The sequence below is a fragment of the Antechinus flavipes genome, chromosome 1, assembly GCF_016432865.1.
Source record: "Antechinus flavipes isolate AdamAnt ecotype Samford, QLD, Australia chromosome 1, AdamAnt_v2, whole genome shotgun sequence".
NCBI classification, from domain to species: Eukaryota; Metazoa; Chordata; class Mammalia; order Dasyuromorphia; family Dasyuridae; genus Antechinus; species Antechinus flavipes.
This window is the reverse complement of record NC_067398.1, coordinates 495,910,606-496,054,784: the sequence shown is the minus strand read 5'-3', so window position 1 is coordinate 496,054,784 and position 144,179 is coordinate 495,910,606.

Here is a 144,179-nt window from a genome sequence, read left to right as displayed (position 1 = left end):
TTTTGATTCCAGAAAAATATCCAGTCACTCCCTCATTCTATTTGTCCAGCATAGATATCAGCTCCCTCATTTAAACTGTGTCAAAGAAAATAAATCATACTGGAAGGACACCAATGAGTACTCTTCACTTGAGATGGAAAATTTTAAGCAAAATCAGTGGGGCAATCTCAGCCTTAATCTGATCAGAGTTTAAATGTGTGTGTTCTGGAATGTGAGTTCCTTTCCTAGACTAACACATACATCCATGAACACCCAAATTGATCATCATGGCAATACAAAGGAAGACAATACAACTACTGTCTCCTATGCAATCATTCCATTGCCTTGTATAATATTTGATGGGGAATGCATTGGTTTCCCTTTCTATTAACTGGTTCCTGCAAATACTCTGGAAAAAGTTCTAGTGCTACATACAATCACTTAATTCAGTGTTTTATTAAATCTTAAACTCTGTAGGATCATCCTGGACAATCCCTGCAAGCTATGATTAGGGATGGCTACACTCTCCTCTAGATCCACATCCTGGATCACTATTACTTGATGTCTATATCTGATGTCATGCATATGATATCATGATATCATGCTTAAGCCTAAATATCAGTATTATATGTTTATGATTAAGCAGGAGTGAATATTTATGCCACTTTATACTTCCCAAGAGTGAAAAAATTATCTCCAATTATTAACCTTTTTTTGAAAAAATTGAACAGGTAGAAAAATTGTTATCTCAGTGAGCACATTTAACATATTTGCAAACCACCTCAGCCAGCACACATTTAATCTTTGTGAGAATCTGAGAGATATGGCATCCACCAACTGCTCAGACTTGGAAGGCAAATTTATTTGCAAAACATTATGTAGAAGGAAGATGGAAATCTTCCTTACAAAACAGTAGAAAGCAATTGAGAAGAAAATAAGTCAGTGAAGAGCTTGGCATGAGACTCAACAAAGATATATCATTCAGAAAGTATTCAAGTTCTTTGCCACTACAAAAAAGGGCTGCTACAAACATTTTTGCACATATGAGTCCTTTTCCCTCTTTTATGATCTTTTTGGGATGCAGACCCAGTAGAGGAACTGCTGGATCAAAGGGTATGCATAGTTTGATAGCACAGCTTCAAATTGATCTCCAGAATGGTTGGATCAGTTCACAACTCCACCAACAATGCATTAGTCAAACTAAAATATATTAAAGAAGGTAGAGCAACTATTGATTGTTACACTTAATTATCCACCTACAATTTTCATCAAGATGTTCAATGAACATAGAACAGGATATCATTGATGAAAATACAAGGAATGCTGCACAATTTTCAATAGCGGCCTTTGCCTTTAAGTTCACATCACTGACAGATATAGAAAATATGAGATTCTGATATATTTACTGTTTATTTCTTTTACAAAAACATATGATCCCATAATCTTATAAAAAGGATTTATTGATGTCTTTTGTTGTTTAAAATTCATTTCCCTATATATCTTTTCCTAACCTCTACCACTGAGTCCTCTCTTGTAACAAAGAAAAACAGTTACTCAAACTCAAAGTTAACTCTACTCAACTCAGTTACCTTATCTGACAGCATGAATAACATTTCTCAGTTAAAGTCCCTGAATTGCACACAGATGAAGGAAATGTATGACATCATATATTCTCTAGGGTGATGATAGGACCTTATAATTAATTTGAGTTTGTATCTTAATTGTGTCTCTATTTATATTATTGTAATTCTTATGTATATAATTCTCTTAGTTCTTTTTTATTTTCTCTGCCATCAGTTCATCCAAATCTTCCTGAGTTACTTGGGAGACTAGTATGTTTCTGAATTCATCATACTCATTATTTCTTGTTCTACAATAACATTCCATTAGGTTCATATATCACAAATTGTTAATCCACTCCCCAATTGATGGAGTAACTTATTTCCAGTTAGTAAGAGAAATTAGGATGTGTATCATCCTTACATTTTTGAAGTTGATGTCAGGGATAGTCTGGAGTCAGCTTGAGCTGCCTCCCAAAAGCCAACAGTTAAATTTTCAAAGCATTTGCACTAATAAATTGACTAGCACTTCAAATGATGGCTTTGTTTTGCCTTGAGTTTAAAAAGTGATCTAGAAAATATTAATAATATAAATTAAACTTAAAAGTGTATTGTATGTGTTTAACCTATATTGGATTGCTTGCTGTTTGGGGATGAGGGAGTGAAGGAGAAAAAGTTGGGATATAAGATTTTTCAGGGGTGAATGTTGATAACTATTTTTGTTGAGAACTATTTTTGTATGCATTTGGGAAAATAAAGTACTGTTGAAAAAAAGGAAAAAAGTATGTTGTGTGTACTTTTATTTTAGAGGAGGAATTCTGGTTGTTAAATATTTACTCAGTCTACCTTTGGTTGATGTCTTTCAGTAGCACTTTTCCTGCTGTTACTAACAGAGAGAAAATGTTGGTCTGGCTAAGCTTGTCCAGTATAAACTTTTTGTTTCTTTTCATAGTATTTTCTATTGAAATAGTTGAAATACTGTGTTTACTAAAACACTGTATTCATGTGACACACAGCAACATACTAGTAAATGTCAGTTAATTCAAGGTCAACAACATTTATTTAGTTACTTCTCCATTTTATTTATGTGCAAGCTGAAAATTTATCAATTTCATGTCTTGACTGACAGGTCTGGAGAATTAGAATGCTTGAAGGCACATGATCTATATAATGGATACATTAATGAAAAGGCATAATATTGAGCTGAGTATTATAGTGTGCTAAAAATAAAAAATTCATTTGTCAGCTACATAAATGTAGACTTGCAGTGAGTGAAATATTGAAACAATATGTTCAAGCCAGAACTTCACTTTCTCATTGGCAATTTAAGGGTAAACATTCCTGGGCTTTAATTCATTCTACATGTTATATTATTTGGGGGATTTTAGGAGATTTCCCATGACAGTTATTCTAGCTATGGATGGATGAGTGTTAAAGTTAGGAATTTAATTCTGTGTGCTGGTAAATAAAAACAATCTGAAATGGAAGAAATTGAATATAATATGTGCTACCGATAGAATGTATTTACCTGGCTGAGTAGGCAGGTTGTAAAAAGAAAGAAGAACCAGGAATGGAGGTGCTTGTTTTTAGTCTCTGCAGTGGGAGGGGATGAGACTGGTGAATTTCTTAAGCTTGTGAGCTCTGAGCTACAGCAGGCTGGACTGAGAGGGTTTTTGCACAAAGTTTTGCATGAATATAGTGAGTCCTGGGAGAAGGAGGGCCACCAAATTACCCAAGGAGGAGCCAATCAGATGAGCTTATAAATGAAGTATTATACTTCAGGAACCTTGATATACAGGGACCTTGAATAGCCCCTGAACTTCCAGGCTGAGTGAGAGACCCAGTCTTAAAAAAAAGAGAGAAAAAGAAAAAGACAGAAGGAGAGAGAGACAGAGACAGAGACAGAGACAGAGACAGACAGACAGAAAGAGGGACAGAGAGGGACAGAGACAGAGACAGAGACAGAGAGAGACAGACACAGAGATACACACACAGAAACAGAAACAGAGAAAGACAGGGATAGACACACAGAGAAAGAAAGGATAAAAGTCTGAAAAAATAACTGTCATTGAAGGATGAATCTGGAAAGTGACCATGTCACATTTGTCTTTTTATTGTTGTTGTTAATTATTAATAATAATCTGTTGTTTTGTTGGTATTGGGAATTCCCAGTGTATATGTTTTCTCCACTGATGGAGATTAGCAACTCATATTTTCAGAGACTTTTCTAGTGATACTTAAATATTAAATGATTTAATTATGGTCACAATACCTATATAAGGTATATATTGGACTTGAACCTAGATTTCCTTGACTCTAACACTAGCTCTCTATCAACTACAATATATTGTTTCCCTTTTATTATTATTATTTTTTTAAAATTAGGGTCGAGGAATAAGGCATGAAAAAGGAGAGAATGTCAGGAGGAGTTAATCATATACACCACTGTATTGCACTATCAACAATTATTGAGGATCTGTCCAACGAGTATCCGTTCATGTGGGTTATATTTATAGTTACTTTACCTTATTAGAAATAAAAAACTAATTTTGAATTTATAGACCCTATGAAACGGTTTCAGAGATCCCACGAATTCTTTGGACACATTGCTTTAGAACTCATTTCAAATGTTACTTGATTCCTAATTAATGATGAGCTTGAACTTTACATAGTACTTCACTGACACCTCCCTTGGATCTATCATGTATTGTTTTGCATTTTATGTATTTATATGTATGTTATACCCCTCTGATGGTTTGTAAGCTCCATGGGAACAGGAATCATGTTTGATCTGAGCTTTGTATATTCCCCAAACTCTAGTGTTGTACTTTGCACCCAGTAGGAATTTTAAAGGGAGAGGAGAGGGAGAATAAGCATTTGTTAATCACCTTCTATGTGCCAGGCATTGTGCTAAGTGTTTTACAGATATTATCTCTTTTGATACAATAATCCTGTGAAGTGGGTGCAGTTACTATCCCCATTTTAGAGATGAGAAAGTATGAAAAGTATGTATAGAATAATTTAATTATATCTATATATGTATATATAACACACATATAAATATACCTCTTTGTCCAATGGTAGCCATCTCTATGGTTGGAGAAAATAAAATTAAAAGGAGGAAAGAAATTCACATGATAACTTCATCATACATTTGAGAGGAATAGCAAGTTGTACAAACAGATTTGCAGTTTCATATGGAATCATCTTTTTTTTCATTATATTATGCTATGGAAATGCTTGTTTTATTGCATAAAATCTAAAAATAATTTTAAAAACTGAGGCAGATGGAGGTTAAGTGACTTGCCTCACTCACACAGTTTTTCCTAGATGCATCTGAGGCCATACCTGAACTGAATTCAGGTCTTCCTGACAGCAACGTTCTATCCACTGGGTATTTGCATTGACTGAGATCATTCATTTTTGCCTAAATTTTCTTATAATGAAGGCTTAGGAAAAAAAGTAAGAGTTTCCCAAGACAGAAAGGACTGATGACTAGTCATCTGCTCCATAACAACCATATTTTACAATATACAGATCATGCTACAGTTGTTAACACTGATGGTATGTGTGTTTTTTGTGTTTGGGTTTTTTTTCCTCCTAATAATCCAACAATAGTTTACATCTGTATGTTGGCCAGAAGCCACAGAGAAGAGCATCCAAACAAGATGGGGGAGGGGGAAAGGGGAGGTATGACTAGACTGGCAAGTCTCAAGGATGGGAAAGAAAACCCAGTAATCTCTTTCTGGGGATGAAAGAATGTAAAGTGTGCTGTGGGGGAAGGAGAAGAAAAGCATTCTTAAGTAAATAATCATGGGTACAAACGACTTCTTAGAAGTCAGTTAATTTCCAACAGTCTCAAATTTTGCTAGGGAATCTCTACCTTGAAGCTCACCGGAGAGGTCAGAGACCTTTGGAAGAAAGCAGTAAAAATAGAGAAAGCAGAATCAGACCAATAAGGAATGGGAAAAATGGGGAATGCATGTATGGCAAGAGAACCCTGGAGCCTGCTGGCCCCAAGAGCATGTAAAATATTGAACAATGTACAGATGATTTACCAGGACTGCTGTCAGGGTTCCCAGAATAGATCATTTCCATTTCTGGCACCAGTCAAAGGGATTTCAGGCTTTTCATTGTTAGAACTTAAAGGGTCTTACTAAATCAGGGTCCTTGTTTGGGCAGAGCTCTTGAACTTCAGTGCCGGAGACAGTCTGCTACAAGAAGCGGCAGAGCCCTTCCAGACGATCTGATTATACTTTTCTGCTGACCCTAATTTTAAGTGGAACTGAATCAGCCTCAGTTTGTCTGTATTGGTGTGGAATTAGCAAAAACTCAGAAGTATGTCGGTGTCTCCAACATGTCAATCAATGGGTCTAAAAGTTAAAATTAGACAACTTTTGGAAAATGGCTGCTCTTGTAGATGGTCTTCAACATCATTGAGATTTACCAATGGATAAAAGGCTTGAAGTTGAGCTGATATATCACATGATTAACTGAAGCATTTTGGGTTGATGGTTGTGTGTGTGTGTGTGTGAACTTAAAAGAGCACTAAGACTTTTAGAACATTATGTGTTTTCACATATGCATGTCTATACATATGTGTGTGTCTGTGTGTGTTATTTAGATAGGTGTGTATATATGTAGTGTTGATTAGTTATTTTCAATTGTGTCTGCCCCTTTGTGATCCCTTTTGGAGTTTTCTTGGCAAAGATACTGGAGTGCTTTCTAGCTCATTTTACAGATGAGGAAACTGAGGCAAACAGGGTTAAATGACTTGTTCAAGATCACAGAGCTGGAAAGAGTCTGAGGCTGTATTTGAACTCAGGTCCTCCTGATTCCAGACCCAGTACTCTGTCCACTAAGCTTCATCTAGTTGCTATATATAAAGATGTGTGTGTGTGTGTGTGTGTGTGTGTATGTACACATATATACATATATACATATATGTATATATAGTGTGTATATATGTATGTGTGTATATGTGTCCATATGAATATGTAAGTTTATATATGTATAAAATATACATATGTACACATATGTATCTACCCTTTGAATTATTGTCATATGTACAATTGAATAAAATTTTCTAAAGGATACTTCATGAAGTCTGAAATATTTTTTTGAATTGAGATATTAAATAGGATGGCTAGGTGGTTCAGCAGATAGAATACTGGCTCTGGAGCAAGGGGGAGGTGAGTTCAAATTTGGCTTCAGACATTTACCAGCTCTGTGATCCTAGGCAAATCACTTTAATCCTGACTGCCTCAAAATTAAAAAAAGGAAAATTTAGATGTTAAGGCATAGACTGCTGAAACAATTAAAAAAGAAGAACTTTTAGAAACTGCTAGTTTTTTTTTAATGAACAGAAGTAGTTTTACTATAAAAATTTAGCACTGAATAATGAAAAATGCTAAGAATATTAGTGCTGGTGATGTACACCATCAAAGGAGTCAAAAAGAAACAGCAGAAGTGACAGAAATAGAAAGAGAACAACAGGAAGACACATTAGCTTCCATTAGTTTTCCAGGCTTTTATTATATATCTCTACTTCATACATTTTTTGTTCTAGTCAGACTGGCTTTTGGATTGTTATTCCCACACACATTTTCTGACCTACCTCTATGTTTGGAGCTCCCTCCTTCCTCACCTCTGTCCTTTAGAATTTCTACTTCTCTTCAAGACACATCATATACTGTTTCTGACATATAGTATATATATATATTTTTTATTTTCTTTTATGTAGAACAATAATAATCCGTTATCTTCATATACCATAACTTATTCAGACATTCCTCAATTGATAGGCAGTTACTCATTTTCCAATTCTTTGCTTCCATAGAAAGAGCTGCTATAAACATTTTTGCACATGTGGGTCCTTTTCCCTTCTTTATGATTTCCTTGGGATATAGATCCAATAGTGGCACTACTAGGCCAAATGGCACACAGTAAGTATGTAATAAATATTTTCTCATTAATTTTTTGGTTGATTTCTCTTGTAGAATTCAAGCTCCTAGAAAACATTGTTTAATTTTTTTGCCATACTTAGGAAGCATTTATTAAACACTCATTCAATTGAATTGAATACTAAGTCTAATTGCAACCTTTATCAATTGGTCAGAGTACATTACAGATTTACTTCAAAAATTCAGGATACACTGGAAAGACTTGCATGAAATGATGCTGAGTGAAATGAGCAGAACCAGAAGAACATTGTATCAAGCTAACAGCAACATTGTGAAATGTTCAATTATGATAGACTTAGCTCTTCCCTACAATGCAGTGATGCAAGACAATTCCAATAGATTTGAAATGAAAAATGCCTTCTGTGTCCAGAGAAAGAACTATGGAGACTGGATGAAAATGCAAGCATACTATTTTTACTTTGGGTTTTTTTCCTTGTGATTTTTCCATTTTGTTTTGATTTTTTTTCACAATGTGACTAATATCGAAATCTATATAAAATTATTGTACATGTATAACCTATATTAGATTGCTTACTGTCTTGGGAGGGGAAGAGTTAAGGAAGGGAGAAAAAATTTGAAACTCAAAATCTCACAAAAAATGAATATTACTTGTAAATGGAAAAAAATACTGTTAAGTAAAAAAAAAAAAAAATGAAGGGCACATCTGCTAACCCCTGGTGGAAATCTTTCTCAAATATTCAGCATATCCCTGGGCCTATAACTGAAGTTTCCTGGTTTAGCAAGATGACAGTAAGGTTTCAGGGTAAAACTTTGATTGAAGTATTCCTTCCACCTTTTAGCCTTCTACCACCTAAATTGGGTTTCTTGTAAAACAGCAGGAAAGTTATAAATGATCCAATATTCAAGCCTATTATCTGGAAACAAAAATAGTATCATAGTACTCATAAACTCTAACTTTACCAAAACAATACAAATAAAATTCTGTGATTTATGCTAGACCCAAAGCTTCTGTTTGGTGAGAATAAGGGATTTGGGAATACTTACAATGTTGCAGGTATATGATGAAGAAAAATAAGATTGATAGGATATATTGATTGCATTTAATGAATAAGAAAATGAATAATAATAGGCAGTTATTTAGCACTTTATGGTTTATAATATGATTTACATATGTGATCTCCTTTGATCTTCACAACAACACTATGTAATAGATAAGAACCTGAGGCTCAGAGTAGAGATCACATAGTTAGCAAATGTTCAAGGCAAAATTTGAACTCACACCTTTTTGACTCCAAGTCCAACACTCAGTCCCTGGTGCTATCTACATGCATCAAGCAAGCATGCTATTTGAAGAATAGACTATTTTGGTTGCTTGGACATATGTATAGGAGTTGGGTCATTTTTCTTTCTTTCTTTCTTTTTTTTTTTTTTTTGCTCTTTCTAAAATAGGATTTTTGTATTAATAAGAGTTTCAGAATATTTGTAGTGATAAATAAAATATAGGTAAAGACCTCTCTCTATTCCTCTCGATAATGATATCATTGACTAGCTGAACTATACTGATCAGTATCAAACCAGTTGTCAGGGGCTTGATTTGGTTTTTAAACTCTACAGTCTAGCCCAATGCTGACTCAACTGGTCAGGAATAGGGTGAAGGAACATTGGTGGTGTGGGTACATGTCTTCTTCTTCTTGTTATAGATTTAACATAAGAAGCAGGTGCTGGGCAGGAGAATAAGATGCAAAGTTTGTGATGATGATCTCCAAATGCCAGTGAGATGAGAGGGGCTGCTAAATTCCCAGACTGTATTACTTTGTGAATAATTGGGTAATGGGAGAGAGGAAGGACTTTCTGTTGGGGCTTATGCATGCCTAAATGGGGCAATACCTACCCATTGTTCTATTCTAAAAATTTATCTAACAAAACTAAATAGATAGATGGATAGGTGGATAAATACATATTTGTAGCATACAAAAGTATTTTATAAATACTATATATGTTAGCTATGATTACCATGTATATGTGTATTTCACTGATGGCATAATTATGTTTAATTGTTAATTTATAAATTGATTTAGTGTTATATTTTAAATATTAATCTTAGACAAATATAAGAAATCGTTTTTTTTTGAAAAATGAAACTATTTCTACAAAAACTATGTCTAAGATCTTTTTTTCTTTTTAGTGGAGTCCTGTCATTTCCTTGGCATAGGGAACTCCAGTGAAGACGTTCCCTCTCCCCAAGCAGATCTGGAATTTTGGAGGTACTTTGGCAAAAGTCTCTAACACAGATGGTATGGGTCAGAATGGGACTAGAATGCATATTGTTCTGACACTGAAAGTGACCCTCTTTCTGCCACTTCACAAGATGTCCACAAGATGCCTGCTTTTTAGCTCTTTGATTCTAGAGTCCCTAGATCATTTATTTCTTTATTCAGTGAAACTCACTTTATTGGATGTTATTCTTGAAAGCAAAACTTCCTAAGAACTCAGGCTAAGAAGATAAATATACTTAGGGAGAAGCACTGAAGCAGCCTGAAGATCAACCAACATCAAACATAAGATAATTATGTCATTGGGTGAAGTGGTTTCCTCTTATACTAGTTAAACATTTCAAGGATCAGGGAATTTAGCATATACTGGTATTAATAGGCTTCTGCCAGATTAACTAGCAGATGGTTATCTCGACACTAAATGAACATAATGCACTTTGCTAATAAGCCTAATCTGTATAATAAAAAAATACTGCCATTCTTCCCCAGAGCTAAAAGGAGGTATCTTTAGTCATGATGTTGAACCATTCGAAGTTTTTTTTTTTTTTCCCTTAATATCTTTCCTTTGGCTTCTGCAGTCTCAGATGGTAGATATTTAATGGACAAAACTTTAAAATTCCGTTTCTTTACCAAGTGATTTCATTCTGAGTTTTTCTTTCCCAGGGGAAAAGCTGCTCTGAGAAATTTTGTCTAGAAAACCAAATGGATTCAGATGGAATTCTATTAATGCCTCTAGCTAAGCTAATATAAGGATGGAATTGTCCTCTCCCTCCCCCAGCTTTATCCCCATTAGAACCCAGACCTTTCTTAATATGCCGGGCTCTGACCTCATCTTAACTTTTTATTATTTGAGGTTGATCTGTGTGGTTTAAACTCAAAGAAATGTCAGGTGAATTCATAAAACTAGTATACAGTATTCCCAGCAAGGAAAGGAAGTGAGATTCTATAGCAAAAAATGTTTCTCCATGGCTCACTAACAAGAATAGTATTATACTATCATCATATAAAAAGATGGCAATCCTTCAATTCATCTCTGAGGAGGCAAAGGAAACCCCAAAGTTATAATTCATTTCCATAGAGAAGAGTCACCTTAACCTAGGGTCTGTGAACTTTTATTTTATGTTTTAATAATTATGTCTTAATATAATTTATTTCCTTTGTAATCCCATGTATTTTATTTTCTGCATTTCTCTTTTTGAGAAGAGATTCATTTTTGTTGTTGTTTAGTTGTTTACAATCTTTGGAACCCCATTTGGGATTTTCTAGGCAAAGATACTGGAGTGGTTGCCATTTTCTTCTTAAGCTCATTTAACAGATGGGGAAACCGAGGCAAACAGGATTAAGAGAGGGTCATGTAACTAGGAAGTGTCTCAGGTGAATATGAACTTAAGATGAATCTTTCTCAGGCCTGACACTTATCTACTGCACTGTCTAGTTATTCCTCTAAGACATCTATCTGTTAGCTTTGCAGAATAATCAAAGGCATCTAAAACACAAAAAAAGTTAACAATGCCTTAGAGAAAAAGTCAGATTGGAAGGTAACATAAGCTACTGAGGTATTCAAGGCTATTGGGCTCTCAATATTCTTCAGATTGAATGAGCCCTACTCCTCTTTTCCCTCTCCCCCCTCCCATAATTGTTCCACCATCTCTATAAAGCATCATGTGCGTCATCTTTGTCTCCAGGGGCTTTCCAACCTCCCCTTCCTCCTTTTCCTTCCCCTCACACTCTAAAATTTTGTTTTATATAATACTTCTAGGTGCATTGGACATCACAGTTTCTTAGGGTTTCCCTAAGAATGAATGAGGACTTCAATTCTTTTACCTCAGATTTAGGGAAAAGGTCCCTTGCTTACAAGGTTCCCCATTGTTAGAATGCTGCAGTTCCTTGTTCCAGGGCCTAGGGTCCCTAAAGTTTCCCTGTGCCTGAACTCTTTTCTCCAAAAGCCCTTTTTTAAAGTCTCCAAGGGCTCCTTTGCACACCCAAAGCATGTTCTATTTATATGTTTCTTTGTCCCAAACAAGACCTAGCCTCATTGTGTGGGAGCAACACCAGAAAAGAAAAACAAAATATATTCACAGAGAGCAAATGGATGTTGTGGGAGCTTACAGAAATTTACATACTTTGCAGATTCCATTTTTGATGATGTCAGAGTCAAAGAATATGCCTTTTAAAAAACATACACATTAAACACACACACAAGTAACTCAGCCTCCTCAGCTCTGTCCGTCGAGTAGACTGTCTTTAAAAAAAGAAATGTAAACAATCTCTGGACTGTACCCTTTCCCCTCTCTCCTGTCCCTCATCATCATCCCTCCCCCCAAATGCTACAAATTAGCCCTGGCTCCACTTGGCTGGCATTTGGGAAGAGAGGGGGCATTAATGGAACAGGGGTAGGGAGAAGGGAGTGAAAGGGGGTGGGGAATGTGATGTGGACAGTCTGGGGGATGCAGAGACTCTGGCTCCAGCATTTTATGGAGGTTGGTGAGAAAGGCCGACTGACACTTTACAGATTGGGTGTAAGGTACAAGAGATTTGGCATTTGGGCCTTAGGAATCAGGCTGCCCTTGCTCACCACCTCTTCCCACCCCTCCACCCCCATCCCTCCCCGTAAAAGCACAGGAGAAAAGGGTTAAATAAATGTTTGTGATATGATAAGGTGCTTGTTTATTCAAGGGATGACAGATTATTGGCTCCAAAGGCAGCAGTGAAAAATAGTACAAAGGAACTGGCTCTCCCTTCGAGGATGATGTGATTTCCTCCTAAGGGGTTGCTCTTTACTAGGAACAATGTGCTTTGGGAATTAGAAGGGATGATTTTCCTTAACACAGAGACTGACAACATCAAGACTGCTTGTTGGAGCCTGAGAAACCTTTCCAGGAGGAAGGGGGTTGGGATACTGTGAGGTGCTTAGCTCGGAGAAGCAATTTTCCCTCATGCCATTGGACTCCCAGGGGCCACTAGACTGACTTGCTTTGGGGAAAGATGATAGGTGGATGGGTCATAGAACATATGAAAAACTGAAGCTAATAAGGAGGTAGGGGATGGAAAAGGGATGGGGTATCTGTCTCCCAGAATGTAGGAGAGGGAAATTTGGCCTGGAGAACGGAGCTCTCCACTAGCAAACCTTACCTCTGAGTGACATCTACACATATTTTGTATAAATAGATTCACAATCTCCACTAGGGTTTCTATCTGCCTTAGTTGATATGTTCTATCCATTCCCTTCCCCAATTCCTTAATGAAGGAACAATAATAATAGCTTAAAGATTTGTTTGGGAAATTATATTTTACATACATTATATCATTTGAACATTACAACAATCATATGAGGAAAGTGTTATTATCCTTTCTTTACAAACAAGAAAACGGAGGCCCCCCAAATTTAAACAATTTCCCAAGGTCTCAAAGTTAAGAAATATCTGAAATATGATTTTAAATCCAAGTCCTAAGTTCAAATTCCAAGTTCAGTTATCTATCCACTTCACCATGTATAATGTAACTCTGTCTAACAGTGGCTTATCAATCCTGGAAACTGTCTAGAGGCCTAGTCTCATGGAAATGTTCCAAGCTAGCTCTGAGGTACAAGTTTGAATCTGTTACAAAACTAATTATCTCCTATTTATATGACAGAAACATGCCAATGCTAGTGTATTTTAAAGAAATAAAATGTTTTTTATACCACTTACATCTCCTTTATATCTTTTCTTTTACTCCTTCCTATAGAGTCAATTCTTTTTTCCCCTCAATAGTATTTTATTTTTCAAATACATATATAGTTTTCAACATTCATTTTATAGTCTTTCTGTTCCAATTTTTTTTCTTCCTCCTTCCTCTTATCTCTCTTCTCCTCTCTTCCCAAAATAGCAAGCAATCTGATAGAGATTATACATGCACAATGATTTTAAACATATTTGCATATTTGTCATGTTGTACAAGAAAAATCATAACAACAACAACAACAACAACAAAAACCACGAGAAAGAAAAAGCAAGAAATCAAAAAAGGCAAAAATACTATGCTTTGATTCACATTCAGTCTCCGTAGTTCTCTATCCCAAGTTTATTGGAATTTTCTTGGATCATTGCATTCTTGAAAAGAGCTAAATCTATCATGGTTAATCATCACAAAATCTTGCTGTTAGTGTGTACAATATTCTCCTGAGAGTTAATCCTTATAGGAAGAAGAAAAATTCAGCAAAAACAACCAAAATATAGAAAACTTCTGACATTACATGCAGTGTTTCATCAACTGAGTCCCCAAACTCAATGAAGAAGAAAGGAAAGGTTAATACCAATGTAGAACAAACTTTCTGATTCTTGAGATACTTCAATACTGGGATAGGTGGGGTAGGGGAGGAAGAGCAGGGATTCAGGGATGGATCATTACACCCAATGGCATTAGAGTTAATTCATACCATAGCTCCTGCCACAACTTTCATTTGCCACTCCTATCAGCAATGAAGAGGTTCCAAATGTCTAGTGTTTTCTGCAAAGAAAACTCCTCAACTGAAAGGAGAGCAAAAGCTTTTGGCCCTCCATAGCTAGATTATTCACATACTGTGTATGTACAAAGGGGATCGCAAAAGATGCTTGGAATAGTTTGAGTCTAAAAAGGACTTCATGCTAAATTCAAACATCCAGGGAGGAAAAAAAAAATGTGGTTTAATCCTCCTTTCTCTGGGATCCTGGGAACTGCTGTATGGGGTTTTTTTATGCTAGCCTGATTGCCATTTTAATTAATATTCTTAGCTGTAACACATGTTGGTGAGCACAATACTCTATCTGTAATGGCTAAGTTTTTGGCAGATGACATTGTTATCAGACATCATGAGTCAGGACTGGTTTGATTATTCACTATTAATAGAGTTCTATAAGTGTGCACAGCCACTTAGTTATGGTTAAGTACAATGAATTATAAGGTCCCTGCTGTAAAGATTTTACTTTCTGTTGTAGAAAAGAAATGGATGGAAATGATTTGCCACTTTCTTCTGGAAGTGACTCATTACACATTCCCCCCTTTCTACACTCAACCTGGTCTTCTTTTAAAATCAATATCTTTGCAGAAAATGTCCTCCATTCCTGGAATGTACCACCTTCTCACCACTTCTTAGAAGCCTTATTTTCTTGTATTCTTCTTTTCTAAGCCCCAACTCCAAGTGAAAATTATCTTGATCCCTGTCTTCCCTCAGCTTCTAGTACCTCCTCACTTCTACCTGCTCCTCATGCAATATTCTGTCTCTCATTTTCATGTCTCTGCACAGAATGTCTCCCATGTCTACATCCTTTCTCCTCATCTCTACCTCTTAAAATCTATTTACTTTTCCTTTCTATTTTCTTTAGAATTCAATTCAGGACCCATTTCTTATTCGGGGGTCTCCTGTAGGAGAAATTGTTTCATTATTTTCTTTGTCATTTCTGTGCCTAGTACAGTGCCTAATAGGTATTTAATAAACACTGGTTAATTGATTAGAGGTGAAGTCTTCAGTTATCTAAATATGTATTTTCAACTAGGAGATTTATTTACCATAAATGTTTAATCATAGACTCCTGTGATCCCATGTACTATAAACTACATACTACATATATCTCTATAAACATATATATGTATACGTGTATGCATATTTATATCTATATCCTCAGAGGGTAAAAGTCACTTTTAACATTAGCCTATATAAAATAAAATTATATAAACATAAGTAACTTTTGGATTTTTTATTCATTAAAACTATCATTTAGTAATCTAGATATCGAGATTTGGTTCTATTTTATGCAGTCAGTAATCATGTGTTTTGAATTCATATAAGAAGGGAATCAGAGTAGATCAATTGCTTCAGAAAGACTCAGGTTGCATGTACATCAAGAACTTTGGACCTTGGGGCAACTAGGAGGTATAATGGATAGAGCACCCAGCCCTGAAGTCAGGAGGACCCAAGTTCAAATCTGGCCTCAGATTTGACTTCCTAGTTGTGTGACCCTGGGCAAGTCACTTAACCCCAATTGCCTCAGCCAAAAAAAAAAAAAAAAAAAAAAAGAACTTTGGACCTTTGTGTGTGTGTGTGTGGTGTCATAACCACAAAGAGAGCAAAATAAGGTATTAGTGCCTTAATGGACCACACATGCACCAGACACTATGCTAAAGAGCTGGAGAGAAGAAGAAAGGCAAAAGACAATTTCTGCTCCAAAGAAGTTCACAGTCTTAGAGGAGTAAGATGCAGACAATTATGTACAAACAAAGCCTAGCCAGGAGAATTTGGAAATAATTAAGAGAAAAAAACTATTATTAAGGAGAATCAGAAAAGTTTTCCTTTCCCTTCCCTCCACTTAATAGTATTTTATTTTTCTAAGTGAATGTAAAGATAGTTTTCAACATTCCTTTTTGTAAGATTTTGAGTTCCAAAGTTTTCTCCCCCCTTCTCTTTCCTCATCTTCTCCCAAGATAGTAAGCAACCTGATATAGGTTATACATGCACAATCATGTAAAAATCATGTAAACAATACATGTAAATCATGTTTATTTATTAGTCATGTAATGAAAGAATCAGAACAGGGAAAAATCATGAGAAAGAAAAAACAAATTTAAAAGGAGTGAAAATAACATTCTTTGATCTACATTCAGACTCCATCGTTCTCTCTCTGAATATGGATGGCATTTTGCATCACAAATGTTTTGGAATTGTCTTGGATCACTATATTGCTGAGAAAAATTAAGTTTATCATAGCTGATCATCATATAATATTGCTGTAACTGTGGTTCTGCACATTTCACTCAATATTAGTTCATTTAAGTCTTTCTAGGTTTTTCTGAAATCTTCTTGCTGATCATTTCATATTGCACAATAATATTTCATTATATTCATATACCACAATTTGTTTAGCCACTCTCCGATTGATGGATATCCACACAATTTCCAACTCTTTGCTATTACAAAAAAGAATTGCAATAAATATTTTTGTACATGTAGGAATCAGGAATGTTTTCTCATAGAAGATAGGATTTTAGTAGGGACTTGATGGAAATCTGGCAAACCAATAGAAAGTGATGAGACTGGAGAATATTGCACATTTTCACAGCCAGTGAAAATACTTGAAGTCTGGCTATTGAGTATCCTGTTTGAGGAACAGCCAGGAGTTCAGTGCCACTAGATCACAGATTACAATGCAGGAGGTGGGAGTAAAATGTAAAAAAAAAAAAAAACTGGAAAGGTAGAAGGGAGTCAGATTGTAAAGTTCTTGAATGAGGACTTTATACTTGATCCAGGAGGTGATAGAGAGAACTGGAGTTTATTAAATGGGTACAGGGAGAGGGGGAGGTGGTGGTGTGTGTGACATAGACCTGTGCTTAAGGAAGATTACTTTGACAGCTGAGAGGAGAATAGATTGGAGTGGGAAGGGAGTGAAAGGACCAGCAGTCTATTACAAGAGTTCCAGGTGTAAAGTGACAAAGACTTGTATCAGTCTGGTGGCAGTGCCAAAAAAGAAGGGGGCACATGCAAGACATGTTATGAAATTTAAATGGACATAATTTGACCACAAATTAGATATGAAGAAGTAAGGAGTAGAGGATGACAGCCGGGTGATGATTCTGGGACATTAGGAGGATAGTGGGATCCTCGACATTAAAAGGGAAATTAGAAAGGAAGGGAGGATTTTGGGGGAGGAAAATCAATTCAACTTTGGTTAAGTTGTGTTTGAGATGTCTAGTAGATATTCAGTTTGGGATGTCCAATAAGCAGTTGTAAATGTGAGTCTGAGGTTGAGAGTAAGGTTAGAACTGCATAAGTAATTTTGAGAATTATCATCACAAAAATAATCATTGAATCTATGAGAGCTGAGGAGATCACTAAGTGAAATAGTGCAGAGGGAGAAGAGAAGGTGGTCCAGGAAAAAGTTGTGTGGGATGTTCACCTTTAGAGGGAATGACTCAGATAATAATGTAGCAAAGGAACAAATAGCTAGAAAAATCTGGAGAGCAGTGCCATGGAAACCTAAAGAAGAAAGGATATCAAGGAGAATGGCAGTGTCACAGGATGCAGAAAGACCAAGAAGAACATTGAAGATGAAGAAAAGATTATGAGATTGCATAATTAAGAGATCATTGGTAACTTTGGAGAGAGAAGTTTCTTTGAATGATGAGCCAGATTATAGGAAGTTAAGAAGAGAGTGAGAGGAAAGAAAGTGGATAATAGATAACATTATCAATGAGTTTAGTCACAAAAGGGAAGAAAAATATGAAGCAATAGAATAAAAGGTGAAAAAAAGAGAATTTTGGACATTAGAGAATAAGGGAATGTTTTTGTGAGATTTTCAAAATTAAAATACACTTGGTGGTCAGGTAAAATACAAGCTAGGGATTAGTGAGATTCCCAAAGGAGCAATTTCTCTGAAATACAACAGAAATTGTCTTTGGATATTTTTAGCTTTCTTTGGAGAGTTAGTAGTATGTGTTCTTAATAAAGTAATTTTTTTACAATCTCTACTATGTTTTGCAATGCTATCTAATTTAATTCTAACCAATCACATAAAAAGGAACAATATTTATTAAATTGCTATTATGTGCCAGACACTGCTAAGTTTTTTTTTACAAATATTATTTCATTTGCTCTTCATGAGAACCCAGTGAGATAAGTATTGTTATTATTCCAATTTTAGAGTCCAGAAAACTTAAGCAGAGGTTAAGTTTATTGCCCAGGGTCAGATACATAAAAATCAATAGCGTTTGTCTTTTTTTTTTCAATCTTCTAGCCAAATCTCTTCTTACTCGCCCCCCCCCCATAATGTATGTCCTATATCTGATTCTAAACAACAAGATAAGGCAACTACCTGATCACTTGTCTTATATGATTAATGATGACATCAACCAGAAATTTGAGAAATAGCTTTACTTCCTTTGCAAATACAGAAGATATATCCTTGCCTCAGAGAGGCGAGGCAGAGGAACCACTGGCACTATTTGGATTTTTCACCCTTCAAGTAAGATATACTGTAATCATACCCCTAATCCAGGGAGGAAGGATTTTTTTTTTTGCCAAGGGCCATTTGGATATTTATAACATCATTACAGCCATACAAAATTTCAACTTACAGAACTCAAGCCATGGGAAATCATTCTACCTAGCTTTCAGCTCATCATCAGGGCTGAATGTTTCCCACTCCTGCCCTAAGCCAATGCAAGTTCTCTAAAAACAGAAGAGTCAATAAAAAGACAGATATGATATATACACAATATGATACACACATACACAATATAGACTGGATTTATATATACATATATATATGCATGTATATTTATACACATATATGTATAAAAATGTATTTTTGTGTATATATCTGAGTCAAATATGAACTCATTCCAGTAAATCCGAGTCCTCATATTCCATGAATAAAATAATTGTGGTTCAAGTGATGTGCCCATTCATCCAATGCACAAAACCACGGAAACTGCCCCCTACCTCTATTACAGTTGGATTTCTACCCTGTCACTTACATTTGGATCACCTAGAACCATTCCTAGGAGAGTCTTTTACATAAAACATAGTGGGACCCTCCCTCCCATATTATTTCCCCTCACAGACTGTAAACTCTTTGAAAGCAAAGATATATAATAGAATACATTGCACTTGGAAAGACTCGGGCAATAATTGACTAACAAGAAATGAAAGGGAGTAGATGTTCTTTAATACACAGGGTGGTTGGGAAGGCAGAGAAGAAAACTAAAATAGAGAAATATAGGAAAAATTGGGACAAGATAAAAGGAAAAACTTAAGTGATTCTGAAGTGTATATAGGGTCATCATTGCTTTCTGTGGTAACTAGAAACACCTTAAAACCTCTCTTAAAGGAAGAATGAATCCCCAGCTACACACACACACACACACACACACACACACACACACACACACACACACATCTGGCAAATCAGAAGAAGACAGCGGAAGAGATGTTTGAAGGAATTTTTATAACTTTGTAAACAGTGAAAAGTTGAGCAAAGTAAGGGAGTAAGTGGTCTCTATAAATCAGTCCACTAACTACAATGGAACTGAATCTCATTAGCTTGTTTTCTGAATTTTGATACATACTTGTTTTCTATTTTTACCTATAAAAAACATAAATAAGGCGAGAACTGAGGAGAGATGATTCATCATGAAGACAAGAATTTGTGTCAGTGAATTACAGACCAGAATTTGGAACTCAGTATTGGGAGGAGGAAAGAACACAATGTTAAGAAAAAGAAAGGCTTCATCCATGGTGGAATGTGCAGCATTGCCAAGCAAGACAAGTTTATAACTTTACATCTTTTCTGCTTAGTGGTCAGGGACAGAAGCAGAAATGAAAGCCTCTTTCCACATGCAGTTAATATTTATAGCCTGCAGTTTCAGAATGGAATTTCTTCCTTGCACCAATTTGGTTTTATTACTGCCCATTTATAACAGCACATCCAAGAATGCTGATTAGGGCCAGGATGTCCCTTTGAGCACTAGGCTTTGACCCTTGGAAGAAAATGCAGGAAAACAAAACTACTGCTGAATGGTGAACTCGACTGAGGTAACAACAGGCAGAGGAAGAATATATGTAAGACAAGAGTGTATGGAAATACAAGGTCCACTGATGACTCATCCCTGTGGCCTACTGGGAGATGACCATAGTCAAAAGGCCATTTTGATGTAGAATAGCCAGAGATGAGGCAGTTGTTTTGTAGTCAAAGGCAGAAGCCAGGCGGTCAACAGGGCAGCCAAGGGTAAGTACTGCCACAATCCAGCCACAACCACCTGTAGCATATGGCTACCAGGGGACCTTTTTCAGCCATATCCCATTTAGATAGATAAAACCTCAGATACTGGATGAAATGAGGCAACAAAGGGCCAGCATTCTATTATTTCCTCTTGTCACTCAGCATGCTTTTCAACCATTTCTATTTGAGTTGTGGCCAGTTCAAGCACACTTCACGTTCAATAATGTGCATAAAGTTCTTTGTACATCTTGAATAGCACATAAATGCTAGTATTTGTATTAGTAATTGTGTTCGAAATGTATATGAAAATGGAAAAGTAAAAAGATATGATCACGCTTGGTCCTGCTGAGAGAAACTATGAATCTCAGGGAAGTAAAACCCAGTGGAAAATAACACAGCTAATATAAAGACTCATCTAACATCATACTGAGAAACTTTGGCAGAGTTGGGATTTCATCAGAGAGGGTACTCCCTCAACCAGTGTCAATCACAGCTCTTTTTTACTTTCTCCTGTATAATTTTTGTCCATGTTTTTCCATAAATCCTTCATAAAGGAATTTACTCCATGTGCTGGAAAATTTTTTCTAATTCTTCAAACATCCCAACAGCATGAGTGTATCACTCAATTTTCTCTCTCATCTTGTTACAATGCTTTGAGCAGCCCAGATCTTTTGTGATATGTTCTTAGATTCTTCAGCTCCCTAAAAACATCATGGATCTTTCCATTGCCCTTGTGAATGCACATGACTTTGCCTCCCCCAAAATGTAGTGTTTCATGACTTACTGCCATAATATACAAGGAAAAAACTGATAACAAAGTGATTGGACTTTATTAGAAGGGAGCAGTATGAGATCCATGGAAGCTCTGTGAAGTCCAGTCTTATCTCCTCCTTTTAATCATCTCTAATCCTGGCTTCTTGTCTACCTAGGGCATCTATTAGATTGTGTTTTTCTCTAGAGTGATAAGTGCTTTTTTTCTTTTCTTTTTTTTTTTTTTTGTATCTCCTGCATTTAGCACAGAACAAAGTGCATAGTAGCACTAGAACAATGTTTATTGGCTAACTATTGCACCAGTCCAAGATGTTTACATATACATACACACACACACACACACACACACACACACACACACAGAGTGATGCTGTATGTCCTTTGTTTTTGAAGAGGACAAATGATAACATGAGATAATGTCTTCATTTGGGCTGAATTATATTTAAGTGAGGCAGAGTTATGCCAAGTTATCAGTCTCATTGTCTCTTGACAACACAAAAGTCAAGATGATGGGTGATGGATACAGTGGATGTCTTTGGTGACTTCAGTATCTGCCAGGCTCTAATTACTCCACAGCACCTGCTTCAGCATCTTCATGGACACTGGAACAAATTGTTTTCTGCCCATTCCTCTGGGGAAGTTGTCATATGCTTGGGGCAGCCATACCCCTAATTCACTGGTAGATTTGAGGCCTGCCAGTTACCCTGGAGCTGCTCCTTTTTAACATTTTCAGGGTGAGTGTTTGCACATTAGCTACTGCTGCAAATTAAGGCTTGATCAAATTGTTTTATTTGTTGTCTAGACTTAAGAAAACTGTGGAAAAAATATTAATAATGCAGGTTAAACTTAAAAGTGTGTTCCAATATATTTTTTTCCTCCAGAGTCAGTTAAGCATTTACCAGCAAACTCCTGCATATGTATGACTATATAAAGTCTTTCTAAGGCCCTCTAGATCTTCTGTCAGAAAAATTAATCACTTCAGGAAATCTAGTGATGACCTTTGTAGGATTTAGTTAATCCAGTCTTTGGAAATAGAACTCCTGGCCTTCCTACCTCCATTAGAGGGTCATGAAGGAGAAAACTATCCAGAGAGTTTCAGATGGAAATGGCTTTATCTGCCTAGGTTGTGGGAGGTTGCTGAATCTCAAGATCAAATCATGTTCTTGGCAGAAAGAGCCTAAAATTTTTAGCACACCTCCTCATTAAATGTCCATCCATCAGGATTAAGTTTCACTTGTCAGAGGAGTTGCTTACCCAAAGGTACACACCTCCGAGTCTCCTTTGATATATTTAGTTACTAAGAGAAACTACTGACCATTGGTTTATTGTTGATTAGCTAGCCTAATAAATACATTGGTTATTAATAATCTGGAAATTCTGTCTCTTGAGATTTTTATTTGCCATATAAACCTGTAGTAGGTTGAGCACTACTATAAAATCTTTTGCCATGGCAGCTCATGAAGCAAAGAAAAGTAGAAAATAAGTTCCTACTACTACAACAATGTGCATGAAATCTAGAAAAAGGGACTAAGCTAGATTATTTATAAACATCAGATTAACTATTGTTACTCTTAATATGAATCTTTTGTGCAATGACCAATGAACTGATAGGCATCTGAAGAAATTTAACTATATAAATATTTATATTTTTATAATAACAATAGTAATACCTGACATTTATATACCACATTAAGGTTTACAAAGACTTTACGTGTAGGATCACATTTGATATAACATTCCAATGAGATAGATGTTATTATAATTATCCCCATTTTACAGATGAGGAATCTGTGACTGGGGGAAATTAAGTGACTTGTCTAACATTGCATAGCTAGTAAGTGTCTGAGGCAGAATTTAAATTCAGGTCTTCTTGTCTCAAAGTCTAATGCTCAAGTTGCAGCTAAATGGAAGGGTGCCTTTTAGGTCAGCGCTAAGAGATGTTTTATCATCTAACTAGAGGCAATACAGATGTAATTTCATTGGGTACCTTGTTATCTAACAATGGAGTGTTATAAGTTTAAGCACAAAGATAACCAGACTATAAATCAATCTAATCCCAGTTCTGGTATCAACTGCTCTAGAAGTTACCAGAAAATCCATTAAATTCTCTAGGCTTCAATTTTCTTCTCCATAAAATAAGAACTAGATGGCCTTTCTGAATTGGGCTGGATGACCCCTGAACTCTTAGATTTTGTGTGCGTGTTATATTCTAGACAACTGGAAGATAAAATATAAAACACTATACAAATGGATGTGAGCAGCTAGCTGGTGCCATAGTGAACAGTGTGCTAGACCTAAAGTCAGACTTGAGTCAAATCTGGCCTAAGACACATTTTACTTATGTGATTCTGAACAAGTCACTTAATCAAATGAGCTGAAGAAGGAAATTACAAATCACTCTGGTATCTTTGCCAAGCTCAAATGAAGTAACAAAGAGTCAATCACAATTTTAAAAAGAACTACTTTGAAGGATATTTATTTTCATGTATAAGTATTGAACTGTTCATTATAAAATCGACTTTACTTTATATCCCTTTTCTATGGCATAGGGTAGGAAGAGAGGTTGTAAGGAAAATAAAGGGACAAAGACAGAATAAGAATAAGATGATACATCATTTAATTTTCAGGTCTTTTCCGAATGTTGACAAAGACTGGCTTGTTTATGTGTACTTCATTTTCACACTGTTAATCTCCCCCATTCCCTCAAAGCTTACATATTCGTGATTTGAATGATTTTAAATATATCATGATAGTTTCTTTGCTAAACAAGTTCTATTGAAGAATATTTTTTGTAGAGTGAATAACGACTTCCTTTATTTGTTGAGAATACAGATTTTCATTTAACAAGTTTACTTAAAATGAGGTACACACATTTTTTTTTCCTGATTGAAGAAGCAACGCCAGATAATCTTGATGAGAGCCATGCTTTGGGAAGAGCTAGCCTGGCTTCCTAACGTCTCTAGGGAAAGAAGATGAAGATGAGGACCACACTTGTAATCCAGAATTGGACTTGGAATGGGCCTTTGGCCAAACTAGACCCAAAGTCTCATCCGAGAGAAAACATTGACCAAATCTGAAAACTGATTCAAAGCCAAATCATCTTGGATCCTTCAGCCCTCTCCTTCAGGACTGACGGCCAGACGAACTCAGCTTTTCTCTTGTTAGATGCTCACAGGACTCAAGGGAGGAAATGCTAAGAGGAAACTTTGAGCCAGACAGGGTACAAGGCACCAAAAAGGAAAAGAACAGTCATAGCTTCAGATGAACTCTCAGATAGGGTGGTGGGGAGGAAGGAGGGGAGGTTTGAGGAGATGGGACAAAAGGGTGTGGAAGTAGAAAAGACCAACCAAAGCGGGCCACACATGAAGACCCAAAATAAGAAGGAAAGGAGACCCTGGGGGAAGTTTAGGAAACAAAGCCAGGAGAGGAAGACAAGGGAAAACAGAATCCTTGAGAAAGAAAAAAGTGTCCTGAAGAAACTCCTAAAACAGAAGGAAAAGGGGGAAGGGGAAACTTTAAGACAAAACACAAGGTAGGGGGTTGAATACATGAATTTGAAAAAAAAACCCTAAGAACTGATCAAGATCTTAGCCAACTTCCCCAATTCAAGTATTCTAAATATAAGAAAATGTGTTTTGAATATTTCTTCAATCACCGAGTATAGATTTTCTTATGGAAGTTCTTTTAATCTCCCCAATCATTTTTCTAGATGCCCATTCACCTAGGTCACAGTGATTTGGCAAGGAGGTTCACTCTCACCTTAATAACATTTAAACAACAATATTGTGCTAAATTAAAAGGTTTTTCTATTTGTTTTATTGGAAAAGCAAAAGAATTGAGAAGTCTTGTTTTTGTCTTTGTATCTTTAGTGATTAGCATAATGGCTGATACAGATGTTTAATAAATGCTTGCTATTGGTTTATTTTGATATTAAGATTTGAACTCATAGACATTGAGTATCAAGTATCCAACTGACTGTAATATTAGTTATCTATAGTTCTAGGAGGATAGGAGAGAATCAACTACAATACTAAGAAAGATCCACACAAAACAGAAAAAAAAAAAAAAAACCAGCTGAGAGTTTCACTTTCCAATACAGCATGGGCTTATTTTCTATAAAAGGACTTGAAGTTTTATAGAATTCTAGGGTTTGGGGGTTTGAAGGGATCTTAGACACCTTCTGCCCAGGGTTGTTATAAAGATAGAATAATACCACATTTATCTTACCTTTTGCAAATTGTAAAGCATTCTATAAATGTTAGCTGTAGTATTATTATTATTATTGGAATTTCACTTGTAGGAAAGGAATTGAACTATGATTGTTACTTGAGGTATAATTTCATCGAAATATTTTTTGAGTTCAAATCCAACATTTTGCAACATAGAGATGGACTCTAAAGCTCTGCAGCCAGAATTACTGATAAAGGTTGTTTTTAGAGGTGTGCAATATATTAGGGACATGCCCTAGACTCTTAACTCTATTAGAATTTTACATATTTCTTTATGGTAGAAATCTACATCAGTGATGCAATTGTTTTCATGGAATCCAAGAATCATTACTTGGAGGGAATGCAACTCCTTTATGTCAGAAGAGAAAACCGGACCCCAGAGCAGTTAAAACTTGCCCAAAGTCATACAGAGGGTTAGTAATAGAATAAAAATCTAGAACTGTGGTCTCTTGATTCCCAGTGAAGTGTTTTGTTTAGCACTTTATTGAGTGAGAGAAATTTCACATGAGCTCCTTCTGAACTATATCTCTCTTTTATTCAGGAATGGAAACAAGTCTCTTAATAGGCCTGTTTCATAGCCTAGTTTAATTGAAAAGTCTTTTAGGAATTAGATGTAATTTCTTTCCAGTGGAGTAATCCACAGGAGCCAGAAGACTATATGGCTATAATTTCCTGTATCTCAGTATAGTTAACAGTTCTTATTGCTGGTTAACATTTAATAAGCTCCCACCATGTGCAGAATGCCATGTAGGGCAAAGAAAATACATTAACACCCATGTCGTTAGGGAGTTTGTGATAAAAGATAAAATGATGAAGTATACAAGGTCTAAAATGCTGAATAGCATGGCTTAGTGGGAAAAGCATGGAACTTAGAGTCACAGAACCTAGGTTTGAACCCTAAATTTATTTCTTGAACCCAAGTTCTTTTTAAATCTTTTTAAATCATTATTCTGTTATTCAGAATTTAGTTATATTTCATTTAATTTAATTTCATCTGCAAATTTTATAAGCATAGTGTCTATGTATTTATTTAAGATACTATTTAGTGGCTGCTGAATATCTAACCTGAGTGAAATAGGGATAAATAATAGCAACAAAAGAAAAAAGTTATGCCATTTTCATCTAGACCTATTGACTTGATGTTATTAAAATTCTCTTTCTATCTTCCTATTAATTTTAGATTTCAAATACCTATCCACTATTTTTGTTCTTTCCTTTTCAGTACAAAAACAGAAAGCAAAATAAAAAGCAAAATAAAACCATCCCACTCTGAATAATGGTCCTAATTTCTTTGATACTCCTCTTCAAAAAACAATAAAATAAAACAATTGAAAATACAAATACTGCACATTTTCTTCTCACTAGAATTGTTTTTCTTTATGTCTTCATAATCTGATTCTTGAAATATTCCTATTTCTCATGGAGTGATTCTTTTACAGAATTTTAGGCCCTTCCACATCTACATAATATTTTAAACTGTTCCTGAGTTTCTTTCTTTTTCCTTCTCAAAAATTCTAAGATGGTGTAGATACTTCCCCATAAGGTTCCCATGATTTCTACCCAAGTATTAGGGTATTAGATACCTAATTAGGTAATTAGATACCAAAGATGTCTCTTTGTTGAGAATCTTATACGAAATGGATTTCTATTCCTTTTGAAGGATGAGGTTATCATCATGTGAAGAAATCATTAGCTGTTCTATGTCCTTAGTTAATTTTCACTTTCAGCTCAAGAGAAAGAGAGAAATGAAGGAAGGAATGAAGAAAAAGAAGGAAGGAATGAAGGAAAGAAGGAAGGAAGGAAATTTCTTCCCCTACTGCATAATTCTTATTCTCATGTCCATCCTCCATCCTCCTTCAAAACTGACTCCTAGGAATACATTTTATTACTTATTGATACTAAGGTATCAATGATCGAAGATTTTCATGAAGATAAACTGAAAGGGGAAAGAACAATTGTTTTAAATTTTTGCCCTGTTTTAATGTATTGCCTGCACTTGATGCCTTAGTTTCTTTAGTGTGGCTTACCTTCTCAGTTTCACCTGTTTCAATAGAAAGTAAAGACCAAAAACATTCAATTCTAACTGTGGATTTCATGAATCAGTGAGTTAAGTTCAATGATGGGAATATTTGGGGGAGGGTGATGGATAGAAGGGTCTTGTTGATACCCTGAAATCAAATCAGTTAAGTGGTCACTTATGCCATCAACAGTATTTGGAAGGCTGACCTTGCATGTGACTAAGCAAAGTAAAATCTGGGTGGCTCAGCCATCATTAGTTTTCATCAAGAAAAGTGTCCAATTTGACACAAGGGCAACCCAGAGAGTTCTGGCAGCTGTGCAGGAGAGAGCAAATGCATTATGCAGATGCTAGAAGGACATTAGCACATGTGCTGTTTAGGCAGGGAGCTCTATTTTGGGTTGCTATGTCGGAAACACTGAGATCAGAGTGGCCAGTGAGAGGCTGAGGATCAAATGGTGAACTGAACGAACCAAGGAGTTGAGCCACACAGATAATGCATGAAACAGGGCAGGAACAATGGCCCTTTCCCCTTCCAGGTCATCTCCATGGGAAACCTTTCTTTGTTTGACAATGCTTTTGCTATTGTGAAAACAGTGACATGGTGGGGTAATCGTTAGGTGCTGGTGAAGAGCAGAATGGTTTTTATTTGTCATGTTCTCACAGTTTCCTTCATGCCTGGGAACATGCATTCTCCATGACAGGAGAGGAGAAAATGACTCTTCTCCCTTGTTTCTGGCATCCTTCACTCAGTCACGGTTTCTGCCCTGGCAAAGGGGAAACCCAGACCCTCCCAGATCTGTGTGCTGACCTGGCAAAGAGCAGAATTCCCCAAATTGTGCTATGCATCTAGGAGAAAAGACTGATGCTAAGAGTTTTCTCTCCCTCAAATTTAAATATGAAATGATGTATGTATCAAAAAATCCTTAGCTTGAGTGGCAGGTTATTTTTTCTTTCCCACCAAAGAACTCTTTTTATCTTAAGGGTATTCTACATCCCCATAGCTTTTGGACCACTGCTTGTGGGTTCCATCAAAATAGTATAAGCCCCTCAAAAATTAAATTTAAACAAAGCTATTGAACTATGGCTATATTTTTCTATCTATCTGTCTGTCTGTCTGTCTATCTATCTCTATATCTATGCCCCCAAACTATTACATGTCTAAATTGAAGCAGCTAAGTGATGCCTGAAGCCAGGAAGATCTGATTTCAAATATAGCAGTAGACTTTTACTAGCTGTACTAGCAAGTCATTTAATAAAGCAAAAAGTTTGCTTCAGTTTCCTCATTTATAAAATGGAAAGAATGATAGCTTCTACTTCCCAGGTTCTTTAGGATATCAAAGGAGATAATAATTGTAAAGCACTTCAGTATAGTTCCTAATACATGGCAAGGTACATATATATATATATATCTATATATGTATATATAATTTTACTATCATTATATTCCTTTGGAAAATTTTGACATAAAGTACCTGGTATTTATGACAGGATCTCTATACAGGCGTGGGGGAGGAGCTTGGATCATGTCCTAGGAAAGAATACAATATTCTATTTTAACAAAATTCACATTTGGAAAATGCTTCCTGAGGAATGTACATATTCCCCATATATGTGTCTTCTGAATAATAGGGACAGACAGGAATCAGTCTTTCCAAGTAAATATTGGCTGGCTGGGTTGGAGAATACATATACATAAGTTTTCTATTTCTCTAGTTCTGTCCTACTTTATACCTATCTCACAGGGGTGTTGAGAGAATCAAATGAGATAATATATATGAACATGCCTTGTAAAGCATGAGTTTAGTAATTTTTCAGTTTTGGCCAACTTTTTATGATCCCATTTGGAGTTTTCTTGGCAAAAATACTGGAGTGATTTGCCATTTCCTTCTCTACTTCATTTTACAAATGAGGAAACAAAGGAAGACAGGATTAAGTGACTGACCCAGAGTCACATGAGTTATTGAGTTTGTGAAGTCAGATTTGACTCAGGAAGATGAGTTTTCTTGACTTCAAGCTAGAAACTCAATCCACTGTGTCATTTAACTGTTCTTTAAGGTATAAAACACTATACAAATGTTTGTAGTATATGTGTGAGGCATGCATATATGTACATATCTATGTGTATACATACATATATATTCTTTTATATATATAAATTGCATATATTATAATTATTCATTTCTCTCTTTTCATTTGTCTTAGGTTTGGGACGTTCAAGAAATAGATACATAAACAGCTAGCAGGACATATTAAATTACATAAAAGCTATCTGAACTACTCATGCATAAAGGATACAAGAAAATATATATAATAATATATTGCTATCCAATGGATCTTTCTTACTGGCCAGGAGAAATGAAGCTACATGTGTAACTGCTCCCAGTCTAATCAGTAAATGGTCCAAAGATTTTAGGGACAGACTAACTTTACAAATTTGTCTATCTCAAATAGATCGAATAAGGCTAAACACAAGAATTGGTAGAATTCTTTTGGCTTCTGGGATTATTGTCACAGATATCAGGTAGTTGTTCCAGTCATTTGTATTTTCATGCCCCTTTTTTCTCAGTGAGAAAGGGTCTACTGTAATTCCTCTAGTGGATCATTCTAATAATATGATAGTAATTCCAAAGTACTGAAAAATCACTGATCACTATAATGAAAGGAAAAAAAAATTTCAAAGAGGTAGTGGTACAGTTTATAAAAACAGTTTAGAGACAGACACAATACAAGTTTTTAAAGAATTGAAAATGAAAATCACGTAGAAGGCAATGAAGGAACGGGTGTGGTGGGTGTGAGCAGGTTGCAACATACAGTCAATAAGAAATTTTAAAGAAGTGCTCAAGTAAAAGATGTCTTCTGAAAAATGTAAAGAACAGAATTTGACCTGGTCATGTGGCAAGAGTGAAGGATGATACATAATTAGCCAAAGTGCCCTCCCGTACCTTGCAATTCTAGGAGGAAAACTTCTAATGTTTTGGGCAGACTCATGTGGTATACTTATGGGAAGGCTCTGAACTAGATCCATCACTGGAGGAAACATCTAACTCATTGTGACCACAGATTCATTTGAGTAGTTGAGAACTACAGCTGACATATATAATAGGAATTATGTAGCCCCCAATGCTTTGGGACTCTGTGTTATATTTTGCCCTCACCCATAGTTATCCCTAAGGTATTCTTTTGGTTCTCTTATGTCTGCATCAGCTCAAATCCCTAACAGATGTGTTTCCCCTACTAATATATAATTAGTCAGTCAATACACATTTATTAAGTACCCACTACTTGTCAGGCACTGTTCTAAGCACTGAATCTAAGCAGCTCAGTTCAATTAAATTATTTAGTAGACAATTTTAGCACTTATAAAGGAATGTTTATTTCAAAGCTATAGTAAGAACAAATCTATCAAAATACTTCCCTTAAATGAGAAGTAGACTTCCACTAACTCACCAGTGGGTTTGAGCTGGTTACCTTCAACCTGGTTTAGCCTGTCTGCTGAGACAGTTACTGGTTATAGCTATTGCTTGAGTTAGCATTCCTTGGAATCACAGGTGAGAGTGGGTACCAGGTAGACCCCCAAAATGAATGAGCTTCCCTGAAAAGCTCAGCAGACCCTCATACCAGAGGTGATAGTCCTACTTGAACACTCCAAAATAATAAAGACAAGAATAATGGCTAATATGGATATAGCTCTAACTATGTGCCAGACACTGTATTAGGTATTTTGCAATTATTATCTCATTTGGGTCTCACAACGTGTAATATGAATGCTGTAAGTAGTTGTCTTTATTTTTCAGAGAAATTCAGTGACTTGTTCATGGGCTACTCTCTGTAGGCATCTGAAACAGAATTTTCATTTTTATGTTTACCTCCCAACTTGCACGAGATTGTTCTCAGAAATACACAGAATGGCTAGAAAGTTGACCCTTACTTCATCTGATCTTCATCCTCATCTTCCATGTTCAGGAAAAACCTTGAAGAACTTTCTTTGCATCATTGACTTGTACAATATATCTTGTAGCCCAAATATGCTTCTCCTTCCTTAAGAAATAGTCCCTTTTTAAAGTTATATGTTTTCCCCTTTGATCTGAAGAGGATGAATTCAAAATGTTCATGTGTCATTCAAATACAAATAAGATTGAGTTGATTCCCTATGATTGCAAATCATGGGCTTTTCCATGAATGTGTGCTTGAACATCTGTAGTATTGTAATGGATGCCCATCTTCTTTTCCATTCCCTCCTACAGTCTGCTTCTTCTGCTTATAGCTCTTTGGCTTTATGGCTTTATGGCAATAAAAACTCAGTCTTCAGAATGGTCTGACATTACTTGACAGAAGAGACCAGGTTAAGCCAAGGTAGAAGTTCTGTAGGCTCTTTTTTCCCCCTGAGGCAATAGGGGTTAAGTGAGTTGCCAAGGGTCACACAGCTAAGAAGTGTTAAGTATGTGAATTCAGATTTGAACTCAGGTCCTCCTGACTTGAGAGCTGGTGCTCTATTCACTGCAACACCTAGCTTCCCCCAACAGGTCGTCTTGTGTTCTGCTTGTTCTTGATTGACCATTTCTGATTCCAGGGACACAGTAATGACTTTTCTCAACTAATTTGTGCAATTTATTCCTCTAATTTCCTTGTCAAGCAGAAGGTGAATTGCTTACATTTTAGGGAACCAGAAAAGAGACAGTTATAGAGGCCTGAAGAAAGTAGAGGCTCAAGCAAGATATTTACAGTCTTGAATAAGTGTCCATTTAATTCTTCTGCAGAAAAATAAAAGATATACGCCTAGTCTGAATTTTCTCTATAAGAAAACAACGAATTCTTCAATCTGGCATATATTGTTGCTATTTAGTTGTTTTCAGTCATGTCTGCCTCTTTGTGACCCAATTTGGTTTTTTTGTTTTGTTTTTTGACAAAGATATAGACTGGTTTGCCATTCCTTTTCCAGCTTATTTTATAGATAAAGAAACAGAGATAAACAGTGTTAAGTGATTTGCCTAATATCATACAGCTAGTAAATATCTGAGGCCAGATTTGAACTCAGAAAGATGAGACTTCTGATCTAGGTCTGGCACTCAATCCTTGGTACCACCTAACTGCTCCGATCTGGTCTATGGGCTTGTAGCAAACTAACTTGTCCATCACTCTCTCATATTTCCCTCTTCTTCTTGGAGAAGAGTATGAGCTTGCTTACTCTATAAATTTCTCTCTTTGGAGCTCTATCTAAATCCACAGGGCCACAGAAAACTGAGTCCTTCTTACCCTCCCTCAACAGTTCGAAAAGGGTGTATAGTTTTTTTTTTTTCCTGTCAATTCAGTTCTTTGGGGAGAACATTCCTGAGATAAGCTGATTTCAGGATATTGGAACCTTTGAGGAGGAATATATTAAATTAAAAGGAAGCCATGTAACTAATGAATTACAGACCAATAGAAACTGTCAAAAAGAAGAAATCTCTAAACTCACCTACAATGAAGGGTAAAATATATGAATATTTCCCCAATATGTCAGATAAATAAATACACAAGTTTTTACACAAACTCAATTTCTCTTCCTCAACCTGAAAAAGAAGAAGAAAGATTGATTTTTTTTTTCTTCAAGAGAATTGCAGACATTTATGTGAAGTGCACTGGGGCTGTGTTTACATAACCCAGAATTTTCAGCTATCCAGTCTTGCTCACTGAACCACTCTGGCTCCAAAAAATCCCCTTCAGTCTCTTTCTCAGCTGCTCCTTCCCAGGCCAAATGTTACATGTCAAGAACACCAAAGGATGTGTCTGTCCTGAAGGCTTAATCAGCAAAAATTCACCAGAGACGTCTCTGCCTTCCGAGGATGATGTAAAGTTTTGGAACTTCACATTCCTACAGAACTGTGAGAGACATCACAATCCTAGATCTGAAAGGGACCTGAAGAGTTGTCTTGCATCTTTGGATAGGTGTGGGGCCTGGTTCCTTGGAATAAAAACTTCCAGTGTAGGAAAACTCCTTCTCTTAATAGAGATTACTACTTTCTTTACATTTTTTGATGGTAAGGAGTTGCCTAAGAGCACTGAGAAGTGAAATGATTTCTCAAAAATCACAGTAAGGTCCAGAGGGAGGAGTTAAGGTCAGGGCTTACCCCGGATTTTAAGGCCAGTTTTTCTCCACTTCAACAAAATGCTCAAATTTTCTACTGAGATGAAAATCTGTTTACTTGATAAGAAACTTCATAGAAACCAAGTCCATGGCCTCTCTTGGCTATGTAGTTCCAGACCTGAAAAAGCCCTGGCTGTGACACAATTTTATTTTTCTTAACAAAATCCCTTGTTATGGTGTCTACACACTTGTCCACTTTCTCCATTGTTCTCAGTAGAGTTGCAGAAAAGTTGGCTGTCACCAGTAAGACTTTGATTATATGTAGTTCAAACTTCTGGGAAGGAAGGAAAAAAGGAAGGAAGGAAGGAAGGAAGGAAGGAAGGGAGGGGAAAGGAAGAAGGGAAGGAAGAAGGAGGGAAAGGAAGAAAGGAAGAGGAAGAGAATAAGAGAAAAAAGAAGGAAGAAAAGAAGGAAAAAACAAAGAAAACAAGGAAGTAAAAAAGAAGGAAGGAAGATATGAAGTGAAAAAGGAAGGAAGGGAGGAAGGGAGACAGGGAAGAAGGAAAGGAGGAAAGAGAAGAGAGTGAGGGAAAAAGAGAACAAGGGGGAAAGGAAGGAAGGAAGAAATTGACTCAGAAAAGGAGAGAATAAGAGAAGAAAGAAGGAAGGGAAGAAGTAAGGAACGGCAGAACGGAAAGAGAATGAAAAAAAGATATGGAGTGAGGGAGAAGAGAATGAAGAAGGAAGGAAGGAACAAAGGAAAGGAGGAAAGGAAGATGGGAAAGAGGGAAGGAAAGAAAAAGGACTGGCCTAAATGTTTATTACAAGGTTCATTCACTCTGTTGGAAAAGCCCACAATTTCTCATTCCAATCCTATTCACTCCTATTTTACATACAATTCTGGCAAATGTAGTCTGTTAGTTTCCCAGCCAACCAAAGATTTACAGGAGGGGAAGCTGAAAGTATAGGATGACTGCTCAGGGTCCATGGAAGGATAATAACTATTAATTACAGAAGGCAGAACTTCTTGACTTAATTTTCTTTCATATTTTCCTGCCAAGAATGATCTCTGAACTGGAAAAGATAGAACAAAAATGACTAATAGGGAATTGATACTCCACATGAGTAGGGAGAAAGATAATGAGAGTACCTAGTTGCTACTGATTGGTTCAAGTCACTTGGCACAGATGAAAGACCTGCCATATCAGAGTTTTTTTTTGAAAGATCATGCATAGGAATGGAACTAACTACAGGAGAAGGCAAAGGTGTCTACATTATTCTCTCCCCACATATTCCAAAAAGGGAGAGAAGGGGAAAAAAAGAGTATGCAGACCACAGGTGAATTATCTCAACTACAATTCATGACAGAATTCCAAAGCCTTTTATTTAAGATGAGATTAGGTAATATCTAGAAAAGGTAGTGGAGATCACAAAGTGCCAATTTAACTTCATCAAGTGAAGGTGATACGAGACTAACTTTATTTCTTTTTTGACAAGGTGACTAGACTCACAGATCAGGGGAATGCTGCAGCTACAGCTTACCTACATTTTAAGAAAATACAACACAAAAATGTTTAATGGACAGGATGGAGAAATGTAGGCTCATTGATAATACAATTAAATGAATTTGGAACTGGCTAAATGGACTGAGCCCCAAAATAGTCATTAAGGTTTTATAATATCATCTTCAGGGAAGATCTCTAGCACAAAGCTCTGAGGATCTGTTCTTTGTTCTTGACCCTTGATTCTTTGAACATTTTTATCAATTGTTTTGGTAAAGGCATAAATGGAATGTTCTTAAAATTTATGGATAAATCAAAGCTGGGAGAGATGGCTAATACATTCAGTCACAGGGTCAACATAAAAAAAATCCTGAAAAGTTTAAAATATTGAATTGAAATTAATATGATGCAATTTGATAAGGAGAAATGTAAACTTGGGTTTAAAAATTAATTTCCCAAGGACAAGATGGGGGAAGTGTAGCTAGATTGCAGTTCATATAAAAAACGATATTTGAAGATTTTAAGAAACTACAAGCTCCAATTAAGTCACCAGATATGGTAGCCAAGAATGCTAATGTCATCTTTGGCTGCATTAAGAGAAGCATAGTTTTTATAATCAAGAAGGCAAAAGTGGACTCTAAACTACATTTTAGAAAGGATATTGATGAGCCAAGAGATCATTCTGAGGAGTCAGAAAAATGGTGTAAGGCTTGAAATTATGGTATATGAATATCAGTTAATAGAGACAGTAATGTTTCGCAGATAAAAGAGATGGATGTGATAGCTATCTTCAAAGATTGTCACATGGAAGAAGGAATGAACTAGCTCTCTCTAGTGTTCATCTACCATGCCCACTGTTAAACCTCCTACCTTGCAATCTTCTTTGGTTGCCATGAGGCCTTAAATGAGAATGGAAAACATTCTGCAAAATTTAAAATGCTATATAAATATGAACTGCTATTATTATTACTGAATAATTTTACTAATTGACCAATCAGCATCGGATGCAGCCTCTGAAGTTGTGATGTAGCAAAGTATGGATTGATTATCTGTGGCTTGTATAAATTTGGATCTATCAATTAACACCAATAAAAAACAGGTGCTCCATCAGCCAGCACCATACCATTCATGATGGTTACATCATGTTAGAACCACCAGTTAGAGCAAATGGAGAAGTTTTAAATCTGTGGATAAGTTTATTTACCCTGGCAATATACTTTCCAGGAATGTACTCATTGATAATGACATTCACACACACACACACACACACACACACACACACACACACAAAGCCAAAGCTAGTTCAGTCAGTGTTTGGGAGGCTCTGAAGAAAATGCGAAAAAGAAGAGATATTAGACTAACTACCAAACTAAAGGGCTATAGAACCCTTGTGCTGACCTCATGAAACTTGGATAGTATACCAATGTTATTCCAGGAACCTGAACCATTTCAATTTCAGTCATTTTAGGAAGATTCTGAAAGATCACCTGGAAGAGTATGATGTTAGTCATTGAGATCCTCTCTTGAACTAAACTGTCAAACATTCAAAATCTACTGCAGAAAGTGTAACTCTAATGGGCTGGTTGATGCCAGACATAAGTTTGCCTAAAACAGAGAACTTACATGAGGCAAGTGCTCACATGGTGGTCAGAAGAAGCAATACAAAGACATTTTCCAGGTCTCTCTAAAAAACTTTGGAATTGATTATGTGACATGGCAAACACTGGTAAAGAAAGCCCATGGTGTATCTTATTGAAGAAGGTCCTGTGCTCTATGAGCAAAGCAGAATTCAAGTAGCCCAAAAGAAACATGAGATGCACAAAGAGAATCAATCCCAAAAGTTCATATGGACTATTTGTGCCTGATCTGTGATAGAACATTCTGAGCTTATATTGAATGGCTGATCAGCCACAGTTGAACACATTGTAATTGTTTCTAACAAAATGATGTCACTTTGGTCCTCTTTGATAACAACAACCAACCAACCCACAATCATAGGATATCTAGGCAGACCACAGTCATTATAAAATATACTGACTTCTCCTGGGCTATGGATTACTGATTTCAAACTTCCTAATCTATAACTCAGTTTCTTCAATTCTAATAGTGGGATGAGATTGGCTATTACATTGTCTGCTTTTTTTAAGAATCATTAACTTTTCAGTTTCAATTGATCAAGGATGGACAGAAGCAGCTACACCCAAAGAAAGAAAACTGGGAAATGAATATAAACTACTTGCATTTTTGTTTTTCTTCCCAGGTTATTTATACCTTCTGAATCCAATTCTCCCTGTGCAACAAGAAAACTGTTCGGTTCTGCACACATATATTGTATCTAGGATATACTGTAACCTATTCAACATGTAAAGGACTGCTTGCCATCTGGGGGAGGGGGTGGAGGGAGGGAAGGGGAAAAATCGGAACAGAAGTGAATGCAAGGGATAATGCTGTAAAAAATTACCCTGGCATGGGTTCTATCAACAAAAAATTATTAAAAAAAAGAATCATTAACTTAAATATAATTATATCTTATTATTCACTTAAAATTTTTGATGATTTGATAGGGATTGGACTCAGCTTTACCTTTTTATTTTTTAATAAAGAAAGGACTAGAAATATAAATTAATAATGTAAAAAACGATTGCAGGAAATGTATTTAAACTAAATACAGTTTTTAAGTTCCTCACAAACACTTTATAAATACCCACAATTCTTATACAAACAATTGATATGATTTCTATAATTCACTATTATCTGCTCATTAAAGAAATTAATAAAGGATTTTAAAAGCAACACTTTGTCCAATTTGAATTATAACATACATTTGAAAAGGCAGCATAGTTTAGCAGCTGTGATAATGCACTTCGACTCAGAAGACCTAAATTCAAATCCCACCATTGACACATTAGCCATATGCAAGTCACTTTAACTCCTCAATACTATAGACACTTATCTATAATTCCATAAATGGGATGATATTTACATTGGTGGATCACACATCATTTTGGTTTATGTTTAAAAGGTCATAAAACTACTTTTTAATTCTATTTTTATGGCATAATAAACATTAATTTATAGATCCTTGAATAAGATCCAAAAGGTCAATCTTCCTTCTGACATCCTTGACAAGTGGCTATCTACTTCTATTTGATAACCTCCAATAATAAAGAGCTCATTATCTCCTGAGGCAGCCCATCCCATTGCTGAATAACTCAATAAATGAATAAATGAGGAAGGTTTTTTTTTTTCAATATTGAGGAGGAATCTGATTTTCTGCAGTAGTTCTCTATTGTTCCTTGTTCTTACCTCAAACAATGAATAAAAACATAGTCTTCATGACAGCTTCTGTCATGACTTGGAGAAAGATTTGATGTCCCCTTTGTTTTTTCATCCCAAGTTCATTTGACTGATCCTTATAAAATGTGATTTTGAATCCCTTTACCATCCTACATTCAGTTTGTCAATATACTTTCTAAAATATGATGCCCCAAACTGACCACAATGTCCAGTAGCTTTATTTGGCCATCAAGACATACTATTGACCCATATGTGCAGGATCTGTTTCTGCTAATGCTCCCAGATAATACAAATTTTTCTAACCATGCCTCCCCCATTCTCAACTTCTCTAGGGGATTTTTAAAATGTCATCTAGGACTCATTATTTCTTCTTTAATATTGTATTTATCCATTTAATTTTGACTTTCTTCTACCTGATTAATCTGAATAAGAAAAGAAAAAGAACGGCATATTTTAAAAGCGCCAAACTCAGAATGTTTAAATGCTGACTAATTTTGAAATTTTCAAAATGATTCTAAGACACACATGTATAACACATTACACCAAATAACAACTGGTATATTATATTTTATAATCTATCATATATATATATACATATATATATATATATATATACATATATACTTATATACACCTATACACACACACACACATTCCTTTGTGAAAGCTAATTGATGTTAATAGGTTAAATGGAAATGAAAGGTTAATCTTGCTAGTGATTAACAAATGGGTGGGACCCATTTCATCCAGGGCCATTTCCAGTCATCCTGCTCTATATATGACCACTGGGGAATATGAGGCAGGTAACCTTGCACAATCTCCCTTACTTAAATCGAAGTCCTTGTCTGTCATGGCATCATCTCTCTAGTGTCATGGTTTTTTTCAAGAACGAAGGACAAATAACAAGAAGGGGGAAAAAAGGGGGAGAGAAAGAGAAAGAGAAGGATAGAAGGGAAAGAGGGAGGAAGGGAGAGAGGGAAAAGGAAAGAGTGAGAAGGGGAGGAAGTGAGAGGGAGAAAGACAGAGACAGAAATAATGACAGAGAGACAGAGAGAAACACAACACACCTACAGACACACACACACACACACACACACACACACAAACAGAATGGATGTTGGTGCTTGCTCACTAATTGCTCGCTTTACAGAAATATCAAGTGTCATTACGGGGGACTTCTCTGGGCTTCCTATTCAATTTCAGGGTTAGTTTTCCTTTTCCCATGAGAAGCTTGACTTTTATTGGGAGTTGTTTCTCTTCGTGTTTCTTCTTTGAAGACCAATCCTCTTGTGATCAAAGATCCGCGGAACAATGATACAAGATAATTCTGATACTTCTCTGTCGAGTGGAAAATTTACTGTGTTTGAGAGCTAACATGAAATCCTGTCAGAACTAAATAAAGATTTTTGTCTCTTGACCCAGAACAGGCTTCATTGTACATGATCCTCTGGGAAGCTAGGCAGCCCAGTTAACCACTCTGAAAGAAGGTCTTGGGCAGATTGTAGAAATGTTTAAACTCCAGTCTCTTGGGTTTTAACTGAGCCTTTGAGGGCTGGTGCATGAGGGTCTTCATACCTACTTTGTGAAACCTGTTGATTTATTATATAGTCGGCACCACTGCAGATCTGTGAAGGGTCTATCAGCATCTCCATTAAACACACATGTTCAAGGATTCAGAAACTGTTTAATAACCATCTGTAACATATCTGTTTGCCCATTTCAGTTGGCAAGATCTAAGTGCGACAGAATGGAGGAATTTAAGTCTCTTTGCTTCCTTTTTTTTTCTTCCTCCTTGCCATTTTATTACTGTCTCTTTCTAGTCTCAAGCAGATCTCTTTGAAATTAGAAAATCTAAAGATGGATTTTCTCCTTGTATTTTCTAAGGTTTCATTCTTTACCTCTATTACTTTTCCTCTGTTTTTGTCCCCACTGAAAAACTCTGGAAAAGTCTTTTCTTGCCTAACACCTAACGTTATTGTAGCTTTTATGAAATGTTTTTGGGGACAAGATTGCTAATAGTGATTTGAATAAAATTGTGTTAGTTTAAAGTACAAGAACTCTGGAGGCAAATTGTGTTTGTTTTAAACTGGTTTGGAATATCTGATACTTTTACATAAGAACAAGAAGCTTTTCAGTTAACTGGAAAATAGTAGAAAGCAGCTTTGGTGGCAGGCAATGTTTTGAATAAATAAATATTGATTGAATGAGGTTATACTGCTTGGTATTAATGTTACTAATCTTCCTAATTTGGGAACTGATGACATTAGTGGTCATTATGTTAAACTCAAAAAGAATAACAGAGCTATTTTTAAAAAGCTCTTTGCAGAGACCATGAGGTGATATCAAATCTTTGCCCCACAAAAGGCCTTTTTATCTCTTCTGCATTGCCCACATGTACCAGGCACAGTAGTTGGCAGACATATTGATTTTATGCCAGATTTCACATGGACTCAGGTTTGCAAGGCTGATCATGCCCTCCCCCTTCTGTCTCTGGCAAGGCCCAGACACCAGATTGGAGTTGTCTCTGCCCTGGATGTCACCATCTCTGGTGTGGAGTCCAAAGTGGAAACGATTCCTCAATTACTGTTTACAGGAGCCTCACAGTATAACACCCTCAATGGGTCCAGATCTTACATTATCTACTCTTTGATCTAAAAAAGTGTTTGAGCTTTGTCAAAACACAGAGGGCCACTGGTGTGCTATTCAGGTGACTATAAAAAAGGCCTCAGGCTCATTAAGCTATTTAGCTCTTCATAAAAATAATCCAGTAGACAGTATTCATTTGATGGAATAAAATCATAAAATTCTATTATGATGAGAAATCAAAGTCTAAATGAGACACTTATCTTCTCTATTTTCCTTTTGTTTTCCACTTTTAAAATAAGCAGATGTCCAACTAAGAGGTTGGGTGCTTTCCAAGTCATACAGTAAAGGAGATTCTCCAGCTGCTCCCTCTCACAGATTCTCAATACTGAGAGGGCTTCAGGTTCACCAGCTATGGTCACAGGACCCTTACTGTCCAAATCTATATCACCTCCTGTCATTTTCCCCAGATGTTAAGGAGTCTGAGTTCTATTCTGAGATCTTCACTAATTAGCTATGTGACCACAAACAAAACTCTTATTGTGTTTTGACTATATTCCTTACTAAGTAAATCCAGGGGCTCCCTATTGTTATTGTATTTGCTTTTTGTTATTGAAGAAGACCAATGACATCATGGGATGATGCCTTGACTTAATCATGAATTGGATTTAAGTGAAGTAGAATTGCACAGTTACTCATAAGTCTCCCCATCTCTTCCAGAATCATCAAAAAAGACCACTGGCAAGTTAAAGTCAGGACAAACTGGTGATGCCCCAGAATGCAATATATGACCTTGGAGACTTTGTATCTAACCAAACTCTAAGACTTTGCTTCAATCACTTCTGTGGCCCTTGGAATAAATTGATCTCATCTGACCATTCTTTGGGAAAAAGTCTTCACATGTTTGGGATAGACATTCCGCTAACTCATCACTTTGAAGTCATCAGTTACCCTCAACCTGGTTTAGTTGTCTGATGAGATGGTTTTATCAGATTTCTTGGAACCATAGGTGAGAATTGGGTAACTGGTTGGACCCCAAGAGTGGATAAGCAGCCCTGAAAAGGCTCACCAAGCCCTCAAACCAGGTGTGATAGTCCTCTCTGAATACCCTCTATACCCCCAGAGACTCTCTACTTTCAGGATGAAAGAACAACTCTTCATACAAACTGTGTTACCATCAAGGTGGTTGTTTTAATGTTTCCTCATACATGAGGAAATATCTAAGTTGTTCCCTTATGTCTTGAATAGACATTTATTAAGATCCTCTAGTTTTCTTTAAGACTCATCTTTTACATGAAGATGAACTGATATCCTCAATGGCTAATGCTTACCCTCCAAATTACCTTGTATCTACTTTAAAGATATTGTATCTATTTGAATCTATTTCTATTTTAAATACATAGAAAGTATATTTAAATGTGTTATAGTTTAAATATATGTTATCTTCCCTAGCTAGATTATAAACTCATAGAAAGTGAGAACTGTTCTTTTATTGCATCCCACAAATATTTAGTAACATTTTGATTGATTGATTCAAGACTCACATTCAACACCTATAAAACAAGATGGCTGAATTAGATGACTCCACAATCTCTATCAGCTTCAACATCTTATGATTATTTCATTTTCTAATTTTTATAATGCTTTTTTCTAACTTTTTTTCCTAATAATTTTTGGCAAAATAGTGTCTGGATTCCTCTGGAAGGCATTTTAGGTAACTTCTGCATATATACAGGCAGGTTGTATATCTTATGGAAGTGGAGAAGGGGGAGGGAACAGGAAAGGTAGACTAGAGTTCAAGGTTAATTAAAACTCAAGCTATGATTTCCTGCTTATCCTGAAATGGGGATTTCCCAAGTTTCAGAGTTAGTCACAGTCTGACAATTTGTTACTCTCATCTGAGAAGTAACATAATTAACAATAGGTTCACACAGGGGACCTAAAAGGATCTATGTAGGTTTTGTTTTGTTTTGCTTTGTTATTGGTTTAATTTTATAAATGCCTCTTAAAACGACCTATTCAGTTCTTCCTTTAACTAAATTTGATTGAATATGGAAACAGCCTGTTATAATACAGATTTATAAATTATCCTAAACATTCCCTTGCCATTCTAAACAAAACAAAACAAACAAACAAACAAAAAAAACCAAAAGCCCAAATAATACTAATTACCATGCAATATTGAGGACATTAATGAAACTTTCTTGATGCTTACAATACTTTTACTTGAAACTATGAAAAGAGGCTGTTAATTACATGGTTTTCCCAAATCCAGAAAATATAGTGACTATCTACAGAATGTATTTTGACAACTTGAAGATGGTACACTTCTATTTCCCTTTATCAGTTGCTATGTTGAAGCATTCTTCCCTGCAAAGAATTACTCTTACTGCAAAACAGTAATTATAAATACAGGTAGTTGGGAAAAATTGAATTAGGAATAAAAGCGTAGGTTGACTCTGGAATTGAAAAATCAGGGTATGGATGTCATGCTTAGGGAAGGACCTGCTAATACTACTTCACTTTTCCTTTCACCTCTGGTGGACTACCATACCATTTTATCTCTCTTTCCTGTACCCATTTTCTCTTTATCCTGATAGAGCAGAGACTAATAGAGAACAGTGTGGTATAGGAAGGAAAGAAACAACATGTATTAAACAACTACTGTTAAATCACACACTGGAATAAACCCCGATTCCATCTCATTTAATCCTCACAACACTCTTGGGAGGTACATGCTATTATTATTATTACGATTTTACTGTTGAAAAGACAGAGGTTTAAGTGACTTGTCCAGGCTCAAATTAGGCTTCCCACCTTCCCTCTCCTTCCCTCCTTCCTTTTCTCTCTCTCTCTCTCTCTCTCTCTCTCTCTCTCTCTCTCTCTCTCTCTCTCTCTCTCTCTCTCTCTCTCTCTCTCTCTTCTCCTTCCTTCCTTCCTTCCCTCCTTTCTTTGCTTCCTTCCCTCCTTTCTTTGCTTCTTTCCTTCCTTCCTTCCTTCCTTCCTTCCTTCTTTCTTTCCTTCCTTCCTTCCTTCCTTCCTTCCCTCCTTGCTTTGCTTTCTTCACTCCTTTCTTTGCTTCTTTCCCTTTTCTTTCTTTCTTTCTTTCTTTCTTTTTTCTTTCTTTCTTTCTTTCTTTCTTTCTTTCTTTCCTTTCTTTCTTTCTTCCTTCCTTCCTCCTTCCTTTTCTCTCTCTCTCTCTCTCTCTCTGTCTCTCTCTTCCCCTTCCTTCCTTCCTTCCTTCCTTCCTTCCTTCCTTCCTTCCTTCCTTCCTTCCTTCCTTCCTTCCTTCCTTCCTTCCTTCTTTCTTTCTTTTTTCTTTCTTTCTTTCTTTCTTTCTTTCTTTCTTTCTTTCTTTCTTTCTTTCTTTCTTTCTTTCTTTCTTTCTTTCTTTCTTTCTTTCTTTCTTTCTTTCTTTCTTTCTTTCTTCTTTCTTTCCTCCCAATTTTTCATAGGAATTTGGGGAAATAGAGATTAACAATGATATCAAAAAGACAGTCATTGAAACATTTTAATGAAAAAAAAAAACGAATAGAAGAAAGCTCAGACAAGTAGGATAGCTTTGAAAGTAAAATGTGGGATTTATTATATTTATTTAAAGCAAGTATATGAAATATAAATACTTGGTTTTATGTAAAAATTCTTTGGTGTTGTGCTTTACACATGGGAATGCTTTTTTTTTTAGTGTGAAAATTCAGAATAAAAAAAATTATACCTTAGCTAGAAACATAATAATGGCCAATTTTCCGTGGTTAATTTGCTCTCCCCTTTTCTCTTCATTTGTCCTCTCCTTTCCCCCTTATTTGTCCAAGTCAGCAGACATATAAATACTCTTTTTTTTCCCTTCAAACTGAAAACCAAAATCAATGTGATTTTCTTCGATGCAGATCAAAGTCAAGCTAAGTAAGATGGGATAAGATTGAAGACACTGAACATAATGGGCAACTAGATAGCACAGTGGATAGGATACTGAACCTAAAATCAGAAAGATTTAAATCCAAATCCAGCTTGTGTGATCATGGGCAAGTCACTTTCAGTTTCTTCATCTGTAAAATGAGTTGAAGAAAGAAATGGCAAAGTATTCCAGTATCTCTGCCAAGAAAACCTCAAATGCAGACATGAAGAGTTGAAAATGACTGAAGAAGAACATAATGGAGAATCTCTGACAAATCACAGTACTGATAGAAAATAAAAATTAAACATTTTTTTTGTGTGTTTTAAGTCAGGACTTAACTTCTTTCACTTGCAACCCCTTTTTGCTTGAGAAATTTTTATGTGACTCTGGATATGTAGATATATAAAATAGGAATACAAATGAAACATTTACTGATAATAAATCATAATTTCATGACCTTTATACTTACATGACCCTATATGGGGTCATTATCCATAGTTTAGGAAGCTTTGCTTTAAGTTAATATCAGATATTTCAGAGTTTTTTCTTTTTCCATTAAAAATAATTCTTACCATCTAACAAAATTAGAAAGAAATGTATTTATTGAGCTTGTAGTACCCTTCATTAGTATTGTTTATCAATTTATTCCCTTTATCTTTTCTTAATATCTAACATACTTAAATATAAAGTTGATTTTTTTTATAATATAAAGGAAAGTTAATCTCCCAAGGGTCAGCCACCACATGATGAATTCATTCAGGTGAAACAGTTCTTATGAAAAAATAAAATAACAAAATGGTAAGAGTTTTAAATCTGAGGTCAGAAGTCTTGAATTTAAAGTATGATTTTGCTTTACTATTTTACAATCAGTTACATTAGTTTGCAGGCCTTTAAAAAAACACAGACTATAGGCAAGGTTTGGTCTATCTGCCATGGGACTTAATTTGCTGACCGCTGGAAGATACTATCTCTAAGATCTCTTCCAGCTATAAATTCATGGTCCACTCTTTAGATTGTCATAAGTAGAAGAGTAGCCACAAAGATGAAATGGATCTTCAGCAAGCAAGGAGGACAGCCTGCCAAAAAATCAGGCCAGGAACAGATAGAGAAATCTTGGCCATATACAAGCTGTTTATGAAGGGGTGAGATGTATGAAAGAACCCAAGGAAGAATAGGGAGTATGATTCATGTCGACAACAATAGTTGTCCTTTAAACCTGAAGTTTTCAGAACTCCGAAAATAAGCCATTGTCTAAGGAGCTTTAAAATTGCATAAATCTTTCCAACACCTCTTAAATTACCATCAGATATTTCAGAATTGTTTTTTTTTTCCTTTTCAGTCTTAGAAAAAGGTTCTTCATTACATTCTCTTCCAAATAACACTTAACTTCTTGACTTAAGGTCAGTTGAAGGTATTTTTAGTTTTATTGAATATGGGGGGAGGGGTGAATAAAGGGAGAAGAGGATTTTTCATTACATTTTTTTCCTTCTTAAATCTATGAGCAGTTTCCACTAAGACATGTGAGAGTGAACACTGAGGCTTGTCTGCTGACATGTTTGCCACAGCTGATCCATTAGAATCCTGCTTTCCTAGTCTTCCTGGCAGCCCTTTGATCAGCAAGGGTTTTTTTTTTTTTTTTTCCTTTTTAAGAAAGTGGAGGAGGGGTTCTTCTCTGATCAGGCTTCCCTCCCTTCACTAAATCATTCCAAGCATTTTAAAGCTCCAGGAATCAGAATATGGGATTCCTGGCTCTAGGAGGCTTCCTGACAACTTTTATTAAGGCATCTAAACAACAGCACTCCTTTACTCCTGTCCTATTCCTTCACTCAAGGCTTTATTTTTAACCCCTTGGCAGCCTCTGTGTTTCTCAGGATCCAGTAAATCCTTGAAGAAGTATCCACAGCTAACATTTATAAAGCACTTTAAGGTTTTCAAATCCTTCTACTAGAGCTAAACAACTTGGGGGAGGGGGAAAAGAGGCACTTTATCATCATTGTCACTATCACTTCTGCTTTACAAATAAAGAAAAGTGCAGCCTAGAAGGGTAAATTGACTTACCCAGAGTCACATTGTTAATATACTGGGAAGGAATGGTGGGATTTGAACCCAAGTACTCCTGACTCCTGATCCAGTGCACTGATTCATTGTTCTTTACTGACTCTCTAAGAGAGCAGGAGTGTATATCAATGCATAAAGATCACAAAAGAACCTAAATATCATAAGAAAACACTTCTAAACCATTGTTGTTATTCCATCATTTTAAATATCTTTTTTAATCTTTCATGAACCATTTGGAGTTTTCTTGGCAAAGATAATGGAGTGATTTGCTATTTCCTTCTCTAGCTCATTTTATAGATGAGGAAACTGAGTTAAGTGACTTGCTCAGGGTCACAGAACCATTAAGTATCTGAGGTCAATTTTGAACTTAGGTTTCCCTCAATTCAAGCCCAGCACTCTACCGCGTTTCCCCGATAATAAGACACTGTCTTATTAAATTTTTTTGGACAGAAAAACACCAGAGGGCTTATTTTCAGGGGAGGACTTATTTTAATGAACATTGACAGCAATTTTAATAAACAGGTAAATGTGAGCAAAAAAAAGTACCTTTATTCAATAATGATCATGTCATCTTCTTCAACAACATCGTCTTAAGTGTCCATACCATGAATTCCCTCCTGGATGTCTTGTGCCTCTATTTCCTTCAGAAGAAGTGGACCCAATCTGTCATGTCCAGCAATATAGCTCTCTTTAAATGAACATGTCTTGTCCAGGTAACCTGCTTGTAGTGCCTTGGCGACACAGCTGTCAGTAATTTTATCCCATGACTTCTTCACCCAAGTCAGGACTTCTTGCAGACAGGGCTTCACAAAGTTTCCACGCTGATTTCTTTCCATTCTATTTTCAATGTAGTCATTGACTCTCATGCGCAAATGGTCCTTGAATGGCTTGTTTATTGCAATATCAAGGGTTTGGAGATAGGCAGTCATTCCTGCAGGAATCATTACTTGATCTATTTTTCTCTCTGCAAGGAAGTTCTTCATTTCTTTAGCGCGGTGAGTGCTGGCTGAGTTCTTTTATCCTCCATCATGCCCCCTGAGTTCTTCTTTTATCCTCCATCATGCCCCCTCACTCCCGCTTACATACCGGGTTTTTATGTTGTCCTGCCTCAGCTCTCCTCGGCGGCACTGACTCTCAATGGCGCCAGCAAGCAAATCACTGGGGAAGAACAGGATGATGCACTCACTGCTGCAGCTCTGATTGGATGAAGCTCGGAGCGCAGCGTGCGTTTCACCGGGGTGGGGGGGAGGAGGGGAAAGTGGGGTGGGGACGGACGGTGCATACAGAGGGTACCGTAATGTAGCGTGTAGCGCAGGGGATCACCTTCACTACAGTAGCAATCTCAATAGGGCTTATTTTCGGGAGAGGGCTTATTTTAGAGGAATCTTACACAGTAAGGGAAGGGCTTATTTTCGGGATAGGTCTTATTATCAGGGAAACATGGTATCCACTATATCATGTAGCTGTCTTTCCCAACAATTAGAACTGTTTCAAAGTGGAATGGGGAGGGGGGAGCAGACTAGGTGGAACAGCAGATAGAATGTTGGCCTGGAGTTAGAAAATGCTGAGTTTAAAAAGCTGGCTTCAAATACTTACTAACTTGGGCAAGTCATTTAACCTTGCTTGCCTCAGTTTCCTCATTTGTAAAATGGTCTGGAAAGAGAAATGACCCTCATTGAAAAACTATATGTGACTAAAAGCAAGTGAACAATAACAAAGTGTAATGGGGGTGTCCAGATGAGTGGTGAACTCCTGATTATTTGAGCTGGATTTGTATAACTATTCAGGGGATGTTGTTGAAGATATTAATGATCAGTTCAACTAGATGACTTCTGGTGGATGTCAGTTCTATGATTCTATGAATAGAAATTGAACATGAGATAGCAATATGATACTTGGTTTAAAAAAGAAAATTCATACTGGGTCTGTATCCCAAAGAGATCATAAAAGAGGGAAAAGGACCCATATATACAAAAAGTTTGTAGCAGCCTTTTTTGTAGTGGCAAAGAATTGGAAATTGAGTGGATGCCCACTGGAATGGCTGAATAAATTATGGTGTATGAATGTAAAGAAATAATATTATGCTAAAAGAAATGATGAGCTGACTTCAAAAAAGCCTGTAAAACTTACGTGAATTCATGCTGAGTGAAGTGAGCAGAACCAGGAGAACACTGTACACAATAACAGAAAAATTATCTGATGATCAACCATGATAGATTTAGCTTTTCTCAAGAATGTGGTAATTCGGAACAATTCCAATAGACATGGGATGGAAAATGCTATCCACATCTAGAGAGAGAATTATGGACAGAATATGGATTGAAGCATAGTATTTTCATCTTTTTTGTTTGTTTGCTTTTTCTTTCTCATGACTCTTTTTCCCCCTTTTGGTCTGATTTTTCTTGAACATGACAAATACGGAAATATGTTTAAAAGGATTGTAGATGTTAAACCTATATTGGATTACTTGCAGTTTTCGGAAGGCAGAATGTGGGGGAAGATGGGGAGGGGAAATTGGAACACAAAATCTTGCAGAAATTATTGTTGAAAACTATTTTTTACATATATTTGGAAAAATAAAAACTATTGAGAGAGAAAAAAGTACAATATAGTAGGTTGCAAAATATTCTGTACTGGTCAGGTTCAGACTTTAATTGAAGAAAAATGTCAGTAGGAAAATGGAAATATTGAGGACAGCAATTTAAAAAAAATCTTCCTGCGGACAGGAAGATAAGGCCCAATAAAGATCTGTAAAAGAAAATGAACATGTTTTAGTCTAGAAAATAAAAGGCCATGAGAAATAATAATCTTTGGGCTTAATAAGAGTTGTTAGAAAGGAAAGGAAAAACGCTTTAAAGATAGTAAGAGTCTAGTTAGCGGACTGAAGGGGAAAACAGGAAGTATATTGTTTTCCCCAAAAACTCTTACCCATACAGCATACTTATCCATGATCTACTTCATTAGAAGGAAACAGATTAGAACATAAAAGGAAGATAGAGAGCTGGGAAGAGAGGAGGAACAACAACAACAACAATAAAGAGTGGATGGATAGGGGACAAAATGGGCAGTTTCAAGCTGTTTGCACCCACTTGGGTAAATGAGGAAGAAGAGTGAAGTATCCATTTTGAACGATTAAGAATCCAGTGATGACCACTTCCCCTGTAGTGTTGACTCCTTGCCAGGGTCTTTGGGTTAAAAGTCTTTTATGGAAGGGTACATTATTTCCCCTCCTCCTCATGAATAAATACATACCAGACAACATAAGCAATGCGTATGTGCTGTCTGCCACAGACTCTGTCTTTGGAAATCCCCTGAACCACAGTAAGAAAAATATTCTAACCCATAGCACCTGCAAACTTTTACTGATCCAATAATTTTTCTTAAAGCCATAGGCATGAAGGATATCCATTCAGCCTTGAGTTTTTAGATAAGGTAGTAGAAACACACATTCTATATGTATTCTAATTGGCTGACTCGACATTTTAAGTAACCATCCTCCAAGTGGAATCTCTCATCCAAGAATCTAAGGACTAGATTAGCTCTTTAAAGTTTCTGTGGACTGAACCTCTACCTAGATTATAATTCTAAACCCAAATGATTTTCTGATGAGAACATGTTATGCTTTCTTATTATAATATGAAACCTGGTCTCTTTGAATGCAAAATTAATTGTGGGGGCTGACTTCCCTCAAGGATTATTCCACTAAAATGAAATGAGAGAATGATTCTATTTTACCTATACAGTTTTTATGAACTCCTAAATCCCACTTACATTAGCAGGTAGAGTCTCCAGAACTCCATGTAGGTACTTGTCTTTCATTCAGTCTAGGAGTTGCCCTGAGCATTGGGGGATTGGTTTTCTAAAGCTATATAATTCACAAGCTCCCATAATTGTGTTTTTCTTCATTATTATCAGCTAACATCAATTATTCAGCCAGACTTAATTAGTTTTTAAAAAGAACATTTTACTAAGGTGGCCAGAGCATCTCCTACCCCAAAAAGTCCATGACTCACTCTCTTACCAATATATAATGACTCAGGAAAAGTGAGCTCAAGTCCAGACATGTAGTAAAGGAGTAATTCATAACTGTAGGAAGTTCTTTTGATGGAGTCCCCAACATGTTCGGGTATTGTGCTGTTTTTTTTGATAGACTTTTCTAGAGTCTTAAATGTATATTTATTCTGCCTTTGATTCCAGTGCGCACACTGCCATCATCTGTTTCAAGGATGTTGTTAAGATGCTGATGGGAAGCTGGGAAGACCAAAATCCACTGGACCTTTTGAAAGTGACAAGATCTTTCTCCCAAAAAAGGGGAATTAGAGGACATCTAGGTTAAAGTATTCTCCCCTTTCCCCTAGTGATTCCTTCTCAGAGATGACTGTTCTTTCCATTGTAATCAAATATCTTTAGCCTGGACTGGCTTAATATTTCATAGATAACCTTCAGGTTGTGACCAAGTTTTTTTTTTTAGCCAATCTAAACATACTTCCTATCTTATATAGGGAAGGATGCAAATTCTATATATATCTAATGAAATGAAATGTGTTATCATTTGATAATGTCTTAAAGCTAACTGGTTGTCATGTGTCCTCAACAAGATAAAGGTATCAGAGTATTCTTATCACTTATTCTATGTGGGATGGGGTAATTAGATTAATTTACTCAACCTCTGCTCTGCAAGTATAGAGAAACAACTATTCTAAGTTAAAGAGGAGTATTAAGAAAAAAAAGCATGTATTAGAGCTTGAAGAAACTTAATAAATTATCTAGTCCAACCAGGGCTGTGTCCATAAATATTTAACAACTAACTTGGAAAATGGAAAGAAGGCTGCATAACACATTTTGAAGTTTAATTTGTATTATTAACAATTTTCATCACTTTCTTTATTCTAGAAATCAACAATACAATAAATCAAGGTCTGATTTTAGTTAACAAATATTTATTAAGTACCTACTCTGTTGAATACTATGCTCAATGCTAGGAATACAAATATAAAGATTTAAACATTTCCTGCCCTCAAGGTACTTACATTCTCGAGGCAAATATGACACACACAAAAGGAAGCTGAAAAGAGTATTGGGCAAAAAGGAAGATCATTTGTGTGAAGGTTTGATGGAGAAGATCACTGGAGTGCAGCGGAGTGGGAAACAAAAAGTTGTCTGGTCTTGGTGCTTTCTTATATGGATGTTTGGGGTGAGCTTTCTGTTCCACCCTCCAACTAGAGAAGCTGGGGGGGCAAAGGGTATTGATGTGGTGTGAGTACCAGGGCTGATATTATCTGCGAGCATGCCTAAAGGAGAACAACTGATGCAAAAAAAGGGAAATCTGAAGTCTTTGAGAGCCAGTGTAAGCCATTTTACCCGCATAGGGATTAAAATTGTCCAACCTACAATAAAAGAAACTGAGGCAGAGTTGAGTAAATGGTGCTTTATTAAAGGGTTCGTGGTCCTCTCTAATGAGGTAGACCTCATATCTTCTTCATGACATGAGATTCTGCTTTCTTCCAGAACCTTGTAGAGTTTGATACCTAGACATACAAAAAAAGGCATGGTAAAATACTGAATCTCCTTGGACACATAAGCTAAAATAAGCAAAAATGGTAGGTCAGCATGATAAAAGGTGAGTGAAACAAGGAACATCTCCATCGCCTAGGTCATCACAAGATAGATGGGCTCCTTCCTAAGTTAGCCAGGTGAAGATGGAATGAGTTATACATATGCTCCAAGAACTTATGGTGGTAGAGGGTGGGCATACCATGTCACCACTCTTGCTTGGTTTGGTCATGGAATTTGAGCAAAATGGGATGGAATTAGTTCTTTGTTAGTGTTCTTGTGGTTCTACAAATAAGCTCTATAGAAGGTAAATAAGTATTGATTATTACATTAAAGTTTCAGGCACATTCTGTTAGAATTAGGACCTTTTTATTAGAATCAATATTCCTAATGTGACTTATACAGACTTGATTAATCCATTGCTAATTTTTACACACATTTATTGATGATATATATTACTAGATAAATATATTAAAATAATTACTAACAATCATTATCCCTTATAAAATCACAATGAACTAATACTAATTAGAATTGGAGTAGAGGTCCTCAATGAATTATTTCTTTTATCCTCTTTCATTTTACAGCTGAATTGGTGTGCAGAGAAATGAATTGACTTAGCCAGTTTTATGCACCCAATTGGTCACCAAAGCTAAGGTTGAAATCCAGTTGTACTGACACCTAGTCTAGTATTCTTTCTGAGGTCCCACTCAACTCATGGTTGCTACTATCCAATGATTACTTAAAACTTGCTAAAGTTTCCTAAAACTTCCAAGTGGGTTGCATATACATCCTACTCATGCTCCTCTTGCAACACACCCTCTAGAAGTTAGCTCATGGCAAGTAATTTTTTGTATACTTTTAACTCTGCAGGGCTTTTGAAGAACAACTTTCCCCCCCATTCCCCCGCCCAAATAAAAATTTTTATTTTTCCAAAATTCATGCAAAGATAGATAGTTTTAAACAATCTTGTGTTACAAATTTTTCTCCCTCCCTTCTCCCCTCCCCCAGACTATAAGCAATCCAATATAGGTTAAACATAAAATTGAAGAACAGCTTTTTGAAGAGATTTAACTTAGGAGGTGTTTTGGATAATTGCTCTGGAGCACCTTACTTCAAATCTCAGCTATCATTTACTTCCTACAGAATCATGGGCAAATCACTTACCTTCTTGGGAACTCACTTTTCACAGACTACATATATCAAATTAAATAATCTGTCCAGTCTCTTTCAGTTCTAAATCTATGATATTGTGTGTTTAATTCTTGTAGAGTTATATTAGGAAAGCAATATTTTGTAATTGTAGATAATGTAACATTACTAGCTGCCTATTCATGATATGATGAAAAGAAAATTCAAAAGGACCTGAGTTCAAATCCTGTCTCAAACACTTAACACTTATTAGCTATGTAACGCTGGACAAGTCAGTTAACCCCAACTGCAGAGAGTGGGGGGGGGGGGGAGAAAGTCAAATAATGTGGTTTCAAATCTTCATTTTGATACTCTGTACATAACTGAGCACATCACTTGATCTCTAAGGACTTTGTTACTTCTACATCCTTAGAACAAATTCTAATCTGTGCTCCCTTTGGCAGCAGGCCACTGATTAGGAGTGGTTTTTCACTTTACCAAAGGTTCATTCTTTCACCTGCTCTGTCCCTTAAGATATTGCTAGACAGGTGTATCATTCTCTGAGGCACATAAACTGATTCCAGTCCTAGGAATAATTCTCCTACAAGATAGGCTATTAAATAAAAATTTGCTAATATCCCTGGGTTGCATATATTTTGGAGGTGTTCTTCTGTCCCTTCTTTGAAGCATCATTTATCAATCAAGCTATTCTTATTAATAAATATATTTCCTATAGATTTACAAGACCATAATTAATGAATGGAATGTTAGGGGAAATTAATATCTTGAAACTTTTGTGTTTTAATCACTGTTGTTGAAAGTCTCTGTACAACAGAAATAATTCACTTTTTATAACTCTCAAAATACAGTATATTGAATATGAATGGATTTTTCTTTGCAACTCTGGATTATTACTGGTCACTTTTTATGTAAATGAGGGTTATTTTGCACCTTTTTAATGCATTGTTGTGTATGACAGCTATCAGTAGTCTTATCCTATCAGACTGAAAAGTTCCATGTGAACAGAAATTATTTTTACCTATTTTTTTGAATCTATCCCTGTGTCCAGAAGAGTGCTTTGCACAAAGTAGGTTCTAAATTAATGTTTCTTGAAGTAATAACCATTGTTTGGGACTAAAGATTTGATGGGCAGTTGGGGTAACACAGGAAATAGAGTTCTGGGACTAGGGTCTAGAATGTCTGAATTCAAATTTAGTTTTAGATACTAACTTTGTGATCCTGGCCAGATCACTGAATCCTGTTTGCCTTGGTTTCCTCATCTGTAAAGTAAGCTGAAGAAGGAAATGGCAAACTGTTGCAGTATCTTTGCCAAGAAAATCCCAACCGGGGTCACAAAGAGTTGGACATGACTGAATAAAAGATCTGCTAGAAGGTATATATTAGACTGAAAGTAATAAACCCCATATAGACTCTGGAAGTTGGTATTCAAGATATATCCCTCACTGGAGTCTGATTTCTTGCAGATTTTCTTTTCATATAAAACATTAAGGAAAAAACATCGTTAATAGAATGTTTCATTCTATAATGTTATAGTAGAAAAGGAAAAGCTTTGGACTTGGAGTAAGAACACCTGCATTTAACTTCAAAATCTGACACTTAACAAGTTGGAACTGATAATACTTTTACAACCCACTTCACAGGATTGGCTTGTTGTGAGACCAGCACTTTATAAAACTTAAACTATGTTAGAAAATGAATTATTATAATTAAGTTTCCATTAATTAAGCTTTTATTACCCCTCAAATTTTTTCATAGGTTTTTTTCCTCTGCTCTTAGCCATGCACTTTGCTTTAGTATTGTGTATAAGTAGTAGGTATTACATTTTCTCATGATTTAATCCCTCCAAACCCTTTGCTACCCTTTACTACCTAGTAACTCTTCCAAGTTTTCTTATGTTTCAAGTACTAGCTTTCCTAAATTGAAAACAGTACTCAAGGTGTGGTCACCAGGCAAAAAAGCAGGGAACATAACTTTTCTGCATATCTGATGCCCTAATTATTCAATAATTGTGTTCTTCTTATAGAATCTGCTGCCCATTTTCTCCCATAGGTCTTTTTTGGCATGGCTCCTTCCCAATGAAAGTCTATGTTTCTGATTAATTTTTCCCAGGCTTCTTTCCTTGCATTTTTTCAAAGTTGAATCTTCTTTTGTTTTTCATTTTCCCACCCTTTTCTAACATCTGCTGATCCCTGCTTAAAACATTTCTACCTATACAGTGGAAAATTTTCTGGGAAACTCACACTTTCCAACTCAGGGTTCAAGACCTTCACCTGACACATTCATAGTCATATTTAAAAACCAAGTGAAAATTCCCACTCGCTTTCTGCTTCTTGATGATATATTGGGATTGCTCAAATGAAACCCCCAAAACCTGGTCACTAAGACATACAGCTTTAGTAGGAGACACTTCGTCATTATTAAGGCTATATTAATAATTATAGTAATTACTGCCCACATGGAAAATATAGCATTATGGAAAAGAGTTGTCTGGGAAAAGCTCTGGACCAGGAAAAATAAGTCTTGGGTTTGAATCCTTATTGTACCCCCATTAGTTTGGAGATTAACTAAAGCCAGCTGTACTGCTTCAAGGATGTCATTTAATCTCTTGTAGTCCCCAGTTTCATAATCTGTAAAATGGGGATAATTATCCCTATCCAGCCAATTTAACAAGACCACTGTGAGGATCAGTGAATTGTGGAATCAATGGGTGTGGAAGCAATTTGTAACCTGTTAAGTCCTATAAAAATATATGGTGCTAATAATCTTCTCTGCTAAAGTCCCACTGATATCTGATCAGGGTGTGGTGATAATCCTAGGTTCTTGAAGGTTATGCTAGCAGAGCATGAGCTATTCAGATTCTATCATATTGTAAAGACTTCCAGTATAAATCCAGTAACAAACAGTATGCTTTGAACCTGACGACTAGCTTGGACAAGCATTTATCCCCATTAGTCTGGCTATATAGATCATTGAAAGACCATAAAAAGAGAAATATTTTTAAATAGAATTGATTTCTATGCAGCTTATTTGTGTTAGTGCAGGATAAATCTGTGGCAGAAAATAGAGCAGAAAGTATTAAGATTCTAATAGTCTTCAGTTCATGTATAAGTGTTGGTTCCTTAGGAATGTATATGTACACACACATACATATAAATATGAAATCTTTTTTTTAATGACCGTGAGTCAACAAATGACTGAGGGAATTGATCATATCTATGTTGATATTCTCAATAAAGATGAAACCAGAGGAACATGGGGTCAGAGGATCATAGCTCTTGAGGGACCACAAAGGAATCTAGTCCAATCTGCCCATTTTGAAAATGAAGAAGATGATGTTCAGAGAGTTTAAATAACTTGCCAAGGTCACAAAGTTAATACATATCAGAGTTGAAATTTGGATACATTTCCTCTCATTGGAGAGATGTAAAGAAGTGAAAACATGACTCAGAGGTTCTGTTTTGTCAGACAAAGAAGGGAATCAGTGGAATTGGTCTTGTTATGTGTCCAAAAGTTTTTGCCTTGTTCCCACTTTCAAACTTCAAGGTGTTCTATGCATTCAATACCAAAACATTATTTCAGAGGACATTTCATGATGAGCATGAACAAAAAGACTCCATGAAGATAATAATAATTTATATAGCAAAATTTCTTACAGAGAGCTTGGACATTGAAAAGTCCTACAAAGAACTTTAAGACTCCAAATTAGGACAATATATACTTTTTGTGGGGAGACAATCAGGGTTAAGTGACTTGCTCAGGATCACACAGCTACTAAAGGTTTGAGTCCAGATTTGAACGCAAATTCTCCTGACTCCAGATCTAGGACCAAGAGCTCTATCCTCTGCACAACATGTGTTTTTTTTTAAAGTTCAGTTGATATCTTTTGTTTTTAAAACTACATTTATTTCTTGATATTCTACTTTATACCTCCACTGAGGCATATTTTTTAATAGCTTTTTATTTACAAGTTATATGCATAGGTAATTTTACAGCATTGACAATTGCCAACTTTTTGTTCCAATTTTTCCCCTCCTTCCCCCCACGCCCTCCCTTAGATGGCAGGATGACCAATCCATGTTAAATATATTAAAGTATAAATTAAATACATAATAAGTATATATGTCCAAGCTGTTATTTTGCTGTACAAAAAGAATCGGACTCTGAAATATTGTACAATTAGCCTATGAAGGAAATCAAAAATGCAGGCGGGCAAAAATATAGGGATTGGGAATTCAATGTAATGTTTCTTAGTCATCTCCCAGAGTTCTTTCACTGGGTGTAGCTGATTCAGTTCATTACTGCTCCACTGGAACTGATTTGGTTCATCTCATCAGTGAAGATGGCCAGTTCCATCATAATTGATCATCATATAGTATTGTTGTTGAAGTATATAATGATCTCCTTGTCCTCCTCATTTCACTCAGCATCAGTTCATGTAAATCTCTCCAGGCCTTTCTGAAATCATTCTGTTGGTCATTTCTTTCTGAACAATAATATTCCATAATATTCATATACCACAATTTATTCAGCCATTCTCCAATTAATGGACATCTACTCAATTGGGATATCCTTTATAACAATAACAAAAAGTTAAATAAAACTGACAAAAGGACCATTTGGTATATTATATTATATACAATATTTAACATCCATAGAGCAATAAAGTTTATTTCATCATCTCTTGCCCAAGTCTACTATTGCTGATTGCAATTAATCTGAATTTGGCTGCTTTCTAATATTGTTTTCATTTATATCATTACACACATTTTCAGAACCATATTACAAATTTTTGAGCCTTGAAAGCTCTAGGGTAAGTAGATCAAAGTAGACCCTTAGTTAGGAGGTAGGTAAGGCAGGCTTTTATGGAAATGGGAGGTACATAGATGGAGATTCTTGAGTAACCCAATCATGAGGACACTGCTATATCATAGTATGAGGAAGGAGAAAAGAAGGAGCTCATTCCCAGCCTACCATTTGGAATCTTCTTATTTCAATAAGTTATTCTTTCTGTTTAGATTTGATAAAAAAGGAAAAATGACTAATCACTAAAGCTATCCAAGAATAGAACAAACTGCTAGATTGTTCATCCTCCCTAATTGAAACTATTTAATCAATTAACAATAATATAATAAATATCTACTACATATCAGTTACTATGTTAAGTGCCAGTGATACTAAAAAAAAACCAAACACCAGTTTAAACAGTTTCTGCCCTCACAAGATTATATGCCACTGAGGGAATCAACATGTACACATTGAATTATATAATATATCTAAGATTATATCACACATAAATATTATGTATAGCATAAAATATATGTTATATATGATGTATCAGTTTGCAATATATGTTATATGTAACATAACATATGATATATATATTATATATACTCACAGAAATAAATATAAGAGAATTTTGAAAGTAGGAGGCACTACCAGCTGTAAGGATCAGTAAAGGATTCATGTAGGGGGTAGGATTTCAATCAGAGTTTGGATGACCATTTGTCAGATATATTATAGAGAAGACTATTTTCAGGCATAATTTAGAATGGTTGGATTCTGAAGTCTCTTCCAAGTCTAAAATTCTGTGATTCTGTGAATTAGGTGCTAAGCCCCATTGTTTTTATGCTGCTAACAGATCACAAGTACTGTTAGTTCTTTCTCAGTTTGGCCCACAGGGACAAAACTTGAGTCATCTGCCCTAGTTATGGCTCTGAACATTCTATATATTACTCTTCTAGTTTTACTTACTTCATTTTTCATTAGTTTCCAAAAGTATTTTTATTTTTCTGAATTCTACATACTTATCATTATTTAATCAGCAATAATATTCCATTTTATTATTATTATTATTATTTTACTTTTTTGCTGACACAATGTCCTGCAATTTAGGAGGATTTTTTTCCTTTTTTATTTTACAGCATTGAGGAGAGTGTACTTCAACTTGTACTCTATATTCTCTGTAGGCTGTGCTTATAGTCATCATAATTTACTCAAATGTATCAGTAATCTCACTGATGGGAGAAATCTAACAATGACAGTTACTGTGAAATTGGAGTCTGACTGTGGCAATTTCAAATCTACATGAGATGTAAGACAAAAATATTAGAGAAATATTAGAGATATGAACTTTTTAGAAATATTCAAAGATATACTGAAATGGTATTAATGAGGCACTTTCTGGAAGTCAAATATCTTCTTTTTAAAAATAATAATAGCTTTTTATTGTTCAAAATATATGCAAAGATAATTTTCAATATTTGCCCTTGCAAGATGTTGTTTCAAATTTTCCTCCTTCCCTCCTCCTTCTCCTTTAGACATCAAGTATGGAAGTCAAATATCTTCAATTTGAGGGCATCATAATTGAGAGTATTAGTAGGAAACAAGTGGCCCTTCTTTAGCAAATAATATTGAACATGGAACACATCTTTGGCTTCCAATTATAAGTTCTGCAATCACATAGGAGAAAGAGATTCAACAATGAAGGATAATCAATTCAAAATTATTCTGCTGCCACAACAAATTCAAGAAAATAATAAAATAAGGGGCAGCTAGATGTCACAGTGGATAGAGCACTGGTCCTTAAGTTAGGAGGATGTAAGTTCAAATCCAATCTCAGACACTTAACATTTACTAGGTAAGTCACTTAATTCCAATTGCTCACCAAAAAGGATAAAAAGGGGAAAAAGGAATAAAAGAAAAAATAATAATAAAGTAAGATGTTCCAAAAATCATAATAGTTGGACAATGCAAAATAATTATTTTCTTCAAAGATAAATTGAGTGACTACCAACAAAAGAAAAACATTAGAATGGACCCATACTTAACACCATACACCAAGATAAGATCAAAATGGGTCCATGATTTAGGCATAAAGAAAGAGATTATAAATAAATTAGAGGAACATAGGATAGTTTATCTCTCAGACTTGTGGAGGAGAAAGAAATTTGTGACCAAAGATGAACTAGAGACCATTACTGATCACAAAATAGAAAATTTTGATTATATCAAATTAAAAAGCCTTTGTACAAACAAAACTAATGCAAACAAGATTAGAAGGAAAGCAACAAACTGGGTAAACATCTTCACAGTTAAAGGTTCTGATAAAGGTCTCATTTCCAAAATATATAGAGAATTGACTCTAATTCATAAGAAATCAAGCCATTCTCCAATTGATAAATGGTCAAAGGATATGAACAGACAATTTTCAGAGGACGAAATTGAAACTATTACCACTCATATGAAAGAGTGTTCCAAATCACTATTGATCAGAGAAATGCAAATTAAGACAAATCTGAGATAACACTACACACCTGTCAGGTTGGCTAAGATGACAGGAAAAAATAAAGATGAATGTTGGAGGGGATGCGGGAAAACTGGGACACTGACGCATTGTTGGTGGAGTTGTGAACGAATCCAACCATTCTGGAGAGCAATCTGGAATTATGCCCCAAAAGTTATCAAACTGTGCATACCCTTTGGATCCAGCAGTGTTACTTCTGGGCTTATATCCCAAAGAAATACTAAAGAAGGGAAAGGGACCTGTATGTGTCAAAATGTTTGTGGCAGCTCTGTTTGTAGTGGCTAGAAACTAGAAATTGAATGGATGCCCATCAATTGGAGAATGGCTGGGTAAATTGTGGTATATGAATGTTATGGAATATTATTGTTCTGTAAGAAATGACCAGCAGGATGAATACAGAGAGGACTGGCGAGACTTACATGGACTGATGCTAAGTGAAATGAGCAGATCCACGAGATCATTATACACTTCAACAACGATACTGTATGAGGATGTATTCTGATGGAAGTGGATTTCTTTGACAAAGAGACCTAATTCAGTTTCAGTTGATCAATGATGGACAGAAGCAGCTACACCCAAAGAAAGAACACTGGGAAATGAATGTAAACTATTTGCATTTTTGTTTTTCTTCCCGGGTTATTTTTACCTTCTGAATCCAATTCTCCCTGTGCAACAAGAAAACTATTCGGTTCTACATACATATATTGTGTCTAGGATATACTGCAACATATTTAACATATATAGGACTGCTTGGCATCTAGGGGAGAGGGTGGAGGGAGGGAGGGGAAAAATCGGGACAGAAGTGAGTGCAAGGGATAATGTTGTAAAAAAATTACCCTGGCATGGGTTCTGTCAATAAAAAGTTATTATAAAATAAAATAAATAAATAAATATTAAAAAAGAAAAGAAAAGAAAAACATTAGAGACATCCTTGCCAAAAACAAAACAAAATCAACAACTCAAAAATTAAAAAGAAGCAGAATATTTAACATGTAAATACTGATCAGGTGTAAAATGGGATAGTTGGATTAGATAGCCTCTGAAATCTCTTCTTCTAAACCTATGTTCATATGATCCTGTTGAAAGGAAATAAATGCAATGATTGATAATCAATCAACATTTGTTTCTAAGTGATTTTCATAAATAAAGTATACTAATGTAAAAGAAAGCATAAAGTGGGATTACCTAGGAATAAAAATGAATCTAAGGGGCTAAACACTTAAGAGCAAATCTTATAGAAGCAAGCAAATGGAGGTAAATTGTTATTCTATGGACTAAATACTATACTGCTTTATACCCAAGAAGTCATTATTGTCTGTGGAAGAGATAATAGAGTGAAACTGACTGAGTTTGGAGAGGGGAAGCAAAAGATAGACAAGAGAAGAGAGAGAGAGAGAGAGAGAGAGAGAGAAGAGAGAGAGAGAGAGAGAGAGAGAGAGAGAGAGAGAGAGAGAGAGAGAGAGAGGAGAGTTGATGAATCAAATGAAAGAAAAGTAAATGAATAAAGAAATTCTAGGAAACTGGAATAGGGCAGATAAACAATTGTATTTAGCTAATTCTTTCCCTCTTTCACATACTTCTATGTATGTTTTGTATTTACATGTTATCTCATCCATTGGAATGTGATTTCCTTGAAAAAGTCTCTAGGATGGTATCTTGGAAGTATTAAGCATTTAATAAATGCCTTTTGGTTGATTCTTGCTTGTCCTGAGTTGATTTAAAAGCATTAAAGATCTTGAAAAGAACCTTCTAAAATCAGAATAATCAATCAATGTTGGGTAAGTTATAGAAATATAAGGACACTAATAAATTACTGGTGGAATTGTAAATCATTCCAAAATTAGTGTAATGCAAATTGGAGTCATTCTAAAAAAAAAAAAAAAAAGGTAACTAAATTGTCTACACCCTTTGAGTAGAGATCTAAAGATCTAGACCAAAGAAGTAAATGATAAAACAAAAAATTCCAAAGATACAAAAGCAGCACTTTTTGTTATAGCACTGCCAGGGGTCCTCAAACTATGGCCTGCGAGCCAGATTTGCCAGCTGAGGACGTTTATCCCCTCACCCAAAGCTATGAAGTTTCTTTATTTAAAGGCCCACAAAACAAAGTTTTTGTTTTTACTATAGTCTGGCCCTCCAACAGTCTGAGGGACAGTGAATTGGCCCCCTATTTAAAAAGTTTGAGGACCCCTAATTATATGCCCATTGATTAGAGAATAGCTAAATAAATTATGGTACATTAATGCAATGGAATATTACCTTGTAAGAAACAATGAATACAGAGAAGGGAAAGATTTATATGTACTGATGCAAAGTAAAGTAAACAATCATATACACATCAATATATATATGCATAGATATATAATGTGTATATATATGTATATATATATATACATATATATACATATATATACACACACATATATAAACTGCAACATTATAAATGGAAAGCGTGGTAACAAAACAATGGAAAATTAATTGGCTCCGAAGAAGAAATATAAAAAAAAATTTCCTCCTCCATATAAGAGTAGGAGGCTATAGATTGAAGGTTAGTTGAGTAGAGTGGATAGTGTCAGGCCTGGAATCAGGAAAACTCATCTTTCTGAGTTCAAATCTGGCCTCACACACTTATGACTATAGACAAGTCAGTTTTCTCATCTGTAAAATGAACTGAAGAAGGAAATAGCAAGTCACTCCAGTATTTTTGCTAAGAAAACTCCAAAGGGAGTCATGAAATATTGAACTTGACAGAAATGACTGAAAAACAACAGACTATGAATAATCAATATAGCATATAACCTCAAATTCTTCTGATGTGTTGGTTGGTTTTGCTGGTTTATTTTTTTTTTTCACTTTTTCTCTAAATGAATGGCTCTCTGACAGGAGAAGATAGAAACATGCATTGGGAAATGCACATGTTGCAAAAAAAATTTTAAATTATTTTTAGAAAAAGAATATTGTTACCTCAGCTTTATCTAACCTCTTATTTTTTTTTCTAAATGGATTTTCCAGGATATTTGGAAAGGGATCAGTTTAATGACAACAGCCATGAAAGGAATTTATATTTTTATAACTCCAAAACTTAAAAAATGACAAGAAACCTAAGTTCACCAAAAGGAACACTGCTCAAAAGTCTTCAAAAGCCTAAGAACTCCTCTCTTGTTTGGGTGCTCCAGGGTGGAATTTGTATCACTTTTTAAAAAAACAACTGAAGAAAGATCCCTTTTATCTGTAAGGGAAGAAGTCACATAATATTCAAAAACCAGAAAATAGTTGAAAAGAACAGTTATAGTAGGAATAAAGACACTAGAGAAAACATCATTGTCCTCATCATTGTTAACCATCCTCATCACCATCACCAGCAAAGATATAGCAAGGAAGGGAGAATAAAACAATAGAGGACATTGGCTAGGCAGAAGCTCAGGGGATGACATTGACAGACAACTTTAGCAGCTCTACAGCATTACTCTGAATAGGCAAGGAACCATTTTATGGTTATCTAAGTTCCTTTATAATTAGTTATCTATGGGAGGATGTTCTTCTGGGTATGTAGAGGAATTTTCTTGTCACTTATTTATTATTCTGTTTAACTAAATGTTTTCTGCTTTAAAATAATATGGCCTCTAGTAATGTAGTGAAATAAATGTATCAGAGGGGCCTACAAGCTATGGTTTTGAGGAAATGCAGATAAGTTGTTAAGTTTTTTGTTTTGTTTTTAACAAGCTGAAGGTTTATGGCAACCATGCATTAACTAAGTCTTTTGGTGCCATTTTTTCCCAACATGTGCTTCCACTGTGATTGTCTCACATTTTGGTAATTCAGGCAATATTTCAGGCTTCTTAATTATAATTATTATCTCTTATGGTGATCTGTGATCAGTGATCTTTGATGTTAAGATTCTAATTGTTTTGGGGCTCTATGAACATGCCAGTATAAGATATCAAACTTAATCAATATACATTGTATGTGTTTTGACTGCTCTATCTACGAGTCATTCCAATCTCTCTCCCTTCCCTTGGGTCTCCCCATTCCCTGAAACACAATTATATTGAAATTAGACCAACTAATAATCCTAAAATGCAAATTCATTGTTAATATATTTTAAGAAGTTACCATGTTCACCTCAGTGTTCAGGAACGACCACCTTGATCAGTTAATAAGCCATCAAGACCTTCCACCAGCATACTATTTATAACTAGTGAAAGCCTTAGATAATGGTTAACAGTTTTAACAATAAAGTATTTTTAATTGAAATATGTACTTTTTAAAAGACATAATACTATTGTATACTTCAATCTAATTTAAATATAACTTTTATACACACTGGGAAACCAAAGAATTTGTGTGAAATGCTTTACTGTGATATAGTTGAAGTACTACTGCAACTATATAGAACTGAACTTAATATTTCTGAGATATCCTTTACACAGTTCTGAATAGCAAACAGAGTATTTTTTATTTAATCTTGGAGACAATAGCGAGACACTGAAATTTATTGATTAGAGGGGATGATAGGATTAGACTTTAGGTAAATAACTTGGGTAAATAATGGAGGATGGATTAGATTGGTAAGAGACCTGAAGCAGGGAAATCCACCTAGAGGCTTTTTGTAATAATTAGGGTATGATCATGACCAAGTAAGAATTATACCAGGAATGCAGGGCTGGTTCAATATTAAGAAAACTATTAGCATAATTGACTTAGTCAATAATCAAATTAACAAAAACCATATGATTATTTCAAGAGATACAGAAAAGGGATTTGATAAAATCCAATACCCATTCCTATTAAAAACATTAAGTTTTTCCTTAAAATAGTCAGTAGCATATATTTAAAACTATCAGCAAGCATTATATGTAATGGGGATAAACTGAACCATTTCCAATAAGATCAGGGATGAAACAAGATTGCCACTATCACCATTACTATTCAATATTATATTAGAAATGCTAACTTTGGCAATAAGAGAAGAAAAAGGGATTAAAAGAATGAGTAGGTAATGAGGAAACCAAATTATCATTCTTTGCATATGATATGATGGTATACTTAGAGAACCCTAGAAAATCAACTAAAAAACTATTAGAAATTATCCGCAACTTTAGCAAAGTTGCAGGATACAAAATAAATCCACATAAATCATCAGCATTTTTATACATCATTAACAAAACCCAATAGCAAGAACTACAAAGAGAAATTCCATTTAAAATAACTGTTGATAGTATAAACTATTTGGGAATCTATCTGCCAAGGGAAAGTCAGGAACTATATGAACAAAAGTACAAAATACTTTCCACACAAATAAAGTCAAATCTAAATAATTGGAAAAATATCGAGTGCTCTTGGATAGGTCAAGCAAATATAATAAAGATGACAATACTACCTAAACTAATGTACTTATTTAATGCTATACCAATCAAACTCCCAAAAAACTATTTTGCTGATCTAGAAATAATAACAAAATTCATCTGGAAGAACAAAAGGTCAAGAATTTCAAGGAAATTAATGAAAAAAAAAAAAAAAGCAAATGAAGGTGGCCTAGCTGTTCCAGATCTAAAACTTTATTATAAAACAGCAGTCATCAAAACCATTTGGTACTGGCTAAGAAATAGAGCAGTTGATCAGTGGAATAGGTTAGGTTCACAGAACAAAATAGTTAATGACTATAGCAATCTAGTGTTTGACAAACCCAAAGATCCCAAATTTTGGAATAAGAATTCACTATTTGACAAAAGCTGCTGGGAAAATTGAAAACTAGTATAGCAGAAACTAGCCATTGACCCACACATAACACTGTATACTAAGATAAAGTCAAAATGGGTTCATGATCTAGACATAAAGAATGAGATTATAAACAAATTAGAAGAACATAGGATAGTTTATCTCTCAGATCTATGGAAGAGGAAGGAATTTGTGACCAAAGAAGAACTAGAGATCATTATTGATCACAAAATAGATAATTTTGATTATATTAAGTTAAAAAGATTTTTTGTAGAAACAAAATTAATGCAGACAAGATTAGAAGGAAAGCAATAAACTAGGAAAATATTTTTACATTCAAAGGTTCTGTTAAAGGCCTCATTTCTAAAATATATAGAGAATTGACTCAATGTTATAAAAATTCAAGCCATTCTCCAATTGACAAATGGTCAAAGAATTTGAACAGACAGTTTTCAGATGAAGAAATTGAAACTATTTGTAGTCATGTGAAAAGGTGCTCCGAATCACTATTGATCAGAGAATTACAAATTAAGACAACTCTGAAATACCACTACTAACCTTTCAGATTGGCTAAGATGACAGTAAATAATAATGATGAATGTTGGAAGGGATGTGGGAAAACTGGACACTGATACATTGTTGGTGAAACTGTGAATGAATCCAACCATTCTGGAGAGTAATTTGGAACTACACTCAAAAAGTTATCAAACTGTGCATACCCTTTGACCCAGCAGTGCTATTACTGGGCTTATATCCCAAAGAGATACTAAAGAAGGGAAAGGGACCTGTATGTGCCAAAATGTTTGTGGCAGCCCTTTTTGTAGTGGCAAGAAACTGGAAACTGAGTGGATGGCCATCAATTGGAGAATGGCTGAATAAATTATGGTATATGAATGTTATGAAATATTATTGTTTTATAAGAAATGATCAACAGGATGATTTCAGAGAGGCCTGGAGAGACTTACATGAACTGATGCTAAGTGAAATGAGCAGAACCAGGAGATCATCATACACAGCAACAACAAGAATATACGATGGTCAATTCTGATGGATGTGGCTCTCTTCAACAGTGAGATGATTCAAACCAACTCTAATTGTTCAGTAATGAAGAGAGCCATTTACACCCAAAGAGAGAACCATGGGAACTGAGTGTGGACCATAACATAGCATTCTCATTCTTTCTATTATTATTTGCTTGCATTTTGTTTTCTTTCCCAGTTTTTTTCCTTGTTGATCCATTTTTTCTTGGGCAGCAAGATAACTATGTAAATATGTATACATATATTGGATTTAACATATATTTTAACATATTTAACATGTATTAGACTATCTGCCATCTAGGGCAGGGGGAAGGGGAAGGAGGAGATAATTTGGAACAGAAGGCTTTGCAAGGGTCAGTGATGAAAAATTACCCATGCATATGTTTTGTAAATAAGAAGCTTTAATTAAAAAAAAAAGAAAGAAAAATAATTAGGGTGTGAGGTTATGGAAGCCTATACTAGAATGGTGAAAATATCAGAGAAGTACAACATATTTTAAGGGAAATGCAAACAGGTCTTGGCAACAGATTGGATATAGAGAATGAGAGATAGTGATTTTAGGATGACTCCTAAATTGGAGCCTGAGGGACTAACAGAATAAGTTACCTTCTACAATAATAGGGAAAATTGGAGGTAAGGAGAATTTAGGGGGAAAGATAATGAATTTAATTATGGGCATGTTGAATTTAATATATCTATTGAACATCTAGCTTGAAATGACTGAAAAGCAGTTAGAAATGCAAGATTAGAAGTCAGCAAAGAGATTAAGGAAGGATAGGAAATATGAGAATCATCAGCATAGAGATGGTTATTAATTTTACAGGAGCTGATGAGGTCACCAAATAAAGTAATATTAAAAGAGAGGAGACTTCAAGACAAAACCATAAGGGACACATCCTTAGTTAGAATGTGTGGTCTGGAAGAGGATCCAGATAAGGAATGTTCAAGTGGGTAGGAGGAGAACCAGCAAAGAATGGTATCCCAAAAACCTAGAGAAAAGAGAATATTAAGAAGATGAGAATAATCACTAGTATCAAGGGCTGCATACAGAGAGATCAAAGAAAATGAGGGTTGAGAAAAGACCATTAGACTTGTAAACTAAGAGATCACTGGTTACTTTGGAAAGAGAAGTTTTAATGGAATGATAAGTTTGGGATTTAGAATGTAAGGGATTGACATGAGAATGAGAAGAAAAAAAGTGGAGGCATCTATTGTAAATGGACTTTTCTTAGCTATAAAGGGCAGAAGGAAATTAGGATAACAATGACAGAAAAATCAAATGTGTTTCTTCCCCAGCCCTGGCTCCCCACCCCCACTTCCTTCCCCCCCCTTTCCCACCCCCACCCCCCCCCCGCCCAGGATGGGGGAATGCTTGGGCAATAAGCCACTACACAGTATAAAAGAGAAAATATATGAAAGAGTAGGGATGACAGAGGGGGGCAATCCCTTGGAGGTGATGGGATGAGATGGAAATCACTTGAGCGAGTAAAAGGTCACACCTTGATAAGGAATAAGATTACCTCATAATGAAAGACAGGGCTGAAGGAAGAGAAAGTGGAAGAAGGCACTGGAATGATAGGAGAAAAAAGGAAATGAGAGAGTTCACAGTAAATGGCCTCAATTTTTTCAATAAAATATGAAGCAAACATCCATAGAAAGTGAAAGAAGGCACTTGAGTGATAGGAGAAGAGAGGAGAGAATTCACAGTAAATGGCCTCAATTTTTTCTATAAAATATGAGACAAACTTCACAGCTGATATAATAGAGGGAAGGGCAGTCATGGGAGGTTTAAGGTTTGGAAGAGCCTCTGTAGTGAGTGGGATAATGAGTCGATGAAAGATATATATATATATATAATAGGATATTGTAGGATTGCCTGTTACTAATGAGAGGCTAGTTTCGGTTGTAAAAAGAAGTGGAAATGTCACTAAAGAGAACAAAAATAGGAAGAGTAATTGGACCAAACCAGGAATAGAGAAGAAAGGTTTGTAATGAAGGTAACACAATTCTGAAGATATTGAAATGTCAGTTTTCAAGATATCTGAATGGAAAAGGGAAAATTGTTTGGGGAAAAAATATGTTATTAGGGATCAAGAGACCATCAATAGCTATAGGTCTATGTTTCTATTCCCATTTATACAAAATCTTTCTTATAATAAATATTTATATAATATATTAAGTTTTACAAAGTGCTTTACATAAATTATTTCACTATGAGAATGATCTACATACAGAGCAAGGTCATCTTGATGTAAATTTAAGAAGGTAACAGGCAAGCTTTTAAAATCAATATTCTACAGAAAACAAGTACAGAGATCCTACTAGTGGTTTTTGTTCAATGATTTTTTTTTAAAAATTGATTCAATAGAAGAATATAGTCTTTTTAAAAAAATTCAGTCTTGAGGCCTTCCAGCAACCTAACAAGGAGGACAGATATCTACTGTTGAGTTCAGATTCAAGATTGACAGATTGAAGATAAGTCATATATACAGTTTACCAAAATAATCAAAGCATGCTAACATCCTTGACTTTAAGCATTTTCCCTTACCAATGAGGGTGGAGTTTCAGGGACAGACATGTCCTTGAGCTATGGTCACTGACCATAGTAAGGCCAAAAGGAAACATCAAGAAACAGCAGATAGAACCTGCCATTATAAAGAGATTTCTTCCATACCTTTTGTGAGTTCATGTCTCCCTGTGTTACAACTAGAAGAAACTGCCATATTTGTGACCAGATACTAATTGGGATCGGAGACTAAGACAAATGTTTTTTTTCCCTTGTCATATGAAGGATTGAACCTCAGATACCAGTGGCTGTTTGTGTTCTGTCATAATAAGTCTCTTGCTTTGCATTTTATTATACATTTGTCAAACTTAATTAAACTGTTGTCTTACCACTACTATGAACTTTAGTAGGGACCTGAAAAAACAGCAAGGTCTGGGAAAGGAAAGGGAGTGACTAAGTAGGTGGGGACTGAGCCAGAGATTAAGTGAGTCATTCTCCTAGAGAAAAAAAATTTTGGGATGTAACTGGAGCACAGCTGAAAAGCTTGAAGTGATGAATGCTTAGCAGCACGCCCCTGGGGTTTGGACCGTTTCTGGGTCCCACACCTGTAATATGTGACTATTGTAAAATTATCAAAAGGATACTAATATTCTATATTGTAGAGTATCAAGAAGCTAGAATTCAATTTTTAGTTATCTATTTCTAACCTGATGGCAATAATGCCTTGTAGTAGATATATTTCTATCATATATACCTTTTTATGGAATAACATTTTCTCAAATAATGATAGTGATGGTGGCAGCCTATATTTCCCAATGTGTCTGACTTCCAGTGGTGATAGTGACTTTCAGAGCACCAGAAATTTTCTGCAAATTAAAATGTTATTCCAATGCACAAGCTTCCATTTTGCACCAGGTAAGATTTATATTTGATAGTCTCATCATCTTACTGCTTTCTTCTTGTTCTCCCATTCCAGATTAGACAATTATAAAACAAATTCAGATTTCCTTCACTAAGTATATTACTTTCTTCCCTTTCTCTGTAGTAGATGTTTCTTCTTACCTTTCATCCCACTCTCTCATTTCATAGTATCTTCAAAATCATCATATTTTTTCCTAGCCTTTGCACTATTTTCTGTCTACAGTCTTGTCTTGATTCTTTCCTTTCTATTCTTTTTTCCCTTTTTCTCTCTCCCTCTCTTTATTTTTCTTTTCTTTCTCTCTTTTTCTTTGCTTTTTTTCTTGCATTCTCAGTGCTTCCATGAAGCAAGATTTTACTTTTGAAAATTGATTCACATAGAAATAGTAACTGCCATCATTATTTGAAGGACCAGATCCTACATTTTAACCTGCCTTGAAGGTACTTCTTTTATTTGTTTATTTATTTTTTTCTGAGGCAACTAGGGTCACACAGTTAGAAAGTGTTAAGTGTCTGAGGTCAGATTTGAACTCAGGTCCTCCTGACTTCAGGGCTGGTGCTCTATCCACTGTGCCATCTAGCTGCCCCAAAGGCACTTCTTATCAGTCACATATTCAACCTATTATGTTATATTGATATGAATTAATGCTATCAATAATTGTATCTTTATAATCTTAAAGACCATCACCACCACCACTACAACAACACACACATATACATAGGACAGCATAACATGATCTGAATTAATTCATTAAACTTATTAATATTTTCTAATTTCTGATAGCAAATAAAAAACAAGACTAAATTTTAAAAATGTGTATATATCATGAACATAGGTACACATATAGGTATATATGATAGAAATATACCTACTACAAGGCATTATTGCCATCAGGTTAGAAATAGATAACTAAAAGATTGAATTCTAGCTTTTTGATACTCTACAAAAATATCAAGAGACCAAGACTGCTTCCATTCTGCTTGCATATGCTAGACATAGTCCTCACTGGCTCTGTGAAGGACTAGAAAAGAGACTCCCATAGTGCCATGGAGTCAGGTTTTAGTTATGTAGACGCAGAAAGCAAAAGCTGCTCAGGAATGGAAGCAAGAAGTGGGGAAATAATGCATGCACTCCTATGGCCTCAGGGTGAAAACCATCCATTTCCCTGCTCCATGGTAGACTGCTGACCTCTATCTTATAATTTTTAAAAATGTGCAATTAGCTTAATCAGATCTGTGGGAAGCAAAGCAGTCACTAAGTCTCAAAAGGCAGGTTCTGAGAAACTGCAGCCAACTTTTCAGCAATGCAGCCTGGAGACGCTACATCACAAATAGCCTGGACTGTGCCAAAGCCTCCTTCCTGTGAAAAATGATGTTTCAATTTAGGCTCCTGTATATTGTGTTAGTTAATCTCTCTCTCTCTCTCTCTCTCTCTCTCTCTCTCTCTCTCTCTCTCTCTCTCTCTCTCTCTCTCTCTCTCTCTCTTTCTCCCTCTCTCATTCTGTCTCTCTGTCTCTCTTTGTCTCTGTGTCTATGTTTGTCTTTCTGTCTCTGTGTGTGACTTTCTCTCTCTGTCTCTGTCTCCTCATTAGGTCTCTCTCTGTCTCCCCTCTCTTTTCCCCAACACTCTCCTCCTCCACCCTGTCCCACTCCCCCCTTGACCCATCCATGTTCAGTGGAAGAAGATAATATGTTTTCTTTCCAATACAGCTATCAAATAATTTCTTGATGAAAAGAAATCACACTAATAATTTGAGAGTTTTAAAATTATGCTTATTTACTTTCTTTTCCTGCCAGGTCAGTTAACCAGACACTTCACCATAATAAAAATTTCCAATTCTTTTTGGATTAGGAAGTGAGGAATTCTCTGAATTGTTCCAGACAGTGTTTTGGTTTTTTGTACTTTTCTTTCCTCTTGAAAGTCTCCCTAACTGAACACAGTGTTTTGGTGACTATAATTCTAATTTTATATGTCATATCTGCAGAGGACAAGGTCCCCCCTCCCTCCCCCCCCCCCCCCCCGCCTTTTTTAAATGGATCAGCTAGAAATTTTGGCAATTCACTGGAACTACCTACCACAGGGATAATCTATACTTACGCTTAGAGATTAGTTTTTATGCAGACAAGGATAAGGAATGGGGATTCTACAGTATCGTTGGTAGCCAGAACTTATTCTAGCTAGAACTGATCTTCATTGGAGTCAAGAAAGGAACAACACTGATGGATGTCAGAGGAGAAGGTGAAGCTGGGTAAATACTTGGCAGACCATGCAGAATGCATTCTAAGATTTCCCCTGGGGGGAAAAAGACCTTAAGATTCTTTTAAAGGTTTTGATTCTACCTATTTTAATAAATGCAAAGAGATTCTAGGTGAACCTTTTGCTAGAAAGTCATCTTAATATGCAATAGTAATAGTATACCTCTGTATATAATTCACCTGTGTGTATATATGTATGTGTGCTTACATGCATGAGAAACCTTATCCTCAATCCTGAGTTTTTTGAAAACATAAAGTAAAAGAGCCAATTTTTGATTTGGATTTAAGAAATTTAAATTGAATGTGATATAGTAATTAAAACAACCTGTGGCATTGAGTTCTATCATTGCCTACTTTAGGACAGTAAAAGATGAAGGCATGAGTGAACTAGGCAGATTCCCAAAGCCTGTACAGAAAGAGGGCCCAGACATTATTTTTTTAATGCAATTACAAAAGAAAATTATTATTTCAATTTATGAGATAAAATGATACTGTTTCTGTTACTCATTGACCATACTTGAATATCATAGATACCATAAAAACAAATAATATGATTTCTTTTTCACCACTAAGAAATCTTCAGTGAATAAACCATGACATGAATGGCTAATTTACCAATACGGCAACTAGAGATAGGTAGCTGTGTGCAAAGTTATCATTCCAATGTGGTGACAGTGTCCAATCAGGAATAATATCATGTAGTCAGTACATTTCAGATGCAGTTCACTCTGAAAGTTACCACTGTAATTACAATTTTCTTCAGCTAATGATAGTGCCCAATGTAATTTTTTTTTTTTGTGTGAAACAGAAAGATTGAGTTAATTTAATTGAGATACTTGGGGTGCACCCTCCTTATTCATATGTAGATCATCATAAATTCATAATAATCTGTGGGTCCCTGCTCACAATAAGCCAGGCTTCACAATGCCAACCAATATATTTACTTTTACTAGTCAGCCAGAGAATAAAATAGATTTAAAGCAAAGTATTTAATGAATTGTCACAATAAGAACAGTAGCAATAGAACATTTCTCCCACAAATATATACACACCATCAAATGTGAGAACACCTGGGAAATATGTGTGGAGGGAGCATATACATATAGGTCACATAAAAAAAAAAACCAACTCTTTCTTCTATTGCTAAAGGAATACCAATATCCTCTGGCAATGATTTTTCCTTTTTCCAAGATTCTCTAGTTTTACATATAAATGAAAACTAAGTCACATGACCAATAAGATAGCAGGCTAGTCTTTTTTTTTTATTCCATTTTCTATTAATTCATCAATAACAACAAAAAGCTAATAGAGAAATTTTGTGCCAGAAGCAGAGACATTGTAGTTGGATTCATATGAGCAAGAAAGCACGAAGTTCAATAAGCAACATATCCTCCCTAGTCCATCAAGGTATGTAAGAGTTAGTGCTTAGGGCCTATGATGAGATCATGCTGGTATATCTCACTTTTGCCCTTCTAATACCTTTTAGTTGCAACAAGCAATGGAAGGAATAGGAAGAAGATAGAATAATAATTTCACTCCTAAAGGGGTGACCTTTATGTTATCTCACATCAACAAAGAACCTTCTGAAAATACAGGAAATACTGATTTAGTCCAACTAGGGAATTACAGAATGGAGAGCTGGAGTACAGAGTTATTACATATGATTGCACCAAGTAAAAAAAAAAAAGTACTAAAATCTGATTGAGGTCATTCTAATCCATTCAGAAGCTATTTGGGCAGAGAATTAGGTTTGAAAAAGAAATTCTTCAAGATGAGAGAAGTTAGGAAAGAGTTGTAGTCTAGTCCCAGAGAAATAATTTTCATTAAAGAAGGGTAATTTCAGAAAGTGACTTATAGTAGAATATAAGGAGAAATGGTACAAGTTACCAAAGATCTTAGAAGGAAGACAAGTCTATTAAAAATTAAAATATAAAAAAAGAGTCAATATTCAGTATAGCACAATTACATAATAGGATGACTAGTAAAATATCTAAAGATTATAACCTTTACCAAATAAATATTTTAAGACAAAGAAATTGAACCATTATCTAGTGAAATAGAATTCTATGAAATCCCAGGATATCATGGAGCTTTAAAATAATAAGATGTTCCAGAATGGTTCAAAATAGAAATGAGAATTTGAAGAGAAGTTAAAAAGGAATAAATGTCAGAATTTGTGGCCTATATATAGAAAAAATAATTAGTGAAGAGAAAAACAACTCTATAGTGGTGAGTTTCTCTAAAGGATCAAAAGAGGACAGATTTCCAGCACAAATGTACTGAAGAACAATCTAGAAGAAGAAAAAAAGAGCAATAATGTTAAGAGAATACACAATCATGATGTAAGCAAAAGCCATTCATTTCAAAGACAGGATATGTAGAAACTACTTAAGAATAATAGATCTCCCAGAAGAATTTGACAATTTTTTTTAAATCACAAAAGTTCAGGAAACAATACAAGAAAACAATCCAAAACTGTCTCCTGAGGCAGCCTCAATAGTAATGACATTATAGAAGTCCATAGTATTTCTTCCTATTTTCTGAATTTGTCTTAAAATTTTGATTGAAAAGCACAATTCACCAGCTTTCTCCAGGTGTCAGGGCTAGGTGGCCTTTCTAATTGGTAGCCCATCCTGAGTTTAGGCAGTTACTCTGATAATAGAATTTAGGGGGGGGAAGCATTTTGAAATGAAAATAGTAATTAAGAATGGCAACAGCTGAGTTGAACCCTGATTTGGTTGCTATCTGGACTATCATGAGTAAATTCTCTTTGGAATTCCACTTTTTCATCTTTTTCATTTTCTTATTCCTTTCCTCTAATATGAAGAGTTTGGATTTGATGATCTCCTAAATTCCATGCCAGTTTTAAATCTCTAATCCTATGAAAAGTCAAATGAAACATTTTAGCTAAATTTCCTTTAGATTGAATCCCAAATGTGATTTAAAAAATAATAATTTATTTCTCCTTCCAATTACATGTAAAAACAATTTTGAAAAAAGTTTTGAATTGCAAATTCTATCCCTTCCTCCTTTCCTGAAATGGTAAGCAATTTGATATAGGTTACACATGTACAATCATGTAAAACATTTCCATATTAGTTATTTTATACAAGAATACTCAAATAAGGAAAGGGAAGGTAGAGAAAGAATAAGAAAAAGAAAGAAAGAAAGAAAGAAAGAAAGAAAGAAAGAAAGAAAGAAAGAAAGAAAGAAAGAAAGAAAGAAAGAGAAAGAGAGAAAGAAAGAAAGAAGAGAGAAAGAGAGAGAAAAAGAAAGAAAGAAAGAAAGAAAGAAAGAAAGAAAGAAAGAAAAGAAAAGGAGAAAGGAAGGAAGGAATAAAGAAGGAAGGAAGGAAAGAGGGAAGAAATAGTATGTTTAAGTCTATATTCAGATAATATCAGTTCTTTCTCTGGGGGCAGATAGCATATTTCATGAGTTATTTGGTATTGTCTTAGATTGTTTTATTGTTGAAAATAGCTTAAAATTCTTCATAGTGCAATATTGTTGTTACTGTGTACAATGTTCTTCTGGCTCTGCTCACCTCACTTTGCAACAGTTTATGTAAATCTTTCCAGGTTTTTATGAAATCATGTTACTCTCCATATGACAGTGGGCAAAGACACTTCATTTTTCTGGGGCTCATCATCATTATGATTACCATAGCCTCTTTCATCATGACCACTCCTAAGCTTTCAGGTTCATCTGTGATCATCTCATTCCTTCTTTTAGAAATCTACCACTTATCATTCTCTTCACCAAGCTTTCTCCACTGAATGATAGTCTGATAATTCCTTTTTCACATGAATCTTATTTTCTCAACTCTTAAAATTCCTGTTAATATAGACATTTTCCTAGAGACATAGGAAAAATAAGAACATTATACCACTTCTTTATTCTTTTTATATATTTATTTAATTTATTTTCCAGCCTTAATGGTCAAAGTTCAAACAACTCCAGTTTAGATGGGACAGATCCCAAAAAGCTCAGATGCTTTCCTGAACTTGTTCAGAACTAGGGCGGTCTCTGGCTTTTCCTCAAGGAACTTGAACAGTGGATGAGGATACATCAATTATAAAACACAGAGAGAAAGTCTCATCAGAAAATCTTTCATCCTGAAAAAAGGGCAATTTTTAAGACTTCATTGAACACTGCCAGAGTCTTCTCTTTTGGAGGAGTCTGAAGGGCCTCATTCCTGAGGAAATGAAATTCTAATCATATGAGGAAGTATAAAAAATTTGTGTCTGGTCATACATTTTATCTCCAAACTGTGGAAATCAAGGAAATATGATTTGGTGGAAAGGACTACTGATTAGGAAAAAGAGCCCCAAGTTTTAATCTTGGCCCTGTTATTAATTACATGATCTGTGCTATGTTGCTTGCATAATTTAGGGGGGGGGAACTTCACCCCTTGGCACCTCAGTTTCCCCTTTCTGCAAAATGAGTGGGTTGAATTTGATGATTTTTTGGATCTCTTCTGGTTCTGAATTACATAAGGCTGATCAACTTCATCAAAAATTATATTCCCAGATTGTGGGTTTTTACCTCTGTGCTGGCAGTATCTTCTCATCAATTCCAAAATCAGGGGGGTGGCAGACAACGGGGCTGGCAGGCATTTCTCATTCTCATATGGCAAACACAGGGCTGCGGCAGTCAGCCTGCTAGGGCATAGGTCACTGGGCTTCAGGCCAAGTGACTGAAGTTAATGAGCTCTGAGAAAAAAGAGAACCATCAACTAGTTGGGCTCTCTGACAGCCCCATCAGTAAAGTTTTGACAAGATAGACTATGGTTTAAATTCATGGATGACCTTGGTAATCAGAAATAAATCAGGAGGAAAATCAAAATTGATGCCTGAGCCAATTCCATAAAATTTATATACTAGAACCTCATAGAATCACTGCAAAGTTCTATAACTTGGGGCTTAGAGGAGGTTGTGGTCCCTTTGCTGTAGTAATTTAAGCCCGACTATTTACTTTGGCTTCTGTCTACTCAATGACTTGGACTAATCAAAATGCTTTGATGATATGTACAAAAAGAATTTTTTTTAAATGATAGAAAACCAGAGGGTAATATCTTGGTTTAGGACAACTGTGAACATGAACTGTAATCCTTGGCTAGGCCAGAGGGAATATACAAGACTGAACTCTATAAAGTCTTACTTAGAAAGGCATTTCTCTGTTCTCAGAGTAGTTCTAAATGCACCAGAATGCAATCTTTAAAAAAAAAACACACACATTTCATGCATCTGCCTCTTATTTCTGCTATGGGTTATAAGTGCACATTTAACATTTAAAATCATATTTCCATCTCCCACAAGATCTTCTTTCCCAGTCCATATCATTAATAGTCTGAACTCATCATTAAAACAAGGTAAATTGTTAGACTCTGATCTTGAATTATTCAGATTAAAGTCAGTCAGTAAACTATTATTAAAGAGCCTATTAAGTGCCAGGCCACTAGCCAAGCAAAGACGACACAAAAATAGGCAAAAATCAATTCTTGTCCTCAAGAAACTCACTTACAAAATGTGTATTCTAAACATAATTACCTACATAGACTGCTTATGTGTCTGAACTGGATAATAAGTCTATAAGGGACCACTTTAACTCCTCAATCTCATAGTTCATAGGAAAAAAATTGCCAAAACACCGGAATGTAGATAAATGGTGGGGGCAGCAGGATTCCTTTGGAAGTTTTTTCAGAAGTATGGATAAAGATGTTAAACTGCAGGAAAATCCCAACAGAAAATGAAACCTCTGCTCATCTTAGTAGCTCCCATGTAGGTCGCCAGTTCCAAAACTGAGGACTCTGGAGTTTTCTTTTTATGTCCTTTTATGTATTGTCAGCCAACACTTGAAAGTAGTATACCTTTATTTTTATATTTCAGGGTCAGGTTAGATATTTCCAATCAGAATTTTATTATTTTGGGGTCAGTAGAAAAATCTACCATTCTCTAAAAACAGGATCCAAATTCAAATCTTTCTCTGAGGCTAAATAGGAGTGTGAACTTGAACTGATATTATTACTTTCCTGATCCTCACTTTCCTAATAAGTAAAATGTGGGAGTTGACCTAGTCAAAGGTTCTTAGCATTTTTTTGTGTGTGTGTAATGGAACCCTTTGGATAATCTACTGAAGCCTATAGACCCTTTAGCAGGATAATGCTAAGTGAACAAGTATTTTTTTTAACACCAGAGATATGCTGACTTTACTATTGCACACCTGTGAAACCTGGACAATATACTTGCACCATTCCTGGAAACCGAATTGCTTCCATTTGAATTGTCTTAGGAAGATTCTGAAGATTACCTGGCAAGATAAGATACCAGATACTGAAGTCCTTTCTTGAACTAAACTGCCAAGTATCCCAACTCTACTGCAGAGAGCACCACTCCATTGGGCTAGCTACATTGTTCTAAGCCAAATTGTATGTTTGCCAAAAAGACTACTTTATAGAGCGTTATACAGGACAAGGACTTACAAGGTGGTCTGAAAAAGCAATATAAAGATATTCCCAAAGTCTCTCTTAAGAATTTTAGAATTGATTGCATAGCATGGGAAACATAGGTATAGGTTCTTCCAGTGGGTGGACCTTCATCAAAAAAGGTACTATGTTCTAAGAGTGAAGCAAAATTGAAGTAATTTGGAAGAAACATAAATTGCGCAAAGTTAAAAAGTTATCCCAGATGTTCATATGGACTATTGTGGCTGACCTGTTGTAGAGCATTCAGAACTTACATTAGTCTGATCAGCCACAGTCAGACACATGTAATGTGATTCTAGCGTAGTGATGTCATTTTGGTCCTCTCTAAGAAAATACTGTATTGTGGTTGGTTGGTTGTGGTCATCCTCGAAGGGGACCAAAATGACATCACTATGTTACAGCTGAATTACAGTATGTCTGACTGTGGCTGATCAGAGGAATATGAGCTTAATGTGCTCTGCTACAGGTCAGACACAAATAGTCCCTACAAATATTTGGGGTGGATTCTCTAATTTTGTGCATTCTTGTTTCTTCTGGGCTAATTCAATTGTCTTGTTCATAGAGCACAGCACCTTCTCTGATAAGGGCACACTATTCTGGGAAGTCCTGTGCCAGTGTCTCCCATGTCATACAATCAACTCTAAGGTTCTTAAGAGAGACCTTGAAAGTGTTCTTATTTCGCTTTTTCTTACCACCTTGTGAGAGCTTGCTCTGTGTGAGTTCTCCATAAAAATAATCTTTTTGGCATTTGAATAAGGTAGCCAGCCCAATGGAGTGAACTCTGCAGTAGAATTGGAATGTTTGGCAGTTTAGTTCAAGAAGGGACCTCACTGTCTGGGACCTCATCCTGCTAAGTGATCTTCAGAATTTTCTTAAGACAATACAATTGGAAATGATTCTTTTTTTGGCATGGAGCTGGTACACTATTCAGGTTTCACAGGCATACAACAATGAGGTCAGTACAATAGCTGTGTAGATCTTCAGTTTGATAGTTAGTCTAACATCTCTCCTCTCCCACACTTTCCTTTGAAGTCTCTCAAACACTGACCTAGCTCTGGTAATGCATGTGTCAATCTCATTATCAGCGTGGACATCCCTGGAAAGTACACTGTCAAGTAAGACAAGGTAAGTGAACTTATCCACAGCATCCAAAACTTCGCCATTTATTGTAACTGATGGTTCCACATATGGATGCTGTGGTGCTGGCTGATGGAGGACCTACATTTTGTTGGTATTAATGTTAGGCCAGAGTTAGCAGAAGCAGCAGAGAACTGAGCCATACTTTCTTACATCTCTGCTTCAGAGACTGCATTGAGTGCACAATCACTGCAAACAAAAGTCATGCAACAACACTCCCTCCACTTTAGTTTTGGCTTGTAGGCTCTTCAAGGAATAAAAATACATGCAGGAAGAAAGACCAGTCCTGTCCTCAGGGAATGTACATTCTGATTTGGGCAAAAAGCACATAAAAGGAAGCTGAAAAACCAGGTGCTATGGGATGGGGAAGAGAAAAGGTACCCAACAGGCAATGGTGTAAAGTGGTCCAGAGAGTTAGGTGCTGTTCCTGAAAAAGAATGAAGAAGTGAAAAGGAATGGCCTCTATTCTTCCTTAAAATGGAAATATTGGAAAGTACTGACCAATCATAGGAAGGTGTCATAAATCTGGAGGGATCTCCCAGAATGAGAGAAAGAAGATTCAGAAAGGAAATTCAGAGAAATGAAGGAGTCTTTTTCAAAGCACAAAATAAAAGGACTTACAATGGAAGCCAGTGATATTGAAATAGAGTTATCAGCTTAAAAAGTTTCTAACAATCTCGAAGTTAACAAAGGTCCCTGTCCAGTTCTAATTGTATAATCCTATAGACATTAGATATGGGCAACTAGGTGACACCATGAATAGAGCACCAGGCTTGGAATCAAAGACTTACCTCGCTGTGACTCTGGGCAAATCACTTCACCCTGTTGGCCTTAGTTTCCTCATTTGTAAAATGAACTGAAGAAGGAAATGGAAAAATGCTCCAGTATGGTTGCCAAGAAAACCCCAAATGGAATCACAAAGAGGTAAAGGTGACTAAAATAATTGAACAACATAATGAGTAGATAGAATGTGATCCTTGCACAAATCATCAAGGAACATCAGAATAAAGACTGACTTACAATAATATCACTGTTAACTGTATTGGTGTAATCATCAAGTATACACACTGTTGTTTTGATAGTCCAGTGTCTGAACAGATTTTGCTGAATTTATTGAATACTTGACTCCTATTTCACTGAAAAAATTGAGGCTGCTTGCCAAGAGCTTCTACTTATCCCTTCTTCCTTACCTCATACCACTCTATCTCCTCCTTCATCCCTGTCTCACACAAAGGGATAAGCCCTTTCCCTTTGCTAAGGTAAACGTGTGTACATGCACTAGTAATCCCATTCTCACTAATCTTTTCCAGGAAATTGCTTTCTCTACCACTCTCACTGTCATATTAATGTTCAATCTTTTTCTGTTTCTCTGACTTTCTCTGAAGCTCATAAACACTGCCATGTCTCCATTATCCTCTAAAAAAGTCCCTCACATACGTATACAATAATCATTACTGTTATTATTCTCTCCACTAGCTATCATCCTATATCTCTTCTTTTTGTGACTGATTCCTTGAGAAATTCATCTACAATCAATGGTGCCTCCATTTCCTTTCTTTATACTATCTACTTAACTTTCTGAAATCTGGTTCCAACCTAATCATTTAACTGGGACTATTCTCTTCAAAGTCACCAATAGTTTATTAACTGTCTATTTGAATGACTTTTTCTGTCCTCATTCTTCTTAACCTCTCTGTAGTCCTTGACACTCTTGTGGGATGTCTACCCGAAGAATGTGAAGACTTTGGTGGAATGGATAAATAGGGATTGTTTGTTCCAAGAGCCACGAAGGTGGCTGAAATAGGTCCTGTGGAATGCTTAGAGCTTGTTCAGATCTCAAAGGTTATCCATTGCATGGATATATGTTATTTATATATACTTATACACACATAATACATGTGAAAATGCACAAATGCAAATGCATAGATTATATATAACAATAAATATATAACATAACATTTATATACATGTCAAAAACTGTTATAGAAATGTCATAATCATTATTTCATTTTATCTTTATAACAACTCTGTGAAATAGCTGCTATTGTTAACCCCATTTTACGGATGAGGAAACAAAGGCAAACAGAAAGGTCACTTGGCTGTTTGTATGTTGTCTTCCCCATTATCCTATGAGTTCCTTGAGAAAAGGAGTGTCCTTCATGAGCTCATGCAAAATGAAATGTAATATGTACTTAGTAACAGCAAAGTGTGGGATCAGCTGTGAATGACTTTGCTATTCTCAGCAATATAATGATCCAAGATTACTCTGAAGGACTTATGTTGAAAAAAGCTTTCCATACCCAGAGAAAGAGCTAATTGTGTCTGAAAACAGATTGAAGCATACTTTTTAACTTGCTTTTTTTTTTCTGGAGGCTTTTTTTGGGGGGAAGATGTGTTTTTTTTTTCAACATGACTTTTGTGGAAATTTTTTGCATAACTTCACAGGGGCCTTCTTAAATGGGGAGGGGATTGTGGAGAAGAAGGAAGAGAATCTGGAACTCAAAATTTTTAAAACAAATTTTAAAAAGTTTTATATGTAACTAGGGAAAATAATATTACACACAAAAAGAGAAAAAGGATTATAATGTTTGATTTAAAAAATTTCCTTAAATACTTGCATAATTCATGGCACATGGTAGGTACTTAATAAATGCTTATTAACTGAATTGGCAGAGGCTTATATGTTACTTCTGAGAAGACAGAAATTCATCTAGTTTGGGATGTGGAAATCCTATTGGGGCACAAGGAAGGACCTGACTAAAATAGTTGAGAACAGGAGGAAGATAAGAGAGGAGGCTACCTATTCCTCTCACCCTGTGCCCAGCCATGTTGCCCCTTCAGCATCTCTTATTATGTTACTACGTGTAGCCTACCAATGAAAAGAGCTGACCAAAAACCAAGGTAGCATCAGCCCCTAAGAAATTCTTCAAATTTTACCAGAAAACATTCAGGTTAGAAGAAATAATGTTTTTTTTTCCCCATGCATATATCTGTGAACAAATTGTTGGAAAAGTGGGAATTCTTGTGATCAGAAAAGCTAGACAAATGCTGAAATTCTTAAGTTTTCAAAAGTTAATGTTTATCTTGCAAACATTCAGGGGAAAAATCTGGTCTCCTGTTGTTACTGCCATTTGGGATGATGGAAAAACACATTGTGAAGAGTTTCACACTCCAGGGTTCTTTCCCTCACCACCATATTGGATGCAATCCCTTTGGTGCTGCCTTACTGCCTTTGGTCTAAAAAATCCATGCTGCTACTTTTCTGTGATTACAAACCAACCACCAATGAATGGGTTGAGTGGTCATGCACTTGGTGTAAGTCTCCCAAACTTGAATAGGCTTTTGGAGAAGATGTACACAGGAAGAATGGATCTTTAGCAGTTCAAACTCTGGTCATGCTCAGGCTTGCTCTTGGTGCCTAAAGTTTCTGGCAGTCTGTCAATTCATTGAGCAGGAGGCTTGGCTGGTTCACAGCATTTTTTCTGTCTGAAGGATGACCTTGTTAGCAAAGGACAAATCCTGGAGCTCCCAAGAAAATAATTAAATTCTTGGACCCCTTTCCCCAAACAAAACCCTGCGTGAGGTTTTCTGGAGCAACCTCAGTGGCCTGAGTTTCACAGGCCAAGAAGCAAGATATACCATGCTCATTCACCATCCAAGTTCTCCCCATAAATAGCACCAATCATTTCTGGTCCACCAAAAAAATCTGTTTTAATAATGTACTTTATGGCACCAGTCAAAAAATGTTTACAATTTTTATTAAAATGACAAATAAAAATAATATATGCAAGGGTTGGGCCAAAAGTGAAAGTCAGGGTCAGTCTGGCTATTACTGTAGATCAAAAGTAGTGGTCTTAAGACAGAGGTGGAAGAACACAATGTTGCCTCAGACCAGATAATTTTAAAATAGATGCAGGGACTTATTTTGGTTCTTCAGTTGTCTGATTGGAAGCATTATTTATTGTGGGGATTAAACTCTAGATATGAGAACCAAATCCCTGAGGATAAGAGAAGAGGGAGAGAGAGAGAAAGAGAGACAGAAAGACAAAGACACACACAGAGAGACAAAGACAGATGGAGACAGAGAAACACGCAGAAAGAGCCAGAGACACAGAGAGTGACAGAGAAGGAGAGAGACAGAGAGAGACAGACAGAGACAGAGGGAGACAGAAACAGAGACACACACACACAAAGCATGAGACAAAGAAACAGAAACAGAGAGACAGAGACAGGGAGAAAGAGACAGAAGGAGATAGAGACAGAGGAAGACAGAGATAGAGACACAAAGAGAGAGAGATGCAGAGGCAGAGAGGGACAGAAAGAGTGGCAGAGAAGAGGAGAAACAAAGAAAGGGAGACAGAGAGACAGAGACACACACAGAGACAGAGAGACAGAGGGAGATAGGGAAACACACAGAAAGAGACAAAGAGAGTGACAAAAAAGGGGAGAGACAGAGACAGAGAGAGAGACAGAGACAGAAACAGACACACACAACGTCTGAGACAGAGAAACAGAAACAGAGAGACAGAGACAGGGAGATAGAGACGGAGGAAGACAGAGACAGAGATGCACAGAGAGAAACAGAGAGAGACAGAAACAGAGAAACAGAGATAGAGGAAGACAGAAATAGAGACACACAGAGAGAAACAGAGAGAGACAGAAATAGAGGAAGACAGAGATAGAAACACACACACACAGAGATGCAGAAACAGAGAGGGACAGAGGGACAGAGAAGAGGAGAGACCGAGAAAGAGAGATAGAGAGAGACAGAAAGACAGAGACAGAGTATGTGTGAGAGAGAAACAGAGGCAGAATGAGAGAGAGAGAGAGAGAGAGAGAGACAGAGAGAGAGAGAGAGAGAGAGAGAGAGAGAGAGAGAGAGAGAGAGAGAGAGAGAGAGAGAGAGAGAGAGAGAGAAAAGGAAGGAGGAGGGAGGGAGGGAGGGAGAAAAGGTTGTGATTCTTCCATAGATTATTCTGTACTTAGATGGTTATTACAAGTTATCAAAAATGAACTCCTAAAGAATTTCCTAAGAATTAGAGCTGCTCTGTAACCCTGGGCCCAGCCCTGGACAAGACCTTGACCCACCCCTGCCCTGAACCCAGTCTGGGCCGTACCCCAGTGTAAGTGAGACAGGACCTCTGAATCAGCAGCAGTGCGAGAGGTTTCTGGACCTCTCCATTCAGGAACACCGGGGAGGACTCGGAAGGTCAGTGGGGTGGGTCTGTGACAACAGTGCTAGTGCGGGTCGTGGCAGTGCAGCCCCATTTCCAATCCTAGGGCCTGAGCATCAGCAACGCAGAGCTCCGTTGCTTCAGCACTAGATCTTACAGCTACACTGGGGCAGGGCCATTCCTAACAGCTCCAGGGCAGAAAAGAATGCTTGTGGTCAGATTCCTGCAAGGACCTCTGAAAACAGCTGCACCAACCCCCTGAAGCGTGAGACAGTGCACCCTCCACCCTGGAAACCGAGCCCTGCTTTAACTAAGAGTTTAAAGCCGAGTAATAGGCTGGGAAGATGAGCAGACAACAAAAAAGTTTCTGACCATTGAACGTTATTATGGTAACAAGGAAGATCAAAACACATATTCAGAAGATGGTAACATAATCAAAGCTCCTACATCTAAAACCTGCTAGAAAAATGAGAATTGGGCTGAGGCCATGGATTACTTGATCTGTCCAGTAAATGAGATGGAAGGAAAATTAGGAAAAGAATTGAGAGTGGTACAAAGAGAAATACAAAAAGCTAATGAGAAGAAGAATGCCTTACAAAGCAAAATTGGCCAATTGGAAAAGGAGTTACAAAAGCTCAATGAGGAAAATAATTTCTTTAAAAATAGAATTGAGCAAATGGAAACAAATGACTTTATGGGAAATCAAGATACAGTAAAGGAAAGCAAAGAAAATGAAAAAAAATGTGAAATATCTCATGGGAAAAATAACTGATCTGGAAAATAGATCCAGGATAAATAATTTAAAAATGATTGGTCTACCTGAAAGTCATGATCAAAAAAGAACCTGGACATCATCTTTCAAGAAATTGTTAAGGAAAACTGTCCTGATATTCTGGTAATGTATAGTGGAGCCTGAGTCAGGATAAGACAAAATTAAACACCTTCTACATTTAAAGATGTCTGAATAATATGATATTCTGAAAAGCTAAATTATAGAGCTAAGATTACAACCAAAAAATCATCTACCCAGCAAAACTGAGCATAATTCTTCAGAGGAAAAGGTGGTCATTTAATGAAATAGAGAATTTTTAAATATTTATGATGAAAAGACCAGAGTTGAATGGAAAATTTCATTTTCAAATACAGGACTATGGAGAAGCATAAGGAGGTAATCAGGAAAGTGATGTTATAAGGAGGAACTTAATAAGATTTATATATTTATACTCCTACTTGGGAGGATGATATTTGTAACTCACTAGAATTTTCTCATTATTATGCCAGTTAGAAGGAATTTATATAAATAGAGTGCACAATGTGAGTTGAATATAAAGGGATGGTATTTTTTTTAAAAAATGATGAAATTAAGGGATGAGAAAGGAATGTACTGGGAGAAAAGGAAAGGCAGAAATGGAATGATGCAAGTTATCTGCATTAAAAAAAGAGACAAGAACAAGTTTTTACAGTTAAGGGGAAGAGGAGAAGGAAAGAGTGAGAAAGTAAATCTTAACTCTCATCAGAATTGGCTCAAAGAAGGGGAGGGAATGGTCAGTACCAAACACTTTTGAGGAGGGACAGGATGAAAGGAGACAGTAATTGGGGGAGAAATAGAATTAGCAATAGTTATTATAAAAAGAATTTCAAAGCAAGTTTCTTTGATAAGACCTCATTTTTTTAAATGTAAAAGGAACTGAATCATATTCATAATAAATAGAAGCCTTGCCCCAATCGAAAAATAATCAAAAGATATGATCTGTGCCCAAAGGGCTATAAATTCATGCATATACTTTGACCTAACAACACTACTCCTTGACATGAAGGCAAAAGAGATTCGGGAAAAAAAAGAAAAATGACCTAGATGCACAAAAAATATTTATAGCAACACTCTTCTCAGGGTAAAAGAAAATTGAGGGGATGCCCATCAATTGGGTAATGTCTCAATAAAATATGGTGTGCTTGTGATGGAGTATTGTTATTCTATGGGAAATGATGAGCAAGATGCTCTCAGGAAGGGAAAAAAAACCCTAGAAGCCCCATGAACTCAAGCTAAATGAAATGTATTGTATACAAAGTAATAGCAATGTTCTGGGACTACCAGCTATGAAACTTTGCTATTCTCAGTAGTATAATCATCCAAGACTACTCTGAAGGAATTATGATGAAAAATCCTATTCATACCCAAAGAAGGACCCAAAGAAGGTTCAGGGATGAGAAGAAAAAAGAAAGAAATTTATTTATACATTTATGCATAAAATTTATGCAAAAATATTTCTACCAAATCTTTTTGGGCTGTGGTGGCAAAAACCCAGAAATTTTAGCCGATATATATCAATTACAGAGGGCAGCTAGATAGCTAGTGGATAGAATACTGAGTCTAGGGTCAAGAAGACTTCTCTTTGTAAGTTCAAAATCTGGTCTCGGGCACTTACTAGTTGTGTGACCATGGACAAGTTCTTAACTTTGTCTACATTCTTTATCTGTAAAATGAGACATAGAGAAGGAAATAGCAAACCATTTTTCTTTGCCAAGAAAAGCCTAAAATGAGGTCATGAAGAGTTGGACATGACTAGAACATCTGAACAACAGCAATTGCAGAATAGCTGAACAAATTAAGCTATATGAGTGTAATGGAATACTTCCATTCCATAAAAAATTATGAAAAGCAAAGTTTCAGAGAAATCTGGAAAGATCTGTATGAACTGGTACAAAGTGAAATGAGCAGAACCAAGAAAGCAATTTATAGAATAACAACATAGTAAGGACAAACAATTTTGAAAGATTAAAAAACTCTGATCAAAATATTAACTAATAATGATGAAACATGTCATTCACCATCCACCAGAGAGGCAATGACCTTTGGATGCAAATATATATATTTTGAACATGATCAATATGGAAATGTTTCTGTTTGATTTCAAAGGTTTTGTTTTTCCTTATCTCCATCCTATAAGAGAAAAGAGATGGGATGGAGAAAAAAATAGATGTTTGTTCATTGGGAAAAACATTTAATAAAAAAAAAATGGAATGAGTTTTCTTGGGAGGAAGTATATTGTCCTTTTCCTACAGATTTTCCAGCAAATGCTTTTTTTGGGGGGGTATATCATAGATTTTCTTTTTCAAGTATCCTTTAGGTTATATGGTTTCTAATAATTCTATCTCTGAGATATTGTGATCTTATCAATTCCATATCTTTCAAACCAGGTTTAAATAAGCAAATTAATACATGATAAGGAAATTTTCAGGTTGTATTCACATGGCAAGAAAAGTCACACTGAAATATCTCTCTGCCATTCTGGCACCTTTCTTCCATCGACAAATTTCTCCTGGTGCCTTCATTTAAAGCAAGAACTCAAGCCAGCCAACCTTCATTTCCCCTCCCAGATTTCAAACTTCTTCCACAGTTTTTAGAGCTCTCTTTTCTTGTCTTTTCCCATTAGAATTTAAGCCCTTTAGGTAGGGATTTTCTTTCTTTTTTTTCCTTATATTTATAATTGGTTCAGCATAGTGTTTAGTAAATCCTTACTGTTGCTTGAGAGGTTGGGTAGAGATAATGTTTTTCAGGCATAGAGAAAAATGTAAATTAGCTCTCTAACTATACTCTCTAATGAGATTATTATTGCAACAAAAATGAGATAAAGCTCATACTGTTACTTTAACTAGAATTCCCAACAAAATAGGCAATTACTAGAAAAAAAAAACATATCTAAAATCCCACTGGTTGAGACTTAGGGAAAATCACCCATTAGAATTTTCAATCAACTCCAAAACCTTGTTCTTTTGCATCTTCTTTTTTTGGAAATTGATCCAGAAATAAGGAGGTAATAATCTCTCCCATCTGGAATGTCTGCTTAGTTCTGGGCACTGTTTTTTAGGAAAGATATTGATAAACTAGGGAACATCTGGAAGAAATGTGATTAGCATGGTAAGAGGACTCAAAACAATGTTATATGAGATGACATCAAAAGAACTTAGGATGTTTATATTGAAAAGAAATGTACTAATAATGCCTGTGTTGGGTGGGCTTGGGAAGGGACTGAAGGACATGGTAGCTGTCTTAAGTGTTTGAAGGGCTGTCATATAGATGAGATAAAGAAGAGAGATTGCACTTATGTTGCTTGACCTCAGGAGGCAGAACGAAGAACAATGAGTAGAAGTTGTAGACAGGCACATTATTGCTTGATATGGAATACAAATGTTCCAACAATTAGCTTTGTCCAAAAATGGAATATATTACTTCAGGAGGTGGGGGAGGGAAGGGGGTATCCTCTTTATTAGAGGTCTTTAAGTAAAGACCAAAGAAGAAATCACAAAAAGAGTAAATGGTCTTATGTGTACAAAATCTTTTTAGCAACTCTTTTTTTGTGGTGGCAGAAAACTGCAAACTGAAGAAAGCCCATCAGTTGAAGAATTGCTGAAAAATAGTGGTATATGAATGTAATGGAAAATGGTTGTCACATAAAAATGAGGAAAAAGCATTTCAAAGAAACATGGAAAGACTTATATGAAATTATGCAAAGTGAATATGACCAGAAAAAATTTTATACTGTAACATCAATATTATAAAAGTAAACAGTTTTGAATGACTTAAAAAACACTGATCACCTCAGTGATTAACTTTGATTATAGAGGATTAATAAAGAAGAATTCTTTCCAACCCATCACAGAATGCTGATGAACTAATATGCAGAATATTACCTTTTGTAATTTTTGGATATTACTATTGTAGGAATGTGTTTTGCTTTTGCTTCAGCAAAAGGTGATCAGGTGATTCGAGAATTTTGTACTTCTCCTTCCCTTTCCTTCCTTCCTTCCTTCTTCCCTTCCTTCTTTCTTCCCTTCCTTTCTTTCTCTCTTTCTCTTTTCTTTCTTTCTTTCTTTCTTTCTCTCTCTTTTTCTTCCTTCCTTCCTTCCTTTCTTCTTTCCTTTCTTCCTTTCTTCCTTCCTTCCTTCCTTCCTTCCTTCCTTCCTTCCTTCCTTCCTTCCTTCCTTCCTTCTTCGTTCCTTCCCTTTTTCTTTCTCTCTTTCTTTTGTTCTTTCTTTCTTTCTCTCTCTCTTTTTCTTTCTTTCTTTCTTCCACCCTCCCTCTCTCTCTCTATTTCTCTTTCTTTCCCAATTGACAAGGGAGATGGAAGAGGAAAAACATAAATGCATATCACTGAAAAAATAAATAATTTTTTAAATTAAAAGACAATACAATAATCTTTTTCATAATACATATTCAGAAGGAGTAATAAGAAAATTCCAGATAAGATATAAAAATGACGTTAAAGTGTTATTTTTTAAATGGCTGATTATAAATTCTTAATATCATTGCTACCAATTCATCACAAAACTAATTATAATAGTTTCCAGTATGATACAATACTCAGGTGCAATTTATAGAGTGGGTTTTGGGATTTTTATTTTAAAAGCTTAAATTTGCTGGTTTTATATGTGGGGTTTTTTTTTTGTTTGTTTTTGACAAGGCAATTGGTGACTTGTTCAAAGTTACATATCTGGGAATTATTGTGTCCAGGCTAGATTTGAACTGAGGTCCTCCTGCCTCCAAGGTCATTAACCTTCCTCTTAGAGTTGTTGCAAGAATTAATAAAATTAAAGAAAAAATTTAAAAAAGAAAGAAAAAATTAGATAATTTCTTATCAAAAGATGCTGTAGAAGGAACTAATGAGAGGTATGAGTTGCATCAGAAAGTATTTGAGGATATTCTGCAGTTCTAAGGCACCATGTAAAGGGGTGTGGACTTTCATTTCCTTCATTTGGACAGAATCTGGTGCTTGTAAGGACTAGACACTTAAAATGTCTTTCTTTCAAGTGGAATGATTTGTTCCATAGGCCCTCAAGCAAATATTAACCACCCCTGCCTCAAGCCTAAATTTCATTAAACTTCTTAAAAATTAGAAATTTCTTTACATTTCTATGAATGAAAAAAACATTCATTGAGCATTTACTATAAGCCAATAACTTTGCTAAGCCCTGCGGATACAAGTAGGAAAAACTGGATGGTCTGTGATCTCAAGGCACTCATAAGGAGATAATACATAAAAGAAATACAGCTTCAGGGAAGATGGAAAGACCCAGAAATTTGACACTGGGGTAGATAGCAAAGCCTGGAGATCTTTAGGTTACATCATAAGCTGACGATACCTACAGGATCATGATATGCTGATAGGAAGATCGTATGGCTCCGTGTTCCTCCATCTAATCAGAAAAATTGTGAACAGTGAAGCAGCCTGAGTGACAGAAGAAGATATGATGGGGCGGTGTTCTGGATTGAGTTGGATCTTCTCATTCCCTGGCCAACCAGATGGTTTCCAGGAGAATGTGAGACTTGGAAAGGGGAGGAGAGCCCTCCTAGTGATGATGGCAGAGCCATTTAGCCATCCCTGATACCACATCAGTTGGAGATTGGATGGTGTCCCAATGAACTGCTAACATTATATACATTCATTGCTTCAAAAGTCTGGACTACTGATTCCATTCTTAAATTTCCAGGATTTTGACTAGGGGGGAGATCATAAAAAAAAACACTACCTAGGCTGCCTAATTACATATGCATCAAGAAAAATTAGACACATCTAAGCTGAGAGAGACAGAGATAGCGAGACTGAGACAAAGAGAGGGAGAGAGAAAAAACTCAAGGGAAAATAACATTCATTTCCTTTAAAAAAACTATATACCCAAAAGAAGTCAAACTTCTGTCAAATTTTCAGGGGAAAAGAGTGGAAGAAGGAGGGGAGAGAAAGAATGGGGCAAGAGGATGAGTCAGGGGAGAGGACCAAGAAGGGAGGAGAAGACTTAAGCGAATGATGTAACCTAAACTGTGGGGATTTATTGGTGAGGAACAGGGCCTTCCATACTTTACAGTCTCTTCTAATGCAAAGATTGATAGTTTAGGATGAGTCAAGTTTTAGCCCAGAAGAAATAAATCAACAGCAGGGCAAAGGGTTTAGTGGGAAGGAGGGGAAAAAGCATCATTCCGAGCATGCAATGCACTCTACATCCAAAGTTTCTGGGTCAAATAAGATGAGGAACTAATGTGGGAATGGGAAAGAAACAAACTGTGGCTTTATGGTTCTGTCTGTCGTGTGAGACTCAACAAATCTCACCCCATCTGCTGGTCTCCTCCCAGGCACTGTCCAAGCCTCCAACAAATTATTCCCTTAAGAGACAGAACATCAAATTTCCCCTCCCTAACTCTGTTGAGGAGGGGATTTCTTGAGTGTTATCCATCGTTTAATCCAGGAGATACTGATCTTTTCTAGGATAATAACAGCAAGAGGGAGGATGAGATCTGAGAAGGGCTTCTGCGTTGCACAAGATGTGGAGGAAGCTACAGGGACTAGAATGCTCAATTCTTGTTTGCTCTCTGCAGCTCTGAGTAATTTAAAGGGGAGGGAAAGACCTAAGAAAATAATTGATTAGATGCCAATTCACATAGCTCTCCTTGTCTGCTTTTTATTATCAGTGTTTCTTTAAAAGGCTAATAGATCCTATTCTTGACAAGCATGAAGCCAGGAGGTGGGATCCTATCCAGTGTTTGCATTTTTCAGCCCACAAGAGGCAATGATTAGATCTTAATATTGTATGCACAAACCACACTCACTGTGTGAACTTTCTTGAGACAGCTCCCAACTTCAGGATAAAAAAGTTTTTATCAGAATGATTATAAAAGGAAGGGGGGAGGGAGCACTTGTAGTCCCTCTAGGCCAACTGATTAGAGATGAGTTAATTTTCTTATAAATATTGTAAGGCTATTCTCCCTGTGCAAAGGGAAACCTGAGAAGTCTGGATTTCAGTGATTTGATTCCATAGCTAAGAATAGCTAAACTTAAGGAGGGGGGTTAGAGAAGAAGAATAAAAGCCAACCAGAATTAAAGGAACATTTGCAAATTAGAGCAAAGACTTTTGTATCTTAGCTAATAATTGGGATCAGAATTTCTCTCCTCCATATCCCATAAACTAGAAATGAACTTAGGACAACATGCTGACATGCTCTCTCCAGATTACATGATCTTAAAAAGTACTATGAACAAAATAGGATTAAAGTTTGCTTGCCAGGACTAAGTTTATGTGATCATGCCTCAATATTCAGCATCATCAAATGTGCAGGTTTTAGTTATTCTTTGCAGTATGGCCAAGAGGACACTTGCCAATATTTTGTACCTCTCTTCAAATACGGTATCAATATGGTGCTGGGAAAGACAGTTACTGTGGAAGATCCTCTCCCCTTCCTGATTAATGATTGGGTGAGTTGATTAAATTGTCCCTACTGTGCCAGAGATTATTAACATCCTTATAAATAGCACCACTTTCTTCTATGTTATCAAGGGAAGAGATTATTCCCAGTCCCTGTATCTCAGAAGGAAAAATACCCATCTATGTGTTCTCCAAAGTGGAATAGGCTGGGTTTAGTACTCAAGAAATCCTGGCACCTCCTACTTATAAAATCTATCTATAAAATTTAGGATTTACACCCCAAAAGGGTTTAGGAGATAATCTAGTTATTGTTGATATTTTTCAGCTATGTCCAAATCTCTGTGACCCCATTTAAGGGTTTTCTTGGCAAAGATACTGAAGGGGTTTGCCAGTTCATCCTCCCGTTAATTTTACAAATGAAGAAACTGAGACAAATGGGTTTAAGTGACTTACTCTGAGTCCCACAGCTAGTAAGTGTCTGAAGCTGAATTTAACCTCAGGAAGATAAATCTTCCTAACTCCAGATCTGTGACTCTTTCCACTGTACCAACTAGCTACCTCAACAATATCTACCTTTCTTCCCTCCCCTTTGTAATCCCCCAACTTTCCAAACCATCATTTATTATTTGTAGCATTTATAACCTAATCACTACCTGAGCCCCTTAGTAGGAAAAAATTGTCCCCTACATTCCCAATCACTGACTCCAAAATCATCTCATGGTGGTGGTAAGTATCCCTTGCTAAATCAGGCTCTCTACCTTGGGCAGACACCATGGTGTCCTATCTGCTGCCATAAAGTTTTGAATGGGAAAGAATGAACTGAGCAGGATGGGCAGATCCAGATAGATTGTGATCACTGATTAAATTATGTGATCTTTTGCCCTCAAATCCACCTTCCAGTCATCCAGATCTGTATAGTTGGTATCATCCTTGATTCCTTCCACTCTCTCAATCCACATAGCCAGAATTAGGTACCAGATCCTGTCATTTCTATCTTCACAACATCTCTCTCCTCTGCCACCTTCTCTCCATTAACATATTGTTGTTGTTTGTCCTTTATTCTGGAAAAGGACCATGACATCAGGGAGGGGATGCCATGACATGCAAGTGAATCGATTTGAATGAGGGGGAAGTGTTCAAGCTCACATGACCAGCACACTAATACAGTTCCTAATTATTTCTCACCTAATTGATCTCCCTGTCTCAAGTCTCTTCTCTCTCCAATTCATCCTTCACATAGCTGCCAAAGTGACTTTCTAAAAGCTTAGATCTGACCCTATCACTCTGCTACTCAATAAACAACTTCAGTGACTTCCTGTTGATTTTAGGACAATGTCTTATTTTATCTTTATTTCCTCCTTTTAAAATTTCTATTTTTGTGTAAGTTTTATGATATACATAATACTAGTACAGTGGTACATATGTATAATTTGTAAATAAGCCAACATATATTTTAGGAATTTATGCTCAAACTTTGTTACTGAAAGGAATAGATAGTCAAAAAATTTGTAGACCATCAAGTTAGTCTTTGCCACATTATCTCTGACAAATTTTTACCCTTATTTGCTTGAAGTCATGGAAAACTTAAAGATAGCATAATGGATAAAGACAAGGGTAATAACATCTTCCCCATCTTTTCAAGCATTAGTTGACTATGATATAATTTCTTTCCCTTAATATTTAAGGGCAGTTCAGAAGTCAGAGAAGAAATGCAGCTGGAAGAGGCTGCATGCTTTTGAGCCATGACAAATGTGTGCAAATAACTAAAGCATCGAAATAAATGAAACCCACATTATTATGTTTTGTCTCCTGTGTTTCTTCTATGACTCTTAAAATAAAAACTATTCAGTTCATATCTTATCCTACTGTGACCCAAAAGACCATGTTTTTATAAATTAGTATGAATTTTAGAAAGGTGAATTTTATATAATAAACTTCTAACTAGAACTAACACAAGTTTAAATGAGTTTAGCAGCACCTATTCTCTCTTTCTCTTAGGGGAAGGGAAAGGGAATTTATGTAGCACCTGGCTCTGAGCTGTGTTTGTTTTCAAACAAATATCTTATTTGATCCTCACAATAACTCTGTAAGGTGAATGCAATTATTATCAGCCCCATTTTGCAGTTGAGAAAACAGAAGCAAATGGAGATTAAGTGATCTGCTCAGGGTCACATAGCTACAAAATGTTTGAAGCTGGATTTAAACTCCTAATTCTAGACTCAGTATACTGTCTACTGTGCTACCTAGATGCCTTTGTCTTAGTATGTAGATATGAAACTATACTTGTATATCCATATATGTGAGAGAGAGGATATATTTATGTAATTTATATTAAACATATGTATACATATTTTGTGTATATATATGTGTGTGTGTATATATATATATATATATATATATATATATATATATATATATATATATATATGTAGTTATCTAAGCAGTAAATGACAGTGGTTACTAAGTAATAAATGACAATCCGGAGATGCTGAAGGTCTTTAAGCAGAATCTGGGTAGACATTTGTTACAGATGTTTGAGAGGTGATATTTATTTAGATGCAAATGGAATGCATAGATTTGAAGGTCTCTTCCAGTTCCAAGATTTACTGACATTCATGCCATACCAAGAAATTTTGAGGAAGGTCCCCAGTTTATTGGGCTTACTGAATGGCCAACCCAATTTATCAAAAGACATTGGCAATAATCTTTTAGACTGAGAGGACACGGATAAGTTCCTGAAACAAATGCCAAAATTCATAAGATCACAGATCTGGTATACTAAAATCCAAATATCAAAGCAGGTTAAGGAAAAAAAAGTATTCTCAGAAGTTTAGAATAGGGATCTACCCAAACCCAAACAAAGTAGAACATCATATAGCCTATTATTTCTAATGGCTGTCAGCAATCAACAATACCTAATAATGTTAGACAATAAGATCCCTTTAGGATTTTTTTCTTTAGGAAAAATCAGCATGGTTCCACTAGGGTCATAAAAAGTTACTAATGTGTTTTCTCATGGCATTGAGCCATGACATGAGGCTCTGTGCTGTGATATTATACATTGATGGTAATCATAAACAAATGTATTACATGAGAAGATGAGATGTTATATGAGAAAGTGCTAGAGGTTATAGTTTGGGTCTTGAAGTCTTGAATATTCAAGACATCAGAGGCCATGGACAATGACAGTGCTTGTGGAGGCTCCAAAAGGAGATGAGGTCAGAACATGGAATACTGAGCTCAGAGAAAAGTCAAGCAAAACCCCAATCTTCTGTTGTCTGCATGAAGAATAATGCAGAATGAAGAAAGACATACAGAGAGATAGAAAAGATAGTCAGTGCATCAGATATTGAGTGAGGAAATGATGCTATTACTGGACAACCAGTGAAACAGGCTTTTTCTGTCTGCTTCCCTTATGTGATAATTTTGATGCTAAGTAATAGATGATGATATAGCATTCTTTAAAAAGAGATTTTATGCTGTCTTCTATTTTTATATTGCTTCTATGTTTCTCCCTCTTTCTTTTTCCTTCCCAGGTAAGCCATCCTTTATACAAAGACTTTTTTTAAAAAAGAAGAAAAAAATTAGCAAAACCAATGAGTTTTTAAAAATCTGATGTTATATTTAATGTTCCACATTCACAGACTCCCAGTTCTACAAAGAAGTAGGGCATAGTGGAAAGTATAGCTTATTAATTAGATCAGGGCTACTTAAGCTTTTTCTATTTGTGACCCTTTTTCACCTGAGAAATTTTTGCATAATCTCATGTATACAGGTATATAAACAAACATTTTCTGATAATAAACTATAGTTTTGCATTCCCCGTATTCAGTTATGAGAACCGATAAGGGGTCACCAACCATAGTTTAAGAAGCTTGGAACTAGATGATGTCTGAGGTCTCCCGCAGGGACATGTGATCATCGAGAGAGAGGCAAGTAGATGTTACAATAAATAGTCTGGACCTGGAATTAATAAGATGAGTTCCAATTTGGTCTTAAACACTTACTAGTTGTTCATCAGCCCTTCAGGAAAGATACTTAACCTCTGTTTGCTCAGTTCCCTCAAATATTATTATTATTTATCTTCATCCATATCTTTGTCATATCTCTGTGACATCAAGGAAATATGAGCTCTATAAAAACTTTTCCAGCAATTTGTAGAGTATACATTATGTGTTTGCTTCATCAACTACAAATGGGAATGATAACAGTACCTATCTCCCAGAGTTGTTGTGAGAATCAAATGAAATAGCATTTGTAAAATTCATAGCACACTACCTGACACAGAGCAGACACTATATAAATCCTAACTGTTGTATTACTATTGTAAAACTTTATCATGATCCCAGGTTCGGGAGTCTCTTTCAGAGATATAATGTTCCATAGTATTTAACTAAGATAATGCTGGAGTGTGACAAGCAGCAAGAAGATATTCAATTTTTCTAGATTATCAGAGATGAAACAATACAAATCAAAAGACTTATATCAGTGGTTCTCAAACTTTCGTTTTCAGTATCTTTATCCTATTAAAAATTATTGAGGATCTCTCCAAAGAGTTTTTGTTTATCTGGATTATATTTATAGACATTTACCATATTGGATTTTTGAATTTGTAGACCCTCTAAAAGGGTTTCAGAGATCCCCAGGATTCTCTAGACCATACTTTGAGAACCACTGATTTATATGTCAAATGATAATTCTAATGTGCAGAACAATGAGCAAAATGTTTACATTATAATAATATCTAAACAGTGTTCTAGAAATGCCATTGGAGGGACTCAACCAAGTGTTTATGTGTGACTCACTTGTAACATGGTTGTGTGTCTCTTCATGTTAATCCTTCCGAGATTCATTGGTCACTCACAGACTATAATGTAACCAGAAGTAGATGAGCTGGTCAGGCAGCTGGAACAAGAGAAAAGCAATGGCCATCCTGTGCTTATCTATGCCAATGGATCTAAAAGGAGGATATCGCTATAATGGTACCATGTCAAGAGATGGTGAGAAAAGTCCCCACCACATTGGATGGATTCTTGTGGAGGATAAATAATAAAAAATGAGAAGGTGTTCATGGGTTGTTATCTATCCCTTTGGAGGGAATGGCCACAATAATGAGACCACAAATTTAAGCAAATAAAGAGGGATTAAGGATGGAAAAATAATCAATAAGTATATGCTGGGGATACTCAGGGACAAAGCAACCAGTAAATTTAAAGGTGTCATAAATTCATAGATTTAAATATGGAAAATGCTTCTTTGTGGTCCAACTGTCTCATTTTATAAATAAGGAAAATGAGGCCCAGAAATGTTGTGACTTGCTACAGGTCACTTAATTCCCGACCAAGAGCTGTCCTCATTGACTTTTCTTTAGTAATATCCCATCACCCTTGTTTTCTTGATTTTTAAAAACCTCCTTTACTATGAATGCCTTTAGAAGCTATGTAGATTAGCAGATGGAGCACTGGGCTTGGAATCAGAAAGCCTCATCTTTGAGTTCAAATCTGGCTCTCAGATGCTGAGTTGGGGCAATTCACTTAAACTCTGTTGCCTCAGTTTTCTCATATGAAAAATGAATTGGAGAAGGAAATGGTAAACCATTCCAGTATTTTTCTCAAGAAAAACACCAAATGAGCTCATGAAAAATCATGCATGATTAAAATGACTCAACAACATCACTATGTACACAACATAAATTTGTTGCAGTTATTGTTATCTTTATGTAGTTTTAGCCAGTATATATTATTATCCTGATTTTACTTTCTTCATTTTACATAATTTCATTAAGTTTTCCCATATTTCTTTGAATTATTAATATTTGTAGTTTTTAATGGCATAAAAATATTCCATTTTAATTCATATACCATGATTTGTTCATCTATCCATTCAGAGTACTGATGGATAGGAGGACACTCAAATTATTTCTTAGTTTTTTTGAGGGGAGGCATTGCAAACATTGATCATAAAAATATTTTTAGAAGGATAAATTCTCTACTCCTTTTCCTTCACCCCATAAACTTCATGGGGTATAATTCTAGTAGTAGGAATGCTAACAATCAAGAAGTATGCATATTGTTTAGTTCTATTTTGCTTTCAAAAACTTAAGAATATATAATTGTATATTTTTGTTTTATTATAGTCACATCAACACTAAATGTTGTCCTCTTTTATTATTTTTGCATTTTTATTATCTTATTTTAATTTGTGCGATTATTAGAGATTCTGAACATTTTTTCTATATGGTGATTGGTAATTTTTGTTTTCTCTTTCAGGAACTTTCAAGGATATATTCCCTTTGACCACTTAATTTCTACAGAATGATATATTAATTTTTGATGTGGACTTTTATAGAGTTATTTGTTTCATGATTTAATATAATAAGTTATTGTTTGCCTCCTTTCCTCTCAAAGTCTATTCCTAGCATTTTTATCCCATGCCGACTTCAAATGATGTTCACACTGTGATTTCCCACTCACAAGTAATAACCTCAGGTTGGAGTTCAATACCATTTTCTAGCATTGTACCTTGTATCTTACCAGACACTCAAAAATGTATTTAATGAGTGGGCAAATGACCTGATCTAGGATAGCAAGTGAATTAAGCACATAGTAATCCTATGAATTAACATGAGGCTATGACTAAAAGGGATTTGTCTGTAATAATTTTTATTTCTTTTTATTAGGATCCCTTCAAAAGGAAAAAAAAAAGAGACCTTCATATGATTTTAGCTGAATAGGAAGGGAAAGAAGTAATTTCCATCTTCTACCACATAACTTTTTCTGTGTTTTTAAATTCCTCATTTTAATTGATAGTGCACCTGGTGGTGAAGGAAATAAGAGTGCCTGGCCTGGAGTCAAAGACAATCAAATTCAAATCCAGCTACAGACATGTACTGCTATGTGATCATGGGCAAGTCATTTAATCTTGTTTGCCTCAGTTTTCTCATCTGTAAAATAAGCTGGAGAAGGAAATTGCAAACCACTTCAATATTTTTGCCAAGAAAACCCTGAGAGAGGTCACAGAGAATCAGATACAACTGAAAATGACTGAACAATAGCAATGATTTCATTGATAGAATAGACCTCAATTACTCTCTAATAAATTATCAGATCATATTGAGAGAAGATATGGATATTGAATGATGTTCATCCAACTTCCCAAAGTTCCAGATTTTAGTCATTTTAATAATCAGAGCACATACACTCTGAAAAATTTCCATATCCCAGAATATTTAAGCAGCATCTTTCTCAAGATGTGTTTTAGATGAATTTTCATTCAAAAACCACATAAATATAGTCAATAGGCAGTTTGGTAGTATGGAGTAAGCACTGATTTCTATTTAGAAGATTTAGGTTCAGATTCTGCCTCTGTAATATGCTACTTATGTGGCCTAGACATAACTTAATTTCTCTAGATCTTTATAAAATGAGAGGGTTAGTAGTTGTTTATTTGATTTATTTTTGCTTCACAGATTGATTCGGGAGAAATAGATGAAAGTAGCAATCTGATTACAGAATATATATTCTATTGATGAACTTATTGTTATTTTAGTTATTCATAAGATGGGTTACTTGGTCCTTATTGGAAGATTCCCAATCATTTGTCACAAACAATTATTTACTGTTGCCAGTCACTGGCTTCTACCTGTTTTGAGTAGTCCAGCCTTATCTTTTCTCTCAGTGACTTACCTACTACCTAACTTTTTTATAAGGCAGTCTTTTGTTTAATGAATTAAATATACTCTTGGTAATCAGAAAATAGGGGAAAGAATCCACATGAACAAAACTGTTTGTAACAGTCCTTTTTGTAGTGGCAAGGAACTGGAAATCAAGTAGATGAACTGTACATAGTAACAGCAAGATTATGTGATAATCAACTGTGATAGACTTGAATTTTTTCAACAATGAGGTGTTTTAAGGGAATTCCAATAGATTTCTGATGGAAAATACCATCCACATCCAGAGAAGCTATGAAGACTTAATGTGAATCAAAACATAGTGTTTTTACCTTTGTTGTTGTTTATTTGTTTCTTTCTTTCTTGTGTTTTTTTTCCCTTTTGATCTGATTTTTTTTTTTGCTCAGCATAAGAAATGTGGAAATATGCTTAGAATTGCATATCTTTAACCTATTGTTTGCTGTGTTGGGGAAACAGAGAGGGAGAAGAATTTGGAGAAAAATGTGAAACACAAATCTTTTGCAAAGGTAAATATTGAAAACTATTTTTACATGTATTTGGAAAATTAAAATAAATATAAATTTAAAATAAATAAATAGACTTTCAATAAACAAAGCCTGGAAAACTGTCCCTCTTCATATATCCTGGCTTCCTGAATTCTTAAAGTCTTATATTCTAGCAGAAAATTTCTCTATTCCTCTCAATGTTAGTACTTTATCTCATTTCCAATTAATCCTATGCAGAGTTCATTATATACAGTTTACATGTTGTTTCTCCCAGTAGTCTATGAGGTCCTTGAGAACAGGAATCATCTTTTGTTTGTTTTTTTGTATCTCCATTGTTAAGTTCAATTATTCAGTTGTTTCAATCAAGTTTGATTCTTCGTGACCCCATTTGGGGTTTTCTCGGCAAAGATACTAGGATGGATTGTCATATCTTTCTTCAGTTCATTACATTGTTGTTTTCTAAGAGGACCATGACCTCAGGGAGGTAATGCCATGACATACAAGTGAATTAGAGTTGAGGGAGGGAAGGATGTGTAAGGTCACCTGCCTCATTTTCCCCTCTAGAGCCATCCAGGTCCAGGAGAGAGATATAGATCAAAAGGACTGGAAATGGTCCTGGATTTACAGATGAGAAAACTGAGGAAAATAGGATTAAATGATTTGGCCAGAATCACAGAGGTAGCAAGTGTCTGTGACTGGTTTAAACTCAAGAAAATGAATCTTCCTGCACCACCTAGCTGTCCACTTTAGTACAATGTATAACACAAAAGAAGTGCTTTTGGACTGATAGTACCACTTTAGATAAAAACTTATGGCCTTACCAGTTCTGGCCAAGTGTCCAGGGGGAGATAGCTAGATTGTTTTCTTTTCAAAACATGGAACAGCAACAACAAAAGACCCACTCAAATTTTTTACTCACATGAATAAGTAGGTAAAGAAAATTTCTAAAGGTATCTGAAGCAACAGCCCCTTTCAATGAATTTCAGTTTATATTATTTATTCATATTTGAGATATGAATTTTTTTTCCATCTGTGACCTTCAGCAACAGTACTGATAATAGGAACATTGGTTTGGAAAACCAGAAGGTTAAACATTAACCAGAAAAATAATTCATATTCTTCTCCCTACCCTGAATTAGTAAGATAAACATTTTGAGCATTTGGTTTTTTTAAAAAATAATAAGAGATTTGTATTTGCAAATAACATGTCACCCCTTTTCTTTTGTCTTCTGCCTTGCTATTGGTAACATAATAGCTCAGGTTACATCAAAACATCCAAAGTAAACTTGCTCTTCACATTCTTTACAATAGTGATGATAAACCTCTGATAGTTCAGCAATTCAGTTCAAATGGACAATCCAAAGTTGCCAATTATTTCTGCCTCTTGGGTGTCCAGTGTCAAGCTGAAAATTTCACAAGGACAATTTCATAAGCGTTTTTTCAAGTATTTCCTGCTGGTGGCAGGAAATGATTCAAAATGAACACGTTTCCCCCCCATGATATAGTACTTCTACTTTCTTCCTTTGTCTATATTAAGACATTTAAAAAAATTTTAAATATTAGAAAGGCGAGATTTGCAAAATGTATAAAATAGAAAGGATAGGCTATGACATTGTGGATTTGCCTCCTAATTTAACATGGCTCTGATTTCACAAAATATCATAGAGTATGTCCAAACTAGCCTATGAAGAACTTTCCCTTCCACCATCAGCTCAAAACCCAACCTTTCTAGAAATATGGCAAATACTTCTTTTTCTTAAACACATAATTCAGTCGTTTAGGTGTTTCAATTATGTCCAACCTTTGTGACCCCATTTGGGGTTTTCTTGGCAGACACTAGGGTGATTTGCCATTTCCTTCTTTGGCTCATTTTACAGATAAGGAACTGAGGCAATCAGGGTTAAATGACTTGCCTAGGGACACATAGCTGATAGGAGTCTGAGGCCAGATTTGAACTTGGGAAGATGAGTTTCCCTGACTCGAGGCCCACCACTATGCATTGTGCTACCTAGCTATCCAATCTGATAATTAAAGAAAGATAATTGGGCCAAATACCAAAATAAAAACTTCAAAAGACAAAATTGTTTGGACAGCTCATTGTTTTAAATATGAAAGATATACTATAGGGGAAACAGAATTGCTTTTGAATTCTAAAACATATTCAACTCTAAGCACAGGTCTATGGTGGCTAGGTAGATAAACCAAATTGTTATTGTTTGTTACACAATGTTATGAATTTTCTATGAAAATAGGATTTTAGCAAAATTGTTGATTAGTCTTTTTTAGGGGGTTATTGATTTTTACAAATTCAAATAAAAACTTTTACACAATACACATTAACATTCAAATCAAATAATACGTCTTAACCCTTTAACTGTGTTGACTAAAAAAAAATAAATAAAAGTGGTGAAAAATTATTTACAAGCCACAATTTTTAAATTTAGAATGAAAGCATCTAATCAGAAAATAATCAATTTAACATAGTATTGATCACAATTGAGTATACATTGGCAGCTAACAAAATTCATTTATGCAATGCTTTAAGGTGCGCACTTTATAAATATGATTTCATTTGTCCTTGCAACAATTCTACAAAGTAGGTGCTATTATTATCTTCATTTTACATATGGGAAAACTGAGGCAGACAAAAGAGCCACAGGCTGTTTTGGAACTCAGGTCTTCCTAACTCCTTATCCAGCATTCAATCTTCTGTGTCACCTAGTTGCTAACAAATCATCATTCAACATTTTAAAAAACCTACCTTTTCAGCAGCATTTCCTCAGGTAGGCATTCTATTCTCTGTTGAAATGGATCATATTTCCCCTGTGCTTAGCAAATGGTCTTCATAATTTCCTGTGAAGAAAAAAATATATATTGTCACTTGATGGCCAACTTTGTGATGACAAATATTTCCAATCTAAAAGAAGCTGACCATTGATTGACAGATTACTCAATCCATTTCCAGGCTCTTCCATCTTTCTGACTTGGTAGAAATTATCAGAGTTTGTCTACATTTGTCATAGCGAATGTTAACTCTACATGCATAGATAGAAGATTCAAGTGAAAAAATACATAATAGATTCAAGGAATTTTTTAAGCTGGTAGGGATCTTAGGCAGCTAAGAAATTATGCTGATTGCTAGTATGATCTTTTAACTTTTTACTTCATATTCCAATATCACAACCTCCTTGCCTTTCTTCCTTTGACTTTTTTCTCCTTTATTTAATCTATGTTTATTTTCTTGCCTCTTTGAATTTGACTTTGAATTGAATTTTCTGATCCATTAGGCATATTGGTATGATCCTAGTCATGTCTGTAGATAACAAACTAGAAGTGGTGACAATAATTGATGATGGGAGTAAGGTTAAAAGAGAGAAAGAGAGAGAAAAAGAGAGAGAGAGAAAGAGAGAGAAAGAGAGAGAGAGAGAAGAGAGAGAGAGAGAGAGAGAGAGAGAGAGAAAGTGAGTGCTCTGGGCTCACCTTCTCTATTATATATAGGTGTATACATACATGTTTATATGCAGATATATATACACACATGTTTATATGTATAAGTGTGTATGTATATGTGCTTGTGTGTATGTATTTTGTATGTATGTATTCCTTCTTTTCAAATTCCATTTCACATCCTACCCCACCCCTAAAATATGAAGTTGTGCTGTTATTTGCTCTTGCTTAATTTTCCTAACTAAGTTACTAAGAGAAGATTAGTGAGTCAGATTTAAAGATAGAAAAGAATTTCGCAATCCTGAAGCCAGGGTTTGTTAATTTTTTTGTGTCATGGACTCCTTTGGCAGTCTGGATAAGTCTAGGGGCTTGTTTACAGAATAATAGTTTTTCAATATACATAATAAAATACATAGAATTATGAAAGAAATAAATTCTAATGGAATATGATAAAAATGTTTTTAATATCAAGCTTATGAACTCCAGTCCAGAACCCTTGATCTAATCCAAACTCTTCATTTTTCAAAGATGAATGGAAAAGAGGTCTAAAAGAAATCGTTAAATAATTGAGAAGTTGATTCAGTTTATTAAAATCTCTAAAAATGGTTTTTAAATTTATTAAAAATTAAAATAGAATTAGTTTTTGTATAGTAATATATTCCAAGTTTTCATCATCATCATTAAAAATGTAAATAATTTGAAAACAAAGGAAATTTAATCCTCAGGGAATCCCATAAACACATAAAAATAAATTTTATTGGAGTTTGAGAATTATTTGTTGTAATACCTGGAAATATCCCTAATGAATATTTTATATAACACTGACTATTTGTAATCTGGCTACTGTTTATATGTTATATATTGTTATATGAGAAATGTCTTAGAATTGATTAAATATAGTCATGATCATTGTCATCAACATGCATTCAACTAAGACTTACTTGCAGTCAATATTCTATGAAATGATATATAAAAAAGATTGCATTGATCTGGTCTCTGGCCTATAGGAGTTTATAGTATAGGTACTAAGTACCTGTGGCTGGCCCTCATCTTACAAATGTCATGAGCTAAAGGAATTTATGATTATCCAGAGAAACAGAGCATTTACTCTGACAGCTTTATGTGGTTATAACCTACAGCCAGGCAACGGCCTGAAGTTTCATCTTTGTTGAGAGTAGGCCTTCTGATGTAAGCGTCTGGACTACATTCTTGGTCCCAGAGATGTTAGAGATGTTGATTCACAAACCAAGGATTAAAAATCGAACAGAACAAAACAAACTTTCTCTTTTATTTCTCTCCATCTTCTTACTAAGTAATTGAAAAATAATATGGTAGACAAACATCCTTTTCAACTTTTGAAGTTTATGTTCCAGAGAATCCCTTGCATAGAGTGCTAATATAGCAGAATAGTTCTGTGCTTTATTCTCAAAATTCCTATTAGGGATCCTAATTGGAATCCCAAACTCCTAAATAAAAATAATGACCTTTTTTATCTCTAAATGATTCTTCCCATTTTATATAATTCTAGCATATGTATCATTCATTAGCTAATTTTTCAAAATCTAAATTCTCTAGAGCTAAAATAGCACAGCCAATTCTTAACAGTCAAAACAAAGAAAGGAACCTACTCAGACACCCTGAAATAATAATTAGTTTATATTTCTTAAGGCATCTACATACTTGAGACTCTCAAAAGGGCTTTCACAGCTCTTAGTCATGAATTTTCTACTTGGGAATTTTTTTTAAATGGGAAGATGAGAAAGAAGTATTTGAAAAATGGAATTACAATCTTCATTTATTAGTGAATAGCTCAAAGCATTGTGGTAAAGAATTAACAAAGAGAAGACAATATATAAAAGCAAAAAAAAAAAAAAAGTACCAGATTTGAGGAAAATAAGAAGCACTCTGGTCTAGGAATCAGGCAATATTTTCTCTAAGTTTTGTCTTTAACCATCATTGTGACCTTAGGGAGGGAAGGAAGAAAGCATTTATTAAATGCCTACTATGACTTGACATATGCTTTATACATATCATCCTACTTGATCCTCACAACAATCTTGGGAACCAGTGCCTTTCTCTTACAATATTCAAATTTCACAGTTTGTAAACTTTACAATTTAAATTTATTAACTTTACAGTTGAACAAACTGAGGTTAAATGACGAGCCTAGAATCACACAGCCAGTAAGTGTATGAGACTGTATTTGAACTCATATCTTTCTGGTTCAGACCCAATACTCTGTGCACTATGGTGCCATCTAGCGGTCCTTGGGGAAATGACTTAATTTCTCTGAACCTTTTTTTTTCTTATCTGCAAAATGAACGCATTCAACTAGATGATCCATGAAATTCATCCCTCTTAAAAATTCTATGATTTTTACCTCCATTTTTCTGCCCCACAGTTCTGGAAAATCCAAGGGAATGAAAGAAGGACATTTTAAAACAATATCTTATTTTCTCCTCAATTTTGTGTTAAAACAAAAACATTTTTTAAAAAGTTTAGAATTCTAAATGTTATCTCTTCCTTTCTCCTTCCTTCCTGAGACAGTAAACAAATTGATATAGGTTATATACATATAATCATGTAACAAATTTCCATATTAGTCATTTTGTACAAGAAGAAAGGAAGAAAAAAGAAGAAAGATGAAAAAAAAGAAAAAGAGAAGGAAGAAAAGAAAGGAAAGAGAAAGAAAAAAAAGAAATAAAAAAAATAGCATGCTTCACTCTGCATTTGGACAGTATCAGTACTTTCTCCAGAGGAGAATGGCATCATCAGGCTTTTGGGATTGTCATGGATAACTGTATTGCTGAGAATAGCTAAGTCAATGAAGAACTCATTTCAAGAAGGTAATATGGCCTAATAAATAGAATGTGGCTTAGGGAAAGCTTGGATTCAGATCTTCCCCCTGATACATACCAAGTCATTTAACCTCTCTGAAACTCACTTTCCATATCTATAAAGTGAAAATAGTAATACCTATAGGGTCGATTCATAATTATTATGAATATAAAACAGATGTTTGCCAAATATTTTGAGAACTTTCATAGTACCATATAAATTTCAGTTATGGTTATTTCTACCATAGAAAGTCCCATTAACAAATCTTTAGGTTGACATACAAAAGTCACTTAATCATTAGTTTAAATCTGTATTTCCCCACCTTACATATTGGGAAGGCAGCAAATGCCCATATGTTTTGTGCTCCATCTCTAATCCCTATCCCCATCCCATCTCTCCCCAAACCCCAACTTTTCCGGAGGTTTGCTGATTGACTTACTAACCAAAATTTGATCATTAGTTTGTCATTCTGTCCCATAAAGAAATCAAATACATTTTTATTAACTGGAAGAGGTACACATTATTTGTCTCATTTTCAATGACATTATCAGTTTTTTTTCTTTTTTTTTTTTTTAAGAATAGGATTTAGTAGCAAGAATATCTGTAGATCTGAAAGATAGGTGTCCCATTAGGAAGAATAATACATTGCAAAGAGCACTGGAGTCAGAATACTTGGTTTGGACCAGAGTTTTATCACTCAGCCTGGGAAATTGTCTGTACCTAAGTTTCCTAATTTTGAAATGAGGAGGTAAGACCAATTAATGGCTTCTTAAGAACTCTAGATGTTCTATGCAGGTAAGAAAGGAAAATTGTCAAAGAGGCCTAAATTTACCTCTTTTCCAGTTTTGCCCAATGTCCTCTCTGCCTCCCACTTCCCTTTCCGCACTAACCTTCCAAGGAGCACAAGAATCCAACTCTAAGATTCTAAATGTAGACATTTAAAAACAAAAGCAACAAAGCAGTGTGTGTGTGTGTGTGTGTGTGTGTGCATTTTGCACCAGCCACTGAAGAGAAAGCCCTACTAGGGCCTACTCCAGAGTCTTGTGTATTTGTTTTATGGGTCTTTGTTGTCTCTGAGAATGGAGGACACAGGGGAATGTGAAGTCACTGTATAAACAGGAGGAAAGGGTGGGGGGTGAAAGGAGGCAAGGAAGGAGAAGAGGGGGCGATGGGAAGAAATAGTGGGGTAAAGGAGAGCAGAAATTTTTTAAAAAGGTGCCCTAGACTGGAGGTCGAGGGGGGCAGTACTGGGAAATCAATAGAGGAAAGGAGAATTTTCAAGCGAGATAAAGAAACCTAATGGAATTGTCAGTAAAGTCCCTAGCCTGGGAGCAGGGAGGGGATGGCCCCCAAGAGAAGGGCTTTGGGGAAAACAGTCCCGCCCTTAGCTAATTCCCCTGATTAAAACTGCATTAGTTTGGAGGTGTCAGGGACACGCAGCTGTTTTCAAGGAAACTCTGGCTCCAAAAGGTCCTCCCATGCAGGGCAGCTGGCCTGCGCTATCTGGAGGTAAATGTCAGGGAGACACACGTCCTCTCCCTGACAGGGCCCTGGCCAATGTCCTGCTGCTGAGGGTCGCGGTAATTTACATCCACTCTGTGTACATTAACTTATCTACAGCCGGGCTGGCTGGGCTCTTTCAGTCAGCCTGTCTCCTCGGCAGGCTGTGAGACTTCCCTGACTGAGGGACTGACTGAAGTGGGAACTGGCTGGCCTGCGGCTGCCAAGTTCCTGATCAAGCCCCGTGAATAACAACAAACACGACGCGAGCAGCCGGGGCCACACCGGACTTGGCTGCGCTCTGGAGCCATTGGAGGCTGCAGGGGCTGAAGGGATGGAGGAAGGGGCTGGAGCCTTCAGGGCTACAAGACCTGGGGCTGACTGGGCTGGGCCTGGACACTCTGGCAGCAAGGGTTAGATATGGAGTCGGGGACCGGGAACTCTGGAGGGGCAGGAATTACAGCTGAAAGGGAGAACAAGGCTGATGTGGGGAAGAGGGAGGGGGCAGCTCTGGGAAGGGAGGAAAGCGAAGGACTATGGGGAGACAGACTGGCCAGTGGCTCGAAATGAAATACAGGAGTCCCTGAATCATGACTCATGACTCATTTTGGGGTTACTCTTCCAGCGACAGGCAGGTCAGTTACTAGTTATTTGTAGTTCGCTGGCTTCCATTCTTCTGTAATTAAGCAGTCAAACGGGGGTCATTTAATAGCTGTGATAGGTTTCTGTGTTCTAATGATGCTTTAAGTTTCAGGGGGGCAGCGGAGGGGTGGCGTCGGGAGAGAAGGAGTGATGGGGAGGAGGGCGAGAATATTCACGTCCGCACTTTTCATAACTCTTTCCATGACAGACTAAGGGGTAGGGGAGGAGGAGGAAAGGGGAGGCAGAGAGGGGAGATGCTCAATCTATCTGACTGTTCACAGACCGGATTCTTTTTCTCTGATGCTTCTTGTGAGAAGTCTAATGACTCGAGTCATATGTTGGATTTTCTTCTTTCTCTCCTTTGGCACCAAACTAATCATTACCCTTGATGAGTCCAGTGTTTTAATGAGCCCAAGAAGGTATTTGTGGAGCTAAGTTGCTTATCAAATGAGTTTGGAAAGAACCAAAGACTGGAGGAAGGATTTGTGAATAAAAAGAGACTGTGAGAACACTAGATAAAGTTTAACATGTATATTCCATCTCTTCCATGAACCCTTTCATGATTGTCCCCGTCAGAAGTGGAACATAATATTCACAGTTCTACTATTAGGCATATCCTCCATGAAATCTGGAACCTTCCTTATATCTTGGAATTGCCTAGCATTTTGCTTTCATTTATTAAACTCAAAATACATGCATATTGAACTGAATGAAATGAGAATAAATAGAAAATTCAATCTTGTATGACAGAGAAACATTTTATAGATTGTGTTCAATACATGAGATTTAAGAATATGAAACATAATATTTTGTATCAAATATGTAACATTTATTTAGCTGTGATTTTTGATTTTCTATTCAGTTCATGTATTCCTTTGATTCTCCATAAATGTTACTTCCTCAGTAGTTGCTCTTCAGTAGAGAGCATCTTGTCACCAGCAATTGAGGGAATTGGAGACCACCACATATAGGTGTTAGGGAAGAGAACAAAACAAAACTGAGAAACTCAATTGTTATTTGGTAATATTTCCTAATCTCCATGTTTAGAATCAAGTTCTGCTTTTGCAAGAACATGACATTGACCTAGACCTAGAAAGAATACCCATAGAGAAAGGAGATATTTAATGGTATAAGGAAAAAAGATGGCATAATGAGTGGAAAAACCCTGTCAAAGAAAAACTAAAAATGAATAAAAGAATGAAGGAATTGAACTGCTGACAATTTGTATTGAGTTCAAAATTTAGATGATAGTTTAAAAAAAAAAACTAAAGCACATACTATCAAAAATAAGATAGCTGTGATTTTAAAGCTTGTTAATCCACAATTCCTCTTTCCAAGAGATCCAAGAACCAATTAGATTTACTTTGTCCAAATTATTACCACACTTGTACTTAAAACTCTATTATAGCCTCTATCCTATAATCAATAATACACAAAGTATTTATTCCAATTCTTTAATATGTCTGCAATGCCATCAATGGAGTACCCCTTCCAATGATGTAGAGCACATTCAATCAATGCCTTTTCATCCTCTGCCACCATTTTTCATGTCTTCTTCCAAATTCTCTATAGGAGGAGATGTCAAGTCAGCACACTGAGTGTCTTCTATTAAGACTCTTGACTTTGTGTTGTTACCAATAAGAGATGTGAGCTTTCTATCTTATAAGCCATATGGAATTTGTTATGTTACTCTTCTTTTGCTCTTACATCTTTCTGAAGGTATGCCTTATGCTGCTTCTCTCTTATAATTCTTTGTAGAATATTGAGGCCTATTCTACCCTATAGTGCACCTCACTACTACCTTTTGGGGGAATTCACAATTTTAACTGCTCAGAGACAATATGATATCATTTGACTTCACTAGAAATGAAACCAAAAGACCAAAGGTTATTGTGGCTGAATGTAGGATGGCTCAAAAATTCTCTTTGGAGAAACACTTAAAGGAATTGAAGGAATTTATTTCATCAATTGAGCAGCTATGTGGTATAGTGAATAGAGCATTGGACTTGGAATCAGGAAAATTCATTTTCATGAGTTCAAATTCAGCCTCAAATATTTACTAGCTGTATGAACCTGGATAAGTCATGTCACTCTTTTTTGCTCAGTTTCTCATCTATAAAATGGACAGGAAAAGGAAATGGCAAAACATTCCTGTATCTTTGCCTAGAAAACCTCAGAATGGGTCATGAAGAATCAGAAAAAATTGAAACAACTCAATAATAACATATGTTAATTATTTAAAAGCAACAAACAACCTCATTTCATAGGGCGCTTGGTCATAACTTGTAGTGCTCATTACAAGCATTTACAAAAAAAGATGACTGTGAAAATAATTTTAAGTTATGTATTAATATGTATTTTCAGCAGGTGAAGAGATAGAGAAAGTTTAGAAAGAGTTCAGTAAGATCCTCCAGATTAAATCAATATAGGCTTTTATTTTCAGTGACTTAAATGCAAAGGTGGTCATTCATATGGCCTTTTCCTGATTCTTTCCACTAACTATACTTGCCTCCCTCACCCTTGCCCCCAGTGCCTTGTACTTCTTTTTTCTCTATTTCTATGAATGGCTGTTGTCTACCCTGAGAGAATATAAAGTTCTTGATGGCAGAAATGATTTCATTTTGTTTAACACAGCTGTTGGCACATGTTGTCGTTGTTCAGTTGTTGTCTGATTCTTCAAGTCCCCATTTGGGATATTCTTCTTGACTCCAGGCCCTGTATTCTATTCACTATGATACTTAGCTGCTCCCTGACACATAGCATATTTTAATAAATTTAAATGTTTGTTTAACAATTTAATTTAATACATTTAATTTATTTAATAAATAATTGGTAATTAATTGCTTGAGAGTGGAAATAAGTGACGAAAAGAAAACATGATTTGGAAAGATGAATCAGGAGTTAGAAAGACTTAAAGAATAAGGATAAGGAGAGAGTTTGCTGTTAAAGTGGCTATGGAAAATGTCAGTATATTGAATTAATAAATGTAAAGAGAAAACCAGATTATCTAAAAATGAAACTAAGCTAGCCAATTTGGGTTTTATGTATAAAATGACCTCAATTTCTGTATTTATTAAATGACTGAAGTAGAATAAATTATCTCTAAGATTTCTTCCCATGAAACATTTTTTGAGTTTTCTCTAAGCATCAGGAATCCCATTCCTGAGCCATTTCAGTTTTTGTACAGAAAATCCTGTGGTATTATTACTCCAACTATAGATTGTTTATTAAAACAATATATTTTGATTAGTCATCAATAAACATTTAAGCACCTACTGTGTGCCAGTGCTGAAAACACAGTGCAAAAAAAGATAGCTAGCCTCTGTTTTCAAGGACCTCATAGTCTAGTAAAGTTACAGCTTGCCAACAATTATGTATATACATAGATGGGATAAATTCCAGACAGTCCATAGAAGGAAGATGGATTATGTAAGGTTTTTCATAGAAAAGAGGATTTTATCTGGGACTGAAAGAACCGAGAAAGTTAGGAGGCAGAAATGACAAGAGAGAGAATTCCAGGCATGGAGGACTACAGGTAAAAATGTCTAAAGTTGGAAGAAGTATTGTCTTGTGTAAGAAATGGCAAAGAAGCCATTGTGGTGGGAGTGGGGCGGGGTGGGGGGGTTGGAAGTTGGGAAGTGTAGTGTATAAACATACAGGGAAGCTGGAGGAGAGGTGGAAGAGGGAAAGGGCTGGTTATGAAGGGCTTTGAATAATCAATAGAAGATTTTATATTTTATTCTAGAGGTAATAGGGAGTCACTAGAGTTTATTGAATGAGGAGTGTGTGTGTTGTAGGAAAATCCATTTGACATCTGAGCAGAAGATGAACCAAGTGAGAAAAGACTTATGGCAAGGGCATATGCCCGAAGGTATTGTAATAGGGTGATATAGGTGATGGAATGGTTAGACATTTCATTCTCCAGCTCATTTTACAGATGAGGAAACTGAGGCAAACAGGGTTAAATGAGTGGCCCAGGGTCACACAGCTACTGAGTATCTGAGGCCATATGTAGATTCAAGAAGATGAGTCTTCCTGATTACAAGTCTATGCCACATGCATAATTTCCACCTAATTTCTATCCTTCACAATTGGGGAATATAAAAGGATAGCAAATTAAAGGGAAGAACATCTAGAATGAGGGAGACATATAGATAAAACTTTTCTTAAGCACTTACTATGTATCAGGAATTTTGCTAAAGCCCAAGTCTACAGTAGGAAAGGACAAGACTTGCCTTTAAGGAGTTCACATTCAAACACATAAAGAGGGAAGGGAGGGGTGACTACATAGTATCATGATGAAGACTATAGACTTCTGACACCCCAGGAAAATAAGATGAGCTCTCACTATTAGGGAATTTTCCAAGATTCAGATGAGAGGGACATGAGGATGATAGATGGAGAAAAGCTAGTTTGGGTGAGGAAATTCTGCTGTGGTAAGCAGACATAGTGTAATACTTAATCCCTAGCTCAAGGAGTTTATAATCCAGCTTTTAAAGTGAGCTCTCAATATTTCAATCTGAGTAGCATGTAAAAGTTATAAACAGAACTCATAATGAACTGAAATGTTCAATTCTCCAGTCATGTCTTCTTTCCTGAAGCTAATAGTACATGTGGAATGTTGAAGGAAAACCCCAGAGCCTTATGAAAAGTTTCACTAAACAAAGACCTTCCCAGATATGTTTGAAGAAGAATGTAAATATGAAAGCACCCAAAATATTTTAAAACTACTGTATAGTTTCCTGAAACACTATTCTATATGTATTTTATAGTTAGATCAGTAAGATTCATAGTCTATCTAAGGTTCTAAGACTGCAAATGAATAATATTAACTGCATTACAATGCCCTTCTAATAATATAATCTCTAAAATATATGTTCCTTGAATATTCTAAAGTCACTTACAACTTCAACTCAGAATTTTTCTATTTAGTTTGTAGCAAATATTTCCATTTTCAAGATAGAAAAACCAATCACCTTATGCAATAACTTACTGAAACTTACTTACAAAACCCTTGCAAGTACCAAGAAAAGAACCCAGATGATTCAGAAGCAATTTCCTTCTCTTCAAGTACCTCTTCTTCATGGACTGTGTGTTAGATGTTTTAACAATTTAAAATAACTTGATTTAAAGATGTTATGGACCCGTGGAAGGAATTTTGGGGTGGGGGGAAGAAGAGAGACAGGGACAGAGAGAAACAAAGAGAGAGGAAAAGAGAGAGAAAGAGAGAGACAGAGAGAGAGAAAGAGAGAGAGAGAGAGAAGAGAGAGAGAGAGAGAGAGAGAGAGAGAGAGAGAGAGAGAGAGAGAGAGAGAAATTTTTTATGTGTGTTAAAGAGGTCTGCAGAATTTTCCCTTAGGAGATTCATAAAAGCCAAGTTCTACCATTTAGGTGGGTACGTTTGAATACCAAGTACTCAAGCCTTTGGAATGTGCTTGAGTAGCATTGCAGTCTACTGGTTGGAGCCACCCATTCCCAAGTGCATGTAACTGTCTCCCTCTAGTGGAAGATATATGATAAAAATTGGCAATCACTCGTGGAACAAGGATAAATGTCTTTCATGAATGGCTTATCTGTGAGATAGCAGATGACAGATGAGACTGATCAAGCACTGCCCCATCTTGGACACATTTCCCAGTGGGATGGGTGGTCCTGAGTTGTTCCCTCTGTTGGCAATTCATTGTTTTTTTGCTGAACCCACTTTTTCTGTTTCCTGTTGGTGTGGTGGAATTTCCAGGAGCAGCCCTGGTTTCCTAGCAAAAAATTCCTTCTATTTAGATACCCCAGGCAATGGAGTTCATGTTTTATTTTTTTTCATGTTGACCTAAAGCGCTTTCTTTGCAAGTTTCTATGATGGCACTTTCTAGGGAATATAAAACTTGCTTATAATGGGAGAAGCCCAGTATTTAGTACCAGGGCTCTGGATTCATAGGAATAGATCTAGAAAGGGCCTAAGAAGCCATCTGGTCTCACCTCCTCATTTTTACAATTGATGACATTAAGACCCAAAAAGGTTAATTGCCCAAGGTCAGAAAGGGAATATCACAGGTAAGATTTACACTCAGATTTATTTTTTTTTTTGTTTCCATTGCCAGTTTTTTCCAGTGCTGGTGTTTTCCATTGTATAGCTTGATTCAAATCCTGGCTTTGTTACTTTACACCTCTGATCAAGCCAATTTTTTTGGATTCTTTATCTGAAAAATGGGAGAAGTTAGACCAGATGAATTCTAAGATTTATTTTAGTTCTAAATGATTAATCTTCTACTCTCCAGATTCCTTTAAAACTTTAATTATATATGATTTTAGGTCCTTTCTTTTTAGAAGTCTCGAGTTAAGTGACCTGACCAAACCAGGGAAATTGATGTTAAATGATCATTATGGCAGCATTAAAGGTTGTGGGCCTAATGTTGGCTGGCAAAAAGGTAAAAGTTCTCCTTGCTATAAGGATTCCCTAAAGGAAGCCTGGATAATATTTTTGGTGTCTTGAGATGCATCCCGAGATGCATATTGTTCAAGCCTCTGCACTAACTGTTAGGTCAGTAACTACAATTATTTGAAGGATTATTGTTTAGCTTAGATTCTATCCAGATTGACACTCCTCAGAATCGGAAATCATGATTCTCAAACACCCACGTGCTCAAGCAACCAATGTGTTGAGTCAGTGTTAAATTTCTTTACTGATGTCAGTTTTCTATGAAGGATGGCTTCTGGGCACAGGAAATGCTCCGCATTCTCAAGAGTCTTACCAATCGTCTGAATTGCTGGAATTGACATTTACTCAGTGGGAGTTTGTTCAAAGAAGACCTTAGTCTTTACATTAAATCTCATTTTCATTTTCTCATGTTGATCTTTGTAATTTTTCTGAAGAGCTGCTTTTTTCTTTACAGATTAAAATGATCTTGATTCAGGATGAAATTGGTTGATGTTAAATTGGAAATCATAGAAACTTTAGTGTTAGAAAGAATCGTGGAGGTCATCAGATTCAATCCCATACTTTTGCAGATTATGAAATTGAAGGAGCATAGAAGTCTCTTATTTATTGGCAGAATGAGAACAGAAACTAGAGTGAGAACTCCATGAGGTAAAGTGATGTGACCAAAATCACAGAGCTAGTTAGAAGAAGAACCAGGATTTGAAACCAGATTTCTTATTTATCAATATAATATCTTTTCTAATTCAAAATTCTGGCTCTCAAGTGGGAAAAAGTTAATAGCTTCAGAGGAAATGCTATATAACTTTTTTATTTTTAAGCCAAAACTTTTTTTTTGTTGTTATTTAGCACTGTTTAAAAGAGTTCAAAGACAGTAAATGTGAATTCTTTTTATAATTCATTTTATAAATGAAAAGCACAATTTGGTGGAAAGAGCACTTTAATTAGAATTAAAGGTGCTGAGTTCAAATCATAATTTTGTTATTTACTGCTTGTTAATCTTTCTATATGAAATAGAAATAATGATAAATTAATAAATTTTCTCACAGAGTTCGGATGAGACTCCAATGAGGTAACGAATTTCAAGCGTTATTCAAATGAGATTGGGTAATAACTATCATAGAATCTTATTATCTAGTCTGAAATAATGAATATAAAGAATTCATAAAAATATTTGTAAAACACTTTGCAAATTTTAAAGCACTATGTAAATGCTATTGCCAACTATTTTGTATACAAAAATGAAAGTGAAATAAATGAGCAGAACCAAAAGAACAATTTAACAATGGTTATAATAAGGTAATTTAAAAATATTAAATAATCTAAGTCTAAACAATTGTAATAATCAGTTTAGACTGAAAGGGTGTTCTTTCTTGGTGGAGATAATAGATAACACAAATTACTTTCCTCCTCATGGCAGAGAAGTTGGGAATTATGAGGAAAGAGTGTGGTCACTTTAACACTTATTTTTTATTTACTTTTTTCCTTTCTTTTGAGAAAGGTTCAATTCTGAAATGAGACAATGAGGTCTTTATACAGAAATTAATCTGATTTAAAAAAACAGTTTTAAAAACATGTTCTATATGTAATACAAATCAAACTCTAAAATATATCATGTACATTCTTTTTTTTTTTTAATCTGGTAGTTAAACATAAACTAACATAGCTTTGAATGCATAGGATTGTTTTTATAAAACATTTTGACATCTGAAATAGGGAGAGAAAATCAAAGTAAATATTCCTGATGACTACTGGCACTTTTATGATGCCTCCCAAGTTTGTTGTAATGAATAGTCACAAAACTTTAGACCCAGGAAGGAATTCAGAATGGAAGAAAAAACATTTTCTACTTTTTCCTTGTGAATGAAACATATGTGTGCACATGTAAATTCTTTTGTGATCCATTTCCTTTCTTCCTCCTAGAATATGTAAACTCTTTATTGGTAGGGAGAATCCCATTTTGCAACAGTTGTTGTTGTTGTTGTATCCCTACTGGGGAACAACGCTTTTCATGTAGATTTATTGAGTTAAACTGAAAAAAAAATTTAAAACTATCTTTCACATAGTTGAAATTTAATTAATGTTTAAATTTAGATGGGGAAAATGCTTGGATCCACTTGAATTCTCATGTGAAGGGCCATTTAAATCTTGACCCAAGTGGATTGTCTCTGGTTCAAATGAAGAGATCATCAGACACTGAGCTAAAGCAATTTCTCAACTGTTCCTGTCCTCTCCTGTCTCTTCTGAGATCTGACTCAGACATCCCTCAAAATGGACTTTCGCCAACACTTTGATCTTAGCTCTGGCTCCTCCTAACTGTGGCTTTGACCCTGCCCTGGTAATGTGTCGATACCTGGTTTATCTCAGGCTTCATGTGTGCCATCCGTGAGTGCTAACCCCATCTGCTTCTTCCTTGTGCCCCTTTCTCTTTCCCAGTGCTCCATTCCTTACTGTCTTTGTCCATGGCTCCCTCCCTCCAAGATTGTTCAAGCAATCCTTCTAAATTGACTTGTCCTGGATTTTCAGACGCCCCATCTACACTTGGATTTTCAAGTGTCCTTTGAAATCACACTTCCCCACCAGAATATAGGTAATTAATTACATTTCTCCACTGGGAATACAGATTAATTTGGCATTTGGAGAGTACCTTTTGCTCTGCTCATATCTGCATAAACATTTCCTCTGCAACATTCCCAAAAGTGATCTTCTAGCCTTTGTTTAAAGATCTCAATTAATGGGAAATGTTTTCTCCATAGGAATTTCATTCTCCTGTTGTATCTTATATTATAGATTATAGATTATAAGACTATAATCTTAGGATGTTTTTCATTGTTCATAGTTAAAATCTATGCTCTTTGCAATTTCCATTCACTGGTCCTAGCATTACTTCACCATAAGATTAAGTAAAACAAGCTTGGTAACAACATTTTCAAGAATATCCTGAAAATATTTGAAGATGTAAGACTTCCCTCTCTAATCAGGCATCAGTCAATTAGCATTTATTAATGCTATATGTGTGTCATGTGTTCATGAAGTGTTTTCCTCAAAAAAGTCTTGTGAAGTTTATACTAATATCATGATCCCCATTCTACATACAAAAAAAAATAGCAGCTCTGAAATATTGATCAATTTGCCTATGATCACACAGGCAATAAATATTTGAGGCAAAACCAGGTAACCAAATTCCAATTCCAATGCAGTACACAGTAGGATACCTACTCAGCCAAGAAATTATTCATTTTTCCTAGATTTAGGTCATCCACAAATTTATTAAACTTGTCATATTGCATTTTCATTCAATTAAATTAAGCCAGACTTCACTAAGTACTTATATGCAAGGAACTGACATAATTTAAATATTAAATTCAAAGAGAAGGAAAGATGAAGATGAGACAGAGAGAGACATACAGAGGGAAATAGAGAGACAGAAAAGAAAGAGCGAGAGAGAGAAAGAGAGAGGAAGAGACATTTTAAAGAGAGAGAGAGAAAGAAAGAGGAGGGAGGGAGAGAGGAGAGCAAGAGACAGACAGAGACAGACAGACAGAGAAGAGAGAGAGAAACAGAGAGAGAGAGAGAGAGAGAGAGAAGAGAGAGAGAGAGAGAGAGAGAGAGAGAGAGAGAGAGAGAGAGAGAGAGAGAGAGAGAAATTGTGAGCTGGGACATAAAGGAGAGTCTGATGCTATTTCTTTGACTAAGCAATACAACATGGAGAACTAGCTTCCCAAGTTAGCTTGGAACTGATGCAAAGGACCTTAGAAGCCATCCAGTATAGCCTCTTTATTTTATGAATAAGAGAATCTTTGAGATCCAGAGAGATAGAACAACTTATTACCATCTATTAGTAGATCCCACATCTATTCACAGAGACAGTATTAGAATCTCAGAATCCTGATCTAATCATCAATAACACTCATTTATTGGGCCCTCTGTACACAGATACTGCCAAATGACTACAGCAAACTTTTAGTATGCTTAAGTTTAATAACAACAATCCAGGAAAGGACAGATAATCACATTTTCCATTGAGGAAAGAAGAAAAAGATAAGATGATGAGAGCATTGATTCAAAAAAAAAAAAAGAGAGAGAGAGAGAGAGAATCTGATAAGTAGCATATAGTTTAGTCTTTTAACAGATTGTGGATCCAAGTTATTTTTTTTAAGAGGGAAAATAATTTAATTTAAATCACTGATGATCCAATAAAAATTCATTTCTTTCTACATTTCTTTGTGGCTATAAATTACAGTTCCATTTTTTTTTAAGAAAAAGGAAAATGTGAGGGAAAATAACATTTCCTCTTTGATTTGGAATTCCCCATACAACTGGGAAAATCACAGCATAACACAAATCCTTCAATCTAAATGGCCACTTGCTCTCATAACAATAAATATATCATGATGATGGCATAGTAATTATCAGAGCCCAAGGTTGAAGGCTTGCCTTTTATACACACTGACTAAGAGACTCTGGGCAAGTCATTTAAGTTCTTAGTGTCTCAGACAATAAGTTTGCAGAGCAGGGACAAGCTAGATGATTCAGTGGAAAGAACATAGGCCCTGAAGACTTGAGTTCAAATCCCACCTTAGACACTTAACACATGCTAACCATGTGACCATGGGCATGCCTCAATTTAAAAAAAAGAAGAAGAAGAAGATTGCATAGTGAATGGAACACATGTTGACAGAGAATTCCCTCACCAGGAATTGTATAAAATAAAAAGAACACAAGCCTTATCCAAAAAGCATAATGTTTTTAGGATAAAAACAACTGAAGTTCTCTCTGTTCCACCTTCTGCAACACATTCTGCTTATGCCTCAAAGAGATTGAATAATGTAGGGCTGGTCATAGTTTTTTCAGATGACTCATAGGTAATGATGCACTCTTTGATCTTGCAGAGAAATTAGATCTACTGGAGAATGAAAACATAGGAATAAAAGGGTTGAAATGGGGGGAAAGAGAGATGTGCCCAGGATAGGATAGGATAAAGGAAGAGAACTTGCCCCCATCTTATCTGTTAGTCAGTAAAAATTTATTAAGCCATCTACTGTGTGCCAGGAACTATGCTAAGCACTAGGGATACAAAAGAAGGGAAAAAACATTCTCTTCCCTTAAGAGCTCAAGGTATAATAAAAGAGACAAAATGCAAACAAATGTATATTAACAAACTACTTACAGAACAAATAAGAAATAAGAAAGGGAAGGCAGTAGAATTAAAAGGGGCAGGAGATAGGCTTTACTTGAGACTTAAGGGAAGCCAGAGAAATCAGGAGGTGGTGAGAAAGAGACCACATTCTAGACATGGAGACCATGAAAATGTTGGAATCCAGCGATGAAGTGTCTTGTTTACAGAACAGTCAGAGGAGACCAGTATCATTGGAGTGAAGAATACATGTTGGGGAGTGAAGTATAAGCAGATTGGAAAGGTATGAAAGTACTAGGTTTGAATGCCAAACAGAGCATTTTATGTTTGATCTGGAAGCAGTGGGAGCCACTGGAATTTTTTTTTATTTTTTTTATAATAACTTCTTATTGATAAAACCCATGCCAAGGTAATTTTTACAATATTATCCCTTGCACTCACTTCTGTTCCGATTTTTCCCCTCCCTTCCTCCACTCTCTCCCCCAGATGGCAAGCAGTCCTATATATGTTAAATATATTGCAGTATATCCTAGATACAATATATGTATGTAGAACCGAACGGTTCTCTTGTTGCACAGGGAGAATTGGATTCAGAAGGTAAAAATAACCCGGGAAGAAAAACAAAAATGCAAATAGTTTACATTTATTTCCCAGTGTTCTTTCTTTGGGTGTAGCTGCTTCTGTCCCTCATTGATCAATTGAAACTGAGTTAGATCTCATTGTCAAAGAAATCCACTTCTATCAGAATACATCCTCATACAGTATCGTTGTTGAAGTGTATAATGATCTTCTGGTTCTGCTCATTTCACTTAGCATCAGTTCATGTAAGTCTCTCCAAGCCTCTCTGTATTCATCCTGCTGGTCATTTCTTACAGAACAATAATATTCCATAACATTCATATACCATAATTTACCCAATCATTCTCCAATTGATGGGCATCCATTCATTTTCCAGCTTCTAGCCACTACAAACAGGGCTGCCACAAACATTTTGGCACATACAGGTTCCTTTCCCTTCTTTAGTATCTCTTTGGGGTATAAGCCCAATAGAAACACTGCTGGATCAAAGGGTATGCACAGTTTGATAACTTTTAGGGCTTAATTCCAGCTTGCTCTCCAGAATGATTGGATTCATTCACAACTCCACCAACAATGCATCAGTGTCCCAGTTTTCCCGCATCCCCTCCAGCATTCATCTTTATTTTTTCCTGTCATCTTAGCCAATCTGACAAGTGTGTAGTGGTATCTCAGAGTTGTCTTAATTTGCATTTCTCTGATCAATAATGATTTGGAACACTCTTTCATATGAGTGGTAATAGTTTCAATTTCATCATCTGAAAACTGTCTCTTCATATCCTTTGACCATTTATCAATTGGAGAATGGCTTGATTTCTTATAAATTAGAGTCAGTTCTCTATGTATATTGGAAATGAGACCTTTATCAGAACCTTTAACTGTGAAGATGTTTTCCCAATTTGTTGCTTCCCTTCTAATCTTGTTTGCATTAGTTTTGTTTGTACAAAGGCTTTTTAATTTGATATAATCAAAATTTTCTATTTTGTGATCAGTAATGGTCTCTAGTTCATCTTTGGTCACAAATTTCTTTCTCCTCCACAAGTCTGAGAGGTAAACTATCCTATGTTCCTCTAATTTATTTATAATCTCGTTCTTTATGCCTAAATCATGAACCCATTTTGATCTTATCTTGGTATACAGTGTTAAGTGTGGGTCCATGCCTAATTTCTGCCATACTAATTTCCAGTTATCCCAGCAGTTTTTTATCAAATAATGAATTCTTATCCCAAAAGTTAGGATCTTTGGGTTTGTCAAACACTAGATTGCTATAGTTGACTATTCTGTCTTGTGAACTATTCCATTGATCAACTAATCTATTTCTTAGCCAATACCAAATGGTTTTGGTGACTGCTGCTTTATAATATAGTTTTAGATCAGGTACAGCTAGACCACCTTCATTTGATTTTTTTTTCATTAATTCCCTTGAGATTCTCTACCTTTTATTGTTCCATATGAATTTTGTTGTTATTTTTTCTAGATCATTAAAATATTTTCTTGGAAGTCTGATTGGTATAGCACTAAATAAATAGATTAGTTTAGGGAGTATTGTCATCTTTATTATATTCGTTCGAGCCACTGGAATTTAATGAGTAGAGGAATGACATGGTGAGAATTGTGTCTTAGAAAACTCACTCTGGTAATTGAATGAAGGATGGATTGGAATGGGGAGAGACTTGAGTTGAGCAGATCCACCAGCAGGTTATTGCAATAGTTCAGGAATGAGATGATAAAGTATTGAACCAGAATAGTAACAGTATCCTAGGGGAGAAGGGGAGATATTGCCAAAAGTGAAATGGAAAGGCTTTGCAACAGTTTGGCTTTGGGGGAAGGGGAATGAAAGATAAAAAGCAATTCAGGATGACTCCTAGGTTAACAGCCTGAGGGATTAGGAGGATGATGGAGAGTAGGGGATGGCTTAGGAAGAAAGAGATTGTTTTGATATATTGAGTTTAAGATGGCTACTGGACATTCATTTTGAGATTTAGAGATGTAATTGGAGATTAGTAGAGAGATTAAAACAGGAAAGGTAGATTAGAGAAATGTCAGCAAAGAGATGAAGATAATTAAGTCTATGGAAACTGATGAGATCACCAAATGAAGTAGTCTAGAGGAAAAGAGAAGAGAGCCTAGGACCAGAACCCTATAGGAAATGATTAGAGGGCATGATTTGAATTAGGATCCAGCAAGGGAGATGGAGAAGGAACATTCAGAGAGGTAGCAGGAAAGGAAGGAGAGAATGATATCTTGATCCTCTAGAGAGAAGGAAGATCAAAAAAGAGGGTGATCAGCAGTTTTAAAGACTGCAGAAAGGCTGAGGAGAATGAGCATTATGAAAAGTCATTAGATCTGGAAATGAAAAGATATTGGTAATTTTGGAGAGATCAGTTTTGGTAGAATGATGAGGGCAGAAGCCAGATTGTAAAGTGTTAAGAAGAGAGTCAAATGAGAGAAAAAGAAGGCATTTACTCTAGAAGACCCTTTCTAGTTTAGTTACAAAGAGAAGAAAATATAAAACAACAGTTAGTTGGAATGGACTGGTCAAGTGAAGTTTTTTGGGGGGGAGGAGGCAGTTTGAGGATTGGGAAACAGAGGTATGTTCACAGGAGGTAGGAAATGATCCAGTAGAAAGGATAAGATAGGAAATAAAAGAGTGGAGATGATGAAAGGGGCAACCTGATGGAGACGGAATGAGATGGAATGGGATCACTTGAAGAGATTGAGGGGTTAGCATTAGTAAGGAGGAAGGTCACCTTATCATTGATATAAGGATAAAAGAGGAGAGAGTCACAGGAGATGTATGAGTGATTTGAGATGAGGGAAACAGAAAAGAGAACTAACACTAAATGGCCTTAATTTTTTTCTGTAAAGATATGAGACTGTTCTCATTTGAGAGGATTGGAGGAAGACGAGTCATGAGAAGTTTAAGAAGGGATGAAAAGGTTTGAACGAATCACTATGATGAGTGAAATAGTGAGTTGATGAGAGAGGTATGATGAGTCTTTAGTAGCAGTGAGGGTCCAATTGTGGGGAAAAAATCTGCATTTTTACCCAGTCAGATTAGTTGCACAATTTTCTCTGCCTTTGTTCAGCAGCATACGTGCAGGAGTAAAGGTGGCAGATGGTAGGAGTTATAGATGACTTGGCAGGGAGCAATTAACAAAAGGACAAGGGGGAAATGGTAGGCTTCAAGATATGAGAACAGTATAGAGTTAAATAGGTTCACCTATCAAGATGGGGAATGAAGAGAGAGTTTCTAGTGCAAGGGAGATGGCTTGGGAGAGAAATAAGGAGTCAAGGATTAGAGTCTGATATGAATAAGTGTGTTAGGTAAGGGAAGGCAAAGGGAAAAGTGAAAAGCTATCATCAGAAGTTGGGAGGTACCATGTCACAGAAAGAGTACTCAACTTATAGTTGGATCTAGTTTTAGTGATAATAGCTATTCATATAGCACTGAGATGTTTGCAATGATTTTCACAAATATTAGCTTATTTCATTTTAAGAGTTTAAGTCATTGTTCTTCCACTTACTGGCTGTGTGATCTTTCTTTTCTTGACTCAGTTCCCCCTTTTGTAAAATACAGTAGTTGGCATAGCTGATCCCTAAGGTTCCTTTCAGCTCCAATATTTCATGGCTTCTTGGCTCCCACTCTTGGACTGTTCCATATGAAGACAGCTCTTCCTTTTTTTCTCACAATCTTTTATTTTGAAGTTGGATCTATGGTTAAGTTGGATGCTCTTTTGTGCATGTGCCATGAACTGAAGTTGATTATTAGTTTTAAATTTATTAACAAGCCCATTTTCCCTTCACTTCCCAGACACATTTTTTCCCAGGCTCACAGAAGTCCTCCAAGCCGCTCTTTTTGCCTTGCCTGAAACTGATTCAAAATGACAATGAAAGATCAAAAGGGCTCAAGGTCTAGGGCCTGTCAGATGATCTGAATGTGCAAATATGATGCAAACAGTAGATGTGTCATGCTAGAGGAATGCCCCGTACTCAGTCTGGTTTTCCACTGGGGTGTGAATGATATGTAATTTATGAGACACTTCAGGGAGTCACAGAGAATCTCATATCATCTCCACACACTGGAGGAGGGCACTGGGGTCACTCAATCTCTCTGTCCATGTTTACTCTTGGTATATTTTTCTTTTTGGGCAGACTAACAAGTCTCATTGAATCTTAGGTAAGAATTTGCTTCAGACTCTTTCATTCAAAAGCCTTGAGAGAAAGGAATTAAGAAGAAACGGGAATAAAGAATTTTCTGTCCTAGGTTCATTTTCTCTGATTTATTTAATCTCCTTATATGGGTTTACCAGCTACCAAAATCATTTAGGGCTTTGGTCAAAGCCAAAGATACCAGCTTCAGCCAACTAAGACCAAGAATTCTTGGAATATCAGTGCCTCCTCTTTCCCCTATCCCCAGAACACTAATTCTGGTACTATCCCAGCACATATTCATCATCTAGGGGAGCAACCTCATGAGAAGATCACAAGGCGGCCAGCTCTGCAGGCATTTCAGTCCCTGTCTCCTTAGTAGCCCAAGCTGCTAAACACCTACAAAAATCGTTGAAACAATTAAATGATTCAGAATCAGAAACAGGTGTCATTTTATCAATCCAAATGATGCTAAAGGAGAGGTATTATTACTATTTACTCTATTGCTATACCCTAAGAACCTTTTCAATCTTTTCATCTGCACTGAACCTGAATTTTCCTATATGTACCTTCTTCCCCCTATCAGAATGTGAACTTCTTGAAAGGAGGATTGACTTGCTTTTGGATTAGAAATCTTAGCATTTTGCACATAATATACATTTAATCAGTGCTTTACTACTTGTTACTTGCTAGCCATATGACCACTGACAAGAGTATCAGTTGCTAAATTTGTAAAAAAGATATAATTCAGCAGGTTGGTATGAGACTCCAATGAAGTAATTTATGTGTAGAAATTTGCAAGCTATGGTAGCAATATAAAAGTCTATTATTATTATTATACACATATGAAACATCTTTATGCTATTTTCATGTTAAAGAGAAAAATTAGATCTTCTCTTTAAAAAAAATCACAACTTAAAATAATCCTGTTTTGAGAAAAAGTATGTTATCTTAAAAATTTTTGAGCTCCTCTTTTTAAAATAATAAGCATTTTGTTCTTAAAAACACATACACACACAAAGCCACATGTTGCCAACAGTAAACAAACTTCCAACAACTCAAGTTGATTGGAAACTCAGAACCCCTAGGGTTTGCAGAGCTTCTAAATTTGGCAAAATCCACTCCCTTAAACCCAGTCTTACTGTTGGATTGGTTACCATCCAATTCTTTCCATGGCAACAAACCATGATGTCACAAACATTAGATGATGGTCACTAAAGGATCCAGCAGTTGGAGTAGCTGCTGAACTATGAGAAGGAGAGATAAAAATCTTATTAAAAACATACAAGTTGGAGCAGACATAGCAGAGGGTGGATGGGGACATATTGGCAGAAAGATTTGCATTTTGAATAAATATTCCCTTTTTCACTTGGTTTCAATGGGCTAATTCCCTGTTTTATGACAGTCAATATAGTTTCATGTTTGCTTTAAGAAGATTGCGATAGGAATTACTTCCTAGCAGGGCTAACTTTAACAAGTAGAGGGAGTAGGAAGTAATTCAAATTATTTGTCTTCTGGTAGCTCAGTGCCTGAATTCCACCATTAAAGAAGCATTTCCTCCAGTTAAAGATGTTTTTCCACTCCTTTTAAAATTCAAGAATCACTGGGTCTTTTTCCTCTTTTTTTTTTTTTTAAATCTCATTAGGACATATGCTTGATAGTATGATTGTTGGTTATTCACAGGTTAGTGGTTTAGGGGTATGTAGTTCCAAATTACCTTCCAGAATGTTGGCGCAATCTGCAGCTCAACCAACAGTACATAAATTTTCCTGTCCTCTTACAGTCCTTCCAACAATTGGTATTTTCCTTTTTTGCCATCTTTATGAATCAGATAGCTATAAATCAGAACCTCATGTTTTTCCTAATTTGTATTTTTAATACAAATTTGGGAACATTTTTCATATAGTTATTGACAGCTTGTATTCTTCTCTTAAGGACTGACTCTTGTTCCTATTTGTTTGCCTTAATTCTCTGCTAAATATCCTGGTTATGAGACCTTAACCAAAAAAAATTTGTTCCAAAAACTTTTCTCTTTCAGTGATTTTTCTTCCCTGCTAATTCTAAATGATTTTTTTTTTCTGAAAGATTTTTCAATTTTGGGTAATCAAAATTCTTTTATTTCCTGCGACTATCTCTATCCCTTGTTTAAGAAATCTCTCTTTATTAATACAAATTTTCTTTTTTCATTCTTCTAATTATGATATAACCTTTTATATGTAAGTCATGCAGTTGGATATGAAATATGGTTAAAATAGACTATTCTAGCATAGATCATTTCAAGTTTAATTTCTCACAGATTACATTCCAGTATTCCCAGTAGTTGTTTTGTTTTGTTTTGTTTTTTTAAATAGTGAGTCCTTACCTTAGTAGTTTGAGTCTTTAGATTTACCAAATATTAAGCCATTATATCTACTTGCTCCGGGATTTTGGACAGCTAATCTATATCAGAGATCAGTTTTTCTATTTTAAAACAATATCAAATTGATACTGTTTATTATTATTATTTATTATTAAGTTTCCTTCCTTCTTTCCCTTTTCTCTCTATTATGTCCCTTGAGATTCTTGATTTCTTGCTCAGAAGAATTTTTAAATAATTTTGATTCATATAAAGTAGTTCTTAGAAAGTTTAATTGGTTTGAAATTGAATCTGTAAATTAATTTAAGTGATTTTATCATTTACATTTAATTAGCCTGGCTCAACATGAGCAATTAATTCCTCTCAATTATTTCCAATCCCCTCATTTTATGGCTGAGGAAATTGAAACTCAAAGTGATAAAGTGATTTGTCCAAGATTATATAAATGAGTATCAGTGCAAGAATTTGAACTCAAATTCTCTGACCCAAACAACAATCTTATCACTATATCATGATGTCTAAAATCCGGTTCAATTCTAAATCATGATCCTATAAGCAACAAAAGGTTATATACATGATTTTTAAGGAAGTCTAGGTCATGTTATTAAACATTCACTCAACTCTGGAACAGAATGTTAACCCCATTTTCCTGTTAACAAAGTAACCATAGCCTCCCTTTATTTTAAATTTATTTAGCATCTTAATTGTTAGTCAAAGTCTAATAATTAAATTTTTTTGAGTGTCTAGTTTGTATTGAATTCTTTATGAAGCTGTATAAAATACAAAGAATTATGAGGTCTGTATCTTCAAAAGTTTAAAATCTAATTTAAGCAGATAGGTTGTTTTTTGGAAACAGTTAAATAAAATTACAAGGCAATGTTTTAAGTACCAAAAGAAACTAAATTGGTAAAAGTAATCTCTGACAGAAATAAGAGAGTGTCAGGGTCCTTAATCTCTAGGACAGATCATTTTTGTGGATGGGGTGAGAGAACTGGATTAAGTGACTTGCTCAGAATCACACCAAGTGTTAAGTTTCTGAGGTCGGATTTGTACTCAGGTCCTCTTGACTCTAGGATCAGTACTCTATCCATTGTGCCATCTAGATAGCTCAGTTTTAATTATCATATATTTAATCACAGGGGAAATATTATAAAAGAAACTGAAACATAAATCTGTTTGTTCTCTATTTTTCTTCATATTAGACAACCACAATGAGACATCATGATCAAATGGTTAAAACATGGATTTGGAATCAGGAAAATTTGGGTACAGATTCCAGTTCTGACACTTATTAATTATACAACCATGAGTTAATCACTTAAATCCTCTGAAGCTCAGGCAAGTATCTAAGACTGTAAAATATATACAGGTTATAATCTGCTAACATAAGCAACAATGATGAAAGATTGAACAATTACATTTAATAGACAAAATATTTATGATATAAAAGATGAATCTGTGCTCCCTTATTACCATAGATATAAATTTAATTGGGTATCTTAATAAATCAAAAAACAAATAAAAGGTATTAGAATGGTGTATGGCAAAGCTTGGACAACACATGACCACAGGATTTCAGAAAGAGGGCCTCTTTTGGATGACTAAAGCATAGAAAAAGATGTTCTCAGGTATCAACAAGAAGGAAAAGCAAGCACCTTTCTTATTTTCCCCAAAATGTCCCTTCTGTAGTCAATAACTAAACTTAAGAATCATCATATCCACCATTATACTAGGATCTCAAGATGCAGAAACAAAGTCTTTTTCATCAATAAGCTTACATTATACTGTGATCAAGCCATTTGAAACAGGACAAATTGGTGTAATTGATGTTAACTGACTTGGGAGGGGAAACACCCCAACTTTTTTGAGCTATTGATGCTATTGCCACCCTAGATCTACTGAAAAAGCCCAGGAATTCTGAAATCTTTTTGCCTGGATCTTGTCTAGCAAAACTGAACCTCCAAAATAACTTCATAGCCTTGCTCTGAAGAGAAAAAAAAGAGAAAGACAGCCATAGAGATAGAGAGAAGTACAAAAAGAGAGACAGAGATAAACAGATTCAAAAACATAGAGAGATTGAAACAAATGGGAGAGAGATAAAGGCAGAAACAGAGATGGAGACAGAGAGACAGAGAGAAGAGGGACACAAAAGAGACAAAGATAGACACTGAGGCAAAAACAGAGAAGACTAAAAATCCAGGTCTCTCTTTCTCAGCTCACCTCCAGGTCAGTGCAAACTCAGGTGGGCAAACAGGGACCAGAGAGAGACTTAGAGTTTTCCTCTGTCACTAAAAAGAAAGGGCAGTAAAGTAGAAGTAGTTAGTTATCAGGCTCTTATAGTCTGAGCAGCACCTAAGGAAGAGGACAGATAGGAGCCTTTGCAACCAATAAATCTTCATTCCTTTCACAGATATCAGGCAAGACAGCATAAATAGGAACTGATTGAATCCTTTCCTACGCTTACCACATAAATCAATTTTTTCCCTCCTGAATGTGTCATTATGAATATTTAGAGCTCTCCTCTGAATGAAACTTTTGCCATACTAACTAAGATTTCTCACCTATGGTGGATCCATTGATGACTTGTGAGATGGAGTTTCTCATCAAACCTTTTTGTCACAATGATCACATCCCTAGGATGTTTCCCTCTTGATAGTTTTTATGATGGATATGAAAATGTGATTGTGTATGTAGATTTTTTATTATACTTATCATATTCAAATGGTTGCTCCCCTATATAATCTTCTTCCACATTGAACACATTTATAGGGGTTCTCTATGAGAACATTTCAATGCCTAGACAAACTTAATTGGAATCTGAATTTTGTTCCATATTGATCATATTTAAAGGACTTCTCCCCTGTGTGTTTTCTGGGGCGACATGAAACTGTCAACTTAATCTAGGTATCAATGTGGGCTTCTCCATTGGCAGAAGCTAGGTAGGGAAGGGATAGGTCCTTATGTTGTCTTTATGCCCATTATCCATCTAAAAGACATTGACTTTTTATTATAATATTATGAGAGATAATGGAATTGGAAAAAATCTTATAACATTTTACTCATGATTACTACCATATTATCAAGAAAAAGAGAAATTATAAGGTATCAGTTAATAACTATTACCAAGAAAAATGAGAAGTTGGGAAAACCTCATAATGCTGAGATTTGAATGAAGATTGGATTTTTTTTTATTTCTACAAAGTCTCAAGAAACAGATCCAAATTTGCATATATGATTTAATTCAGAATCAATAAATGAAGTCCCAAAAAATGAAGAACAATCAGAAATATCATAGGTCAAGATTTTGCTTGTTTTCTTGCTTATTTGTTTGGGGTTATATTATTATAATCTAGTGGGTATCAAGACAAAACAAAAACTGAGGACTTGTGATCAAATTGAATCTCTGAGAGAAAGGGATATATCTTGTGAAGCCATCCGAAATTCAAGAACTCTCCCAGTGTGTGCCCTTTGCTGTCCTGGAGACTGTGTCAATTCTTTGAAGCAGACTCTATTTTGATGGGCAAGACACCAAAGGGTGATGTAAACCTCAAAGGCTGACAAGTTGAATTCCAGTTCCAGTTTATTCTCAGAAAATGTCTTACAAAATCTGTAGAGTAGTTGCTTTGTCTAGCAAGTGTGACCCTTTCTGGCTACAAAGGGGTAGGAATTTATTAATTGGACCCAAAACTAAGCTAACATCGTTGTTCCTATATGTCAGAGAAAGTTCAAAGTTCCCCAGTTAATTGTGGGGGGGGGGAACGACAAATTTCCCTAAATTATCTAAGTTGCTATGTTTTATGTATCTAAATTTATATGCCAAGCAATAAATAATATCAAGCATTTATATAACCCTTTAAGGTTTGCGAAGTACTTTACAAATATTTCATTTGCACTTTACAACAACCCTGGGAGGTAGGAGCTCCCATTTTACAGATGAGGAAATTGAAGCAAACAGAGATTATGTGACTTGACCAGACTCATACAGTTAATAGGTGTCTGAAAATGGATTTGAATTCAGTTCCTCCTGACTCCATTCCTCCTGCTATCTACTATGATATATCACATTAAATATAGAATATAGAAAATATAATTTTTTCCAATTTTAATTCATAAGTATGTATCAAAATGGAATTAGCATATCTTGGGTACCCAAGTGATAAGTGATTATAATAGAATGGAGACACAAGACCCTTGAGTTGAGAAGATTAACAAACTCTGAGGAAAGGTTTGGGAAACAATGAGCATTTATGGATATCCAACTCTGTATGAAGATGATGGTAATGATGAAAATTTTGAATAGGTTGCTAAGCTCTTAGAGAAAGGTAAGAGCAGGAAAGTTATTGATGCTAGTGATAAGGATAAGGAGATGATAGTAGAGTAAAACAGCATAAACTTCCAAGGAGAAACAGCTTTTTCTTGGCTGGATGGAAAAAGCCCTGAACTTAGAGGTTTTTAGAGAATCTGAATTTGAATCCTGGCCTAATTGCTTCATTTGGTGCCGAACTTTTTTTGAGATTTGGGGGTTTTATTACATTTAAGGTGTTAAGACAAGTACAAAATAACTTTGAAATCAAAATACCACCATGTCAAACTACAAAGAAATGAAGATTTAAGACAAGTGTAAAGAATTTTTACAAACAACAACATAATAAATTAAATCAGTTTTTTTTTTAAAAGAGCTTATATTACACGAAATAAGTTGGAGTTTTGTGTGGTTGGTGGATGGTGTGTGTGTGTGTGTGTGTGTGTGTGTGTGTGTGTGTGCGTGTTTAATATATTCTCAAATTACCAAAGTGGGCTAGCTATCATGTTTTAAATATACATAACCACCACAATTTGAAAGAAAAAGCATCTTAAAGTATTACTATAAATATAGAATTAATAGGCCCCACTGCTTCTATTAATCAGCCTTTGCCATAACATGCCTAACTCCATTTTTTTTGGTTTGAAGAAAATATATCCTTTAAATAATTTCTACATGAAAACAAGGGGAAAGTTGCAATCCACAAAAATTCTGGAGATACAAAGTCGAAAGTGAAACATTCATGTCTCAAGGAATTTATGTTCTATGAGGAGAATCAACATACACACATACATATGTACTATATATATATGGCAACCAGCTGGCACAATGGATAGAACAGTGGACCTGAAGTCAGGAAGACTTGATTCAAATCTGACCTCAAATACTTACTAGCTAAGTGTTCCTGAGCAAGTCACTTATTTGCCTCAGTTTCCTCATCTGTAAAATGAGTTGGAGAAGGAAATGGCAAACTTAAGTATCTTTGCCAAGAAACCTCAACTCAGATCATGAAGAGTCAAACTTGACTAGAAAATTAAACAACAACAAATAGATAAATGAAAATAAAATAGTCTTGGGAGAAGGCTCTAGCAATAGATAAAATCACACAAATGATCTCTCACAGTTTAAGTTTTATCATGTGCACTGTGAGGAAGGTTGGACCAGATATCTGCTAAGGTCTCTTTTTATGAGATTCTATGATCTTGCAAGAGATTAAGTGATGGTGACAAATCAAAGATCTGAAAGTGGTAATAGGAATTCAGGAACATACCGATGTCACTTCTAGTCCTTGTAAAAGAGAAAGTGGGAAAAGAAGTGAGCAACATTAAGGAAGTGTGTTCCCAGATAAAAGCCAGATTTCATTTAATTTAAAGAGATAGTAAGAAGAATATTGGGGAAAAATAAAGCAGTCTAAAATAAGAAGATAGTGGGACAGGAGTCACAAAGGGCATAATTAAAAGAGCGGGCAGCGGAAGATGGGAGGAAGGAGGAAACACAACTACAAGGAATACTGATTTACAACAATAAATTCATACTGAGGTTCAACAATAAGCAATTTGATATTCTATAGGGACAAATCCATGTGATTTCATTGATATAAAGAATATCTAGGTGAAGAAATTTCCTTTGTCAATATAAGCTGATATTTCTGAAATTTACAAACTAGAGCAGAGCTTCTTAAACTTTTTCCATTTATGGCCCCTTTTGACCCAAGAAATTTTTACATAACCTTGGATATATAAGTATATAAAATAAATATACAAATTGAACATTTATTGATATTAAATCATAATTTTGCAATTCCCATATTCATTTATGCAATCCTATATGGAATTGAGACCCACAGTTTAAGAGACTTGGATCTAGAACAAGTAGAGATTAATTGGCTTGTCCAAGATCACATAGCTAACGTGTATAAGAGGCAAAATTGGAACTTAGGTTCTTCTGACTTTGAGATCTATGATCTTGTCATTGTAATGACGCATATTTTGTCCTTCAAATGTTCCATATTCTGTTTATAGGTAAGGCACCTTACCTGATTTTCTATCTCAGTTCTGTTCTATTCAGTTGTGTCTAACACTGTGATGCATTTGGGGTTTTCTTGGTAAAAACACTAAAATGGTTTTCCATTTCCTTTTCTAGCACTTTTTACAAATGAGAAACTGAGGCAAACAGGGTTAAGTGACTTGTCCAAGATTCTACAGCTAAGCTGAATTTAAACTCAAGAAAATGAGTCTCTTTGCTTCCTAACCTATTGCTCTGTCCATTGTACCACCTAGCTGCCCATACCTATTTACAGGTAACATCAAAAAAAAGTTTAATGTTATATGCAATATCCCACAACCATCGTACTCTCATATTAATGGGAATAATGAATTCCTTGAAGTGGTTACATGTATATGAACTCAAACTATTTGAAGTTGTAATTATGTGAAATATAGTTACTGTTTTCAGCCCAATGAAAAGATGGAATGCTCAAGTCAAATAATATAGCCACATCAAAGGATTCATTATATTCATTACTCTAGTCCTAGTTGTAACTTAAAATACACATTCCCATCACTTATTGTCAAAATTTTAGGTTATTTAACAAGTCAGTCACAAAAGGTATCATAATTGAGGTGTGATGTTCACATACATTTATAGGTGTAATTATATACACAGAATTTCACAGAAAAACAATCTCTTCAGCAGGGATCCTTCAAATGCTATTTTTTTCCCCTTATAGATCCATTATATTAATGGATCCTAGAATCTCAGGACAAGGCTGGTGCTATTAATGTCTTTTTTTCAGGTCTCTATGGATTTAAGCCACTTCAGCAGTGGTGTCAAACTTACATAGAAATCTATTAGAAAATCACAAATTAACATTACCTATGTCAAATTATATTCTTATTTATATTTATATTTTGTTTTGTTATATTTATATTTATTTTTTTCAACATTTCAAAAATATGTTGTAATCTGGTTGAGCTTTATTCAGAGCTGATTGTGGCCAGCCAGTTGAACTTGAGTTTGACACCTCTACTGTCACTTTCAAAGTGTAAGACTTATACTTTCATGATGACACTGTTAAAAGATTTCTTTTTTTGTCTCTCAAAGAATAGCTTTCAAGAGGATCTTGAATCTTACTTCATAGTGAATGAGTGAGAAAAATGTTCATCCTTATGGGATTCAAATGTTGAACCAGTGGAAATTTGAGGGGGAAAAGGCTGATTTTACCCCGTTTTCTGAATTCTCTTGTTATAAAAACTGAAAATATTGCATTAAATTTTGGACAGTCCTCAAGCTCCTAGGAAGAAACTATCTGTTCTTCTGCAGACTCTCAAAAAAAATCAAGAAGTCAAAAACTGATTTTTTTCCCTGTTACTTATATCAAGAGAAAGAGTATATCAGAACAGTCTTACCATCATGAAGTTCTGAATTCAAATTCTGCCTTAATACTATTGTGTAGCCATAAAAAAAATAATTTAGCTTCTACGAACCTCAGTTTCCTTATCTTTAAAGTCTAGGGATAACAATATCTCTCTTAGCAAGTTAAATGAGGCTTAAACAAGGGTTTTGCAAACCTTTAAGTCCCATATAAAAGTCAGCTGTGATTTTTAATAAGTTGGCAAAGAGATGAGCAAAAATCATTAGAGTTTGTAAAAATGAAATAAAAATGAAATAATTGGAGGCCATTGAACTGAAAAGATAGCCAACTGGGCGATATGATTTCTTCATTCCAGGAGGATTATAGCAAAGATTACATCTATATACAGCACTTTCTTCTGATCTGTTACACAGAAGGCAATAAAAACATTCCTGAGAGGTACAAATTAAGAAAGAAAGGTATCATGTGAAATCCTGCTTGCATCATCTTGTAAATAGGGAACAGCATGAGGCACTACACAGACATGGGCAGTCCCCTCTGTAATGCACTAAATTGGGTTGGGCTGCTTGTCACACTTTTATTTCAACCTGTCAGACAACTTTCCTTTCTGTGAGAAAATACAGGCAGAAATAAACATAACTTTATAATAAGAAATGCAATTCTGGAAATTTAGTCAATGTTATAATATCATATAATAACTATCAATTCAGTATAATTTGACATCACTGAAGATAAAATGGAATTAAAGGTAGCTGAGTCTTCTTCAGAAGGAAATGTTCTTAAACTGTCCATCTTTTTAAAAGAGTAGTCAGAGCAGAAGGAACTATCCAACTGAGGCAAATGCAGAAGATTTTGTTGTAATGAAATAGCTTTGCCTTAGCTGGGCATCATAGAATGAGCTCACACAAATGAGTGGGGGCAAGCAGGCAGAACTCTTTGCTATTATTTGATTGCTTGCTTCAAGTCAGCTCCCTTGTGAAGGTATTCTGAACCACTCTGATGATCCTGGTTTTGATCTCACTTCTATTCTGTTATCAACTCCTTTCAGTACCCTATTCCATGACCTATCTGCCAATTTCCAACATTGGTAGTTCATATGTCTATATTTATTGTCTTGGCTAATAATATCTTAATTAGTATGTTTCAACATGTGCAAATTAATGTTTTTTTTTAATTTAATTTAATTTTTTTAAATTTTTATTTAATAATTACTTTATATTGACACTCGTTTCTGTTCCAATTTTTTTTCCCTCCCTCCCTCCACCCCCTCCCCTAGATGGCAAGCAGTCCTTTATATGTTGGATATGTGTGCAAATTAATGTTAACGAACCTGTTGCTGACATACTCAAATCTCTTAATTTTCATGGTAAGATCCAAAGTTGACTCCAAGTAGAATTAGATGCTTATAGCTGGGTGAGAGGATTGTAATGAACAAATGAACTTATTCTTTTTCACAGAATGATACCATGGGTTATACTTCACTATTGTAGTGTCTTTACAATCCATCATTGTGGTATGCGCTCTACCAGTACAGATTATACTTATCCATGCCTTTTTATGTGTACAATTCTTGTTCATTTGTTCCTCCATAACAGATCTATTCAATGCTAGTATAAGCCATCTGCCTATCTACTAATTTTTGTCCTTACTATATGACCTAGCATAACTCATTTTTTACTCATATACATCCTTGATATTTTCTTTTATTCTTATGTGTATATAAGTCATAATTGTTATTTGTACTCTCCTTTTTAATTGTTAATTGTATTTTCCTTTTGCCTTCTATCCCCCATGTTTTTATTTTTTACTCTTTGAAGGTGTTTTACTCTTTATTTTGATTCCTCTCCAATCATAGGTAATCAGTCATTCAATAAACACTTATATACTTACTACATGTATATTTGTAGTATAATAAGTACCCTGCCCTCAAGGAGCTTACATTCTAGTTGGGAAAAATAACATTTTAAAAGGAGCTGAAAAGCCAGAGAGGTAGAAAGAGGTGGATAGTATCCATGCAAGGTCATGGTGGAAAAGTCTAGAGAGTCAGAAGCAGAGCCTGGAGAGAAATGAAAGGTGGACACTATAGGATTTTCCTCAAAATGAAGGTTCCAAAAAGAATTCAACAGTAAGAAAAGAACATCATAAGGGTGAGGCATTTTCCAGAGTGAGAAGGTAGTTAGAGGCAACATAGAAAATTCTTTTTTTTTTTAAATAGAAATTTGTTTTTCTAATCACATGTAAAAACAGTTTTCAATATTTATTTTTGAAAGATGTTAAGTATCAAGTTTTTTTCTCTCTCCTTTCCTTATCTCCCTCCTCTCCAAAACCAATCTGATTCTCATTGGCCACCAATAAGTCCTAGGCCAAGCTCCATTTGGACATTGTTTGAGTCCAGATTGACTCAGATTAAATGAAAATAGCAGTCATTTCTGCTTTGGCCAGAAACCTGAGAGTCTTCCCCTCCCAGATTTATTTATTTATTTAATAGATATTTTTTGGACTAGGTGAAAGAGGAGGTTCTTTGCTTCAATTGCTATCTGGCTTTAATCACTAAATGGGTGAAGCTTCAGTCAAATTGAGACTTAATGAAGAACTTAGTTAAAAAGTTCAAGATCTCCTATTTCATCTAAGGTCATCCTCAGTTGTCCTGATCTGTATCTGACCAGTGGACCCAAATGGCTCTGGAGGAAAAGGTGAGGCAGATGAACTTGCATAACTCTTTCCCCCTTAAATCCAATTGATTTGCATGTCATGGCATCACCTCTCTGATGCCCTGGTCCTCTTTGAGAATGAAGGACAAACAGCAACCCCCCCAAGAGAGCAAGCAATCTGGTATAGTTTATACATGTACAATCATTTTGAAGATATTTCCATATTTGTCATGTTGTGAAAGAACAATGAAAAGAAAAGGGAAAAAACTGAAAAAGAAAAAGCAAACAAACAAACAAATAAAAAAATAAGAATGGTATGCTTCAATCTGCCTTCAACTTCTATAGTTCTCTCTCTGAATGTGAATAGCATTTTCCATCCCAAGTCTATTGTAATTGTTTTGGATCAATGTATTGCTGAGAAGCACTAAATCTATCATAGCTCATGTACAATGTTTTCCTGATTCTGTTCACTTCTCTCAACATCAGTTCATGTAAGATTTTCTAGGCTTTTCTGAAATCAGCCTGCTCATCATTTTTATAGAACAATAATATTCCATTCCATTCATATACCATAACTTATTTAGCCATTCCCCTATTGATGGACATCCTCAATCTCAGTTCCTTGAGAGTGCAAATTTTTAAGGGTCAGAAGAGACAATGGAATTGCACAAAAGCAGAGTGGGCTTAATTGAATTTGGGAAATTATGTTACACTTTCAAGGATCCCAAACTTTTCTGTCACAAAAACCCTTCTTTTAAACACCAAAATCCCTACAATGATGCTATAGGGCTTTACACTTATGTAGCTATAACCATAGGTAGTTTGATGGATTCGTGATTTCATGTAGGTTGGGGCTTTTTCTAATGGTGTAGTTCCTAATCCATCCATGTTTTCTCATTTTGAACAATTTTTACATATGGCTCTTATAAATCATTTTCAAGGTGTCTACTAATAGGGAGTCTCTTTGACATGCTTGGGGTATCTTTCTGGCTTTCTTGACATTTCATGGATACCAAAAAAAGCATATGAGCTATTCATCTTTTAACTCTCATTCTCATTAAATTACTGGACCACCTTCTTTTCTCGTCAGATCCCTCCCTTATGATCTGCTTTATACCAGTTTTCCTGCCTAGTTCCAGAAAGAAAAGGAGGAAACAGAAGAGGTCTGTCACGTTCTAAAGTTAATATGCAAGGCAAAATTCATGATAATCAAAATTATCCTTGAAAAATTCTCACATTGCCCATAAATTATATTATACTATCTTTACAATTATATTCAGAAAGGGGTTATTTAGTTATTTTCAGTCATGTCTGATTCTTTGTGACTCCTTTGGGGGTTTTCTTGGCAAAGATACTGTAGTGGTTTGCTAATTTCTCCAGTTCATTTTTCTGATGAGGAAACTGAGGCAAACAGGGTTAAGTGATTTGTCCAGGGTAAGAAAGAGATTATTGATTCTTTAAAAAAAGGAGTTCTCAGTCTTCTTTGTATCATGGACCCTTTTGGTTGTCTAGTGAATCAATCCTATGAATACTTTCTTGGAAAAAATGTTTTTGAATTAATAAGACAAGATGCATAAAATTGAAAAAGACACCTGTTGTATTTAAATACAATTATAAAAATATTAAAATGTTTTAATTTTACAAGCCACCTCTCCTGAAATCTATCTATATGCTTCTATTATGTTGTGAGGAACATGTGAACACCAGGTTAAGAATTCCTTAGTTTAAAAAATGAAGTCTATGCTAGACAGAAGATGGAATTAAATAGTTCTATTGAAAAAAATAAAATATGCATTTTATTTTTCACAGTACCTATTTAAGCTATTTATCAGGAGAAATGAAGAATGAGGGCTTCTACTCAAAGAAAAGAATACTAAACAGGGCAAAACTCAGCTGGAAGGAAAACTGGTAATTAGGCAAGAAATACTCTTCAATGAGCTTCCTGCATGAGGGTGAAAACATGATGACATATTTGTTATTTTCCTTCTGTTTTATCATGAACAAGAGAATACAAGGTTGCTATATTTTTAATTCACCCCAGTGTTTGGCTGAGGACATGGCAATATTTTTTTTTCTTTTTCTATCTTTCGTTTTTCTTTTTCTATCTTTCTTTTTTATTTTGCATTTACATTTCAAATAAATTTTTTATAAAGGATACAAGGAAGTCAAAATGAAATCTAGCAAGAGGTATCTAATAGACCAAAAATGCTAAGAAAATCAGTTAAAGCTTAGTTACATATTTATGTATATGATGTCTCCCCTGTGATATGTTAGTTGAGAATATAACCCATGACATTTATTTTAAATTTGTGAAATAAAATAAGCATTTCCCTTCTGTTTTTGTCCGCTTGCATTTTTTATTTCCTTCTCAGGTTATTTTTACCTTATTTCTAAGTCTGATTTTTCTTGTGCAGCAAAATAACTATATGTATATGTATATATATGTGTGTGTGTGTGTGTGTGTGTGTGTGTGTGTGTGTGTGTGTGTATTGTGTTTAACATATACTTTAACATATTTAACATGTATTGGTCTATCTGCCATCTAGGGGAGGGGATGGGGGAAGGAGGGGAAAAGTTGGGACAAAAGGTTTTGCAAGGGTCAATGTTGAAAAATTACTCATGCATATATTTTATAAATAAAAAGCTATAATAAACATTTTTTAAAAGTTAAAAAAAGAGATACTAAAAAATAAAAATAAAATAAAATAAGCATTTCCACAACTTAAGATAATAAAAAAGATGAAATTGCAAATATATTATGTATAACTTGCTATTTCTTTGAAATATACAAAAAGAAAAAATAAATTTACCCAATAACTTTAACTGAGAGAAAAAAGCCTTTCAGACATAAATTATGCAAATTTGCTAACTTTACGAACAAATTATTTAGCTATGCCTCAATTTTTCACTTTGATTTACCCAGGCCCTGACAAATTACTAAGTAAAACATTGGTCTATGAACTCTAAGCTATGACCAAATATCTGTGTCTAATGGATGATAAAATCTATTTGGGCATATAATGAAAGACCCTGGGAGAAAATGGTGATAAACAGATTTCCCAATCAGTGAGACAGCACTTGATGATTCTATTACCTCATCTTGGGTAATTCCTTGGAAGAGAGAGAGAGCCATTATGCCTTAACCTGCTCTTTGTCACCCTTGTTGTTTCACTGTCAAGGTAAAGAATGTCTCCAGACCTGTTATAATATCAATCATCATAATAGACTGATGTGAACAAACATAGTTAGGTTGTGGCAATCAAAAACCTAATAGGAAATGTTTAGGCAGATTGAAAGATTACATGATTCAGACAAGAAAGCCACACAGAAGCAGTCACATTATCGTTAAAATCCACAGACAGAACTAATATATTTCTCTTGCCCAAAGTGTTAGGAGATTTCTTTAGTAAGTCCTCAGCTCATATTGTTTGTATTGATAGTAAAACAAAAAAAATTCTTAGCCCTTAAATAGGTAAGCTGGATTTAGGTATTGCTGGATTTAGGATAAGGGAAATATTATCACTAAAATTTTTAAAGCTACTTTTTGTAACTTTTTTTGGTCCAGTGAGGATCTGGGGGAGCAAAGAAGGTGATGAGGTCAAAAGTAAATAAGGGGTTGGTGGTTTTATAAATCAAAATGTTGAATCTGAAATAAAATTTAAAGATGATCTTTTCCAACCCTGCATTCTCTTATACATACTTAACTCCTACACTATGCCAATACCTGTAACACTTGATGTCACTTTAGATTGAGACAATATAAAGTGATTTCTTCAGGACATCTATTGTTTCCTTAAATACATCCTATTTTGTTGATATCTAATATCTCTGACAAAATAATTCTTCAGCTATATCTTGACGTAGGGTCCTGAATGCCTTCCTAATCTCCCAGTTCCATTCTGGCCTTTCTTAACGTCTCTCCCAAGCTTGGATCTCATTGCCAGACATCTTGATAATGCGATAAATGGCACCTTGAATCACTTTGTCATTTATCTTTCTAGTTGTCTGCCATTACAATCCTCAGATTTGAGTCTATTCTCATTATTAATTTTCTCCTCTTTTACTTTTATATTTCCAAGCATTGCTAGAGAAAGTCAAGAGGCCATGCTATTTGAACTCCCTAAAAATTCGGGACCTAGATCAGGGATTCTTAACCTGGAATTGATGAATGTATATGCATATATGTATGTGTGTATAAAACTATATTTAAATATAATTTGTTTTCCTTTCCAATTATTTTATGCATAAAACATTATCCCTAGAAGGGTTTCATAAATTTCA